Genomic DNA, 144,179 nt, shown 5'->3' on the forward strand with positions numbered 1-144,179 from the left:
AAAGCTGCAAGCTCCTCACCATGCAAGTTGACCTTAATGGGAAGCATGTGGAGCTGCAGCATGCAATATGGATGAAAAAAAGTCTAAACTCTAATGCTTTAATAAAACGGTCTTCAATTGTTAGATTGTCTATACATCTCAAATTATTCAGATGCATGGGTCAAATGGTTGACCATCTGGTAACAGAGGTAGGGGTAAAATTATGCCCATTACACGTCTTGTACAGGTCTTGTGCAGGGGCTATGTACAGTGGTGTCGAAATTATTGACACCCTTGATAAAGATGAGCAAAAATGACTATAAAAAAATATTCATTCTGAGCTACATTTTCTGCTTAATTTTTTTGTTGAAATTATATTATTTTATACTAATACAATTGCTCAGAGAAAGATATTTTGTTTAAAAAAAAGAAACATCTCAAAAGGTAGTGGGCAAAATGATTGACACCCCTGTTTTCAATACCCCACCTTGCAAGGATAATGGCACTGAGACATTTTCTAAAATGTTTCTGAGTTAGAGAACACATTGAGAGGGATCTTAGACCATTCCTCCATACATAATCCTTGCAGATCCTTGATATCCCTCATCTGCATTTATCGACTGCCACTATCAATTCAAACCACAGGTTTTCAATGGGTTTGAAATCCGGAGAAGGAGATGGCCATTGCAAAATGTTGATTTTGTGACCAATTAACCATATATTTGTGGATTTTGATGTGTGCTTGGGGTTATTGTCTTGCTGGAAGATCCACTTGATTCACTCTATTTTCCTGTTATTCGACCATAGCACCGGTTCCAATCCAAGTGCCAATGCCATTTAGCAAACACTAGGTGTTTACATTTGTTGGATGACATGAAAATAGAGCTCTTTGGCCTTGCACACCAGTGGTAGTTTTGGCCAGTACACACACGCATACAATGTAGTATTTTAATTATTTATTTTTGTCACACCTTGATCTGTTTCACCTTTCTTTGTGATTGTCTACACCCCCCTCCATGTGTCGCCAATCTTCCCCATTATCCCCTGTGCATTTATACCTGTGTTCTCTGTTTGTCTTTTGCCAGTTCGTCTTGTTTGTCAAGTCAACCAGCATTTTGTCTCAGCTCCTGCTTTTGCCAGTCTCTCTTTTTCTCACCCTCCTGTTTTTGACCATTGCCTGTCCTGCCTCTGAGCCAGCCTGCCTGACCACTGCCTGCCCCTGAGCCTGCCGTCCGGTACCGTTGTCCCACCTCTGATTTACTGACCCCTGCCTGCCTTGACCTGTCTATTGCCTGCCCCTGTTGGATTATTAAACCATTGTTACCTTCATACCTGATAGTATGAACTGGCCATGACTGACCCAGCAGATCCGGGCCAATACCATATCCTCCCAAGCAGCCTCCATTGGTAGGCACGAGGAATTGCTTCATGGCTTTATGGAGGGGGTCCAAAAGTTGGCTGAGCGCCATGACTGAGCGTTGGACATGCTGCTGGAGCAATTCTGCGGGTTGTGTGCGGGGCAGCCTGCCATGGTGGTAACCCCGCCGCCCCTCAGTAACTTGGCGGTTAGCAGCGCCGCCCCACCGGCCACTCCACCTTCCCAGGAGCCCCGTTTACCTCCCCCTGAACGCTTTAATGGAGAGCTGAGCACCTGTCGGTCGTTTTTAGCTCAGTGTGCCCTCATTTTCGAGCTTCAGCCCTCATCCTTCCCCTTGGACCACTCCAAGATAGCCTACCTCATTACGCTGATGTCTGGGAAGGCTCTCACCTGGACTACCACCGCAAACAACAGCTGGTCATGTGCGTGAGTCTGGAGGGGTTCGTGGGAGAGGTGAGGAAGGTTTTTGATGCCCTGCTCTCCCAAAGAGAAGCTGCCCGGAAGCTAATCCAGCTCCTGCAGGACGCCCGCAGGGTGGTCCGACTGTGCGGTGGATTTCCGCACGTTGGCAGTGGAGAGTGCGTGGAACCAGGAAGCACTGTTTGACATGTTCCTGCACGACGTCTCTGTGGAGCTTGCTGCTCTGGAGTTACCCACGGATCTTGACTCCCTCATCGCTTTGATCAGCCACATCGATGGGCGATTGCGGGAACAACGGACGGAGAGGAACGCTCGCACGTCCAGGGATTCAACCTCGCCTCTGAGTCATCCTGGTCCCATCCCCAAGAGCACCCGAGGTATCCCAACCTTCCTCGAGAGTCACCGAAGATGGCCGAGGCACTGTTTCCCGAGCCTATGCAACTAGGCAGAGCTGGGCTATCGCCAGCGGAACGGCAACACAGGATCAACACAGGGAGCTGTCTGTATTGCGAGACTTTTGGTCATTTTGTGTCCTCTTGTCCGGTAAAAGACCAGGCTCACCGGTAGGTGCGAGTACTCTGGTGGGCCATATGGAGAACTTTTCTGCTTCCTTTACTCGCACCCCTTTTCATGTCATTTTGCTGTGGGGAAACAAGTCCAAATCTCTCCGGGTCCTCATGGACTCTGGGGCCGATGAGAGCTTTTTGGACGCCACACTGGCTTCTGGGCTGAACATCCCCACTCAGCCCCTCTCCATTCCCATGGATGTTAGAGTGCTAGACAGGCGCTCTATAGGCTGGGTCACCCATAACACCACTCCCATCAACCTATGTGTGCCAGGGACTCACAGCGAAGCCATTCAATTCCTGCTCATCAAGTCCCCTTAGATTCCCGTGGTTTTGGGATTCTCATGGCTCCAGCAACACAATACCCTCATCAGCAGGTCTAGGGGTGCTATCATGGGCTGGAGTCGTTTCTGCCACGCCCATTATCTTAAGTCGGCGCAACCTGCCCGAGATGTCTTCCTGGGGGCTTGGAAATGGCTTTGGACCTCTCCGCCATTCACACAGAGTACTAGGACTTCCGGGAGGTGTTCCGTGCCACTTCCCTTCTGCTGCACCGCCCCTATGACTGCGGGATTGACCTTCTCCCTAGCACCACACCGCCCCGTACTCTCTGAGACCAAGCCAATGAGACCTACATTGGGGACTCCATGGCCGCAGGATTTATCCATTCCTCTTCCTCTCCCGCTGGCACAGGGTTCTTCTTTATGGACAAAAAGGACAAGACACATTACTGTGAAGAACCGTTAACCGCTACCACTCATTTCCTCGGCCTTCGAATCGCACCAGTGGACCACTGCTTTCTCCAAGCTGGATCTACGAAACACCTACCACCTGGTGCAGATACAAGAGGGGGATGAGTGGAAGACCGCCTTCAACACAGCCAGCGGCCACTACAAATATCTGGACATGCCTTTTGGTCTCACCCCTGCCGTGTTCCAGGCTCTGGTGAATGATGTTCTCCGCGACATGTTGAACCAGTTCGTCTTTGTCTACTTTGATGACATCATCGTCTTCTCCCGCTCTCCCCAAGAACAAGTTCTCCACATCCGACAGGTTTTTCAGCGCCTTTTGTTTGTTTGTTGTTTGTTAAGGCGGAAAAGTGTGAGTTCCATCGCTCCACCATTCCCTTTCTGGGCTACATCATCTCTGCTGGGAGTGTCCAGATGGATCCCAAGAAGGTGAGAGCAGTGGTGGATTGGCCTCAGCCTACGCCCAGGGTGCAGCTGCAACGCTTCCTCGGGTTCGCCAACTTTTATCGCAGATTTATCCGGGGTTACAGCACCCTGGCCTCCCCCTGTCTGCACTCACCTCTACCAACACCCTTCCTTGCTCTGCCACGGATCTCTTGCCTTTCTAGTGTTCCTTGGGATATCAACCTCCGCTCTTCCATGAGCAAGAGGAGGAAGTCAGCAATCCCTCTGCCCAGATGTTCATCCGTCACTGTCGCTCTACCCGGAAGAGAGCCTGAGCCGCTCTGTTGAAGATCACTTCCAGGAATAGGCGACAAGCGGATCGCCACTGGAGCCCTGCCCCAAGCTATCGGCTCAGGCAGAGGATAAGGCTCTCCACCCGGGACCTGCCCCTCTGAGTGGAGTCCCGTAAACTTCCCCCCCGATTCATCATTCCGTTCCCCATCTCTAGAGTCATTAGCCCCACTGCTGTTTGTCTTTTGTTACCCCGTACCCTCCATATTCACCCTGCTTTCCATGTGTCTAGGATTAAGCCTGTGTCTCACAGCCCTTTGTCTTCTGTTTCCAGGCACACCCCTCCTCCCCGTGTCATCGATGACCATCCAGCGTACTCGGTGAGACGCCTCCTGAGTGTTCGCCCTCCTGGTTTTGACCCTAGACTGTCCTGTCTCTGTGCCTTCCTGCCTGACCCTAAACCTGCCTGCCTGCCCGACCGGTACCTTTGCCCCACCTCTGGATTGTTGACCTCTGCCTACCCTGAGGCTGCCTGCCGTCCGGTACCTTTGCCCCACCTCTGGATTGTTGATCTCTGCCTACCCTGAGGCTGCCTGCCGTCCGGTACCGTTACCCCACCTCTGGTTTACTGACCCCTGCCTGCCTTGACCTGTCTATTGCCTGCCCCTGTTGGATTATTAAACCATTGTTAATTCGGCGTTGTCTGCATCTTTGTCTTACCTTCATGCCTGATAATTTTATACAGTAATTTTTGCTCATCTTTGTCAAGAGTGTCAATAATTTCGGAACCCACTGTATGTGTTTGTCCAGATCTTGGATCCCTGTGCCTTTTCATGTTTAACTGTTGTCCCGAGGACAGCCTAAATTGTAGGCAACAGTGTCTCTGTCGCTCTCGCTCTCTACTCACTCACTCTCTCACACACACACAGAGTCACAGATGGATCCTGGCGAGGGTCGCCGCAGATACGTTTTGATGTAAATGACCATGGACAGCTCCACCTGCTTTTCCTTGCCTCCACTATACTATAATCAGTCTTACGCCTCTCTCAATGTCACCCAAAACTCATTTTAGAATGCTCCCTTTTAGGTAGCACATTGATTAGGTTATGCCCGCCTCTATATTGCTCATGTTTTTGTCACCACTGATTTGCTTCTACATTAATCTCCACCACTGCAGAGAAGCTATACAATTTGTGTTAGACAGTTTGAGTTACTGAAGTTTCTGTTTGTGTCACTTCAGTTGAATTCTTCCATTTAAACAGGCTTATCAAAACAGAGCCAGAGAGAAGGTATCGGTCATCGTAGAACCCTCCAGCACATTGGTGTCAGTGGAGATGGCAGGCTATGTCAAGCCAGGCAGGGACACCTGGAGGGAGAGGCTGTAGTGTAGAATGCAGTGTGACAGTGGGCCCATGTACCTGCAGACAGTAAATAACAACTTCAACACAGACTGCAGAGAACGTGGAGCAAAAACACAGCAACTATCGCAAAATCTAACTTCCACTTCAATAAAATGTTCACTTAGTTGTGCAGTGATGTCAATTTCAGTGGAAGGATTCACCCCTTACATTTTGCGATACAAATGTTCACCTTGTCATATATTGATGTCAATTTCAGTGAAAGTAAGGATTCACCGGTAAACTAACTTCCAACTGAATGAGAAAAGATTTTTCATAAATTTTCACAGAAAGTGACATGGTTATTTACCAGGGGAAGTGGTTTGCATCTAGATAGGCTGCTATGTGTTGCTTATGGATAACAATAATGATAGCAGTATGGTGAACAGTGCATTTGGAAAGGATTCAGACCACTTGACTTCTTCCACATTTTGTTACATTACAGCCTTATTCTCATCAATCTACACACAAAACCTCAAAATGATGAAGCAAAAACAGGTTTGTAGATTTTTTTTCTCCAAATGTATTCAAAATAAAAAACAGATACCTCATTTACATAAGTATTCACGCTTTTTGCTATGAGACTCAAAATTGAGCTCAGGTGCATCGTTTCCATTGATCATCCTTGAGATGTTTCTACAACTTGATTGGAGTCCACCTGTGGTAAAATCAATTGATTGGACATGATTTGGAAAGGCACTCACCTATCGATATAAGGTCCCACAGTTGACAGTTCATGTCAGAGCAAAAACCAAGCCATGAGGTCAAACTAATTGCCCGTAGAGCTCCGAGACAAGATTGTGTTGAGGCACAGACCGGGCTCTGGCTGGGCCACTCAAGGACATTCAGAGACTTGTGGCTTGGTTTTTGCTCTGACATGAACTGTCAACTGTGGGACCTTATATAGATAGGTGAGTGCCTTTCCAAATCATGTCCAATCAATTGATTTTACCACAGGTGGACTCCAATCAAGTACTAAAACATTTCTGCAGCATTGAAGGTCCCCAAGAACACATTGGCCTCCATCATTCTTAAATGAAAGAAGTTTGGAACTTTTCCAGCATGGTGGTGGCAGCATCATGCTCTGGGGATGTTTTTTAGCGGCAGGGATTGGGAGACTTGTCAGGATCAAGGGAAAGATGAACAAAGTACAGAGAGATCCTTGATGAAAATCTGCTCTTGGGCACTGAGGACCACAGACTGGGCAGAAGGTTAACCTTCCAACAGAACAACAACCCTAAGCACACAGCCAAGACAATGCATGAGTGGCTTCGGGACAAGTCTCTGAATGTCCTTGAGTGGCCCAGCCAGAGCCCGGACTTGAACCAGATCAAACATCTCTGTAGAGACCTGAATATAGCTGCATTGACGCTTCCCATCCAACCTGACAGAGCTTGAGAGGATCTGCATAGAAGAATGGGAGAAACTCCCCAAATACAGGTGTGCCAAGCTTGTAGCGGCTGTAATCGCTGCCAAAGGTGCTTCAAAAAAGTACTGAGTAACAGGTCTGAATACTTATGTAAATGTGATATTTAGTTTTACTCTATAAAATAGAAAAACAATTCTAAAAACTTGTTTTTGCTTTGTAATTATGGGGTATTGTGTGTAGATTTAATACATTTTAGAATAAGGCTGTAACATTACAAAGTGTGGAAAAAGTAAAGCGTCTGAATACTTTCCGAATGCACTGTATATCATCTCTAGCTGCAGGTCTTGTCTTTCAGTGGCCAAAACTATTGAGGGTGGGGGATTTTGGATCAGAGAAGGTGTTTATCGTTATGTTAGAAGTGATTAGAAGTTATTCTGTGTTTTTCTTTTTTTCTTCAATTTGGCCTCACAGATCTGCTCTGGTGTTAAAACTAGCTTTGAGAACAGACTGCTTTGGTGTATCCTGGTGGTTGTTCAACTCTTTATTGGAACTTTATTTCCATTCCACTTCATTTCTGTCCAAAATTTCAACTGCCTTTGATCATGGAATTGGAGACAGCATACGTGGCACACTTTTTCAGCAAGGATCACAGGCTGTTTCTGCTTAGCTCTCAGTCGATCACAAGACCAATCTTTCTTACTCCAATTCATTACATCTTCACATACCATAAGGAGAAAAGAGAGGGGGAGAGTAGGCAGCAGCATGCTGGAAAAGCCTTGTGTTTCACAGATTAAAGTACTTAAATTCTCTGATCAGAAAGAAATGATCATTACATGAGTGTGCCAGGATGGAACCAGAATAAATCACTCTGTGGTCTATCAACTCTGTTGTCACAGCTTGTTTAACTAGACCAGGGTTCCCTAAACTCGGTCCTGGGTGGGCCCTGGACCGAGTTTGGGAGACCCTGAACTTGAAAACTAGAGTAAGTCTTGTTTTCTTCTCTTTATATGGCTGTTGTGGGATGTGTGTGACATCTGTAGCATACCACCCTGCATTCCACTGCTGGCTTGCCTCTGAAGCTAAGCAGGCTCTGTCCCTGGATAGGAGACCAGATGCTGCTGTAAGTGGTGTTGGAGGGCCAGTAGGGGGCACTCTTCTCTCTGGTCTTAAGATCAAATCCCAATGCCCCAGGGGCAGTAAAGGGGAATTTTCCCTGCGTAGGGTACCATCTTTCGGATGGGACGTTAAACAGGCGTCCTGACTCTGTGGTCATAAAAAAAATCCCATGGCACTTATCACAGAGCAGGGATGTTGACCCTGGTGTCCTGGCTAAGTGCCCAATTGGCATATATCACTTCTCACCTCTCTACCATGCTAGCTGATGTGTGGTGAATGTTCTGGCACAAATTGGTGTGCTTTGAGTACCTCAGTTGGTAGAAAGGTGGTATATAAATCCAATCCATTATCTGAGGGCTTTGCCTCAACGGTTATAGACTCATAGTATTACTGAGCTCATCCATCCTGCAGTTGAGTTTTGAGGTCACCGACATCTCTTTGACTCTATCTGCAGCTCCACTTCCTGGTCCTTGATCAGGAAGGACAACTTTTGACAACACCACTTGTCCCCCACTTCATCTGATGTCATGTCCTCCACTACTTGGGCAGTTGTTACACTCTGCAATGTTATTTTCTACCTTTACTGTATATTTGCACAAACACTAATTAGCCAAGCATGGAGGCACAACATATACCAGGGGAGCCCTGTGGGCCTTCTGGACCTACAGTGAAAACCAATCACATACTGCAGCAGACAGCCTAGTGAGCTGACAGAAGAATAGAGGATAACCTCTGTCTGAACTTGGTCTTGATTACATTATCAAGGTGTTACGATGAGGTAATGGCAGCGCGGCTTGTGCCATGCTTTACTGTGGTATGCATGCCCCGTAAATTCTGCTCAGACCTGCAGTAGTCTGCCTTCACTTGAAGAGCTTTTCTCTATGTCAACATACAGTGCCTTGTTTACTCTGATTCTGTATTGGCTTCTGAATTCAATTCAGGGAGAAGATAAAGAATATAGCACTGTCATCAACAATCTAGACACCACACACATGTTGCATCTTGGACAGGTTAATTTCCTTTACATTGGGAATCAGATGTGCCTTTCACCATGATTCTGTGCTCTATGATGTAGATATTATTTGTGAGTGAGGGGCTTTATAAATCCGACAGGAAGAAGGCTGAGCCACACATCTCATAAGGATAGCAGTGTGATCTCTTTGCTGGCCCCTGGCTTCCCTCTGGCCCTGTAAATGTCACTAAAGGACCCATCATCTCCCACCTCTCGGCAGAGCTCCACACAAGTCTTCAAATGTCAGTTCCTAGTGAGCTGTACAATTGTATTAACTTTAAAAGGGCTAATCTCACACACACAAAATAGGAGAGCAAGACGTGCCACTGAAAACAGCCTTGTGTTTAAATAAATGCTTACTGAAACCTATCAAATGTTGACGTTGCCTTTTCTGTTCATTTTATTTCGACAATGTATGAAGAAATGTTGCCTCGTGATTCCAACAGAATAACACCCCATAGTAAGTGCACGTGTGTCCATTTGCACGCATATGTATGTATCTGTGGGCGTGTGCTCTCCAGTGTTTGTGCACGTGTCTGTGTCAGTCAGTTAGTCCGCCTGCCCGCCCACGCATGTGAACCAGCCACAGCTGCTGCAGGGATGTGATATGTAGGGCCGTGACAGCCTAGCGCTGAGCTCCTCTGATGGAACAGGGATGGAGTGATGGAGGGGAGTAAATGGGAAAACACAGCCTGGCAGGGCAATCAGACTAGGCCACGCTCCAGTTGTTGGCCAGGAGTGACGCCACTGCAGCCCCTCTCCTTAGTAAAGAGCACACTGCAAGTCCCAAACTAAGGCATCCATCTCCCAGCTGGGACCAAGTACAGTGCAAGGTGGTCAATCAAGGCAGAACATTGATGGGATGGATGCTCCTGATTTTTAAATCAATCGATTCTGAGGACAGTAATTTGTTTTGTGATGTTTGCTATTCAAGTACAGAGCGTAGGCTACTCAAAATACACTACTGGGAAACACATACAGTTCAACTCGGAAGTTTACATACACTTAGGTTGGAGTCATTAAAACTTGTTTTTCAACCACTCCACAACTTTCTGGTTAACGAACTATAGTTTTGGCAAGTCGGTTAGGACATCTACTTTGTGCATGACACAAGTCATTTTTCCAACAATTGTTTACAGACAGATTATTTAATTTACAGACAGATTATTTAACTGTATCACAATTCCAGTGGGTCAGACGTTTACATACACTAAGTTGAATGCCTTTAAACAGCTAGGAAAATTCCAGAAATTTATGTCATGGCTTTAGAAGCTTCTGATAGGCTAATTGACATAATTTGAGTCTATTGGAGTTGTCCCTGTGGATGTATTTCAAGGCATTCCTTCATACTCAGTGCCTCTTTGCTTGACATCTTGGGAAAATCTAAAGAAATCCGCCAAGACCTCAGAAAAACTCCACAAATCTGGTTCATCCTTAGGAGCAATTTCCAAATACCTGAAGGTACTATTTCTATATCCACAGTAAAACTAGTCCTGCATCGACATAATCTGAAAGGCTGCTCAGCAAGGAAGAAGCCATTGCTCCAAAACCGCCATAAAAATGCCAGGCTATGGTTTGCAACTGCACATGGGGACAAGATCGTACTTTAAAAAAAAATGTCCTCTGGTCTGATGAAACAAAAATAGAACTGTTTGGCCATAATGACCATCGATATGTTTGGAGGAAAAAGGGGGAGGCTTGCAAGCCGAAGAACACCATCCCAACCGTGAAGCATGGGGGTGGCAGCATCATGTTGTGGGGGTGCTTTGCTGCAGGAGGGACTGGTGCATTTCACAAACTACATGGCCTCATGAGGAGTGAAAATTACGTGGATATATTGAAGCAACATCTCAAGACATCAGTCAGGAAGTTAAAACTTACTCACAAATGGGTCTTCCAAATGGACAATGACCCCAAGCATACTTACAAAGTTGAGCAAATTGGCTTAAGGACAACAAAGTCAAGGTATAGGAGTGGCCATTAGAAAGCCCTGACCTCAAACCCATAGAAAATGTGTGGGCAGAACTGAAAAACCGTGTGCGAGCAAGGAAGCCTAGAAACCTGAATCAGATACACCAGCTCTGTCAGGAGGAATGAGCAAAAATTCACCCAACTTATTGTGGGAAGCTTGTGGAAGGCTGCCTTAAACATTTGACCCAAGTTAAACCATTTAAAGGCAATGCTACCAAATACTAATTGAGTGTATGTAATCTTCTGACCCACTGGGAATGTGATGAAAGAAATAAAGGCTGAAATAAACAATTCTCTCTACTATTATTCTGACATTTCACATTCTTAAAATAAAGTGGTGATCCTAACTGACCGAAGACAGGGAATTTTTACTAGGATTAAAGGTCAGGAATTGTGAAAAACTGAGTTTAAATGTATTTGGCTAAGGTGTATGTAAACTTCTGACTTCAATGAAAAACACAAACATTTGCTGAAACAATTTGTTTGGGGCTTAATTAGACCTGCATCAAAAATACAACTATTTGGATCTCGTTTAGTGACATCATTGTATTTCAAACGTCATAATTCCAGGACATAATTGCCACCATTTGAATATTATTACGTAACAAAATAAATTCTGGTGCACTCTCATTTAAGATTAGCTAGAACTATTATAAAGTTTAAGTCATAATACCCATAAATCCTAGCGATCGATCAAACATGGAAATTATTAGATTTTCCACCATTCTTTTTTCTCGTAGGTGATTTTAGAAACACTTCAAATAAGGGCTGTGTTTCATCTAGGCTTACACTGGCTTTACGTCTTGATTACTGCGTAAATCTCTCTCTGACATGGTGACTTTTATCAATATATTCACCTGTATTTATCCCCCCCCCCAAAACCTCCCCCCACCCCCGCTAATTAGCTACTAATGTGGCTATCATTCATTACAAAAATTGCCTGTCTCAAGGTTCACGTCACTCACCAGGGCCATGATGATTCGGACGAGACTGAAGAATCGAGGCAAATGGAAGAATCTCTGGATTAACTATCTAATGTTAGCTAAATGTAGTAATGAATAAATTGGCAAAATAAAATGGATAATTCTGTGAAGTGTCTTGTGCAAGTAAAACATTTACATAATACCTGTTATCTAGCTAGCTAGCTCATGATAACCCAGGGAACACTCAAAGGGTGAGAGACCAGTGGCAGAGCAGGGGAGGGTGTTGTGGGTGTGGTGGTGGGGTTGACAGAGACAAGGCAGCGAAGAGTCGTCTCCGGATCTTGATTGGCTAGCTCCGACTGGCCGTTGGAGTGAGGGTGGAAACAGGAGGACAGGCTGGTCAACGGCCCAATGAGTGAGCATAACACCTTCCAGAACCGGGACGAGAACTGAGGACCCCGGTCAGAGTCCAATGTCCACCGAGAGTCCATTGATCCAGAAAATGTGCTGCACCATGTGCTGGGCCGTTTCTTTGGCACAGGGTAGGTTGGGAAGAGGAATGAAATGGGCGGCTTTGGAAAACCGGTACACTACTGTCAGGATTACAGTGTTGCCAGACGGGAAGAGGCCCGTGACGAAGTCCAGGGATATGTGAGACCAGGGACGGTGAGGGACCGGCAGTGGATGAAGGAGACCAGCCAGAGCTTGCATAAGAGTCTTGTTCAGATCGCAGATCGTGCAGGCGGCAACGAACACAGAGACTTCAGGGACCATGGTAGGTCACCAAAAATGATGTCGCACAAAGGCCAGGGTCCAACGGGACCTCAGTTGGCAGGAAAGCCTGGAGCAGTGGGCCCACTTCAGGACCGAGAGGCGGACAGCGCCACGTTCACCTTCCCGGCATCTGTACACTCCCTGCAGCAATGATGTAACCAAGGAAGTGGATGGTGGAGCGATGGAATTCGTGCTTCACCATTTTCACAAAAAGCTTGTGCTCCAGGAGGCACTGGAGGACCTGTAGGACGTGGAGCATGTGTTCTTGGGCTGAGCGGGAGAAAATTAGGATGTCATTGAGGTAGACGAAGATGAACTGGTTCAACATGTCATGGAGAACATCATTAACCAGGGCCTGGAACACAGCTGAAGCGTTGGACAAATGGCAATACCAGATATTTGTAATGACCACTGGCCATGTTGAAGGCAGTCTTCCACTCATCCCCTTCCTGTATCCACACCAGGTGGTATGCGTTCCACAGGTCCAGCTTGGAGAAAACAGTGGCCCCCTGGAGCGGCTTCGAAGGCCAAGGCGATGAGTGGTGACAGGTAGCGGATCTTCACCGTGATCATTGAGGCCCCGGTAGTCAATGTACGGGCACAGGGTTTTGTCCCTCTTCTCCACAAAGAAGAACCCAGCACCGGCGGGGGAGGCAGAAGGACAGATACACCCTGTAGCTAGGGAGTCCTCGTTGTAGGTATCTAGACCGGACAGACAATACAATCATCCCCGGGGCGGTGTGGTGCCTGAGAGAAGGTTGATCCCGAAATTATAGGGTCGGTGCAGAGGAAGCGAAGTGGTCCGGGCCTTACTGAAAACCTCTTGGAGGTCCTGGTACTCTGCGGGAATGTAGGAGAGGTCCGGGGCAACTTCCGAGCCCCTAGGAGACGCCCTGGGGCAGGCTGTGCTGACTTTAGGCAATGGGCATGGAAGAACGGGCTCCAGCCCATGATGGCACCAGCAGTCCAGTCAATGAGGGGATTGTGTCGTTGGAGCCAAGAGAATCCCAAAACTACAGGAACCTGAGGAGACTTTATTAGCATGAATTTGATGGGGGTGGTATTAGGAGTGACCCGGCCTATGGAGCGCACGCCCAGCGCTCTAACATCCATGGAAATGGAGAGGAGTTGAGTGGGGATGCCCAGCTCGGACGCCAGGGTAGCTTCCATTAAACTTTCACCGGCCCCAGAATGAGTACCCAGAGAGTACCCAGAGAGATTACGACTGGTTCCCCCACAGCAGGATGGGATGGAAAGGGGTGTGAGTAAGGGTAGAGGAAAAGTTATCCGTATTGTCTACCAGAATACTCACCACAACCGGTGAGCCTGGTCTTTTAGTGGACAGGAAGACAGTAAATGACCAGTAGTCCCAACTTTTCAACTCTTCACAACTTTTCATGTGAAGCCTGTGTAGACATTCAGCTGGAGACAGCCTAGCTCTGCCTAGTTGCATTGGCTTAGGAAGAGGTGAATCGTCAGACTTTGGGGACTCTCGGGGGAACTCGGGTAGCCTCAGGTTCTTTCGGCAATGGAGACGTGGTGGAATCCTTGGGCGGGCGAGTGGAATCAGGCCTCCTCTCCTTCTTACCTTCCCGTAGCCGCCCATCGATCCGGATGGTCAAGGCGATGAGCAAGTCGAGATCCGTCTGTAGTTCCCGGGCTGCTTGCTCATCCTTAACTTCCTCCGATACTCCGTGCAGGAACATGTCGAACAGCGATTACGGGTTCCAGGCACTCTCAGCTGCCAAAGTGTGGAAATCCACCGCATAATCTGCCACACTGTGGGAGTCTGGCCGAAGCTGGTGTAACTTCAGGGCAGCCTCTCTCCCTTACAATGGATCATTATTCGTATTGCATAACTGTAATAAATCTGATTACTTTGAAATGGATATGAACCATAGTCCTCATATTTCTACGTAATATTACTTGTATTATTATTTGGTGAATGATCTAATGGTAAATGTTATTCACACTACACATAGCATACAGTGTATGTTTGGCCTCTAACTGTGCAGCTCTGAGCTACGGTGAAATCAATCATTTAATGCTAGGAATTTGATTGCAAGATATTAGCTTCTTGTCCCTCAGCCTCTTAAAAATAATTGCACAACAGTTACCTTGGACACATGCAACTTATAGTATTCCAAGTGGTGATGCAAGGCACACTACCTTGGCTAAACCCATCGGATACGCTTATGGGCCCTTAGCGTTCACATGATAATAGGGTCCAATTGAAGATTATATTATGGTCAACTTCCTCTTACACTAATTCTCTATCATCCTCAGTCTAAGTGGATTTTCACCAATCTACAGTATTGATATATAACGCATGCTCAACTCTCAAGTTGAACTTGAACTTGTTGACTGTCAAGGCGGCGGCTGCTAACATGAAAGGGAGCAGCTGCGGACCAGAAAACTGCAGCCAAGGCAGCATTGGTCCTCACCTGTCCTGTCTGTCAGGTGAATAATGTTGGTATGTGCTTTAGGTTCCTCTCCATGTGTAGGCTATTGTACTGGCCTGTGTGGGACAGTCTTTCATATGTGTAGTAGTTTGTTGCATCGTATTGCTTAGTTTATCATTTGTGTCAGCTTTGAATTCAATCTAAGCTCCTACACTTTCTGCACTTTAAGAGAAAGCATCCCAAGTCTCCAATGGTTACAGTACTGGTTGATGTGCAGGCCTAAGTGACCACACACACTCAAATGGGCCTACAACTGGGGTAAGATACATTATTTATCATACAGTATACATAGTATGAACCACCATGTTGTCAACAAAATGCTGTCCTCAATGCTTAAGTTATACTGTGTATGGCTCAATTTGTGGAAACACTGTAATCACTGTAATCACTGTTGTGATTCACAGACACACGATGACCACGATTTGAATGCTGCAACTAGGACGGAATGACGCCGAAGGGCACACCAGCGTGTTCTCAACAGAAATCGAGAATGACTGGACATGGGCTGGATATTTGTGACAATGACCTAAAAGGGGTGCAGAAGCACACCAGCACCCCATTGTATGTTTATTCCATGGCCAACCATCCCTCTAGCTACCCCATATTCCCAGTGGTGTAAAGTAAAACTACTTTTAAGTTCTACTTAAGTAGTTTTTTTTGGGTATTTCTACTCTACTATTTACATTTTTGCCAACTTTAACTTTTATCTCACTACATTCCTAAAGAAAATAACGTCATTTTTACTCCATACATTTTCCCTGACACCCAAAAGTACTCGTTACATTTTGACAGGAAAATGGTCCAATTCACACACTTACCAAGAGAACATCCCTGGTCATCCCTACTGCCTCTGATCTGGCAGTGTCACGCCCTGACCATAGTTTACTTTGTATTTTCTATGTTTTGATTGGTCAGGGTGTGATCTGAGTGGGTATTCTATGTTTCATGTCTTGTTTGTCTATTTCTATGTTCAGCCTGATATGGTTCTCAGTCAGAGGCAGGTGTTCGTCATTGTCTCTGATTGGGAACCATATTTAGGTAGCCTGGGTTTCACTGTGTGTTTGTGGGTGATTGTTCCTGTCCTTAGTGTTAGTTTGCACCAGTTTAGGCTGTTTCGGTTTTCATTACGTTTATTATTTTGCACTGTTTGTATTTAGATTCGTGTTGCTATAGTCAATAAACATGGATCGTAATCTACACGCCGCATTTTGGTCCGACTCTCCTTCTCATCAAGAAAACCGTGACAGAATCACCCACCACAAAAGGACCAAGCAGCGTGTCAACAGGCAGGAGCAGCGCGAGGAGATGCGCAATAAGGATTTCTGGACATGGGAGGAAATCCTCGACGGGAGAGGACCCTGGGCTAAACCAGGGGAGTGTAGCCGCCCAAAGGTGCAGCGGGAGAAGAAACAACAGGAGCAGCCCAAAGAGGAGTGCAGTATGGAGTATACGACTTGGGAGGAGATCGACAGGTGGGCGGCCGACCCAGGGAGAGTGCCGGAGCCCGCCTGGGATTCGATGGAGCAGTGCGCGGAAGGATATAGGAGAATGGAGTTTGCGAAGCAAGCAAGGCGGCGCGGACGGAGGCCCCATAGTCAGCCCAAAAAATTTCTTGGGGGGGGGCTCAGGGAGAGTGTGGCAGAGTCAGGAGCCAGACCTGAGCCAACTCTCCCTGTTTATCGTGAGGAGCCAAGGAGAGCAGAACCAGAGCCGGTGTTGGAGGTGAGTGAAACAGAGACTGTGAAGGAGTTAATGGGGAAATTGGAGGAGAGAGAAATGAGGGAGTTGCTGTGTTGGTGCATTTTGCATAGAATTCGCCTGACGGAACGTGTCAGGGATTTGATGGCACCTGGGTTAGCGCTCCATACTCGTCCTGAGGTCCGTTTTAGTCGGCTGGTGAAGTTGGTTCCAGTCTCACGCATCAGGCCTCCTGTGCCCATCCCTAGCCTTGCACGTCCTGTGCCAGCACTATGCATCAGGCCTACAGTGCGCCTCGCCTGTTCGGCGCAGCCAGAGCCTCTCTCCTCTCCTGCGCTGCCGGAGTCTCCCGCCTGTTCAGCGCAGCCAGAGCCTCTCTTCTCTACTGCGCTGCCGGAGTCTCCCGCCTGTTCAGCGCAGCCAGAGCCTCTCTTCTCTACTGCGCTATCGGAGTCTCCCGACTGTTCAGCGCAGCCAGAGCCTTTCTACTCTCCTGCGCTGCCGGAGTCTCCCGCCTGTTCAGCGCAGCCAGAGCCTTTCTGCTCTCCTGCGCTGCCGGAATCTCCCGCCTGTTCAGCGCAGCCGGAGCCTCTCTCCTCTCCTGCGCTGTCGGAGTCTCCCGCCTGTTCAGCGCAGCCAGAACTGCCAGTCTGCATGAAGCAGCCCGAGCTGCCAGTCTGCAATGAGCTGCCAGTCTGCAAGGAGCTGCCAGTCTGCAAGGAGCTGTCAGTCTGCATGGAGCAGCCTGAGCTGTCAGTCTGCATGGAGCAGCCTGAGCTGTCCGTCTGCATGGAGCAGCCTGAGCTGTCAGTTTGCAAGGAGCAGCCAGAACTGTCAGTCTACATGAAGCAGCCAGAGCTGCCAGTCTGCAAGGAGCTGCCAGTCTGCAAGGAGCTGCCAGTCTGCAAGGAGCTGCCAGTCTGCAAGGAGCTGCCAGCCTGCAAGGAGCTGCCAGCCTGCAAGGAGCTGCCAGTCTGCAAGGAGCCGCCAGAGCTGCCTGTCTGCAGGATGCCGCTAAAGCTGCCAGCCTGCAAGGAGCTGCCAGCCTGCAAGGAGCTGCCAGCCTGCAAGGAGCTGCCAGTCTGCAAGGAGCTGCCAGTCTGCAAGGAGCTGCCAGCCTGCAAGGAGCTGTCAGTCTGCATGGAGCAGCCTGAGCTGTCAGTCTGCATGGAGCAGCCTGAGCTGTCCGTCTGCATGAAGCAGCCCGAGCTGTCAGTTTGCAAGGAGCAGCCAGAGCTGTCAGTCTACATGAAGCAGCCAGAGCTGCCAGTCTGCAAGGAGCTGCCAGTCTGCAAGGAGCTGCCAGTCTGCAAGGAGCTGCCAGTCTGCAAGGAGCTGCCAGTCTGCAAGGAGCTGCCAGCCTGCAAGGAGCTGCCAGCCTGCAAGGAGCTGTCAGTCTGCATGGAGCTGCCAGTCTCCAAGGAGCCGCCAGAGCTGCCTGTCTGCAGGATGCCGCAAAAGCTGCCAGTCTGCAAGGAGCCGCCAGAGCTGCCAGTCTGCAAGGAGCCGCCAGAGCTGCCAGTCTGCAAGGAGCCGCCAGAGCTGCCAGTTAGCATGGAGCAGCCAGGGCCGCCAGTCAGCATTGAGCAGCCAGTCAGCATGGAGCAGCTGGAGCTGCCAGTCGGCATGGAGCTGCCAGTCAGTATGGAGCAGCCAGAGCCGCCAGTCAGCATGGAGCAGCCAGTCAGCATGGAGCAGCCAGAGCTGCCAGTCGGCATGGAGCTGCCAGTCGGCATGGAGCTGCCAGTCAGCATGGAGCAGCCAGAGCTGCCAGTCAGTATTGAGCAGCCAGTCAGCATGGAGCAGCCAGATCTGCCGGTCGACCAGACTCTCCCAGATCTGCCGGTCGACCAGACTCTCCCAGATCTGCCGGTCGACCAGACTCTCCCAGATCTGCCGGTCGACCAGACTCTCCCAGATCTGCCGGTCGACCAGACTCTTCCAGAGCTGCCAGTCGACCAGACTCTTCCAGAGCTGCCAGTCGACCAGACTCTTCCAGATCTGCCCGTCGTCCAGACTCTTCCAGATCTGCCCGTCGTCCAGACTCTTCCAGATCTGCCAGTCGTCCAGACTCTTCCAGATCTGCCAGTCGTCCAGACTCTTCCAGATCTGCCAGTCGTCCAGACTCTTCCAGATCTGCCCGTCGACCAGACTCTTCCAGATCTGCCCGTCGTCCAGACTCTTCCAGATCTGCCCGTCGTCCAGACTCTTCCAGATCTGCCCGTCGTCCAGACTCTTCCAGATCTGCCCGTCGTCCAGACTCTTCCAGATCTGACAGTCGTCCAGACTCTTCCAGATCTGACAGTCGTCCAGACTCTTCCAGATCTGACAGTCGTCCAGACTCTTCCAGATCTGACAGTCGTCCAGACTCTTCCAGATCTGACAGTCGTCCAGACTCTTCCAGATCTGACAGTCGTCCAGACTCTTCCAGATCTGACAGTCGTCCAGACTCTTCCAGATCTGACAGTCGTCCAGACTCTTCCAGATCTGACAGTCGTCCAGACTCTTCCAGATCTGACAGTCGTCCAGACTCTTCCAGATCTGACAGTCGTCCAGACTCTTCCAGATCTGACAGTCGTCCAGACTCTTCCAGATCTGCCAGTCGACCAGACTCTTCCAGATCTGCCAGTCGACCAGACTCTTCCAGATCTGCCAGTCGACCAGACTTTTCCAGATCTGCCAGTCGACCAGACTCTTCCAGATCTGCCAGTCGACCAGACTCTTCCAGATCCGCCAGTCGTCCAGACTCTCTCAGATCCGCCAGTCGACCAGATTCTCCCAGATCCGCCAGTCGACCAGATTCTCCCAGATCCGCCAGTCGACCAGATTCTCCCAGATCCGCCAGTCGACCAGATTCTCCCAGATCCGCCAGTCGACCAGATTCTCCCAGATCCGCCAGTCGACCAGATTCTCCCAGATCCGCCAGTCGACCAGATTCTCCCAGATCCGCCAGTCGACCAGATTCTTCCAGATCTGCTAGTCGACCAGGATCTGCTGAAACCGCCAGCCAGCCAGGTTCTGGTAGTTTCTACTACCTGCCTGGGCTTCTTCTCAGTGCTGAGCTTCTTCTCAGTGCTGAGCTTCCTCTCAGTGCTGAGCTACCCATCTGTCCCGAGTTACCTCTGTCCCGAGCTGTCCCTCTGTCCCATGTTATCATTGTGGTTGGTAACCTATTTAGGGACGTTTAGGAGGGGGATTAAAACTGTCATGGAGTGGGGTCCACGTCCAGTGCCAGAGCCGCCACCGCGGACAGATGCCCACCCAGACCCTCCCCTATAGGTTCAGGTTTTGCGGCCGGAGTCCGCACCTTGGGGGGGGGGGTACTGTCACGCCCTGACCATAGTTTACTTTGTATTTTCTATGTTTTGATTGGTCAGGGTGTGATCTGAGTGGGTATTCTATGTTTCATGTCTTGTTTGTCTATTTCTATGTTCAGCCTGATATGGTTCTCAGTCAGAGGCAGGTGTTCGTCATTGTCTCTGATTGGGAACCATATTTAGGTAGCCTGGGTTTCACTGTGTGTTTGTGGGTGATTGTTCCTGTCCTTAGTGTTAGTTTGCACCAGTTTAGGCTGTTTCGGTTTTCATTACGTTTATTATTTTGCACTGTTTGTATTTAGATTCGTGTTGCTATAGTCAATAAACATGGATCGTAATCTACACGCCGCATTTTGGTCCGACTCTCCTTCTCATCAAGAAAACCGTGACAGGCAGACTCATTAAACATAAAATACTTCATTTGTAAATTATGTCTGAGTGTTGGAGAGTGCCCCTGGCTATCCGTAAATAAAAATAAAATAGTGCCATCTGGTTTGTTTAATACTTTTGATACTTAAGAATATTTATAACCAAATACTTTTAGAATTTTACTCAAGTAGTATTTTACTGGGTGACTTTCACTTTTACTTGAGTCATTTTCTATTAAGGTATATTTGACTCAAGTATGACAATTGAGTACTTTTTCCACCACTGCTTATTCCACACTATGCCTTTTATACCTCATGGTCCCTCAACTTCAGACACTTTGGAACTCTCCATCTTATCTCTATAAACCCACCCTACCATCACCCATTTTCCTTATGTTGCTTTTATGCTATACTATTTATGCTACATTTTTTTCACCTGTGTAATGCTGTAATCCTGCTTATTCTAGGCTTCAAACTGAATGCAGTGCTAAATGTGCAGCTCACAATTGACAGCAGGAACACGGACCACCTAAAATAAGGGTATGTTGCTAATAATCATCTAGCTAGCTTATTTTCAAAACACTAGCGTATTGTTCATGACACATTGTATATATCTGACTGCTACTAGGATGGTATTTTGTACAAGCTGTACAATTGGGGCAGGTGGGCATCATTTAAAAGCTTATATTGCCAACATGGTTAGCCAAGTTATAAAATACAATCTTAAAGTGTTTTCCTTTCAAAAGGCACTTCAGACAATCAGATTGTAATTTTGGTGAGCATAGAACAGCATCATCAGTGCATTCAAGTGCATGTTCCATGACAAATTTTGGTCACAATATGACAAACAGGCTCATTCTGTCCAGGACAACCCAGGGTATAACACATGTCATCCTTGTAACTGTGGATCAAACATAGTGATTGTAAATATTGATCCTGTGAATGACATGAGTTTTCAAATATGGAAACGTGAAGTGCACACTTGGACACATGGGTGTGTGATTTGCTTGTACGACATCTAAGTGGTATTTATTATAATCCTCAATGTCTCATCTATCTTTCAGAACACTTCAACTCCTCTTGATTTACAGCATTTACCTCACTCAGACAACAACAAATGTGCAAAATAGCCCAGTTAGCAGGATTGATGGGGGCATCTTCTTGTTGCTTGCAGTGTTCAAGTTTATAACTGCTGTCAGGCAAAACCCATACTGTGCTGTGAAGCGGAGAACTGGAGCTCTAACATCATGAACCGGATGTTACTGTACAGCCACTGCGTCCATTTTCAACCTGTATATGGGATGACAGGGGCTGTGAGTAGAATGGCAACAGCAAAATATTCCTACATACGGGAATATGCCATTGGGGTTCAATATCATGAAAATAATTCATATACATGACCATCTGTTTTTACAAACTCACTTTTCAGCAGTTCTACTAACATACTGTTAGAGGCAGTCAGACAACTGGCCAAAGTGTAAAATATTCTTAATAAAAAATACTAAGAATCTAGGAGACAGAACCGTTCCTTCCTGAACGGTTTGACGGCTGCGTGGTCCCATGGTGTTTATACTTGCGTACTATCGTTTGTACAGATGAATGTGGTACCTTCAGGAGTTTGGAAATTGCTCCCAAAGATGAGCCAGAAGTGTGGAGGTCTACAATTTTTGAGGTCTTGGCTGATTTATTTTGATTTTCCCATGATGTCAAGCAAAGAGGCACTGAGTTTGAAGGTAGGCCTTGAAATACATCCACAGGTACACCTCCAATTGACTCAAATGATGTCAATTAGCCTAACAGAAGCTTCTAAAGCCATGCCATCATTTTCTGTAATTTTCCTAGCTGTTTAAAGGCACAGTCAACTTAGTGTATGTAAACTTCTGACCCGCTGGAATTGTGATACAGTGAAATAATCTGTCTGTAAACAATTATTGGAAAAATTACTTGTGTCATGCACAAAGTAGATGTCCTAACCGACTTGACAAAACTATAGTTTGTTAACAAGAAATGTGTGGAGTGGTTGAAAACGAGTTTTAATGACTCCAACCTAAGTGTATGTAAACTTCCAACATCAGCTGTATTCCCTATCCGGCCCGGAGACCAAGACCATGGAGGAATATACTGAGGACTCTCTGTCTGCAGGGACCCTGCATCCGTGCATCGACTACCAGGGGCCTTAATGACATAACGGTCAAGAATCGTTACCCTCTACCACTCCTCTCCTCGGATTTCAAACCTCTCCAGGGGGCTACCATCTTCTCCAAGCTGGATCTTCGGAATGCCTACCACCTGGTTCGGACACACAAAGGGGATGAGTGGAAGACAGCCTTCAACACTGCCAGTGGACATTATGAGTACCTGGTCATGCCATTTGGAATCCCCAACACATCCGCGGTCTTCCAGGCCCTGGTAAACGATGTGCTCCGGGACATGTTAAATAATTTCATGTTTGTCTACCTCGACGACATCCTGTTTTTTCCCCGTTCTGCCCAAGAACATGTCCTCCATGTTCGACAAGTCCTTCAGTGCCTCCTGGAGAACCAGTTATTTGTGAAAGTGGAGGAATGCGAGTTCCACTGTTCTACCCTCTCCTTTCAGGGATATGTCATCGCTAAAGGAAATGTCCAGATGGACCCAGAAAAGATGAACGCAGTAGTGGATTGGCCCCAACCTACATCCAGGGTGCAGCTACATTGTTTCCTGGGGTTTGCCCATGTCTACCGGCATTTCATTTGTGGATAAAGCACCCTGGCGGCCCCCCTCTCGCCACTGACCTCTCACAAGGTACCGTTCACATGGTCCCCAGTGGTTGACAGAGCATTTGTGGACCTGAAGCATCGGTTCACTACAGTCCCATCCTCGTCCATCCGGACCCGTCCTGTAAGTTGGTGGTTGAGGTCGATGCTTCTGATGTTGGAGTGGGGGATATCCGGTCCCTGCAATCCGCCCAGGACCAAAAGCTCTATCCCTGTGCCTTTCTGTCCCATCATCTCAACTCTGCAGAAAGAAACTACAACGTGGGTAACTGAGACCTCCTGACGGTCAAGATGGCACTGGAGGAGTGGAAACACTGGCTGGAGGGAGCAGAACACATATTTGGAATATCTACGCACAGCCAAGACTCCTTAACTCCAGGCAAGCCCGGTGGGCTCTGTTATTCACCAGGTTCAACTTCACCATTTCCTATCATCCAGGGTCGAAGACTGTTAAAACTGATGCCCCCTTTCGCCTGTACAGTCCCGCTGCCACATCCTCTGACTCCGAGACCATCCTCCCTACCTCATATCGTGCGGCTGCTGTGGGCTGGGGTATTGAGACCCTGGTCCGCAAGGCACAACGTTCCCAGCCTTCCCCTGGAGGGGGCCCGGCTAACCAGTTGTTCATCCCTAATTCAGACCAGTCCTGGAATGGGCTCATTCCTCCAGGCTTACCTGTCATCTGAATTCCCGTCGAACCCTGGCCTTCCGACAACGTTTCTGGTGGCCCACAATGGTTCCTGACGCCTCTGCCTTCATCGCCGCATGCACTGTTTGTGCTCAGAATAATACTCAGCGGCAAGCCCCTTCAGGCCTCCTTCAGCCACTACCTGTCCCTCATCATCCCTGGTTCCATATGTCCCTGGACTTTGTCACTGGGCTCCCTCCATCTGATTGCAACACCATCATTTTGACAGTAGCGGATCGGTTTTCCAAGGCCGCTCATTTCATCTCTCTGCCAAAGAGACGGCCCAGCTCATAGTGCAGCACGTCTTCAGGATCCACGGACTCCCGGTGGACATGGTCTCCGACCGGGGTCCTCAGTTCTGGAAGGCGTTCTGCACCCTTATTGGGTCGTCGGCCAGCCTGACCAGCAAACCAAGACCTGGAAACGACCTTAAGATGCCTCGTCTCGTGCAACCCCACTACCTGGAGCCAACAGACCTCTCCCGAGTCCGTACGGGAGTTGCAGCGATGAGACAAGACTAACTACCAATTGGATACCATGACATTAAGGAGAAAAATGGGTAAAAAAAACACCAAAAAAATCTAAGGAGATTATCATGGACTTCAGGAAAGATCAGAGGGGCCCCCCTACCCACATCAACGGGACAGCATTGGAGAAGGTGGAAAGTTTTAAGTTCCTCGGCGTACATATCACTGACAAACTGAAATGGTCCACACACACAGAAAGACTAAAACCCTTACAAACCTTTATAGATGCACAATATAGAGCATCCTGTCGGGCTGTATCCCCACCTGGTATGGCAACTGCACCGCCCACAACCGCAGGGCTCTCTGGAGGGTGGTGGGATCTGCCCAACACATCAGCAGGGGAAACTACCTGCCCTCCAGGACCTACAGCACCCAATGTCAAAGGAAGGCCAAAAAGATAATCAAGGACTATAACCACCCGAGCAACTACTTGTTTACCCCGCTTTCAATCAGAAGGCGAGGTCAGTACAGGTGCATCAAAGCTGGAACCGAGAGACTGAAAAACAGATTTTATCTCAAGGCCATCAGACTGTTAAATAGCCTTCACTAGCACAGAGGCTACTGCCTACATACACAGACTTGAAATCACTGGCCACTTTAATAAATGGACATTTGTCACTTTAATAAGGTCACTATAATGTTTACATATCTTGAATTGCTCATCTCAAATGTATATACTGTATTCTATACTATTTACTGTATCTTAGTCTATGCCTTTCTGACATTGCTCATCCATATATTTATATATTCTTAATTCCATTACTTTACTTAGATTTGTGTGAATTAGGTATTTGTTGTGAAATTGTTAGATATTACTTGTTTGATATTGCTGTACTGTCAGAACTAGAAGCACAAGCATTTCGCTATCCCCCAAATAACATCTGCTAAACACGTGTATGTGACCAATACAACTTGATTTGATTTGACCTGAGGACAAACACCTTACTCTAGGCTCAGATTAAAGATATGACAGATAGGAGTGGCTATAGAGTCAGCTACCATCCTCGGTAGCTTTCCATCTAAGTTGCCAATGCCAGGACGTTTGTCATTATTGATCGATAGCAATAATTTCCCCACCTCTCCCACATTAACTTTACAAAATTCAAACTGGCAATGGTTTTCTTTCATTATTAGTTTTTTATGCATGAGTGCGATGGCTCACTAGTCGTTGTTGACATTTCCTGCCTAAGTTTGCCCACTTTGCCAATTAAGTAATCATGAAAAGAATTGGCAACATCAAATGGTTTTGTGATGAATAAGCCATCTGATTCGATGAAAAATGGAGTTGAATTTGTCTTTCTGTCCATAATTTCATTTAAAGTACTCCAAAGTTAGTTTTTTTCCATCATTCTTTATGTCATTGATCTTGGCTTCATAATGCAGTTTCTTCTTCTTTTTGCTGAGTTTAGTCACGTAATTTCTCAATTTAACATGCGTCAGCCAGTCAGATCTGCAGCCAGACTTATTAGCCACTCCTTTTGCTTATCTCTTTCAGCCATACAGTTTTTCAATTCCTTAACAGTTCTAACAGTCCGTTTCTTAACAGGTGCATTTTTATCAATAATTAGAAGAAGCAATTTTATAAATCCATCAAGTGCAGCATCTGGATGCTCCATATTAATCACATCAGACCATCAAATATTTTTAACATCAGCCACATAAGAGTCACAGCAACATCTTTTGTATGATCTCTTATACACTATTTTAGGCCCAGCTTTTGGAAATGTGGTTTTCCTGGATATAGCCACTATATTGTGATCACTGCATCCAATGTTGTACGGATATAGCTTTAGAACAAAGTTCTACAGTATTAGTACAAATATGATCGATACATGTGGATGATCTTGTTCCTGCAGTGTTTGTAAACACCCTGGTAGGTTGAATAATAACCTGAACCAGATTACAAGCACTGGTTGCAGTGAGAAGTGTTAAACAAATCAAAATATATTTATAATTTAGGTTCTTCAAAGTAGCCACCCTTTCCCTTGATGACAGCTTTGCACACTCTTGGCATTCTCTCAACCAGCTTTGTGAGGAATGCTTTTCCAACAGTCTTGAAGGAGTTCCCACATTTGCCTAGCGCTTGTTGGCTGCTTTACCTTCACTCTGCGGTCCAATTCATCTCAAACCATCTCAATTGGGCTGAGGTTGGGCGATTGTGGAGGCCAGGTCATCTGATGCAGCACCCCATCACTCTCCTTCTTGGTCAAATAACCCTTACACAGCCTTACACAGCCTTCTTCTTATTGGTGTCCTTTAGTAGTGGTTTCTTCGCAACAATTTGACCATGAAGTCCTGATTCACGCAGTCTCCTCTAAACAGTTGATGTTGAGATATGTCTGTTACTTGAACTCTATGATGCGTTTATTTGGGCTGCAATTTCTTCCTTTCCTGTGGCGGTCCTCATGAGAGCCAGTTTCATCATAGCGCTTGATGGTTTTGGCGACTGCACTTGAAGAAACTTTCAAAGTTCTTGACATTTTTCCAGATTGACTGACCTTCATATCTTAAAGTAATGATGGACTGTTGTTTCTCTTTGCTTTGAGCTGTTCTTGCGATATTATGGACTTGGTCTTTTACCAAATAGGGCTATCTTCTGTATACCGCCCCTACCTTGTCACAACACAACTGATTTGCTCAAACACATTAAGAAGAAAATAAATTCCACAAGTTAACTTTTATCAAGGCACACCTGTTGATAGAAATGCATTTCAGGTGGCTACCTCATGAAGCTGGTTAAGAGAATTCCAAGAGTGTGCAACGCTGTTATCAAGGCAAAGGGTGGCTACTTTGAAGAATCTAAAGTCTCAAATCTATTTTGATTTGTTTAACACTTTTTTCATTACTACATGATTTCATATGTGTCATTTCCTAGTGTTGATGTCTTCACTATTATTGTACAACGTAGGAAATAGTCAAAATAAAGAAATACCCTTGAATGAGTAGGTGTTTCCAAACTTTTGACTGGTGCTCTATGTATAATGAGAAATGAGAAGCTACATGTATCTAATCAACAGGGGCGCAACTTTGGTTTTAGAAGTGGGGGGTCAGAGGGTCCTCCCTTTTTTGGGGGCATCTAAAGCTAATTTCCCGAATGTCTACACAATCTAATATGACCTACGGCCCTTTTAGCCGTCTCTATTCAGAACAACAAAAAGTGAGCAAAAATGCCCTCGGTCATCAAGCTAGGAAAGAGACCACTATTAAATATATTTAAATGATTGATAAGACTTAACTATATTAATGATAATTCAATAAACAATATTAACCTTTCTGATCTCCCCATCCCGGATCCGGGTTCGTGAATACAGACTCAAGCTCATTACCATAACGCAACGTTAACTATTCATGAAAATCGCAAATGAAATGAAATAAATATGCTAGCTCTCAAGCTTAGCCTTTTGTTAACAACACTGTCATCTCAGATTTTCAAAATATGCTTCTCAACCATTGCAAAACAAGCATTTGTGTAACAGTATTGATGGCTAACGTAGCATTTAGCATTAGCATTCAGCTGGCAACATTTACACAAAAAAACAGAAAAGCATTCAAAAAAATCATTTACCTTTGAAGAACTTCAGATGTTTTCAATGAGGAGACTCTCAGATAGCAAATGTTCAGTTTTTCCTGAAAGATTATTTGTTTAGGACAAATCGCTCCGTTTTCTGCGTCACGTTTAGCTATGAAAAAACCCCTGTATCCAGGATTGTGTAAATCTATCAGCAAGCTCATTAGCATAACACAACGTTAACTATTTATGAAAATCGCAAATGAAATGAAATAAATATGCCATCTCTCAAGCTTAGCCTTTTGTAAACAACACTGTCATCTCAGATTTTCAAAATATGCTTCTCAACCATAGGAAAACAATAATTTGTGTAAAAGTAGCTAGCTAGAGTTAGCATTTCGCGTTAGCATTTAGCGTTAGCATTAGCGTTAGCATCCAGCACGCAACATTAACAAAAACATAAAAGCCTTCAAATAAAATCATTTACCTTTGAAGAACTTCTGATGTTTTCAATGAGGATACTCTCAGTTAGATAGCAGATGCTCAGTTTTTCCAAAAAGATTCCTTGTGTATTAGAAATAGCTCCGTTTTATACATCACATTTGGCTACCAAAAAAAATCCATAAATTCAGTCCTCAAAACGCAAACTTTTTTCCAAATTAACTCCATAATATCGACTGAAAACATGGCAAACGTTGTTTAGAATCAATCATCAAGGTGTTTTTCACATATCTCTTCATTGATACATCGTTCTTGGACACATGCTTTCTCCCCTGAATCAAATGGTAAAGTAGAAGCAGCTGGCAATTGCGCACCGAATTCGACGCAGGACACCAGGCAGACACTTGGAAAATGTAGTCTCTTATGGTCAATCTTCCAATGATATGCCTACAAATACGTCACAATGCTGCTAAGACCTTGGGCGAACGACAGAAAGTGTAGGCTCATTCGTTGCGCAATCACAGCCATATAAGGAGAGAATGGAAAACAGAGCTTCAGAAATTCTGCTAATTCCTGGGTGATGCATCATCTTGGTTTCGCCTGTAGAATGAGTTCTGGGGCACTTACAGACAAAATCTTTGCAGATTCTGAAACTTCAGAGTGTTTTCTTTCCAAAACTGTCAAGAATATGCATAGTCGAGCATCTTTTCGTGACAAAATATCGCGCTTAAAACGGGAACGTTTTTTATCCAAAAATTAAATAGCGCCCCTAGAGCTCTAACTGGTTTTAACCAATAGCCTAACAAACGAACAACACTTACAAATAAAGTACAACAATGTAACTTTTGATTGTCTTTGATTGTCTCTTCCCAACACAACTTCCTTCCAATCTTTTTTTTTATATCTCAATGGAAAGGTTTGGAAATCAAAAGGTTTATAAAAAGACACATGCACCTCCTACACATTAACACACAGAAACAGTTCATCCTCCATATACTTCATATCAAGGGCCTAATACTATTGTAGAGCTATTTTTACACACAATATAGCTGTGTCACCCCATCCTGCTCCTAGGGGTCCACAGCCCTGCAGCACCCCAACCCAACACACCCCATTCAGCTTTAAGATCTTAGTGAAATATTCATTATTGGTTTCAGGTGTGTTAGGCCAGAGTTACAACCAACAGTATGTCAGAACCCCAGGGCCAGGACTGAGCAGCCCAACAACTAGGGATTGCCAACAGTAAATAGGTATCTCTCCTGACGTGGGCATGTTTTCAATATAGGTGTAACGACGTTCGTCTGTAGGAGGAGAAGCGGACCAAAAAGCAGCGTGGTGGTTATTCATGTTCTTTAATGGAAAACTGAACGATACATGAAATAACTCAAATCTACAAAACAACAAACGGAACGTGAAAACCTATACAGCCTATCCTGTGACAACAAACACAGTGACAGGAACAATCACCCACAAACACACAGTGACACCCAGGCTACCTAAGTATGATTCTCAATCAGAGACAACTAATGACACCTGCCTCTGATTGAGAACCATACTAGGCCGAAACATAGAAATACCCAAATCATAGAAAAACAAACATACACTGCCCACCCAACTCACGCCCTGACCATACTAACTACATACAAAACAAAGGAAATAGAGGTCAGAACGTGACAATAGGCTCCTTTTGTCATACAGTATTCCTTATAAGGAATCCAGACCTTATGAAAGTTGCACAGCATACCCTTAGTCTGGTAATAAATCAAATATAGTGATACATAACTTGACATTTCTGCCACCCGTTATGACATTGTGGGAAGATAACCAACCTTCCATTAATGGCAATGCATTTCTTACCCGCTATGAATGCTAGATTACACAGTATCTTCTGATAACAGTCTCCATTATCAACATTTCCAAGCAAACAAAAACACAGAGAATCTGTAGACATGCTGAAATTAAAGAACATACTATTTGCCAGAGTTAAGCCAGCCTTCACAAAACCATAACATTTGCAAACATGTCCCCTTTCGTGTTTTACAACTCCAGGAAAATATTTACTTTTCTGAGTGCAGGATATTCAAATCAAATCCAATCAAATTGTATTTGTCACATACACATGGTTAGCAGATGTTAATGCGAGTGTAGCGAAATGCTTGTGCTTCTAGTTCTGACAATGCAGTAATAACCAACGAGTAATCTAACTAACAATTCCACAACTACTACCTTATACACACAAATGTAAAGGGATAAAGAATATGTACATAAAGATATGTGAATGAGTGATGGTACAGAACGGCATAGGCAAGATGCAGTAGATGGTATCAGTTTAACTGGTATATAGTTAGTTCTATGGATGGTTTTAAACTGCAGTAATTCATGTCTGAGATTATATGAACGTGACTGGGCATTCTAACATAAAGTTGAAGTCAGAAGTTTACATACACTTAGGTTGGAGTCATTAAGACTTGTTTCTCAACCACTTGACACATTTCTTGTTACCAAACTATAGTTTTTGCATGACACAAGTAATTTTGCAATTGTTTACAGAAAGATTATTTCACTTATAATTCACTGTATCACAATTCCAGTGGGTCAAAAGTTTACATACACTAAGTTGACTGTGCCTTTATTAAACAGCTTGGAAAATCCCAGAAAATTATGTCATGGCTTTAGAAGCTTCTGTTAGGCTAATTGACATAATTTGAGTCAATTGGAGGTGTAGCTGTGGATGTATTTCAAGGCCTACCTTCAAACTCAGTGCCTCTTTGCTTGACATCATGGGAAAATCAAAAGAAATCAGCTAAGAGCTCAGAATTTTTTTTGTAGATCTCCACACTTCTGGCTCATCCTTGGGAGCAATTTCCAAATGCCTGAAGGTACCACGTTCATCTGTACAAACGATAGTACGCAAGTATAAACACCATGGGACCACGCAGTCGTCATACCGCTCAGGAAGGAGACGTGTTCTGTCTTCTAGAGATGATTGTACTTTGGTGCGAAAAGTGCAAATCAATCCCAGAACAACAGCAAAGGACCTTGTGAAGATGCTGGAGGAAACAGGTACAAAAGTATCTATATCCACAGTAAAACGAGTCCTATATCGACATAACCTGAAAGGCCGCTCACCAAGGAAGAAGCCACTGCTCCAATACCGCCATAAAAAAAGCCAGACTACGGTTTGCAACTGCACATGGGGACAAAGATCATACTTTTTGTAGAAATGTCCTCTGGTCTGATGAAACAAAAATAGAACTGTTTGGCCATAATGACCATCGTTATGTTTGGAGGGAAAAGGGGGAGGCTTGCAAGCTGAAGAACACCATCCCAACCGTGAAGCGTGGGGGTGGCAGCATCATGTTGTGTGGATGTTTTCCTGCAAGAGGGACTAGTGCACTTCACAAAATAGATGGCATCATGAGGTAGGAAAATTATGTGGATATATTGAAGCAACATCTCAAGACATCAGTCAGGAAGTTGAAACTTACTCACAAATGGCTATTTCCATTTGGACAATGACCCCAAGCATACTTACAAAGTTGTGGCAAAATGGCTTAAGGACAACAAAGTCAAGGTATTGGAATGTCCATCACAAAGCCCTGACCTCAATACTATAGAACATTTGTGGGCAGAACTGAAAAAGCATGTGCGAGCAAGGAGGCCTACAAACCTGATTCAGTTACAACAGCTCTGTCAGGAGGAATGGGCCAACATTCACCCAACTTATTGTGGGAAGCTTGTGGAAGTCTACCGAAACGTTTGACCCAAGTTAAACAATTTAAAGGCAATGCTACCAAATACTAATTGAGTGTATGTAAACTTCTGACCCACTGGGAATGTGATAAAAGAAATCAAAGCTGAAATATATCATTCTCTCTACTATTATTCTGACATTTCACATTCTTAAAATAAAGTGGTGGTCCTAACTGACCAAAGACAGGGAATTTTTACTAGGATTAAATGTCAGGAATTGTGAAAAACTGAGTTTACATGTATTTGGCTAAGGTGTATGTAAACTTCCGACTTCAACTGTATCTGTATTAATTCATCAGCATCAATAGCTTCGCCCAGGTCTTCCTCACATTTTTGTTTTACATGTTTTGTGTCATCGGGAAAAGCCACTACATCCCTTGATACAGTTTGGAAATCAACTTTAGAGGTTTGTCACACTGCCTTAAAATCTTTGAAGCTTCTTGCTTGTCCAGTGGGGGTTTTATGACACCTTACGCCCATTGTAAATTGTAAGGCAGCAGACGATTTCTGCTCTAGCATGGGTGACTGGAATGTCTTTGTGCTCTATGAAAAGCTAACAGCCCCAAACTAGAACATCAAACAATGGACACGGGGACACTATATTTCATCCTCCGAATGCTGGTGATGACAAGAGATGGAATGTGGAAGATGAATGTCTATTTTGTGATGTCATGAAAAGTTAAATGAAGACTTTATGATGAAAACATTGTAACTTGAAGAGTTCTCATAATGTGTATATGATGTTTACATACTTTACGTTGTTTCGAAAACATCCAGATTAAAGAGAATGTTTTTGTGACGATGTCTAACAAGATCATAGTAAATTGTGATACCTTGCCTCGTAACTAGCTATGCCCCAGGGATCCCAGAGAGCGGGCCAGCAAGACGGAAACGCCCCTTTCTACCCAAAGGTATAAAGCATTTGAGTTAAGAATTAACATACCAGACTAGGATGACCATGCGCTGCAGCCGAGGTCTACAATTAGTCATGACCCCAAAACACAACACGAAGTAGTATCCAAGGCCATTTAAGCTGTTCTGGTGGCTCAAAACCCTATTAACTCAAGCACCTGCTTTCAATATACTTTGTATCCCTCATTTACTCAAGCATTTCCTTTATTTTGGCAGTTCCTGTATGTCCCTGCTTAACATGGCTACAAATACCATCAATCAACTTGTCTGTGTAATACACTGCGTAATATGCAATTAAATAATTTGCTTACTAACAGGGGTGAACGAACCACACAGTCCTATTCTATCATGCACATAACACGATGGAGATTGTTAAGGTTATGGAATACATATTTTAAAGGCTGAAGTGGCCACATCTTCACATGCAGATCTGGCATGTAATAAAAAGAGATGGGTTATGTGCTTTGGTGAGACGTCGCATATTTGAAGAGTGGTTGAGGGATCTGGGTAATGTCTTGAATACATGTTTCGACAGCTGCCGGACTCAAATGCTCAGTAAATTATAGAAGCCATAGCTAAAATACCTGCAGGAGGTGAGGGCAGCAGAAGAGGCATAAGATTCTAGTAGCTTTTTTTCTACTATAGGATGGCACATATTTTTGTGGGATTTTAGCAATTCTACAGTATGTTGATTGCTGTCACTGTGTATAATACAGGTAACGAGTGGAGGACAGAGGAGCCTCTTAAAGAAGAAGTTACAGGTCTGTAAGAGCCAGAAATCTTGCTTGTTTGTAGGTGACCAAATACTTATTTTCCACCATAATTTGCAAATAAATTCATAAAAAAATCCTACAATGTGATTTTCTGGAAAAAAATTATCATTTTGTCTGTCATAGTTGAAGTGTACCTATGATGAAAATTACAGGCCTCTCCCATCTTTTTAAGTGGGAGAACTTGCACAATTGGTGGCTGACTAAATACTTTTTTGCCCCACTGTATATGGGGGGGGGGGGGGGGTAGAGCATGGCACTTGCAAAACCAAGATCTTGTTTTGATTGGTGGTCATGTAGGCACAGCATGACTAAGTAGCTTTAGAAAAAAAGTGTCTGCTAAATGCCATTCATTATTATTATTATTATTATTATTATTATGTAAGGCTCCATAGACCATGGGAAATTCAAGGTCAGAGGGTGATGGACTGTCTTGATTCTCACACCGATATGTCTTATAACCACTTGTAAAGTTCGTTATCGATTTAAACTGGCCAAATATGTACCCTATGTCGTTATCACTGTTCCCTGTAAGTGATAATGTTACATGATATAATAGCAATTGAGAGAGTAGATGATATTCAGCTGTCACTGTGTGAACACTGTCAAAGACCAAGTTGGCTTAATTTCCAAACATTACTTTATTACGTGAGAGAGAGAGAGAGAGAGAGAGAGAGAGAGAGAGAGAGAGAGAGAGAGAGAGAGGGAGAGAGATAGGGAGAGAGAGCGAGAGAGAGAGAGAGAGAGAGAGGAAGAGAGGGGGGAGAGAGGGAGAAGCAGAGGGAGAGAGGGAGAGGGAGAGGGAGAGAGAGAGAGAGGGGGAGAGGGACTGGTAGATCGCATTATCTAGAATCTCAAAGTCCGCCTCTCTGATGTGCGGTCTTTTTCTTCATACCTGCAATGGATGTTACGCCTGGATTTGCAGTCTTTATTATTTTACAGCATTTAGTTCACGCGAATGGACTTTATATCTCCAATGGCATAGGTATGTGTGACTGATTGTTTTATACGTTTTATACAATTGTGTAAAGCTTAGGCTATAACCTAGGTAGGCTACCACCCTTGCGAAAATGATCTGATCACGATTCGATATTGGAGCATGTCAAATTCACACAGGTTATGTCGTAGCCTATACAAGTTCAATAACCTTTTACATAAACAGAAATATCGTTGAGTACCCATGGTAGTTTTTTTTGGTGTCTCAGTACGTTTCCCATTCTTTTGCATAAGACCAACTTTTTCCACATTTCTTTTTCATTCAAACACAATTTACGTGCGCTCAATTTCAGCATCTGAAGAACATTCCAATGGTACATAGATCAAGCACTATTGATTCAAATTCGTTATATATATAGTCGTATGAATTAGCAAATGTATTGTTGAAGTTTTTATAGCAGTTATAGCTTTAGTTAACCTAACAACGACCGTCTCCAAATAAGCCATTGCATTTGACTAGTAAAATAAATGGTTGGAATGAAATTCAACTTTACGCTTCAATTTGATTTGATATTTGTAATTACCTGATTTCATGAATATCGACCTCAGTTATTCTTCCTAGTTGACAGCTTTAATCATCACCCGGTCTTGACACGTGCTTGTATGCGTGCTGGGTCACAGCTTCCAACCAAAACTGTCCAACTCGCAAGTAGACAATAGATGCAGTCATGCATATAAATTGATGTGTTTGCTCTGAACTTGGACGAGTCGAGCGTGCTCATCTGCGCGCGAACGGGCGTGAACACAGGGGCACACCGACGTTTTTGTTGTTGTTGTTGATAGGCCTATTAGTCAATGCTCATTATTGCCTGTGGTTTATTGATAAGGTAGGAAATACACCAAAGTCAGTTGTGGTTGTAAAATGTGTCAGCGATAGATTCACATTTTATGATATAATGTGTTTATAAAGTTAGACCCAGCATAAGTTTTGACCTATGTTATAGCAGTGGATGCTGGTGGGAGGAGCTATAGGAGGATAGGCTCATCTTAATGGCTGGAATGGAACTTATGGAACGGTATCAAACACATCAAACATATTGAAACCACATGTTTGACACTATTCCACTTCAGCCATTACAACGAGCCTGTCCTCCTATAGCTTCTCTCACCAGCCTCCACTGTGATTACTATAGACACACACATGCATGTGCCTGTGCATGTGTGTGTATGGGGGGGGGGGGAACTCTGTGTGCATCTGTGCTCCTGTGCATGATTATGTGTGAATTGATCAATGTGTGATTCTGTCTCTCCCTGTGTATACAGAGTCTCTGCAGCATGTCCTGAGGGAGTATGGCGTTGTTAAGCCTGTGAACACTGATTCAGTGGGCCGGTTCCTCTCAGGCGCTGTCTCTGCACCTCAACTGGACAGCCAGCACCAGCAGGCCCACAGACGCTGGAAAAGAGAGGCTGTAGCCGCCTCAGACCCCAGCCATGGAGACCTGGAGGAGGGAGAGGGTACAGCCAGGCACAGGGAGACACTCTTCTACAATGTCACTGTGTTCGGCCAGGAGCTCCACCTGCGCCTGCACCTCAACTCCAGGCTGGTGGTCCCCGGAGCTAAGGTGGAGTGGCACGAGGAGGGCAGCGAGCCCACCTATGAGCCTCTACGGGACAGCGACTGCTTTTATGTAGGAGAGGTCACCAACGTCAGGGACACATCCGTCGCTATCAGCAACTGTGATGGCCTGGTAAGTGCTGCACTGTTGATAAATGTATCCCTCGTGTATATTTGGTACACTGATATTGCACCTGTAGAACGTTGTTAGGGACAGGTGATAGACAAATGGGCAATCCCATAGTATTAAAGGTGGCTAGACTTATGTCATCCAAAAAGACAGGAGAGGTTGGAGAGTTGAACCTCTGGCACATTGTTGTGGTTGTGTATCTCTGCACAGAAGGACTGACGTTTTTTTTTTATGTAGGCAGATGTTATTCATAATTGTCTGCATGAAATATAGGACTGTAAAAAACTAAAGCAGCACACGTAATCTCATTTGAAACTTCTCTTTCCCTGCTTGGCATTGCTGGTTGGCCTCCAGCAGGCAGGGTGGCAGTATTCCGTATGCAGGTCTCTGTGCTGAGGGAGGGAGCGAGGCCCGGTGGAGCTGTAAGTCCCTGGAGGCTTACGCTTCATATCCCAGACAGCTACTTCATCCACTCCTCTTTCCCTCCCACCCAGCTGGAATAAAACCACATCTCTTAATGATGACATGAAATAGCTCAGCCAATTCCCCCACCCCATCTTAAAGATACACAGAGCACTCATTGCAGAATATTACTCTCTCAAGGTGGGTTTCAGACAAGTCTGAATTTAGAATTAGCAATAAAGTAAACCATTTGTTAAAAACACACCACTGTGTTTTTCTCTCTTTTACCCCCCATGTCATCTGGACAAATCACACTTGCAGTGTTATGATCAGAACTGTCCAATAAACAAGTTCAGATTATAGTGTCAGAAAACAACTGTCAAGAGAAAGACCAGTATTCAAACATGGACAGTCTCATTGGTGAGTTTCTGTCTGTGACTGTGAGTGACTTTTATTACTCTTTCCTCGCTGTGAGGAGTGTTACATTTCTCTGCTTGGAGCACATAGCACCAGAGCATGTCCATACAGAGTACTGTCTGTGTTGTGACAGACTAGTGTAGGTCCTCTATTTAATCCCTCGGTCCACATACAGTCTCTCGAAAATTATTCAGACCCCTTGACTTTTACCGCATTTTGTTATATGTTACAGCCTTATTATAAAATTGATTAAATCGTTTTTTCCCTCATCACAGCACAATACCCCATAATGACAAAGCAAAAACAGTTTTTTAGAAACACAACACATTACACGTGGTCTGCAGTTGTGAGGCTGGTTAGATGTACTGCCAAATTCTCTAAAACGACATTGGAGGCGGCTTATGGTAGAGAAATGAACATTCAATTCTCTGGCAACAGCTCTGGTGGACATTTCTGCAGAGCATGCCAATTGGACACTCCTTCAAAACTTGAGACATCTGTAGCACTGTGTTGTGTGACAAAACTGTCCATTTTACAGTGGCATTTTACTGCCCCCAGCACAAGGTGCACCTGTGTAATGATCATGCTGTTTAATCAACTTCTTGATATGCCACACCTGTCAGGGGGATGGATTATCTCGGCGAAGAAGAAATGCTCCCTAACAGGGATGTAAACACATTTGTGCACAACATTTGAGAGAAATATGCTTTTTGTGCATGTGGAACATTTCAGGGATTTATTATTGAAACATGTGACTAACACTTTACATGTTGCATTTATATTTTTGTTCAGTGTAGGTTACTCTACTGCATAAGAATTACAATTTACAAGTGGATTCAGCTATGAACATTACAGAACTAAGATGAAATTCTAAATTGCATAGACAAGTTGAACAATATAGACCACCTACTGTGGTGCAACAGTAGCGTCGTTATCTGCTTGATCTCTTGCAGTGCAAACACTTGCCTGGAAAAGTTGATCCTCAGCAACTATAGGGTTGAATAAATTTGCCATCAAAAAGTTGGAATAGTAAACTCCACGTCCTAAATGAAAACACCAGCTAGCAACTCCAGCAAAGTTTGCAAGTGCATGAAGGTTTGTTTGGCTATAGTTTAATCACCCACTGGTAGGCTATGCAGATTTGCAAGCAATGCGTGTGTGGATCTATCTGTTTGTGAGCCAGCTAAATTAGCTTACCAGTAGACCGAGCGGGCTTTCGTGATTATTATCCATAGTGTCCAGCATGCAGCTGGCACTGGTCATGCTGAGAAGTCTGAAATATGGTCCAACTAGCAAGTGTTGCACTAGGAAAATATTCTCAATCCCTTGCTGAATGAAAATCGCCCACAATTCCAGTTTTCATTCAGAAGCTCAAGCTAGCAACATCAAAGCAATTTTGTAACGACAAACCCACCAGTGTTTTCAAATCTGTGCCCCGGCCTATCGCCAGCTGTCGCACAGGCAGGCAGACGTACAGACGGACTGACAGCCAGGAGCCAATATTATTAACTGTTAACACATTTATTTGTCAGCTAAATGACATGTTTGTTTCTGTATCACTCAACTCTAATTTATGTGTCTCGTTTGTATTGAGAGGATATAGCTAGGTATATATCGTTGATGTGTTGCTGTTTTATTTATGTTTTTTTTGTGTGTTTTTTTTCCACCTTGATTTAACCAGGTAGGCCAGTTGAGAACAAGTTCTCATTTATAACTGCGACCTGGCCAAGATGAAGCAAAGCAGTGCGACAAAAACAACAACACAGAGTTACACTTAAACAAAAGTACAGTCAGTAACACAATAGAAAGGTCTATGTACAGTGTGTGCAAATGTAGAAAAGTAGGGAGATAAGGCAATAAATAGGCCCATACAGGCGAAATAATTACACTTTTGCATTAACACTGGAGTGACAGATGTGCAGATGATGATGTACAAGTAGAGATACTGGGGTGCAAAAGAGCAAGAGGATAAATAACAATATGGGATTGAGGTAGTTGGGTGTGCTATTTACAGATTGGCTGTGTACATGTACAGCTGCTCTCACAGCTGAAGTTAGAGAGGGAGATAAAGGACTCCAACTTCAGTGATTTTTGCAATTCGTTCCATTCATTGGCAGAGAACTGGAAGGAAAGGCGGCCAAAGGAAGTGTTGGCTTTGGGAATGACCAGTGAAATTTACCTGCTGAAGCGCGTGCTGCGGGTGGGAGTTGCTATGGTGACCAGTGAGCTAAGATAAGGCGGGGCTTTACCTAGCCAAGACTTATAGATGACCTGGAGCCGGTGGGTTTGGCAACAAATATGTAGTGAGGGCCAGCCAACGAGAGTATACAGGTCGCAGTGGTGGGTAGTATATGGGGCTTTGGTGACAAAACGCATGGCACTGTGATAGACTGCATCCAATTTGCTGAGTAGAGTGTTGGAGGCTATTTTGTAAATGACATCGCCAAAGTCAAGGATCGGTAGGATAGTCAGTTTTACAAGGGTATGTTTGACAGCATGACTGAAGGATGCTTTGTTGCGAAATAGGAAGCCAATTCTAGATTTAACTTTGGATTGGAGATGGTTAATGTGAGTCTGGAAGGAGAGTTTACAGTCTAACCAGACACCTAGGTATTTGTAGTTGTCCACATATTCTAAGTCAGTACCGTCCAGAGTAGTGATGCTAGTCAGGTGGGCGACTGCAGGCAGCAATCGATTGAAGAGCATGCATTTGGTTTTACTAGCATTTAAAAGCAGTTGGAGGCCAAGAAAGGAGTGTTGTATGGCATTGAAGCTCATCTGGAGGTTTGTTAACACAGTGTCCAAAGAAGGGCCAGATGTATACAAAATGGTGTCATCTGCATAGAGGTGGATCAGAGAATCACCAGCAGCAAGAGCGACATCATTGATATATACAGAGAAAAGAGTAGGCCCAAGAATTGAACCCTGTGGCACCCCCATAGAGACTGCCAGAGGTCTGGACAACAGGCCGTCCAATTTGACACACTGAACTCTGTCTAAGAAGAAGTTGGTGAACCAGGCGAGGCAGTCATTTGAGAAACCAAGGCTGTTGAGTCTGCCGATAAGAATGCAGTGATTGACAGAGTCGATAGCCTTGGCCAGGTCAATGAAGACGGCTGCACAATACTGTCTTTTAATGATAGCGGTTATGATATCGTTTAGGACCTTGAGTGTGGTTGAGGTGAACCCATGACCAGCTCGGAAGCCAGATTGCATAGTGGAGAAGGTACAGTATGATTCAAAATGGTTCGTGATCTGTTTGTTAACTTGGCTTTCGAAGATTTTAGAAAGGCGGGGCAGGATGGATATAGGTCTATAAACAGTTTGGGTCAAGAGTGTCTCCCCCATTAAAGAGGGGGATGACCGCGGCAGCTTTCCAATATTTGGGGACCTCAGATGATACAAAAGAGAGGTTTAACAGGCTAGTAATAGAGGTTGCAACAATTTTGGCAGATCATTTTAGAAAGAGAGGGTCCAGATTGTCTAGCTCAGCTGATTTGCAGGGATCCAGATTTTCTAGCTCTTTCAGAACATCGGCTATCTGGATTTAGGTGAAGTAGAAATGGGGAGGCTTGGGCAAGTTGCTGTGAGAGGTGCTGAGCTGTTGGCCGGGGTAGGGGTAGTCAGGTGGAAAGTATGGCCAGCCGTAGAAAAATGCTTTTTGAAATGATTGATTATCATAGATTTATCGGTGGTGACAGTGTTTCCTAGCCTCAGTGCAGTGGGAAGCTGGAAGGATGTGCTCTTGTTTTCCATAGACTTTACAGTGTCCCAAAACATTTTGGAATTAGTGCTACAGGATGCAAATTTATGTTTGAGAAAGCTAGCCTTAGCTTTCCTGACTGACTGAGTATATTGGTTCCTGACTTCCCTGAAAAGTTGCATATCGCGGGGACTATTCGATGCTATTGCAGAACACCACAGGATGTTTTTGTGCTGGTCAAGGGCAGGCAAGTATGGGGTGAACCAAGGGCTATGTCTGTTCTTAGTTCTACATTTTTTTGAATGGGGCATGCTTATTTAAGATGGTGAGGAAAGCACTTTTAAAGAGCAACCAGGCATCCTCTATTGACGGGATGAGGCCAATATCCTTCCAGGATACCCGGGCCAGTGCGATTAGAAAGGCCTGCTCGCTGAAGTGTTTTAGGGAGCGTTTGACAGTTATGAGGGGTGGTCGTTTGACCCCGGACCCATTATGCATGCAGCCAATGAGGCAGTTATTGCTGAGATCCTGGTTGAAGACAGCAGAGGTGTATTTAGAGGGCAAGATGATCAGGATGATATCTAAGAGGGTCGCCATGGTTATGGATTTAGGGTTGTACCTGGTAGGTTCCTTGATAATTTGTGTGAGATTGAGGGCATCTAGGACGGCCGGGGTGTTAAGCATGTCCCAGTTTAGGTTACCTAACAATACGAACTCTGATGATAGATGGGGGGCAATCACGGATGGGGGGCAATCCTGGATGGGGGGCAATCCTGGATGGATCAGTAGTCCTGGATGGATCAGAGGGACAGATAGAAGGTGCATAAGAGAAATGATCAATAGGCCTATGCGTCATATTTTCCTGGAGAAATCTTACTTGCAGCTTGTAAACAATAATTCATAAAACCTTCATGTCTATCCCTTTGAAGTGATGGAAATGGCAAATTCATCTTTTGTCTATACAATTCAAGATATAATAACCCAGAAAAAAAGTGACATTTAATTTGGGACTTACTGAGTCTGGTTTTAAGGCCCCAGGTCTTCTCATCATCAGCTCTATGGTCTCCACACATCACTCTGCATGGCATGGCATTGCAGGCCAGGCATGAGTATCATCATTAGCAGACTGCACCATGCCAGAGCAGAGCAGGCCGCTACCCCTGCTAAGTGAGAACTGAGTAGGAGGTGCACTACAAGTGTCCGCTTCAGACATCCAGCAGAGGCACAAGCTGTTGCCATTGCGCAGTATCTATAGGAAACTGAAATTGGAGAAAGTGACATCCACCAAATGATTATTGGGGGGGGGGGGGGGGGGGGGGGGGGGGGTGCCTGAGAAAATCTGTTGTGGCCTATGCTACAGACAGTTGTCATGGAAACCATCCTCTTATGCAATTTGTCCCAAGGGGTCAGTGTAGTGTGTGTGTGTGTGTGTGTGTGTGTGTGTGTGTGTGTGTGTGTGTGTGTGTGTGTGTGTGTGTGTGTGTGTGTGTGTGTGTGTGTGTGTGTGTGTGTATGCGTGTGCGTGCGTGCGTACGTGATATCTATCTGTTTTGCAATTTTGCGTGTTGATGGTTTCTTGGTTGAAAATCCTCATTTGCATTATATAAACTGAGTATACAAAACATTTAGAACACCCGCTCCATTACATAGACTGACCAGATAAATACATGTGAAACTATGATCTCTTAATAATGTCACTTGTTAAATCCACTTCAATCTGTGTAGATGAAGGGGAGGAGACAGGTTAAAGAATCATTTTTAATACTTGAGACAAGTGAGACATGGATTGTGTATGTGTGCCATTCAAAGGGTGAATGGGTAAGTAATCATCCTTATCATCCTTACCCAAAGGCATTTAAGTGCCTTTGAACGGGGTATGGTAGTAGGTGCCAGATGCACCGGTTTGTGTCAAGAACTGCAATGCTGCTGGGTTTTTCATGTGTATATCAAGAATGGTCCACCACCCAAAGGACATCCAGCCAACTTGACACAACTGTGGGAAGCATTGGAGTCAACATGGACCAGCAACCATGTGGAACACTTTCGAATTGAGGCTGTTCTGAGGACAAAAGTAGGGGTGCAACTCAAGGTGTTCATAATGTTTGGTATACTCAGCATATGCCAGTTGTGTATAACCTCCAACATCCAGTTGTTGGGGACTTGGCAGAGGATGCAGCCATCTGTTGCCCCCCTCTCTGGGTTGGGCCAATAGGAGACACTCTCTTTTGTCGAGCTGAGTGGGCAGTGGAGAGGGGTTAAGGAGGAACACACTTGTCAGCTAGGGCCATTCCAGAATCCCCTGGATCTGGTCTCTATGGAGTATCTGTGGCCTTGGTTGATTCCATTAACATTCCACAAGCCACACTTACCATTGCTACAAGCTGGAGGAAGCAGCATTGAATGATAGAAGTGAGGAGCCCACTGCACAGGCACATTTCCTTTCCTCTCACCAGAGTTTAGATCTCGTTCTATATAAGTGTGGATGAAAACCTCAGTCTTAATTGTAGGATGAAAGAAAGCATTCTTCTTCCTCCACCACTAAGCGCTCATGTGGCCTGCCTGTCTGTCTACCACACTGTCTGTCTATCACGTTGTCTCGCACTGTCTGTCTGTCTAGTGTCCGCCTTCCCTCTCTCCATCTCTCATCCGTCTGGCTGAGTGCCCAGTCCAGCAGGCTGTGTGCTACATTACCGTTTCAAAGTGACATATTGGCGCTCTTGTCAGGATTTACAGTTGAGATAACAAGCCCAGCTTGAGCGTAAAGAGGATCTTTGAACCGGAAGACACAATGCCTCTGCTGTGGAGAACAGGTCTAGACACGTGAATACAGCTGACCTCCTTAGAGATGTCTTGCCATGTTTTGTTTTTGTTTGATTCTGTGTCAGCTTTCTTTCAGGGCCATGATACTTGGTCCAATTATGCAGATGAAAAACATGGAGCGTCTTGAAGAAATCCATGACTGACACCTTAGCATTTAGAGTTGTCTATGTATGTCATGGTGTAAAGGAGCATGACCTGGATACGTACAGTAGATGTTTCTGAGGGAAAACATTTCAAAAGGAAAGCGTGTCAGGGCACACACAGACAAAGTGTTGAGTGTGACTCTATCCAAATGCAATGTTAAAGTGACGGGCGGGAATGAAAAAGAGGAGTTGGGTCTTGATAGTTCCCTCCGGTCCCGTCTGTAGTTACAGTGTGCGTTGTGATCTCAGCCACCTGGCTTGGCCAGTCCCTGCAGGAGTTGCGGTCTCCAAATGGAAAACCGCAGTGTGGAGTGGATGTTAGTCAAGAGAGTTCAGAGTGGAGGCAATACATGTGAGATTTGACCCGATGATTCAGGACAGTTTAATGTGTGTGCATGCGTCAGTGGCGTACAGCAGTTTTGCGGTTCCCCCGGCATTTGAGCTTTTCTTATTATTCAACACATTTTTTCACGGGGCAAAGAGAAAATGTTTTAACGTTAATTTCCTGCAATTCAACACATTATAATGGTTGAGGAAAATGTCCAGTTTTATAACTATTATTCTACATGTTTTGCAATGAGGCAGAGATAGCTTGGCCCTGTTTGGGGCCCCCAGATGCCAGAAGCTTCTGGGGCCCCCAGAAGTCCCCGTCTTAGGTCAGTTAGGATCACCACTTTATTTTAAGAATGTGAAATGTCAGAATAATAGTAGAGAGAATAATATATTTCAGCATTTATTTCTTTCATCACATTCCCAGTGGGTCAGAAGTTTACATGCACTCAATTTGTATTTGATAGCATTGCCTTTAAAATGTTTACCTTGGGTCAAACGTTTCGGGTAGTTTCCCACAAGCTTCCCACAATAAGTTGGGTGAATTTTGGCCCATTGCTCCCTACAGACCTGGTGTAACTTAGTGAGGTTTGTAGGCCTCCTTGCTCGAGCACACTTTTTCAGTTCTGATCACAAATTTTCTATAGGATTGAGGTCAGGGCGTTGTGATGGCCACTCCAATACCAATACCATTTTGCCACAACTTCAAAGGTATGCTTGGGGTCATTCTCCATTTGGAGGACCCATTTGCAATCAAGCGTTCACTTCCTGACTGATGTCTTGAGATGTTGTTCAATATATCCACATCATTTTCACTCCTCATGAAGCCATCTATTTTGTGAAGTGCACCAGTCCCTCCTGCAGCAAAGAACCGTCATAACATGATGCTGCCACCTCCGTGTTTCACGGTTGAGATGGTGTTCTTCGGCTTGCAAGCCTCCTCCTTTTTCCTCCAAACATAGCAATGGTCATTATGGCCAAACAGTTATATTTTTGTTTCATCAGACCAGAGTACATTTCTCCAAAAGGTACGACCTTTGTCCCCATGTGTAGTTGCAAACCGTAGTCTGCCTTTTTTAATGGCTGTTTTGGAGCAGTGACTTCTTCCTTGCTGAGTGGCCTTTCAGGTTATGTCGATATAGGACTTGTTTTACTGTGGATATAGATACTTTTGTACCTGTTTCCTCCAGCATCTTCACAAGGTCCTTTGCTGTTGTTCTGGGATTGATTTACACTTTTCACACCCAAGTACTTTCATCTCTAGGAGACAGAACGCATCTCCTTCCTGAGCGGTATAATGGCTGTGTGGTCCCATGGTGTTTATTCTTGCATACTATTGTTTGTGCAGATGAACGTGGTACCTTCAGGCATTTGGAAATTGCTCCCAAGGATGAACCAGACTTGTGGAGGTCTACAATTAGTTTTTTAAGGTCTTGGCTGATTTCTTCTGAATTAACCATGATGTCAAGCAAAGAGGCACTGAGTTTGAAGGTAGGCCTTGAAATACATCCACAGCTACACCTCCAATTGACTCACATGATGTCAATTAGCCTATCAGAAATTTCTAAAGCCATGACATTATTTTCTGGAGTTTTCCAAGCTGTTTAAAGGCACAGTCAACTTAATGTAAGTAAACTTCTGACCCACTGGAATTGTGATACAGTGAATTCTAAATGAAATAATCTGTCTGTAAACAATTGTTGGAAAAATGACTTGTGTCATGCACAAAGTAGATGTCCTAACCGACTTGCCAAAACTATAGTTTGTTAACAAAACATTTGTGGAGTGGTTGAAAAACGAGTTTTAATGACTCCAACCTAAGTGTATGTAAACTTCCGACTTCAACTGTATATCACAGGAGGTTGGTGGCACCTTAAATACGGAGGACAGGTTTGTGGTAATGGCTGGAGCGTAATAAGTGGAATGATATCAAATACACCACAGACATGGTGTCCATGTGTTTGACTCTGTTCTCCACTGTTATATCTGATGGGATGTATAGACATTATGGATAGACATTATGGACAGTATATGGATAGAATATGTAGTATATCTGAAGAATACGTAGGATAGAATAGTATATGTATAGCAGTAGTTGAATGGGCTATGACTTGACTAGAATACAGTATATGCATATGAAGTGGGCAAAACAGTATGCAAACGTTATTAAAATGACCAGTGTTCCAGTGACCAGTGTTCCATGTCTATGTACATAGGCAGCAGCATCTAAGGTGCAGGGTTGAGTAACCAGGTGGTAGCCGGCTAGTGACAGTTCAGGGCAGGGTACTTGGCGGAGGCCAGCTAGTGATGACTATTTAACAGTCTGATGGCCTTGAGAATGAAGCTGTTTTTCTGTCTCTGATACATCATCCAAAGTGTAATTAATAACTTTACCATGCTCTAAGGGAAATTCAGTGTTAGCTTCTTTTTTTTACCCATCTTCCAATAGATGCCCTTCTTTGCGAGGCAATGGAAAACCTCCCAGGTCTTTGTGGTTGAATCTGTGTTTGAAATTCACTTCTCGACTGAGGGACCTTACAGATAATTACGTTACAGCCTTATTCTAAAATTATTATTTTTTAAATCCCCCTATCAATCTACACACAATACCCCATAATAAGTGAAAACAGGTGTTTTATTATTTTTGCAAATGTATTCAAAATTAAAACAGAAATACCTTATTTATATACGTATTCAGACCCTTTGCTATGAGACTCAAAATTGAGCTCGGGTGCATCCTGTTTCCATTGGTCATCCTTGAGATGTTTCTACAACTTGATTGGAGTCCAGCTGTGGTAAATTCAATTGATTGGACATGATTTGGAAAGGCACACACCTGTCTATATAAGATCCCACAGTTGACAGTGCATGTCAGAGCAAAAACCAAGCCATGAGGTCGAAGGAATTGACCGCAGAGCTCTGAGACAGGATTGTGTCGAGGCACAGATCTGGGGAAGTGTACCAAAACATTACTGCAGCATTTAAGGTCCCCAAGAACGTAGAGGCGTCCACCATTTTAAATGGGAGATGTTTTGAACCACCAAGACTTTTCCTAGAGCTGGCCGCCCTGCCAAACTGAGAAATTGTGGGGGAGAGGGGCCTTGGTCAGGGAGGTGACCAAAAACCTGATGGTCACTCTGACAGAGCTCCAGAGTTCCTCTGTGAAGATGGCAGAACCAATCAGGCTGATGGAAGCCACTCCTCAGTAAAAGGCACATGACTTCCCGCTTGGAGTTTGCCTAAAGCCACCTAAAGGACACTCAGACAATGAGAAACAAGATTATTTGGTCTGATGAAACCAAGATTGAACTCTTTAGCCTGAATGCCAAGCGTCACATCTTGAGGAAACCAGGCACTATTCCAACGGTGAAGAGTGGTGGTGGCAGAATGCTGTGGGGCTGTTTTTCAGTGGCAGAGACTGGGAGACTAGTCAGGTTCAAGGGAAATATGAACGGAGCAAAGTACAGAGAGATCCTTAATGAAAACCTGCTCCGGAGCATTCAGGACCTCAGACTGTGGTGAAGGTTTACCTTCCAACAGGAATCATACCTAAGAAGACTTGAGGCTGTAATCGCTGCCACCGGTGCTTCAACAAAGTACTGAGTAAAACTACTGAATACTTTTTTAAATGTAATATTTCAGTTTTTAATTTGTTTTATACATTTGCAAACATTTCTAAAAAACTGTTTTTGGTTTGTCATTATAGGGTATTGTATGTAGATTGATGAGGAAAAAATAACAATTTAATACATTTTGGAATAAGGCTGTAACGTAACAAAATGTGGAAAAAGTCAAGGGGTTTGAATACTTTTCGAAAGCACTTTATATGACCTCTGGAGTCATATACAGTATGTTACTATACAGCCACTGCATTCCAATTGAGGCACTTATCAGTGACCAAATCTGCCATTTTCAAGACATATACGGGATGACAGGGATGTGAGTGCAAATGGCTACAGGGCTGTAGTTATTACAAGGGCTCGTCCATTCATATCAACTGGATAATAGTACTATTGTCAACCCTATAAAACCTTCCATTACCTCTTAGAGATGTGCTTAGCTGCAGTATACAGTATCTGTAATTGCACACAAAGCTGTCCATTTTGAGAGCTAAGGTAGTGCTCAGGTGCTTCCACCCCTGTTCAGACAGACAGACAGACAGACAGACAGACAGACAGACAGACAGACAGACAGACAGACAGACAGACAGACAGACAGACAGACAGCTGTCTGGTTCTGAATGGCAAGGCAGCAGGCAAAGTCAGCCTGAGTGAGAGCTCTGCTCTGCCTGCCTCTTATTTGGAACATGTCAGGCAGGCTATGTTCTCCTCTCCCTTCTCCCTACAGACATGACTACCTCGGTATTAATTCATTTTCCTGCCCCCGCTCTCCCTACCTCTTCTCTCCTGACTTCTCAGCTTTTGTCTCTGGTTTGAAAATAGTTCAAACCTGCCCTTCTCAGTTAAATGGAATTATCTCTCATCTTCACTTGGAATTGTTTATTTATTTTTGACTGAATCAAAAAGTGAAGTCCCCTGTACCCAAGATAAGTTTGTTGTCTTATTGGAAATGTTTTGTTGTTTTAGGCCTGTTCTATGGCCTGGTATATTGCTGTCCCTGAAAATACGCATGCAGGCACTCAGAGTCAAACACACACACACATACACACTGAACAGTGATCCGTGAACACTGCAGTTATGGTATGTGCAGAGGGACTGCCTCAGAGACAGGAGTTAACCTCTGACTGCTGCTGTTGCCGTGGCTTCCTTATTAGAGCCTTTTGAACCACGGGTCTCCCGGGCGACCAATCTCGATTCGATATAGGCCGATAGTTTTTATATTCTCTGGGTCAAGGTTTGGCTTTCTCAAGAGAGGCTTTATTGCTGCCACTTTTAGTAAGTTTGGTACACATCCGGTGGATAGGGAGCCATTTATTATGTTCAACATAGGAGGGCCAAGCACAGGAAGCAGCTCTTTCAGTAGTTTAGTTGGAATAGGGTCCAGTATGCAGCTTGAAGGTTTAGAGGCCATTACTCTTTTCATGAATGTGTCAAGAGATATAGGGTTAAAAAACTTGAATGTCTCCCTTGATACTAGGTCCTGGCAGTGTTGTGCAGACTCAGGACAGCTGAGCTTTGGAAAAATATGCAGATTTAAAAGGGGAGTCTGTAATTTGCTTTCTAATGATCATGATCTTTTCGTCAAAGAAGTTCATGAATTTATCACTACCGAAGTGAAAGCCATCCTCTCTTGGGGAATGCTTTTTAGTTAGCTTTGCGACAATATCAAAAATACATTTTGGATTGTTCTGGAAAAATAGGAGGATTGAGCTGCAGTAAGTGCTCATCGATGTTGTACGGTACTGTCTTTGCAAGCTAGTTGGAAGACTTACAGTTTGGTGGAGCGCCATTTCCGTTCCAATTTTCTGGAAGATTGCTTCAGGTCTCAGGTATTTTCTGTATACCAGGAAGCTAATTTCTTATGACAAATGTTTTTTTGTTTTTAGGGGTCAGACTGCATCTAGGGTATTACGCAAGGTTAAATCTAGTTCCTCAGTTAGGTGGTTAACCAAATGTTGTACTCCGACGTCCTTGGGTAGGTGGAGGGAGTCTGGAAGGGCATCTAGGAATCTTTGAGTTGTCCGGGAATTTATAGCACAGATTTTTATGATCCTTGGTTGGGGTCTAAGCAGATTATTTGTTGTGATTGCAAACGTAATAAATTGGTGGTCCGATAGTCCAGGATTATGTGAAAAAACATTAAGATCCATAATATTTATTCCACAGGACAAAACTAGGTCCAGAGTATGACTGTGACAGTCAGTAGGTCCGGAGACATGTTGGACAAATCCCACTGAGTCGATGATGATTCCGAAAGTCTTTTGGAGTGGGTCTGTGGACCCTTCCATGTAACAGTAGCTATAAAAAGTGATTGAGTAGGCTGCAGAGATTTCATTACTATCTAGGCTCAAAATATGAAAATGCAGTCATCTTTTGGGGGGAAATTGAAATTTGCTATCGTAAATGTTTGCAACACTTCCGCCTTTGCGGAAGTTTCAGTCAGGCCAATCACATCAAGATTATGATCAGTGATTAGTTAATTGACTGTAACTGCCTTGGAAGTGAGGGATCTAACATTAAGTAGCCCTATTTTGAGATGTGAGATATCACAATCTCTTTCAATAATGACAGGAATGGAGGAGGTCTTTATTCCAGTGAGATTGCTAAGGTGAACACTGCCATGTTTAGTTTTGCCCAACCTAGATCGATGCACAGACATGGTCTCAATGGGGATAGCTGAGCTGACTACACTGACTGCGTTAGTGGCAGACCACTAAGCTGGTTGGCTAACAGCATGCTGCCTGGCCTGCACCCTATCTCATTGTGGAGCTAGGGGAGTTAGAGCCCTGCCTATGTTTGTAGATAAGATGAAAGCACCCCTCCAGCTAGGATGGAGTCTGTCACTCCACAGCAGGCCAGGTTTGGTCCTGTTTGTGGGTGAGTCCCAGAAAGAGGGCCAATTATCTACAAATTCTATCTTTTGGGAGGGGCAGAAAACAGTTTTCAACCAGCGATTGAGTTGTGAGTGCTGTAGAGCTCATCACTCCCCCTAACTGGGAGGGGGCCAGAGACAATTACTCGATGCTGACACATCTTTCTAGCTGATTTACACACTGAAGCTATGTTGCTCTTGGTGACCTCTGACTGTTTCATCCTGAAATGTGTAATTTAGCAAAGGGTCCACCAAATTTTCCCTATTTGTCTGCGTCTTCAGTCCAGAGTGCATTGCATGGTGCTGTTGCATGGCCGTTGCGAATGTCAGACTCCACTCTGCGAGGCACATCGATCTACAGGTTCAACATGGTGAGATTGTAGACTTCTTAAATTGATAGTGTAGTTTGTTTAGTCGATTTTACAGCTAACTAGCTACTTCACATGCTGATATTGACTTTGGTATTAATATTTCCAGATTGCAAAAATTCTGATAGGTCGTCTAATTTCAGTTTATGTGACAAAACAAGCAAATATAGTGTAGAGAATCATTGTACCATCTAAACCTCTGTGAAATATATTTTCCATAACCAAAAATATTTTATTTTCAGTTGTTTTTGAAGCTGTTGTACAAAACCAAAAGTAAAAGATGCAAAAATTCAACTTTAAAATGGGATGCATTGAAATAGTGCACACAGAACAAATCTACCACTTCTTAGACTTGATTTCAATGAGAATGACAGATTTATAACTCATATTTATTTGTGAATTTTATCAGGTCGCCCAAAAAGTTATAATGTATATTGCAGCTATAACACGGTCAGTTATAGGAATTAGTGGTTTTGGGTGGATTTTTACTTTAACGAGGCAGCAGGCCTGAGCAGGAAACCCAGACGTGACAGGGCTTCTCAGGCTCTCTCAGGCTCTGCTCTCCCATTTCAGTCTTGGCAGGCCAGGCATGCTCTGGAGTCTCTCAGGCTCAGAAAAGCCAGAGTCTCACAATTACATTGGAGCTGGATCCCATCACATCTTCAATAAGCTGCTGCACTTCAGCATAGTTTATGCTGACTTATCAATCATTGCTCCTGTCGAGGTTTACAATTTGTATGCCAATTTACAGCTACATGTCTATTGTGCCCTGGACTCAGGTGGTGAAAATAACAGAGTTGTGGACCACTGATCCAAATGTCTTGACACCATATAACTTTTTTCAGACTGTAAAGCTGGTGACAGAGTGATATCATTGTGATTGTTAGGTGAAGTTGATCCTTCAAATGTTAGTTTGAGATTTTCTAGCCCAAATGGCCATGTGCTTTGTTGTTGAAGACAGAGTTTGATTTCAGATTTGGGAGTTTGGATGTCTTTCACAGTGAAGCCAGAAATATTTAGTCTGCAAAAACCCAGTCTTGCATCATTGTTTAATAAAAAATAACTAGACTTAGTTTATTCGTTTTACAAGTGGCTGCAATAACAGATAGCCATCCCTGAGACACGTGGAAGAATGGGAATTATTGCTTTTAAGACTTCTGTCTTCTGAACATTGAGGTGTGTGCTTCTTTCCTCCGGCCCAGGGTAGAATCTTTGCTATTACCTTTAATCCCTAGCATGACTTTAATTAGCTGTTAGAGTTCTAGATTTCCTGAGATAAGGTGAGCAACTGCCTTTCTGAGGTGAGGATGTTGTGTGTTTAGCCCTGCAGCATCCTAAGGCAGATTACGTTTGACTTCACAGTGGCTCAGAGAGTTGGCAATCGAGGTGTATCCGCTGGTGTCGATTTATGCTGCGTCCAGACCTTTCTTTGGTAATTAAACCTCGGGAGGATGTGACAGCTCCTTATGTAAAATTTCCCAGGAGGCTGTGGCTAAACGGCCGCATCAGCGGCCACGCTCTAACTCTGCGGTCAGGGGGGAGAGAGAGGAGCAGTTCACGTTCACACCCCTTGTCTTCACGTTCACGAAGACTTGGCTTGGGGGGGGGCACTTGGCTTGGGTTGTCACGCCACATTTAGGCTGTCTGCATTTCTGGAAACATTAGTACTATTTTTGTGTTTTTTTGTTGCTGTTAATGGCCCCATATTGATCAACTAATTTTCCTTTCAGTCTCATGTCAGTTCTACTTTAAAGTGGTCAATGCTGTCCTCTCTTCTGGCTGATCTTCAAAGTGGTTGAGATATTGATTATTGTGTATTTCCCATTCTCAAAGTTATTCTCAAAGTGTTATTTAAAGCTGCAATAGGTAACTTTTTGGGCGACCCAACCAAATTCTCATAGAAATGTGAGTTATATATCTGTCATTCTCATTGAAAGCACGTCTATAAAGTGGTAGATATGTTCTATGTGTGCTATTTCTATGCTTCCCATTCTTAAGCTTAGTTTTTTTGCGTATTTTACTTTTGGATTGGTACACCAGCTTCAAACAGCTGATAATACAATATTTTAGATTATGGAAAATATATTTCACAGCGGTTTAGATGGTACAATGATTCTCTACACTATGTTTACTTGTTTTATCACATCAACTGAAATTAAGCGAACTATTAGAATTTTTGCAACCAGGAAATGGTGATTTTTCTCCATAGGTCACCTTTAAAAGTTAGTTTTTCATGTTAGAAGATTGTGATTGTAGAATTCAAACCCCCCCTTCTCATCTCTCTCTCCCTCAGGCAGGAATGATCCGTACGGGGAAGGAGGAGTTCTTCATCGAGCCCCTGGTGCGTGGAGGGGGCCTGATGGTAGAGGAGGAGGAGAGAGGAGACGGACGACATCACATTGTTTATCGCTCCTCTGCCATTAAGAGGCCCCCTGTCAATCAAACAGCAGACTCTCACCCCCGAGGTAAAAGGAACTTCAGATACACCTTTACAGACTATGATTTTCCTGACTGTCAGGAGACATGATAAAAATTCCTTCATGAGGTCATCGTCATTTGTGACTTTAGAGTGCTGAATGCAGATAAGCTACTCTGTCAGATTATTGTCCTTCATTTTGAAATGTGAAACAGTTATGAAAGACTTGTCTCCTAGACATTCCATTTGTATCCCTTTTAGGAGATGTTGAAATGGCAGTAAACTTTGCTTTTATTGTGCAGAGAGAAAACAAATGTATCCCTCTCCATGTCCTCCAAGTTCTCCTGGTCCAGCCTGATGAACATTATGGATGCTATCCAGAGAAATCATCTTATTCCACATTTGTTTATTCCGATTTTTTGTTGGTGTTTCCCGATTTCTATAAATCTATTATTTAGTTCACTGTGTACATAACCTGTCATGACTCCACATGTAAATATGCAAACGTGTGCAGTCTCTGGGATGCCTCTACTAAGCAAATCTTACTGGAGGATAGTTCAACGCCCTTGTTTGTCAAAGCAAATGCGACTAAACTCGATTGAACCAACTGTGCAACTTTTTTTTATTTTCTCCCTATCGTGTACAGCCATTCGACTTACCAAAATTGTGACAAAGCATTCTCACTGGATGGGAAATGTACAGTAATAAAGTTCTAAAAGGGATTCACATGTCACTTCAGTTCCAACAACGGAGCTCAGCCTGGAGATATTGGGAGGCTAGACTTGCTTCTCAGTCACTTCAAATTTGTAGTTTCTTTGTCTGAGTAGTTCTACACAAATTCTCATAACACAAATGCACACATCCTCTCACAATGTATAGAAACGTAAAGAACACCAATACACACACGTACAGTACAAACAAAATTGTATGAACTTCTAAAGGGGGAACTGGTGGAGATACAGGAGAACACCCTCACGATGGACTTTGGTGACGTCAGCTGGAATGTGTGGATCGGATTTAAAGCTCAGATGTAGTCTCACAAATCCATCAGAGGCGTTTCGGTCGCAGCCAACTCCTATGTGGCAGGGCTGAGTGCTGATGGGATATTAGCCTACAGTAAACTTAAGTCCTCCAGTGGAGGAGAGCATGGTTGACCTAGAGCAGACTCTAGATGGACCTTGTAGCTCAAGAGAATGATAAGGACATTGAGTAAAAATAAACATTAAGGGCACTATTCAATCAGATCAGCTTTAGCCGACATCTGCATATCGGTTATTTTGGCAGTGTCAGAAGTGGAACTGCGTTTGAACTGTCAAATGATTATACCTAAAGCGGACATTGCCATTGGCTGCACGGGGTCACAATAACAGAAATCCCATGCAGCCTTGTTTACAAGTTGGAACAGTGGAATATGAGATTGAATCTGCGCCTCCATTAGGATGATAGAAACCCTCATTATTTAGTTGAATGATTTTTCAATTTGAGCATAATTATTTCTATATAGCCTGCACTTCCTCATTCAGAACTTCCAACACAAGAGGGGTGGGCTTCGTGACAATGATCGCAAGAACAGATGCTCACCAATTTGACAGCTTCAAAGCAGTTCCACCTCCGACACCACCAAGCATCTGCTATAAGGGTGTCTGCTATCGCAGGTTAATGCTTATTGAATTTAGGCCTAAAAGTTTGTTCCTAATAAAAAATAAATGAAAGGAAACAGGCAAATTTTATTTGAAGTGTTACATTTTGCGACATAACTATCTTGAGGAGCCATTGTCCAAGGATTTTTACAATTAGATTGTGTTTCTCATTTTGTGGGAAGCCTTCCCTTTTAAATGGATTTCACTAACTAATCAATTATTCTTTTCCATCACCTCAAATGAATGTAATCTATTTTCAGGCAGACTGAAACATTTGTAAACATAATTTCATAATCACTCACAAAAACAATGACAACATTTCTCAGTATTCAATCAGATCTGAGGAAGAGGTCCTGTTTACGGCAGAGGGATTCACCTTTGACTTTCCATATAGCAGTGGTCCTTCCATAGACTATCTCTGAATTGGTTATCATTTCATATCTCTGCATACCATTGCTCTGTAGACTGCTGAGGTGATCCAAGCCATCTAACTTGAGTGCATTGTCTGACATCAGGTGGCGTCACTCCTACAGTTGAAGTCGGAAGTTTACATACACTTAGGTTGGAGTCATTAAAACTCATTTTTCAACCACTCCACAAATTTCTTGTTAACAAACTATAGTTTTGGCAAGTTGGTTAGGACATCTACTTTGCGCATGACACAAGTAATTTTTAACAATTGTTTATAGACAGATTATTTAACTTATAATTCACTCTATCACAATTCCAGTGGGTCAGAAGTTTACATACACTAAGTTGACTGTGCCTTTAAACAGCTTGGAAAATTCCATGTTTTTAGAAGCTTCTGATAGGCTAATTGACATCATTTGAGTCAATTGGAGGTGCATTTCAAGGCCTACCTTCAAACTCAGTGCCTCTTTGCTTGACATCATGGGAAATTCTAAAGAAATCAGCCAAGACCTCCACAAGTCTGCTTCATCCTTGGGAGCAATTTCCAAATGCCTGAAGGTACCACATTTATCTGTACAGGTGCACGGTGTTTCCTCCGACACATTGGTGCGGCTGGCTTCCGGGTTGGATGTACGCTGTGTTAAGAAGCAGTGCGGCTTGGTTGGGTTGTGTATCGGAGGACGCATGACTTTCAACCTTCGTCTCTCCCGAGCCCGTATGGGAGTTGTAGCGATGAGACAAGAAAGTAGCTACTAAACAATTGGATACCACGAAATTGGGGAGAAAAAGGGGTAAAATAAATAAATAAAAAATCACCATGGTACCACACAGCCGTCATACCGCTCAGGAAGGAGACGAGTTCTGTTTCCTAGAGATGAACGTACTTTGGTGCGAAAAGTGCAAATCAATCCCAGAACAACAGCAAAGGACCTTGTGAAAATGCTGGAGGAAACAGGTACAAAGTATCTATAGCCAGAGTAACATAGCCTGAAAGGCCGCTCAGCAAGGAAGAAGCCACTGCTCCACACCCGCCATAAAAAAGCCAGACATAATGTTATGTTTGGAGGAAAAAGGGGGAGGCTTGCAAGCCAAAGAATACCATCCCAACTGTGAAGCACGGGGGTGGCAGCATCATGTTGTGGGGGTGCTTTGCTGCAAGAAGGACTGGTGCACTTCACAAAATAGATGGCTTCATGAGGAGGGAAAATTATGTGGATATATTGAAGCAACATCTCAAGACATTCGTCAGGAAGTTAAAGCTTGGTCACAAATGGGTCTTCCAAATGGACAATGACCCCAAGCATGCTTACAAAGTCAAAGAATAGGAGTGGCCATCACAAAGCCCTGACCTCAATCCCATATAAAATGTGTTGCCAGAACTGAAAAAGCATGTGCGAGCAAGGAGGCCTACAAACCTGACTCAGTTACACCAGCTCTGTAAGGAGGAATAAGCCAAAATTCACCCGACTTATTGTGGGAAGCTTGTGGAAGGCTACCTGAAACGTGTGACCCAAGTTATCCAAATTCAAGGCAATGCTACCGAATACTAATTGAGTGTATGTAAACTTCTGACCCACTGGGAATGTGATGAAAGTAAACAAAGTAAATAAATCATTCTCTCTACTATTATTCTGACATTTCACATTCTTTAAAATAATGTGATGATCCTAACTGACCTAAAACAGGGAATTTTTACTCGGATTAAATGTCAAGAATTGTGAAAAACTGAGTTTGAACGTATTTGGCTAAAGTATATGTAAACTTCCGACTTCAACTGTATCTGATACAAGACAATGACTTGAGTTAGCTCATTCATGGCAAGAGTAGGTGAACTATTTCTGAGGATTTGGTCATGTTATCCTGTAATAGCCATGCAGCAGTGAGTGATTTTGAATGGGTCAAAGAAGTGCTGCTGTATATCCTGGTCACCCTTAATACCCTGTTACCCTATAAACACATAGTCATGCCTAATACCAGAGGTGGCTGAAACCTTGCATTACTTCTGTGTGTAGCTATGAGTGCACATGAGTACTTGTGTTTGCACGTGTGTCAATGTGTATGTGCATGCTTGCCTGGTTTGGCCTGCACGTGTACGCATGTGTGTGTCTGTGTGTGTGTGTGTGTGTGTCTGTGTGTGTGTGTGTGTGTGTCTGTGTGTGTGTGTGTGTTTCACCACCGCACATGTTTTTCATTGAAAGTCATCACCTAAAATAAAAACATTCCGTTTGTTTTTTGACAAATGTTGGACGGTGAACATGTTTGTTTTTTTTACAGGCGATTTCGTAGACGCTACAGACGTCCCTGGTTCTCTATGTCTGTACAAAGTGCTGTGCTGTCTTAAATGTTCTGACTACATCTTCTTTATTCGTTTGGGTTTTGTATACTGCGTCACATAACAGATTTCCTTTATTTCACTACAGCATACATTTTTTTTATTTGGCTGTAATGTCAGTGTTCCAATCTCATCTGAGTGGAGGCGCTATCCCCTGAATGTGGCGCTAGGCTGGGTGTGATGCGGCGGATCAGTTGAGTGACAGAGCGGGGACCTTGGGTAACCCAGGGAAGGTTTAGGATTCTAAACACATCTGGATGGGATTTGGCTGCAGGCAGCAATGGAAAGGGGAAGGAAAGTGTGACCTCAGACGGATGCTGTGTTTTAAGATCCGCTCAGGTAGAACAACATCAAGAATCACTTCATCTTGCGAAGACATGTGATCTCGATACGCTTTTCCCTTGCACCCGAATCCTTTCTCTTCACATTCAGATTGAAAGCAGCTGAGCCAGCATACCTCATGAGACCACCCTCATCCAGGGTGACTTTTGTGGTGGGTGTACTATTTAGATTTTGCATTGTCACTGAAATGTTCCCAGAGGCCCCTAAGGCTAAGTACCTGCCTCAAGTGCACAACCTCACAGTCCCACCTGGGGTTACAGCTAACAGCATTAGAACTGCACCAGCCACCATGCTATTTATACTTGAAGTATAGACTCTTGTCCCGTATGACTCAGTTGGTAGAGCATGGCACTTGCAATGCTAGGGTTGTGGGTACAATTCCCACAAGGGACCAGTATGAACAAATCTACAAATGTATGCACTGCACTTACTAATCGCGAGGGTTAAGAGCATCTGCTAAATGACTTAAATGAAGTAGCCTAAACTCTCCAATAAAAAACACCTGTGGTTGATTCCTTTCTATTCAACCATTTTATAATTCGAAAGCGCTATCATGTCTCAATTCACACTTTCTCATCAGTGTGTAATATGAGGGGTCCTTGAGGATTGCTACTGGGAAGCCCAGTATTAAAGCTCACCAGCATCGACACACAGTATCTATCAACACTAATGAGGAATCAATGTCCACAGTCAGTATAGAAACCCAAAGCACGTGACCCACCCGCCCCTGTATCAATCTATTTATAGTCATTGGCAGAGAACATTGTTGTTCTTCGAAAGGCTTTACCCTTGAAATATGATGACTTTGTTTTTTAGCTCAGGGTGCCTGTGTTGGAACGTGCTGAGTTATGTTTTGATGGGCTGGAATGGAAACGGGGCCCGGGTGTGAGCTGAAGGTAACCTGAGCAACGGGTGGTTTCGTCCCCTGTTCCCATGCTTCACTTCCCAAGTTGCTTGGATTGCCAGGTTTGCTCCATCTATTCCAATGCTTCGATCAAGAGTTCACCTGCAAAAGAGTCCATGAAGACAGAACTCATGCCATTGTTTTATGGTAGGAAAGCCCTGGAAGTGCGTACACAAAGACACAATGCTTTAAGGTGCACTATTGTAATATCGAGGAGCAATGATATCATTTTAAAGAGAAATACGAAATGAATTTTTAGCGTGGAATGTCTTACCTTTTTCTTCACCCTTAATATTATCTTTCATATTTTATAAATCTAGATACATTTTCTACATATGTTTGGCCAGAGATTTAAAAATGATTTAAAAATGATTACAGTGATCTAATGTGTCTCCTCCAGTTTTCCTATAAGAAGTTCTCCCATTTATTCACGAGATTCACTGCCTATAGCATATGAGGTCTTGTTGGTGGCCAGGCAGCAGTACGGCTGTTCCAGCTCTCTGTCCTCTAACCACCCTGTCTTTCTATGAATCAGCCATAAATCTGCTCCTGTAATGAACCTGAGGAGATTGTTTATTGAGAAGAACACATCATTAATGATCAAATAAATATGTTTAAAACTTGAAAGGGGAGCTTTCTAAAAAAATATGACTGGCCTTCTGTGAACCCTTTTAGCTTGTTATTAGTCTGAGCTTTATATGTCTTTTCTGAGCTAATTTGTCATAATTCAAGAGCACCCCTGTCATCATCCAGGCTCTATTTAAATCTTCTGGATTTAGACATGCTTTTTGCGCAATTGAAATTGTATTGGCAACTGCAGTACAGTAGAGCATCATTGTTTCCCCTATTGTTGCCACCACTGTAAAAACGATGATGTCTTTTTTTATATATATATATATATATATATATGTGACTCACCGTCTCGATTTGGTCTTATGTAGTAAAATTAGAAATCGTGTTTTTCTTACATTGGATAAAAGTAGAGACTCAGAGCTAGAAAATGGTATATCATACACTACAGTTGAGGAACAATATGAAAGTAATTCTGCTTTGAAAGTTGATACACTTGTAACTCCACTTTTTAGAAAATGGCCCTTACTGGAAAGGGAATGGGAAAGGGGGATGCCTAGTCCGTTGTACAACTGAATGCCTTCAACTGAAATGTGTCTTCCGCATTTAACCCAACCCCTCTGAATCAGAGAGGTGCGGGGGGCTGCCTTAATCAACATCCACTTCAGACTGGAGAGCTCTTATTTGGCTACACCCATTTAGCATCGTTCACACCCTATTAACCCAGGATTCAAATGTGAGGCCACGTGCTAAACAGTGAGTATGTTAGTGAATGTACTAAACAAACAATGATGTACTAAACAACCAAAAATTTCAAGACTAAAGGCTGGTTTATACTACGTCTATTGACACGACTGTTTACAGTTGTCGCAGTGACATCAGGAACATTCTATAGTCGTTCACCATCAAACTTCTCGTAATGAAAAGGTAGCTATAAACACAAAAACGACAGGCTCCATGACATCAGCAGCCCGGTGGTCCACAATAGCATAACTGGTGTATTTAAAAAAAGAATAAACTAATCTGTTAAAAAATATATTTAGTATATGTCAATCTAGCGAACCAGGCAACTAAAAGCAACTTTCTAAATAATGTTTTGGTTTGTTTCTAGCTTGTTAGCTAACTAGTTCAAGTTAAGTTAGCTGGCTAGCCAGTTCAAATAATGACCAAATCATATAGCTGACAATGTCTTAACTTAAGCTAATTTGTATTCATTATTACAGGAAAATAAACTCACAACAAGATCGAGTTAATGGCGAGCTAATTACAGAAAATATCTTACGGTTGTGAGTGTGACAAAATAAAAGCAGGGCATTCTACCAGAGAATTTTAGAACAGGGGAAACTGTCTCGTTGGCCTAATGGTACATCCTAATTTGACTTTGGTGCAGGTCATGTTGTTCTTCACATTACCATCTCTAGTAAACACACGCTATATCAAATAAAATCCAAGTTTGTCACATGAACAGGATACAGAAGGTGTAAACAGTAGAGTGAAATGGTTACTTGCATAGTGTAGTCTTTTGTTTAGACATGAAGCTAGCTAGCTACACAATGAACTATAAATCCAAACTCCTAATGGCACTACCCTGCATAAATCTACAGGTAGCTAAAGCTAACCACCAACTAGGTTTAATGTTAGCTAACTAGCTAACATTAGGCTATAACTATCAATGAAAACAATAGTATTAATACAAAGATCATATTCGTAACATTAGCTAGCGAACTAGCCTTTAACTTTTAATGAAAACAACTTTCTGACAGAATTAGAAACGTATAATAAGTGAAAATGTAGCTAGCTAGACTCTCTTGCTCGTATACATGGATGAACGCTTCTCCCTCTCTGCCATGGTTGCCCTTAGTTTGAAGACGTATTCCGAAGACGGGTGTTTTATACAACAGCCTTCTGTGTTCTCTTTTCGACTCCCTCCACATTTGCAATCAAACGCCTCAATTTTCTTCATCTCCTTAGCTATCATTCTCTGCTTCCACCGGGCATTCCACTGATTTCAAAACTCGGTCGTCTTCGTGATATCTTTAAAAAAAAAACTGCGATACAAAGAATTACCGAAACATACTTTATGTTATAGACAGAAGCGTAATACATGACAGACCAATCCGAACTCATCTCTCGGCATGTCCATTATCGGCATGTCCCATCCATTATCTCAGCCAATCATGGCTAGTGGTAGCGGGAAGGTTCCTGGCTTTTTCTGTGGCTAAACCAACTAGGTTCATCATTTAACAACTCTATTAAATTTTACAGATGGCATACAAGTTTGTTATTAAGGCACATGAAAATTCATATGTTCCAGAATGTTTACGTTCAAATGCCTCTCCTGTGAGGTTTCCCATGCACTACTGTTCAAAAGTTTGGGGTCACTTAGAAATGTCCTTGTTTTTAAAGAAAATCAACTTTTTGGCCCATTAAAATAACATGCAATTGATAAGAAATACAGTGTAGACATTGTTAATGTTGTAAATGACTATTGTAGCTGGAAATAGCAGATTTTTTATTGAATATCTACATAGACGTACAGAGGCCCGTTATCAGCAACCATCACCTCCTGTGTTCCAATTGACACGTTGTGTTAGCTAATCCAAGTTTATCATTTAAAAGGCTAATTGATCATTAGAAAACCAATTTGCAATTATGTTAGCACAGCTGAAAACTGTTGTGGTGATTAAATAAACAATATAACTGGCCTTCTTTAGACTAGTTGAGTATCTGGAGCATCAGCATTTGTGGGAACGATTACAGTCTCCAAATGGCCAGTAACAAATTACTTTTTTTTGAAACTCGTCAGCCTATTCTTGTTCTGAGAAATGAAGGCTATTCCATGCTAGCAATTGCCAAGAAACTGAAGATCTCGTACAACGCTGGGATGTGCTTTTAAATGGATAGCAGTTGATGAAAGTCTATGAGAACAGCTAGCATGTCATTGTGCTAACACTATTATGAAGATATACAGTGCATTCGGAAAGTATTCAGACTCTTTTACCTTTTCCACATTTTGTTACGTTACAGCCTTATTATAAAATTGATTAAATAAAAATGTTAACTCATCATTCTACACACAATAGCCCATAATGACAATGTGAAAACTCCTCAGTAAAAGGCACATGACAGCCCGCTTGGAGTTTGCCAAAAGGCATCTAAAGGCTCTCAGACCATGAGAAACAAATGTCTCAGGTCTGATTTTACCAAGATTGAATTCCTCTCTGCAGATCCTCTCAAGCTCTTGGATGGTTGGATGCTGCACAGCTATTTTCAAGTCTCTAGAGAGATGTTGTATCGGGTTCAAGTCCGGGCTCTGGCTTGGCCACTCAAGGACATTCAGAGACTTGTCCCGAAGCCACTCCTGTGTTGTATTGGCTGTGTGCTTAGGGTCTTTGCCCTGTTGGAAGGTGAACCTTTGCTTTTCATTTTTTCCAATGGATAGAGAGAAGTTATTCTCAGGAGCATACCCAAGATTTTGCAATTGTCTTAACGAATCTCTCTCTTTCAAACCTGTTCTCTGGCAGGACGGAGATGTGTGTGTAAACAGTCGAGAGGATTATACTTTTTATCAAGCTGTCAGATCAACCTATCTTACCACAAGACTTTGAAATGGCATAGAAAAGGTTATGCACTGTGAATCAGCTCATGAGTTTAAATTCAAATTGAATTGGCCACACCCCACAGGATGTAGAATTTGAGTTTGACTGACAGGAAGTAGAATTCTATTCAGTACAAATCAAAGAAATTCCACTCAGTCTTAAGCTGCATGCATTCACATGCTATTGTAATTATCTGACATTCCTAGTTACGACTGGGATGTTTCACTTGAACGAGTTGCAAAGTTGTGACGTTTCACCCTTGACCTTGTACCTTTTCAAACAAAAGATGACAACAAATCCGTTTTGGACAACTACAACCTTATCAAAATGGAGAATGTAGCTAGTTTGACAATATAGGCAAATTAGCTAACTTTATTGAGCTAGCTAAAATCTTATTGGATGAAGAATAGTTTCTGACTTCAAAAGCACTTGAACACAATCATGTTGGATTTATGACTTCCCACTTTCCAGTTTTCCATTTCCCACGAGCATATGAAGCCAGCAATAGAACATGAGAGTTTCATTGGATCTGACAGGTCACACTTTCAGATATGAAAGAATACATCACTTTTCTCAGGAAACAATGTTCATATACTGTACTCTTTTAACCATAGTGCTTAGAATAGCCTATTATATTTGCACCAAGCGTTGCATTTGTTTGGCTTCTTTTTGAAGGCCTCAGGGTCAAAGTGAGGGTTAAACTAATGCATTCTGGGAAATGTAGCATTTTCCCACACTGAAGAACATTTTTGTGATTAATGAAATATAATAACTTAGCATTTTTGCATATAGGTTTTGTTTTCCATGATCATTCATTTTCAAATCAATTGTTTCAACAATATTTCCTATACAGGTATATGTAAATTTGGTTAAAAAAAGAAACGTCCTCTCACTGTCGACTGCATTTATTTTCAGCACTCTTAATGTGTGAATATTTGTATTCACTACTAGAAATTGAATAATGTGTTCCTGAACAAAAAGGGGGTCCAAATCAAAGTAACAGTCAGTATCTGGTGTGGTCACCAGCTGCATTAAGTACTGCAGTGCATCTCCTCCTCATGGACTGCACCAGATTTGCCAGTTCTTGCTGTGAGATGTTACCCCACTCTTCCACCAAGGCACCTGCAAGATCCCGAACATTTCTGGGGGGAATGGCCCTAGCCCTCACCCTCCGATCCAACAGGTCCCAGACGTGCTCAATGGGATTGAGATCCGAGCTCTTCGCTGACCATGGCAGAACACTGACATTCCTGTATTGCAGGAAATCACGCACAGAACGAGCAGTATGGCTGGTGGCATTGTCATGCTGGAGGGTCATGTCAGGATGAGCCTGCAGCAAGGGCACCACATGAGGGAGGAGGATGTCTTCCCTGTAACGCACAGCATTGAGATTTCCTACAATGACAACAAGCTCAGTCCGTTGATGCTGTGACACACTGCCCCAGACCATGACGGACCCTCCACCTCCAAATCGATCCCGCTCCTGAGTACAGGCCTCGGTATAATGCACATTCCTTCGACGATAAACACGAATCCAACCATCACCCTGGTGAGAAAAAAACGTGACTCGTCAGTGAAGAGCACTTTTTGCCAGTCCTGCCTGGTCCACCGACGGTGGGTTTGTGCCCATAGGCGACGATGTTGCCGATGATGTCTGGTGAGGACCTGCCTTACAACAGTCCTACAAGCCCTCAACCCAGCCTCTCTCAGCCTATTGCGGACAGTCTGAGCACTGATGGAGGGATTGTGCTTTCCTGGTGTAACTCTGGCAGTTGTTGTTTCCATCCTGTACCTGTCCCGCAGGTGTGATGTTTGTATCTACCAATCCTGTGCAGGTGCTGTTACACGTGGTCTGCCACTGCGTGCATGATCAGCTGTCCATCCTGCCTCCCTGTAGCGCTGTCTTAGGCGTCTCACAGTACGGACATTGCAATTTATTGCCCTGGCCACATCTGCAGTCCTCATGCCTCCTTGCAGCATGCTTAAGGCACGTTCACGCAGATGAGCAGGGACCCTGGGCATCTTTCTTTTGCTGTTTTTCAGAGTCAGTAGAAAGGCCTCTGTAGTGTCCTAAGTTTTCATAACTGTGACCCTAATTGACTACGATCTGTAATCTGTTAGTGTCTTAACGACCGTTCCACAGGTGCATGTTCATGAATCGTTTATGGTTCAGTGAACAAGCATGGGAAACAGTGTTTACACCCTTTACAATGAAGCTCTGTGAAGTTATTTGGATTTTTAGGAATTATCTTTGAAAGGCAGGGTCCTGGAAAATGGGACGTTTTTTGTCGTTGTTGCTGAGTTTATACAACGACATGTTTGATGTTTTTACGTACAACATGTGCATTTGTGTAAAACACACCTTCATGTAATATAGAAGAGGCATTTCAGTTTCATTGAATTCTCAATTCAATTCTGAATTTAGTCCAACCCTGCTGTGAACTAGACACATTTGATTTGTCTGTACGTTCCAAAAATGGCTATTGACTAATATAGAACATTAAATGGTAAAAACACATTTTTACCACCATGACCATACTGGATTACTTCCAAGGATACAGCACCATGTAACGAGTGCACTGAGAGTCGGGAAGCAAGTTCAGGGAGTGAGTGTTTTAATAAATACAATGACCACGAAACACAAACAACGCACCGACATGAAAACAGAGTCAATAACACCTGAGGTGAGAACCAAGGGGAGTGACAGATATAGGGAAGATAATGAAGGAGGTGATGGAGTCCAGGCGAGGGTCATGAGGCTCTGGTGCGCGAGACGATGGTGGCAGGTGTGCGGGATAATCAGCAGCCTGATGACCTAGATGCCAGAGAGGGAGTATACGTGACACACAAAAACATTTTTGGAGAAGAATACTACTTGAGTCAACACTTTGTTTAATGTTTTTTTGTTGTTGGCTAATATCATCCAGCTTAAATAATATTTATGTACAATGCCGTTAGCTACTGTGACTCCTCTCTAAGGCCTTCATCCACACATACTGTATCCGTCTGTCTGTGTGGTTCAGGGTCAGTTATAGGCGATCTGATGGACCTGCAGGCCCTGTCCAGAGGAGTGCAGCATCAGCATCACAACCGGATCTGGAACAGGACCAGGCAGGCTCGAGCCCGTCGCCAGGCCAACGAGGAACACGAGCTGTTCAACATCGAGGTCCTACTCGGGGTGGACTCCTCGGTGGTCCACTTCCATGGCAGAGAGCACATCCAGAAGTACCTCCTCACCCTCATGAACATAGTTAGTGCCATATACTACGCTACGCTACGCTACACTGTTTTTTTCTTCTTTTTAGATTTTTTTCTTACGCAGCACCACACGACACTAGACTAAACCTTTTTCACATATGCAACCATTTCCACCTCTGAGGTGATTTTCTATCACAAAACTCTGTAACCTGTTCTATGTGTTCTATGTGTTCTATGTGTTCTATGTGTTCTATGTGCTTTCAATGTGTTTTCCCCTTTTTCATTTCTGCCTCTTCCGCCCACCCATCTCCCCTGTTTGAGACCTTGCAGAATTATTCATTTGATTCTAATGATTTTCTGGCACTCTGGCTACAATTAGTCAGCTACCTGGCCAGTGAAATAGAATCCAGCTCATGCCCTCCGGTGGGTCAGGACAGGGGCCAGTGCTAATGAGGGTCCTGCTGCCAGGGTTATTAACACAGGGTTAGGGATGGGGGGGGGGGGGGGGGGTGGGGCGCAGGGGCATGGGGTAGGACCAGGAAGAGATATATATATATATATAGAGAGAGGGGAGGAATTGAACAGGGGACAGTAGATACATATAAGGATGAGGGCAAAAGAGTGTGTGTGTGTGAGGAATGGCGAGAGAAGGGTGCGTTGCGTTGGGAGTCGCTATTTCACTTGTTAGCATGATCCAGTAGAGTACTGTTCACTGTACCAGCGGGCCTTCCTTCACTATTTCATTTGTTAGAATGATCCAGTAGAGTACTGTTCACTTTGCATGAATTTGAAAGCTTCATGACGGCTCATTTTCTAGAAATATAAGAAAAACAAGATCAAATGCACTACCCAGAAACACACTGTGGCACAGTCCTGTTATTCCTCAGTAAGGGGAGTCATTTAGCCATTTTACATTTGATCCACTGAAGCAGAGCAAGAGGATGAATCCAAGTAAATCAATTCTCACAGGCAGACAGACAGACAGACAGGTCAACAGAAAGATGAGACTGGCAGGTAGTCAGGCAGGCAAGCAGATAGACAGAGGCCAGGCAGGCAGACAGACCGGCCGAATGCCAGACAGACAGAGGCCAGGTGGGTAGACAGAAAGACAGACAGGTTAACAGAAAGATGAGACAGGTGGCCAGACAGGCAGACAGGCAGAAAGACACACATCTAGACAAACATAGGCCAGGCGGACAGACAGACAGGTCTACAGAAAGATGATGAGACAGGCAGGCAGACAGGCAGAAAGACAGACATCTAGACAAACATAGGCCAGGCGGACAGACAGACAGGTCTACAGAAAGATGATGAAACAGGCGGGCAGAAAGTCAGGCAGGAAGGAAGGAAGGAAGGAAGGCAGACAGACAGACAGACAGACAGACAGACAGACAGACAGACAGACAGACATGGCCAGGCGTTCTCAGGGCTCAGGTGCAGCTGGCCCAGCCTATCAAGAGGGAGGGGCCCAGACAGACACAGGCCCCAGGGGGTTTCTACCAAGGACATCTTCTGAAGGTTGCTTAGCAACTCTTATGCAGAAGAAGAGGAGCGAGAGAGAGAGAGAGAAAGAGAGAGAGAGAGAGAGAGCACGAGGGAGACAGGCAGTGTTCTCCTGACTGGGGACTAGGTACTGGGGACTTGTCCTTAAAGGGCCTGTTAAGCTCTAATAGGCTCGTTTGGATTCTTGTGCATTGGTGCCAATTAAACTGCATTCAATTGCATAATACATAAAGGATTTGGTGTATCAGGTATCTAGACTCCAACGCACATTCAATAATTTTTTACTTTTAGCGTTTTTCAAGAATCCCTGTAATGGTCCATTGTAGTGAAATGGCTACCATGCATATTAGATGAAATCTGATATGATAATACAGATTTTCAATCAGAGTTACCTTTTACATTATCCCATGTCAGTCAGTCTGTCAGTGTGCGTGTCTGTTCTGCTCTCTTGTCAGGTCTCTATTCTCCTCCCCTGGCCTCATTAGCTCAGTTTATCTTACAGGGGACTGTCCTCCTTCTATTCCTCTGTGTTCACACACACACACACACACACACACACACACACACACACACACACACACACACACACACACACACACACACACACACACACACACACACACACACACACACACACACACACACACACACAGGGAGAGAGAGAGAAATCACACTCTCACTCACTGCACTGTCGTGGGCCTCCTCCCCTATGCCAGGAAAGGTGAGGTGTGTAAATGAGTAAAGTGTGACAGACAGACGAGGCCAGAGGAGACCATCCCTCTCTGGGAGATGCACACTCAGGCTGAGGACACCCCTGCCTCTCCTACTAATCTTTGACAGTTGGGACTGGAATAGTGACAGAGGACATAAAATACGTGTGGATACTTTTTAATTAGAGCTCCCCTTAGAGAGAGAAGAGTGTTCCTAGCAAGAGGTGCATTTCTGGGGAAGAGGTGCACATGATGCATTAATACAATTCCAATATATCAATGTCAGATGGAAACACACCAGGTCCTGTTAACTGCTCTCTCCCTCCTGCACAATATCCAACCTCTCTCAGATACTTCAGCCAAGTGATATGCATTATGATCCTGTACTGTAGTCGCAAGCCACGTGCTTCTGTCAGTTTGTCTGTCTGTCTGTCTCTGCAGGTGAATGAGATTTACCAGGATCGTACCCTGGGTGCTCACATCAACGTGGTTCTGGTCCGTATCATCATGCTGTGTCCTGCCAAGGTAAGACACAATAGGCCTCAGTCATTCACCCACATGGTCAGCAGATGTAACCTGTAGGAGATAGACTGATCCCCATGTCAGAATACTCCTTTACTCTGGTACTGCTTAGGGGCTCTGTTGGAGCATGCGGGGTTGATGCGATAAGGGATCTGTTTGTTTTGCCCTCTACCCGTTAGTCTGTATAATCTTTAAAATACCAAATAAAAAAACCTTGATCAAAAAAGAATAGTCCTTTACTGCATTTACTTTGGGTAAGTAAATGTAATAGTAAAACCCTATTATCTCTAGTCTGCAAAAGCATTTTGTTGTGTGCGGAGTTACATCAATTGAATTATGGATTGAATGTGACTGTCAGTTTGTATGAGAGAATTCCTAATTTGCTGTCATGGCACCGGTATGCATTTGTCACTTCAAGAGTACCACCTACTGGCTAGAAGGATATGCCAGAAATACTTTGGAAAAAAGCCTTTTCAATGCATTGCAGACAAACAGGGAAATATACAAAATAAGTTGTCGACATCCTCTTGATGAGTCACCCTCATCAATAACCGATCAAGTTTTTTAGCATAACTATGTTGTAAGAATGGACTGAGGTAATGTAGTCATAGTTTGTCCTTTCCTGTATTGTCTCCAGTCTATGAGTCTGATAGAGCTGGGCAACCCGTCTCAGAGTCTAGAGAACATATGTCGCTGGGCCTTCCTGCAGCAGAAGGAAGACAGGAGTGATCCAGAGTACCATGACCATGCCATCTTCCTCACCCGACAGGAGTTTGGTCCCTCCGGCATGCAAGGTACTGGAGATACTTTATGTGCTCTCATACAATATACACATCATGTGTGTTCACACAGTATACATATTCCTTCTTTTCTCTCTCTTTTGTTCTCTTTCTCGTTGCTTAGGTTACGCTCCTGTAACGGGTATGTGCCACCCAGTGCGGAGCTGCACTCTCAACCACGAGGATGGCTTCTCCTCTGCCTTCGTCGTGGCACATGAGACTGGACATGTGTGAGACACACTTATACACACCGTTCAACACACAGTATGCACAAATATTGTACTATTGTATGTATTACAACAGTAATATTGTATGCATGACAACAGTTACTACTATGCATTTACATTTCGTAGGATAACAAGAAACTCTATAAAAAGAATGAATACACAGGACACATGCATGCATACTCACAGATATATTAGTGCCTGCTGTATATTTGACGCCATCCTGTCTTCCCCTGGCAGGCTGGGTATGGAGCATGATGGCCCCCCTGGTAATGAATGTGGCGACGAGGTGCCCATGGGCAGCATCATGGCCCCTCTGGTGCAGGCTGCCTTCCATCGCTTCCACTGGTCCCGATGCAGCCAGGCGGAGCTCAGCAAGTACCTGAAGTGAGTCCAGGTCAACGCTGACCTCTGACTTCTCTCTGTTCCCACAGTCAGGACCGACACATCTCAATCCCCCATAGAACACGGCTTTCAGTGCATTCAGACAGCATGACTTTCTGATCATCCTTGAGATGTTTCTACAACTTCATTGGCGTCTACCTGTGGTAAATTCATTTGATTGGACATGACTTGGAAAGGCATACACCTGTCTATAAGGTCCCACAGTTGACAGTGCATGTCAGAGCAAAAACCATGCCGTGAGGTTGAAGGAATTGTCCGTGGAGCTCAGAGACAAGATTCTGTCAAGGCACATATCTTGGGAAGGGTACCAAAAAATGTCTGCAGCATTGAAGGTTCCTAAGAACACAGTGGCCTCCATCATTCTTAAATAGAGCTGGCCACCCAGCCAAACTGAGCAATCGGGGGAGAAGGGCCTTGGTCAGGGAGGTAACCAAGAACCCGATGGTCACTAGCTTGTGTTCCTCTGTGGAGATGGGAGAACCTTCCAGAAGGACATCCATCTCTGCAGCACTCCACCAATCAGGCCTTTATGGTAAAGTGACCAGACGGAAGCCACTACTCAGTAAAAGGCATATGACAGCCCACTTGGAGTTTGCCAGAAGGCACCTAAATACTCTCGGTCTTGTTCTGGTCTGATAAAAACAAGATTGAACTCTCTGGCCTGAATGCCAAGCATCACGTCTGGAGGAAACCTGGCACCATCCCTACGTTGAAGCAATGTGGTGGTAGCATCATGCAGTAGAGATGTTTTTGAATGGCGGGACTGGGAGTCTCGTCAGGATCGAGGGAAAGATAAACAGAGCAAAGTACAGAGAGATCTTTGATGATAACCTGCTCCAGTGCGCTCAGGACCTCAGACTGGGGCGAAGGTTCACCTTCCAACAGGATAACAACCCTAAGCCAACAGCCAAGACAATGCAGGAGTGACTTCGGAACAAGTCTCTGAATGTCCTTGAGTGGCCCAGCCAGAGCCCGGACTTGAATTCTCTGAACATTCTCTTGAACATCTCTGGAGAAACCTGAAAATAGCTGTGCAGCGACGCTCCCCAACCACCCTGACAGAGCTTGAGAGGATCTGTAGAGAAGAATGGGAGAAACTCCCCAAATACAGGTGTGCCAAGCTTGTAGTGTCAAAGTACTGAGTAAAGGGTCTGAATACTTATGTAAATGTGATATTTTATTATTATGATTTGTTTATACATTTGTTAAAATTTCTAAAAACCTGTTTTTGCTTTGTCATTATGGGGTATTGTGTGCAGATTGAATCCATTTTAGAATAAGGCTGTATCGTAACAAAATGTGGAAAAAGTCAAAGGGTCTGAATACTTTCCGAATGCACTGTATGTTGTCTAATGGTCTTATACACATTAGATCAGGTCAGTTATGGAGGTTTCTCTGTCTTGCTCTCTTCTGTCTTGCAGTCATGTGGCTCATTCCTTATGTGATTACAGGGAAGGGTTAGGGTGAGATTTTGAAATAGTTATTCAACTGTTAGATCGAGACCAACGTCTTCAATTCCAATGAACGTTTTTCTCCCACAGCTCCTATGACTGTCTCCGTGACGACCCCTTTGACCATGACTGGCCGGCGTTGCCACAGTTACCAGGGATCCACTACTCCATGGACGAGCAGTGTCGATTTGACTTTGGCGCCGGCTACATCATGTGCACGGCGGTGAGTCCTTCATCAACTCTTCACCCGTACGCACCCGTATGCCCAACAAGCTGACTAGTCGCCACACCAGCAGCATCTAGTGGCGTTACCAATTGAATTGAATTTCCATCCCTTAGAAAGGCTGCCATCTGGGGCTGGTAACATCCAATAGAGCTTGAGCTTCACTCCAGGGTCTCTCTAATGACCATCGTCCTTGACTTCCTCCTTGACCTCCTTGTCTGGGTCTAGGTCAGGGTGTGACCATAAAACCGGAGCCATCTTAGCTTTTAAAGCATCCAGGGGAACAAATCAGATTTTTATGAACTCATGAGTTCAAAGCAGGCCGACTTGATCTGTCGCTGCAGTATGACCTCATTAGTCTTTGGATGAAAAGAACTACAAAACAATAACGGGTACATTTAATTGCCCCTCTAAAGAGGAAGTCGACACTTCAGAGTCAGTTATATTGAAATGTTTTTCATTGTTTCGTTTCAAGAAGGCTGAACTATTTGGAGAGATGGTTTTTGTTTGATGTGGAAAGAAGAGAATAAAGACAGCTGGGACAGCAGGTTTTTGGATCACATTCTGGAGTAAATTGGGGGGAGTGCCAATTGGACACTTTGCTTCGCTTTCTTGTCAAACTATTTCCTTAGCTGCGAAGGGTGGCCCGTTCAGCAAAGCAGGTAAGAGATAAGCCTAGGTCCCGAGAAGTAGGGTGTCCATAACTTCTTTGTTTAATGTTGTCCACAAACCGTGTAGCTGTTACGGTGCCTGTTAGGGTGGTCAACCATGTCACTGTCTACCCTTCGTGACATTCATGTACATTTGTGTCAATCGGGTTGGTATTTTATGAGCTTGGTGGACTGTGGTTTTACAGACCTCGTGTGTACACAAACACACACACACACACACACACACACACACACACACACACACACACACACACACACACACACACACACACACACACACACACGCACACCTGACTCCATGATTTGTTCCATGTAGTTCAGGCCAGGTTACATGTACTGTACGTTCGCATGCAGCCTGTTCGTTTGTTTGATGGTGATGGAGTAAGCAAAGATGGGGTGATTTTTAACCTACAGTCTAAACTACTTGAGTTAAGGCGTTATGCATGAAACATCCTCTTGCAAATGTATCTGAGGGTGCTGTGCTGTGAGGGACCGCAATAGATATATAGTATGTGTGGTTCTATGTACTGTGTGTAATTCAAACATTGTTTTTGTCTTGGTGAATCAGATTTGACCAAGTTCAATGTCTTGTTTAAGGGCCTTGGTAACATACGTACTTCACAAAATGTAAGTATTAACATAGACATCCTTAATGACAGTGTTAGGCTGTGGGAAGCTTTCTTCAGCTGCATGTGTGAGAGAGAGCATGAATCTGTTTCTTTTAGTACAGCACCTATGACCCCTGCAAGCAGCTCTGGTGCAGTCACCCAGACAACCCCTTCTTCTGCAAAACCAAGAAGGGTCCGCCCATCGACGGCACTAAGTGTTCACCGGGGATGGTGAGAACGATTCCTCTTTACACGTGAACGCTTTGCTACAGTGTTTGTGTAAACATAAGCAGTGGCAACTCTCTTCCTCTCACCCTGCTTCTCTCTCTCTCTCTCTCTCTCTATCACTCTCCCGTCCCATCCCTCTCCCTCTCTTTCAGCACTGCTTCAAAGGTTACTGCATCAAGTTGACTCCAGACATTCTAAGGCAGGATGGTGGTTGGGGCACGTGGAGTAACTTTGGCTCCTGCTCTCGCACCTGTGGGGGTGGTGTGCGCTTCCGGACCCGTCAGTGTGACAACCCAACGTGAGTACAACACAAGACGACACGCAGATAGATGTGCATTCACTCCCTCTTCATAATAGGAAGATGTCTAAAATGTAAGGGACTCCCGCTGCCTTTCTCCCTTGCCATAACTCAGCCCTGCCAATGGAGGACGCACCTGCTATGGCAACAGCTATGAATTCCAGCTGTGCAACCTAGAGGAGTGCTCCGAGCCTTTCGCTGACTTCAGGGAGGAGCAGTGCAAGATGTGGGACCCCTACTTTGAGTATGACAACACCAAGCACCACTGGCTGCCCTATGAGCATCCTGACCGTAAGTCCATAGTGCTGCCTGAGAGTCAAAAGTCCTGGCTTTGAAAAAGACAGAGGGGCCAGAGAAGGGCTGACGTTAATATACTTTAGCAATATTCTTAAACAGGTGGACTGTGTTATAGCATAACTACCACTTTTTGGACACTAAGAATAAGACGCAACTATTTGCCATCTTGTTACACCTAGAATAGAAGCAGAGTATAATAAGAGTTGGACTTTCTCCATTTTGCGCATCAGTGGAGGCTGCTGAGGGGAGGATGGCTCATAATAATGGCTGGAACGGAGCCGTGTGTTTGATGCCATACCACTTATTCCGCTCCAGCCATTACCACAAGCCTGTCCTCCCCAATTAAGGTGCCACCAACCTCCTGTGTTGTGCACGCCTTCTCCAACCATGGACTGTCCAGAGGCCAGATGGCTTTTAATTATTTATTTTTTTTATCAGAAGTTGACCTGGAGGCTTTGTTGAGAGAGAAAGGAAAAATGTCTACATCACTGCTCTCATTCTTCCGTTGTGAGGCCAGGGACAATTTCCATGGCAAACCATCATACAAATCTGAAGTTACATAAGGTGGCCCATAGCTAAAACAGACAGCTGAGTTCTAGGTGGAGAGCAGAGGGAGGAGGAAGAGCAGGAGAAGTAGGAGTAGGAGAAGAAGGAGCATCAGCTCAGTTAATGACCCAGCAGCTCAAGTCTCTTGGCGACTATAATGATTGTTCTGAGTGGGGTCAATGGGGAATGATTGGTTTACCCGGGGAATCCGAGAAGCCCTCAGACAGACAGGCCATGCCTCTCCACATGTCAGGGGAATGTCGGTCAGGCCAGTGTTTAAATAAGGACACATGGAAATGTCATTACTCAGGAATCTCCCTCCTGCTTTCCACCCGGGTGGAAAGATTGTTATTGTGTTATTTGATAGCTTTATAAATGAAGAGTCTCATTACACACCCTTACAGTGTCCTTTTGCATTATCCTGTTGTTATTGCCATACATGTGTATCCTCATGACTAAAACAAAATAATGCAGATATAGAATTCAAAATATTGTTTGTTCAGATTGTTTCATTTGTGCCAGTGGAATATGGACAGGAAAATGGGCACAGTCAAAGAAAGCTGAATACTGTATGACTATAATTTCTTTATTAAACCCTATATCATGTTCTCCCCTCCTCTCATCTGTACTGTAGCTGATGAGAGATGCCAACTCTACTGCAAGTCTAAGGAGACAGGAGACGTGGTGGCCATGAACAGGATGGTGCACGATGGCACACGCTGCTCCTACAAAGACCCTTACAGTATATGTGTGCGGGGGGACTGTGAGGTAGGCATCGCCCAGGTCTTCTGGCCTACAGAAGTCATGCATGAAGGGACATTATTAAATATGGCCATAAACATTACGACGCCTTACACAATCCCATAAATCTCCTCCTGCTACTGGGTATTTTTCGCTGGTCTGGTGCAACTGAAGTTATGACCGTTTTCCATATGGGCTTTCCAGACTGATATAAACAGTCCTCTCTCTCTCTCTCTCTCTCTCTCTCTCTCTCTCTCTCTCTCTCTCTCTCTCTCTCTCTCTCTCTCTCTCTCTCTCTCTCTCTCTCTCTCTCTCTCTCTCTCTCTCTCTCTCTCTCTCTCTCTCTCTCTCTCTCTCTCTCTCTCTCTCTCTCTCTCTCTCTCTCTCTCTCGCTCGCAATCCTTTACCCCTTATTTTCCCTTTCCGTATATAATGTATTATACTGTCTGTCCACCTTATTACTGTAGTATGAGTCATGACGGCACTGTACAACTCTCAAATGTTGACTGTGCAATGGGAGGAGGTTTGTCAGAAATAATTTTGTCGGAAAGAATGTCTTTGTCCTGATTGACCCATCCAGGCCCACTCCTCAGCCGGATCCCATACTCCCAAACACTGACTCACCTAATCTCTCTACAGCACGTTGGCTGTGATAACCAGATAGCCTCCGACACGCAGGAGGACAAATGTGGGATATGCGGTGGAGACAACTCCAGCTGTAAGATCATCAAGGGAAACTTCACTAGAAGCGTTAAAAAACAAGGTGAGCCCCTCCTCAACTTCCTCTACCCTCACTTCACAATTTCTTATTTTTTAATGGGAGTCTAGGGATGCTCTTCTCGGTATCTTAAGCTGATTTTATGCCAAGACGAGACTCTTCGTCATCACACATCTATTTTGTTTGCGGTTTGTTTCAGGTTTCCTCAAGATACTTGAAATCCCCCGAGGGGCCAGGCATCTGTTGATCCAGGAGTTCAAGGGGACCCCTCACATCTTAGGTAGGTTTATTTATGGACGGTTCTGTGAATAACAGAGTGGGTCGTTAATATCCCTGGACATTGGCCTCAATAAATCAGTAATCTGTGACTAGCTTGGGTAAGGAAGGTTGTTATTAATTGCTGCTTCAGTCAGGTCTTGGCTGCGTTGGGTTTGAGAGTACAGACAACTCTAGTCGGCTGCCAATAATGGATCGGGACTACTGGGAAGAGATCACCTGAGGATACTGATTTATACTGCTCTAATGCTCATCATCACAATCCTGCCAAATGTCTCTGGATTGTTCCTCATATGAATAGCCAAGTTTAGGAAAATTCAAGTTTAACCAAAAGTGTCATTCTGAGACGGAAAAGAAACCGACCATTAGGATTTCCTTTTCTCATTGTTCTCCCGGTGTCAGCGGTGAAGAACCAGGCCACGGGTCATCTGTTTCTGAATAACGAGGATGAGTTCCCGGAGTCCCGTATGGTGATAGAGAAGGGGGTGGAGTGGGAGTACCACAACGATGACGACACGGAGACCGTCCAGACCACAGGACCTCTGGGATATGCTGTTCTGGTCATGGTGAGTCAATATACTCAGGTCCCTGACAAAAATCAAAATGACTGCGATGACCTGGGTTAATGTGTAGCCTACATGCCACAGAGCAATGTTTTTAATATCATTGTTTAGTCCGTACCCACTTTTAGTTAAAACCACCTCACCAACGGATATAGTAGTAGTAGCTTCAGGAAATAATTGAACCTGAAATGTTCTCTGTGCAGTGAGTATCCACTATCCAGCCATATCATTGGCAAACGCCTCTGCATCTGTTTGCCTCATGTGGAGTTAGTTAAAGGTCCAATGCAGCTGTTTTTATCTCAATATCAAATCATTTTTGGGTAACAATTATATACTGTGATTGTTTTCAATTAAAATGGTCAAAAATAAATCAAAGCAGCTTCTTAGTAAAGGGCAATTTCTCAGGCAATAATTTTGCTAGGACTGTCTGGGAGTGGTCTGAGTGGGGAGGGGAAAACAAAAAACATTCTGGTTTTGGCAAAGATGTTTCTTACTGGTTAATGAACTAATTTACTGCATGGTGATGTCTCTGGAAGGCCAAAACTACACCCCACCAAAACAGTCTGAAATGGATCATGTACACAATATTGTTCCAACCTAACAGTGTGGGCCTTTAAAACAAATGCACAGTAGTTAAAGAAAATGTACCGTATCATTGTCGCTGTCATGTTTGCCACGTCTCAAGCTGCTCCATAACTTACTATTTGTCATTTATGGCATGTACTGTATCTTTTCCTCCCACAGGTCCGTTCCCACGGTGACTCCAAAGTGACCCTCTCCTACAAATACATTCTGCACGAGAAGCTGCAGTCATCCATAGAGAGCAACCTGGTGCAGGAGGACACAGCCTACTTTGAATGGGCTCTGAAAAAGTGGTCTCAGTGCTCTAAACCCTGTGGAGGAGGTAGGTAAAACAAGCGTGTCTTTGGAAGGGTCAATAAATATGCTATTCAAACCTTTTACTGCGGTGGGCTGAATCGGGGTCACACATTCTGGGTAGTCTTAAACAAATCTACTTTGAAACAAAAGTGTAGACCTCACACACATGGTTATGGGCTTATTAAAAAAAGAAGACACCTGCACCATGTACATTTTGAGTTTGCATCCCAATATTACACTTTATGTACTGTACATCACAGAAGACTGAAATATACCCCCAAAAAACTGACATAGAAACACCGTATTTTCGTATTTCGAATCATTATTAAAAAATAAAGTATAAAAAATATGAATGACATACCCATGAAACCAAAGAGGGCGTTTTTGGTCATTGACTGCAGGAAAGGGCTTACCTGTCAAATAACCTTGGATGTTGACCCACATTGTTGATGTGAGTGGTATTGTGTACACTGTACCCTCGATAGGTAAGCAGTACACACGGTTTGGCTGCAGGAGAAAGTCCGATGGGAAGATGGTCCACCGCACCTACTGTGTGAACATCGACAATCTCAGAGCTATCAGCAGGGATTGTAACCAGAAAGAGTGCTCCCAGCCAGTGTATGTGAATGCATTTATGAATGTGTTTGTTTGATACGTGTGCTGTGAATGTTCTATGCAACAATTGTATTACTATGTCTGTACATAATCTTATTCCTGTTGTCTCAGTAAGTCATTTCCATTCTCACTCTACCTGTATGGTGGTGGTGGTGGTGGTGGTGGTGTTGTGTGTGTGTGTGTGTGTGTGTTCTATTCTCCAGTTGGATCACTGGGGACTGGGAGGAGTGCAGTTCATCCTGTGGGAAGACTGGCTACCAGAGCCGCTCTGTACGCTGTCAGCAGCCCCTCTCTGGAGGTGGCCAACGTTCCATCCACAGCAAGTACTGTAATGATGACAGGCCAGAGGGACGACGACCCTGCAACCGCCAGCTCTGCCCTGCCCAGTGGAGAGTAGGACCCTGGTCCCAGGTACGTAGGCGTTGAAAGGCAAATGTGAATAATTCTCCACCATTACCGACAGGAAATATAAGATAGACAGGAAAACACTTGCTTCCATGAAATCTTTAACTCAGAGGAGTGTGTGCGTGTGTTTTAGTGTTCGGTGACGTGTGGCAACGGGAGCCAGGAGCGCCAGGTTCTGTGTAGCACTCCTGATAACTCAGTTGGACTCTGCATGGAGACCAAACCCATTACACTCAGGACCTGCCAGCTAGTCCCCTGCACAGGTGCCTGTCCACGCATAAAAAGTACATAAAAATGTATTACTGATACAATATTGTTTGATTTTCACACCGTGCACAATCCTTTTCTGTTTGTTTTGTTCTCAGGTGACGGAAAAAACATTTTGATCCAGTGGCTGTCACGGTCCAACCCAGAATTTCCTGTACCCAAGATCTCCTCAAGTAAACGTCCCCTCTATAGCGCGGAGTGTGGGGTCCGCTGCATGCCTCTGCTCACCTGGGCTCTACCCTTCTCTCTCTGCCTCTCTCTGCAAGGCAGACTGCATTGATAGTGGCTCTCTGTTCTTCTCCTCTTCTCCTGTTCTCCTCTACACTGGAAGTTGGCTCCGAAAAGCTCCTGCCCGACTTTGGCTTCTCGGTCTGGCTGAGGGGGGTTGAGGCTTCCTGTACTGTGGTCTCTTTGGCTCTTTCTCTCACACACTCTATCCTTCAGGGGTCTTACTGTACTGTAGGCTGCAGAGCTGGCCTTGGAACACTCACTGACGAGAGAAATGGAAGTTCCTATCCCATCCTGATAAGGCTCTATCAACGCCTGGATGCAGGACTATGGTCGTGGCCTCTGTATATGGAGTTGCTCACTGGTTGCGTGTCGTTGGGTTTCAACCTTGGACACTCCATGGAAGTGAATATGGAAGTGAATTTGCAGTGGATTTGATTTGATAACAAGATGAGACATTTTATTCAACACAAAAGGTGCAGCAGACTCATGCTCATTATAGTTATACAGTATGCATACACAATTATCAACAGAAATAGTACCACAGAAATAAGGTGTGGATTACTTTGCCTCTCCATCACTGACTGTTACCATACCGTATATGTATTTTTGTATAAATCCTAGCCAAATATTTAAGTGAAACCTTTAAATGAGCATTAAACAGTATGGGAATTTAGTTAGGAGGCCAGAATGTTTATGGGGAGGTGAGAGTTTCATTCTCACTTTCAGAAAGTACTGTGAATTTGACTCAAAACACATTTTGTGCGTCAGACCAAGGACACTAAAAATGTGTCCTTATATCGCTAAATGCTTGTTTGTTAGTGTATAATTGTTAGGAATTAGTCAACAAAAAAAAGATACTCAGAGACCTCGTGCAATGATTTTGTCATAAACATCTCCGAGAATACCTTTGCCTTATTAGGCTGTTGAGAGAAATGAAAACATGGCTTTTTCTTGTGTGACACAGCAGAAGCTTCCTGAGGGTGAAAAAATGACTTGAACTTGATGTTTACAACCAAATGGATTCTATTCACAGCACCGTCATGGACAACACAGATATCGTCATTTACTATCATTGTATCATTATTGTGGAAAGCTATATTCTGGCCGCCGTGGTGAAAACCCTGTGTCAACAAGACTTGAACTGTGTCTTGGGAGTATCTACAGTATATCAAATTGTGTTGCCTGTATTAAGGACCAAGTTTCTGAACTTGGTGACAACAATGAATTGTGTGCTTTCACCAGCCAACTTGTGAGGCCTGAAAGCATGTGTTCCCTACTATATATTGGTCCAAAATGATTTTTTATCAGAGATACTGGACTAAGAGTTTTTATGCTTATCACGAGACATTAAATGGGTTCCCTTTACACAAAGGAGGACACATTTCTTGTTTCCCTTGACACCCAGTGTTTATATCAGTTATTGTTCATCTGTTTTGGCTTGCTGGTGTTATGCAGTTCTTAACCCGTGTTCACCAAATTATTAACCGTGTACAGTACCTTCTGATTTAATGTACAGTACTCAATCAAGACAAACAGCTCTATACTGAACTGCATATAGACAGCTTCATATATTTGACAGGGAGAGTGTATTATATGACTTTGGTTTCTAGTTTGTTTTAGCAGTACAGCCCAAACCCAACAAATAAACTCTTAAAATGATTCAACTTTTTGTCTCACAGATTATACACCGCGAGTGATGAATAATATGATGAAGAGCAATTGTATCTTACCGTTTACATCCATTCAGTCTGACAAACAAAGCATCCCCTTTCTTTCTGCTTGCTTAATCACAGTAGCCTTTTCTGTTACTTTCTCACTTTTCCTTTCTTTGGGGTAGTTTTATGGTTTATTATGTTTACCATAACATCTGGGCCTATAGAGGTTGTGTTTTGTTTCTGAGATGTGTGTTGCTTTGTGTTTCAGGGCAGTGTAAGGGGGATAGGTCTGCGTTCTGTCGTATGGAGGTGCTGAGCAGGTACTGCACCAACACGGGGTACAGACAGATGTGCTGCAAGTCCTGCACCGAGGGGAACTTCACCACTATGGGCCAGAACCTCACCACTGGGCCCTGGAGGTACACCACACTACCCACCCCCACCAATGGCACCCATTCAACGACCCCGACAACAACCCTCAGACCCAAACCCACTGCTGGGATATATAGCACTGACTTTGCTTATGTCGAGCGTGATGATTATGGGGAGTATACAACCAAAACCGACGAACTCAGCACAACTAAAACATATAGGCCTACCACCACCCCTGGATTAACCACTAGACAGCCCAGAAGAATAACCACCTCCCTGGTTACTGCCAGAAGTACTAAACCTCCAACCACCACCACTGAGGAGACTACGGTTCCCAGAACCTCCGTCATCACCGTCACTACCGCTGAACCCACCACAATCCCCTCCAGTCAGGACCCATCAACTCTCAGAACTACAAATGTCCCCAAGTCCACCACAGCTTGGGTTGATGTTATTGAGAGGGAGTCCTGGACAACCCTGGCTCCATCTACTTCCAGACCTAAAGGAGACAAGAGACGGAAAACCATTCCAACACAGCATAGGGTCATTGTGACACTCATGCCCTCCACCATAGCCCCCCACCAGACAGAGGACAAGCGAGAAAACAACTCGGTGGACGTGCCGTATAGGATCGTTGGTGTAGACAATGAGGTCTTTCAAAACCACTTTGTTCCTAGAATACGGCCTCCATTCCGAGAAACGACACGAAACAAGAGGATACAAGAACTCCTAGCCGAGAAACAGATGCAAGACTTGCTTCTCAGACGAGCAAAAAGAAAACCAGGACCTTGATAGTGAGTCTTTCAAGACATCTTTGTTAGTGCTCCATATGGAAATATTTCTATTGAACACCTGCATAACCATTTTGCATTATTGAAACCAGAGTGAAACCAGTTCAGAGACTGTCAGTCATGTAGAAATTAAAACTTGCGGCTTGAAGATCGGAATTTGGCCTGCTTTGCTTTTTTTTTATCCAATGAGGAAAGGGAACAGCAATGGACAAAACAGACAAAATACTGAGAAATGAACTCTACAATTACTATTCTGTAAATACATTCTCTTGAGCGATAATTGCACATTTGTACTTGCTGCTTGGCAATGAAGAGATTTAATTGTCTTTTATGCTTTGATGTTATTACATATCGTACTTTTGTTAATATTGTGAACAGTTTACAATTTGGACCTTTGTAGCTCAGTTAGTAGAGCATGGTACTTGCAACATCAGGGTAGTGGGTTTGATTCCCAGAACCACCCGTACATAAAGAATGTATACATACATATACATACATACAGTATATACAGTATATAAAGGGGAGAGTGGAGTATGTTGAGGCATTTTTTACATGCAGTATCAAGGGAAATATACTGTAGTATTCTTTCTAACAAAGATATCTACATATATTTATTTGTTGTTGTTTATCCCTGGACATAATCAGAATTAATGTAAACATAATAGTTTTGAAAACATAACATTAGTGGTACTGTATCTTGGCACAACTTACGCCAGGAATGGGATAAGTTGAGCATAGAGACAGGGTAAATTGAGCATAGGGACAGGGTAAGTTGAGCATAGGGACAGGGTAAGTTGAGCATAGGGACAGGGTAAGGAGAGCATAGGGACAGGGTAAGTTGAGCATAGGGACAGGGTAAGTTGAGCATAGGGACAGGGTAAGTTGAGCATAGGGACAGGGTAAGGAGAGCATAGGGACAGGGTAAGGAGAGCATAGGGACAGGGTAAGGAGAGCATAGGGACAGGGTAAAGAGAGCATAGGGACAGGATAAGGAGAGCATAGGGACAGGGTAAAAAGAGCATAGGGACAGGGTAAGTTGAGCCACCTTGGGGTAAGTGGGTGATGGTGTCCTGTGACAGTGGGGGCTGGTGCATGTTCTCAGAGCGTGAGACATTAATGTTCTAGACACATTTCATGGGAATGTTGCAAGAACATTCATGTGTCCAGGTTCCTAAGGGTTAGGAGAATGTTCCGCCCGTCCAAACATACTGTATACAGGAGATGGTTGATATGTTCTCAGAACATAAGATATTAATGTTCTAGTAACGTTTCATGGGAACATTGCAAAAACAGTGTGTCAAAAAAAAAGCCATTACACATCCTGTTGCTGAGCCAATCAAGGCCCTGATCAGTGAACCACTGATAGCTCTTTGTCTGTTGGCAGAGTTGGGTATACTCTCACACACAGTGAATAATTGAACTTGCAAAGTGTAATCATGTGTGTCAAATATGTAAGTTATAAGCACTAACTCTTATTCAACATGTCCTCACCTGGGATTTGAACCCACAACCTCTTGGTCTACGGTACTCCAATCTTCCTGCTCTCAATAGCCAGATTAATGGATATCAGGCAGGGACATGGTGGCCATGTCCGTGTCAGATAGCCATTATTCTGAAGATTGTGTCATCATTTATTTGATTGACTTATTTCACAGCAATTTAAGGGCTTTGTGTATAGGTGTCTAATGTTGGTGGGGCATATAAACCTGTTTTACTGATACTCCTGAATCACTATTATCAATAAAATACTTTTAACAGAGCTGGAATTTAGTTTGAAAGTGCATTCACCCTACTACTTACACCTATCAAGTTGTTTCAGATCTACACAAGTGCGTAGGGAAGAGAGGTTAGGGTTTCTTCTGGACAGGACCTAACTATACTAGACTATAGACTAGACTATAGACTAACTATACATGCCCTAGAGATAACCCTTATTGGGACAGTGGTTAGGGTGTTTGTCATTGATGCTGCTGGCCTGGGCTTGAGACCTGCTAAGGGAGTCATCACGTTCTCAGCACTATATGTTAATGACAGTTACAACACACTTATCTGTTCTAATTCAAATGAGTTTGAAAGATGGGAATCTGTAGGATTACCTTTAACCTCTAGCGTCGAGCAATCCCGTATCCGGGAGCGTAATCATAGCCTCAAGCTCATTACCATAATGCAACGTTTCCTATTCATGAAAATCGCAAATGAAATGAAATAAATATATTCAAACACAAGCTTAGCCTTTTGTTAACAACACTGTCATCTCAGACGTTCAAAATATGCTTTTCAACCAAAGCTACACAAGCATTTGTGTAAGAGTACTGATAGCCTAGCATAGCATTAAGCCTAGCATTCAGCAGGCAACATTTTCACAAAAACAAGAAAAGCATTCAAATAATATAATTTACCTTTGAAGAACTTCGGATGTTTTCAATGCCGAGACTCTTAGTTAGATAGCAAATGTTCATTTTTTCCCCAAAATATTATTTATGTAGATGAAATAGCTCCGTTTTGTTCATCACGTTTGGCTAAGAAAAAGACCGGAAAATGCAGTCACTTACAACGCCAAACTTTTTTCCAAATTAGCTCCATAATATCGACAGAAACATGGCAAACGTTGTTTAGAATCAATCCTCAAGGTGTTTTTCAGTGGTGGCAGTTGGCTTCTCATCAGAAGCAAACGGAAAATACTGCAGCTGGAGATTACGCAATAATTGCAACGGAGGACACCAAGCGACCACCTGGTAGATGTAGTCTCTTATGGTCAATCTTCCAATGATATGCCTACAAATACGTCACAATGCTGTAGACACCTTGGGGAAAACGTGGAAAACGTAAGCTGACTCCTAGCTCCTTCACAGCCATATAAGGAGTCATTGTTCATGAGGCGGTTTCAAAAAATGCGGCACTTCCTGATTGGATTTTTATCTGGGTTTCGCCTGTAACATCAGTTCTGTGGCACTCACAGACAATATCTTTGCAGTTTTGGAAACGTCAGAGTGTTTTCTTTCCAAAGCTGTCAATTATATGCATAGTCGAGCATCTTTTCACTACCATCTTGGCCATGTGTTGCAACACATTAGGAATGTTCCAGATAGAGAGCTGATGTGATTCCTAATCAGAGACATGTTTGTTCCACAAGGTATACAGTATGTGGTGCAGATTTCAAAAAGATAATAGAGTTCTCTTTAAGGATGCACAGCTATTTAGGATTATACCGAACAAACACATTAACATATATTACCAAACATGTGAGTGTAGGGTAACTGCCCTAGAAGGTCTTGAACTCAAAGACACCAGCATCAATGACAAACAGCCTAACCACCGGCCCAATAAGGGATATCTCTGGAGCATGTGTTTATTAGGCTAGAATAGTTGGGCCCTGTCCAGAAGAAACCCTAACACCTCCTCCCTAGGCACTCAGCTCTGTTTAAAGTACACTCAAGAAAAGCTTTTGTTGATGATAGTGATTCAGGAGTATCAGTAAAACAGGTTAATATGCCCCACCAACATTAGACTATACAGAAAGCCCTAAAATGATTGAAATAAGTAAAGTAAATCAATGATGAGAGAATAGTCAAAGTAACTGATACTGACATAATGGCATAGCAGGAAGCTCTGAATTCTGTGAACCAAGATGTTATGAGTTCAAATCCCAGGTGGGGACATTGAATAATAATTACTGTATAAATGAATATGTAATCATGCATGTCAAATATGTATGTTGGAAACACTATATTAAAAGCATTATGTGTGGGTATCGCTAACCTTGCCAACAGACAAAAAGCACTGCAAATGGATTAGAAGTTTGCTAATCAGGATCTTGATGAGTAACAGTAACAGGGTGTAATAAAAACACTTTTCTTTGGAACCATCAGGTGACAACTGGTACACAGAAATGTTCTTGAAACGTGTCTGGAACATGAATTACTTATATTCTGAGATCAAGGTAACTATGTTCTGTGTATGTTTGCTGGGATGGTTGATAGAATATTCTCCTAAACCTCAGAGAAAAGGACACAGGAATGTTCTTGCAGCGTTCCCATGAAACGTGTCTAGAACATTAAACTTGCACATTATAACCCCGTTCTAAATAAGTTCTGTTTGACATTAAGGGAATGTAACTTCAACACCAAAACATGCTAAAAAAAGGCTATTAGAAGGTTTTTACTAACATAGATAGAATGTTCCCCTGACTATGGGAAAACTGGACACTCAAACATTAAGGGAACATTCCGGATAACATTACAAAAATGTTTTCTCTCCCTAGAATGGTTAGCTGGGTTGTGAGCCTCTGCTACTCCATCATAGCCTCTCTTTCGCAGTTACATGTTAGTTTTCTTTTTTCTTGTCAATGCACTTCTTCAGTGTTATCTTTGTCTATTGTTAAATTCCTTGCTGCACCTCAAATAGACTTCTTCCCTTTTCTCACTTCCTTACCTGCTCTTTCAAAAACCTCAAGGGGGCTAGACCCCTGCTTGCTTTACTTTTGTATGCAGAGGGAATGATAATGTCTGCTCTGTAACATTAAAAATGCAGTTGAGTTCATATGCATGACACACTGCAAAAACACTATGGATATTATACATAAAACGGACAACATTTATCATAATTTGTATGGGGTATGGTGGCCCATGGCTATTGGCTCAACTTACCCTTAGGTGAACCTTTGCCCCAGTCTGAGGTCCTGAGCACTCTGGAGCAGGTTTTCATCAAGGATCTCTCTGTACAGACCAGATAATATTGTTTGTCATGGTCTAGGAGTCCTTTAGGTGCCTTTTGGCAACCTCCAAGCAGGCTGTCATGTGCCTTTTACTGAGGAGAGGCTTCTGTCTGGCCACTCTACCGTAAAGGCCTGATTGGTGGAGTGCTGCAGAAATGAATGTCTTTCTGGAAGTTTGTCCCATCTCCACAGAGTAACTCTGGAGCTCTGTCAGAGTGGCCTCCCTGATGAAGGCCCTTCTCCTCCGATTACTCAGTTTGACCGGGCGGCCAGCTCTAGGAAGAGTCTTGGTGGTTCCAAACTTCTTCCATTTAAGAATGATGGAGGCCACTGTGTTATTGGGGAACTTCAAAGCTGTTTTGGTACCCTTGCCCAGATTTTTGCCTCTACACAGTCCTGTCTTGGAGCTCTAGGACAATTCCTTCGACCTTAAGGCTTGGTTTTCATGTCATCTGACCAAAGCACCAGTTCCATTCAAAGTGCCAAAGACATTGAGCAAACTCCAGGCTTTCTTGGATTAAAATGAAAATTAAGCTCTTTGGCCATGCACACCAGTGGTGCGTTTGGCTTCGAAATGAAAATGCATAAACAGAAAATAACCCCATACTCACTGTAAAATATGGTGGTGGAGCTTTGATGTTGTGCCAAATAATGCCCCCCCTAAGACACAATGGGATTCTATGAGTTCACATTTTTGTTGCTAGGGCTGTTGCTCGAATTTGCAACATTCTGACCGGATTTTCAAGGCCACGAACCAACGTGTCCGTTGCTATGCTGGTAGCTTGGTTACCTCGAAGCGGTCGGGAAGGAAGGAGGACACAGGCAGTTCTAGTTCTATTTCACCTCAGAGGCGCTCGCTCACAAGTAAGCCGGGTGCCGTTTAGACCGCACAGAGTGACTCCCTTCTGGGCTTTCTGACATCATATGGCAGCACCTTGTGTGTCAAGAATTCAGCATAGCAAGTTTGTATAAAGGTCTAGTTATTAAATGGGTAAATATTTACACAGTAAAATGCTCTAAAACGCTCTGGTGACTAACACATTTTTTTGCTGCCCTGTTTCCAATCGTCCACATGGCTGGGAGAACCTATTCAAGTAACTGTTGAATCTAGGGGTCATTTTTTTTATTTTTGGAAAAAAACGTTCCCAAAGTAAACAGGCTATTTTCAGGACCAGAAAATAGAATATGCATATAATTGACAGCTTAGGATAGAAAACACTCTAAAGTTTCCAAAACTGTAAAGATATTGTCTGCGAGTATAACAGAACTGATTTTGCTGGCAAAAGAATGAGAAAAATCCAATCATGAACGCAGCGGTTTCTAAATAAGAGTCCCTTCCTATGCTTCCCTATTGAGCAGTGAATGGGATATCAACGATATTCCTTTTTCTATGGCTTCCTTAATGTGTCTAGTATCACAAGACATAGTTTCAGGCTTTTATTTTGAAAAAATTAGCCTGAGCGACAACATTGAGTCAGTGTCCACCTGATGGCTCTTTGTGTATTTCTTGCGCAAAAGACAAGAGGTAGCCATTTTTCAACCCGGTCTTACTGAAAAAAAGCTATGTCCCGGTTGATATATTATCAAATAGATATTTGAAAAACACCTTGAGGATTGATTATAAACAACGTTTGCCATGTTTCTGTTGATATTATGGAGCTAATTTGGAATATTTTTCAGAGTTGTCGTGACCGCAATTTCCGGTAGTTTTCTCAGCCAAAAGTGAAGAACTAACGGAGCTATTTTTGGCTACAAAAATAATTTTTCTGGAAAAAAAGGAACATTTGCTATCTAACTGGGAGTCTTGTGAGTGAAAACATCCAAAGCTCATCAAAGGTAAACGATTTAATTTGATTGCTTTTCTGATTTTCGTGACCAGAATGCCTGCTGCTAGCAATAATGCTATGCTAGGCTATTGATAAATTTACACAAATGCTTGTCTTGCTTTGGCTGTAAAGCATATTTTCAAAATCTGAGATGACAGAGTGATTAACAAAAGGCTAAGCTGTGTTTGAATATATTTCACTTGTGATTTCATGAATATTAATATTTTCTAGTAAGATTTTTTTCCGTTGCGTTATGCTACTTAGTGTCAGTTGATGACAATTCTCCCGGATCCGGGATGGGTAGCTACAAGAGGTTTTTTAAGTAAATACATTTCTAAAATGTAAAAAACAACAACTTTGTTTTATTAGCTAACGTCACAGTGCAGACTAACTCAAATGAGCTGCTAACAGTAGTTAGCTATCTAGCCAACTTTGCATACTGTATAGATAAATAGCTAGCTAAGTGAATTAAATATCACCAGCAACCCAACTTCATATTAGCTATCGTTAGCTATCTTGATGTTTTTATCACCGCTAGCTACCTGCATTTGTAGGTAGCTAGCTAACAGCCATGGAGGAGTGTGAAAGGATAGCAGCCCCAACTGTCAAAGTGAGAGTGTTAGAATTGCATAAATTCAAATCTGGTATCAGGATAAATATAACAATGAGTCACCGATTGTATACTATCTATTTTTTATTAGCTAAGTAATAAATGGCAAATGCAACTTTCGTATATACAGCTCACTGTAATACCAGGCAGGGCAGAACAGATAACTGACAAGATGTATGTAAACAGTGTTCTTATACTGTGATAGACATTGTCCCAACCCTTCTGTTGGCCTATCACAGTAGAGGCTGGGCGTGGTTTAAACTTGCCCAGCCTATCGCAGGCGCTCAGGCGGGTCCCCGCCTCTTGGCGCTTCTTGGAGTCCTCCCTCCGTCGATGTATAGATCCTTACTGTTCTGGTATCACAGCCTAGTTATAACAGTTGCTCAGTTCCTGCTATTGTGTTGTTCAGTATTTTTCCATTTCAGTTAAACCTCGTGATGACCACCCCTCCCTATCACAACTTTGTAAGATACAGCAAGTCACACCATGTGCTCAATATTGCTACATAAAAAAACACGGACAAAGCATCTGCTGGGCTGTTATCTACAGTTTTGCAACATGCAGGTCACACCATGTTACTCAGTTCTTGTCACACACAAACAGGCAAGTAGCAATCAGTTGTTTAATCTCATAATGATGCTCCAGTGCACAAATAATACAGACACCTCCCACAACCAACATCAGATCATATTTAATCATATATATGCTAATGGCTATAATGTAAAATACAGAATCCAACAAGAGTAACGTTAGGCTATTCTGGATAGGGCAGGTACTTTTGTGTACTTCCAGTCCCTAGCAGTGAGGACAGAGATAATAATAACATAATATTCAGTGTGGTCTAATTTGTGTATAAGGAAGTCTGTTTCTTATGAGGTTTTCTGTCCTCATATACAGAGAGCCTGTCTGCAGAGGAAGAGGTCACAATAAAGAGCAGTGGTTCTCAGTCCTGGTCCTGGGGACTCAAAGGGGGCACATTTTTGTTTTTACATTAGCACTGCACAGCTGATTCAAATGTTCAACTCATCAAGCTTCAAGTGGTATTTATGTATTCATATGTGATGCTATCCTTGATATTATCCTGCATGTGCACATGCATCTATCAATCCAATGTTATCATGATTTGATATAAGGGATAGAATACTTTAGTAATCCACAATGACCTGGTGATATAAAAGTCCATTATCTATACATTATCTTCTAACTGGAGATTCCTGCCTACAGTTACCGTGTAGGGCACTACAAGGTTGGGTGACCAGGGCCATCTGTGTCCTGCATAACTTCATGAGGATGGACATGAGGACCAGGAGGGGATCTGTAGATCGCCGCTGTGTGCCAGAGGAGAAGTCTGCTGCTCTGCAGGATGTTTCAAGGATGGGGTCCAACAATGCAGCAAGAGAGGCAATCCGTCTGTGGGAGATTACTTTCTACTTCTTCAAAGGCGGTGTTGTTCCCTGAGGTCATCTTTAGTGACCGAGGTCGTGAACTCTGGAACAAGGTAATAACATAACATTACAGGCTATATTCCGTCACCAACGATATAAAAGTTTATTTACTGATGTTCGATTTTCTTGCTATTGTCTTACTCTCTGCAGAGATGAGGAACCCTCTTGGCACAATACCATCAGAAATCCATGAGAAAACATATTTCTCTTGTTTTCAGGCACCATTTCCCAGTCCGATTCCAGTCCCCGTCCTGGGTCCAGGCCTGCCAAGCTCGACACAACAGAGGTCATCGTCCACTGCCTCTGTAGGAAATATGTGAGAAAAGGTAAGGAGGTGGCCTGGTGCAGGAGATGTGGCAAGCATTTTCATGTGTCTTGTTTGTCTCATGTTGCCAATGTGCGTGAATTTGTCTGTCCGTCATCTGTTTTGTCTGATGTTTTCCCCATCCTTATTTTCACTGCTTGGCCAGCTTCCCACCTCAAGACGGTAGGTATTTTACTACGTTGCGTCTTGTTGTATATTGTATGTTATTGTAAATAACTTGTATAAATGTGTTTTTTTTGCAGACATTGGCTGTGAAGTTGGTAAGTTGTTTGGTAAGTATATAGCATAGTTATATGTCTTGTATTCCAACTAACATTTACAAGCATGTAAATGTTTGTATATTTTCCATTTGTTTGCTGGTAAATATTTGAAACTTGCTTGAATTGGCTGTAAATGTATACATTTGCACATTAAATGTATTCATTGCAGGTAAAATTTTCAATTGACTGTTCAGTTGACCAGTTAGACTTACTGGTCCTTAACCCCTTATCCGTAGCCATGAATCCTTTGTGTCCAATTCCAAATCAAATTTTAGGCCAGGGTTGGTATGGAATTAGACATTGGTTTCTAGTTAGTGTTTGTATATCTAGAGGTTCTAGATTTGTGTATGTAATATGGCAGAAGTGTCCCGGAGTCCATTACACAGCAGGGTTGAGTCATATTGCCATATTGCTACACCTATCCAAGTCCCATCAGGTCAAGCACTACAAAGATAGAGTAGGGGGTTAAAGGCCTTAATTAAAAACAAAATCCTCCTCTCGACCTGTACCTTGACGTGGTGAGAGGGCTTTCAATGAAACCAGGCCCATGTTATTGAACCCCTGACTGAGACTGGCTGCCTGTCGAGGACAACTTTCTTTCCTCTCCCTCCAGACGAAATTCTGCATCTAGTGACGTCTGATTGCCCAGCAATCCGCCCACTAATCCCATCCCCTCCTCCATCTCATTACATGCTACATCTCATTACAAGCTACTGTTATTGTCATGTTGTCATTATCTACTAATACAGTTTGCTAGCTGTATCATACTGGGCATATAATTACTACGCAGCCTATATAATGCCAAATGTTTAGTGCTTTTCACACGCAGGTGCATGAGCCATGTGCTCATAGGACTAGCAGCAGCACAATCACCTTGTAGTATTCTAACACATTTGTCAATGGAAACAACAACATAAACTGTATGTTTTCATACCTGATAATCTGATAATGTAATAAAACTGCAATTGAAATATACTACTGTTGTCCTCCTTTGACTTTTGAACTGTGTCAGGAATGGTAAAGAATGCTAGTATCCACATAATGAAGATTGCGTACCAAATAAAACACATTTTCAGGAATATGTAGGCCTGCAATGCCAAACCATCTCTTGCTCCCCCAGTAGTAATGAGGTAATAATAATGTGCAGTGGAGAACTAAGCTCTCTACGACGCTGAACACCTTGCGGTGTCCACAGGGTGGCACTAATGACTGTCTTGTCTTCTAGCCAGATATTTCAACATTTACTGTAGATGCAATTCATGGTGGGTACAATAATATAGGCTATACCATGGAAAGTTTCACTTTTGTTTGTAGCCTTACTTTCAAAAGATGAATGTGTACCACTGCCGTTACAAATATTTTTTTATTCCTTTTCTGAAGAGAATTTGAAGAATACATTTTTATATAGGCTATTATGTCTCTTTAGGTAGATTGTTTTTCTATGGCTTGTTCCAGCCATCTGTTTGATGTTGTTTTTTGTCTTTAACCTCCACCTGATTGCTTTTTCGTGTCTCATGTATCTATATGGGTTTCTGGGATCAGTCAAAAACAGCAATTCCACACATCCAGAAAGTCAATTTGATATGAATTCTAATTTAATTTCACATTGTTTCATTGAATAGGCTACATGCATTCATGCAGAGTAAAAGGATTGGACGTGTTCAACTTTCATCAGAAACCCAAACAGTGGATGTGATTGAATATAGGGTCCTCACGTTCCTGTGTAATATCATTTTCAATCCATCTGATACTGTACACCATCTGATATAAGTGATTATGTGATATGACCATGTGGTAAGCGACACATTGATTGATGAGTAAAGGTTGTCTTGAGTAAAGATTAGTCTTGAATACCAGACCCTAGGTAACAGAGAGTGCCTAGGGTCTGGTTTCAATGACGGAGGGGAAAAACAATTCCGGGGTGGGGTCCTCTTCAGACAAACATCCCTTCTAACACATCACAAGTGTGGGAAGGCAGGGCTTAAAATGTGGGCAGGAACTGTGCTCATGAAAAATCATCCCCCATAGAGATAGAGGATCCGTCTTGATATCTGTGCCATTTCATTTGTCACATGCGCCGAATACAACAGGTAGACCTTAACATGAAATGCTTACTTACAACCCTTAAACAACAATGCAGTTGGTAGAGTTAAGAAAATATTGACTAAATAAATTGAAGTACAAAAAAATTAAATACAAAAGTAACACAATAAAATAACTATAATGAGGCTATATTCAGGGGGTACTGGTACCGAGTCAATGTGCGGGGGTACGGGTTAATCGAGGTAATTTGTACATGTAGGTTGGGTTAAAGTGACTATGGGGGTGTCAATAAAAATAGTCCGGGTGGCCATTTGATTAATTGTTCAGCAGTCTTATGACTTGGGGGTAGAAGCAGTTAAGGAGCCTTTTGGACCTATATTTGGCACTCCGGTACCACTTGCAGTGTGGTAGCAGAGAGAACAGTCTATTTGACATTTTTTGGGGCCTTCCTCTGATACCGCCTAGTATATAGGTCCTGGATGGCAGGAAGCTTGGCCCCAGTTATGTACTGGGCTGTACGCACTATCCTCTGTAGCACCTTACGGTGACGCAACCTGTCAGGATGCTCTCGATGGTGCAGCTGTAGAACATTTTGAGGATCTGGGGACCCAGGCCAAATCTCCTGAGGGGGGATAGGTGTTGTCGTTCCCTCTTCACAACTTTCTAGCTGTGTTTGTTGATGTGGACACCAAGGAATTTGAAACTATCGACCCGTTCCACTACAGCCCCGTCGATGTGAATGGGGGCGTGTTCGGCCATCCTTTTCCTGCAGTCCACGATCATCTCCTTTGTCTTGCTCACATTGAGGGAGAGGTTGTTGTCCTGGCACCACACTGCCAGGTCTCTGACCTCCTGCCTATAGGCTGTTTCAACGTTGTCGGTGATCATGCCTACCACCGTTGTGTCGTCAGCAAACTTAATGATGGTGTTGGAGTCGTGCTTGGCCACACAGTCGTGGGTGAACAGGGAGTACAGGAGGGGACTAAACATGCACCCCTGAGGGGGCCCCATGTTGAGGATCAGCGTGGCAGATGTGTTGTTGCCTACCCTTACTACCTGGGGGCGGCCTGTCAGGAAGTCCAGGATCCAGTTGCATAGGGAAATGTTTAAGGTTAGCTTAGTGATGAGCTTTGTGGTCACTATGGTGTTGAACACTGAGCTGTAGTCAATGAACAGCATTTTCACATAGGTGTTCCTTGTGTCCAGGTGTGAAAGGGCAGTGTGGAGTGTGATTGAGATTGCGTCACATCAATATACAATAGAGTTGCTTACAAATACGACATTGAATGTTTGTGGCCTAGATACAGCTTTGACTTAAATTGGCTTGAAAATCTATGGCAAGACCAAATGTCTGTGTATCAATGATCAACAACCTTACAGAGCTTGAATATTTTTTTTTATAAAGACTAATATGCAAATATTGTAAAATCTGGGTGTGCAAAGCTCTTGGAGACTTACCCAAAAAAACTCACAGCTGTAATCAATGCCAAAGGTGATTCTAGCAGGAGGTTGAATACTTACGTAATCAAATCAAGATACTGTACCTTGTGGTAAAGGTGTGCTGTAGCTAGCACAGTGCGTGGGGGCCAGGTTAGCCTTCTTGCAGGTAAATACCCTTGACCGAGAAGCCTGGGGGCTGAACCCAGTTGGTCTGCCTAACCCAACAAGTGCACATGGATTTACTAGACAGCTTTGCAAGAGTGTGCAAAGCTGTCAAGGCAAAGGGTGGCTACTCAAATAGATCTCAAATATAAAATAGATTTTGATTTGTTTAACACTTTTTTGTTTACCACATGATTCCAAATGTGTTATTTCATTGTTTTCTGTCGATAAGAGCTGAGGTCCTACGTACGGCAGGGAAGACCTCAACATTCGCCTCTGAACTGTTATGTAGGAATTGAGGAATTTAAGTCATGCTGAGGAAAGCTTCAGTAGCCGTCGTGATCATTTCCGCAAGGAGGAGATGCGAGAATGACCATAGGGCGGGCGAGTGGCGCCTCAGAAGGAGGGATGGGCTCACCTTATTCGCCACCTGTTTGTCTCCGACAGACATTGTGTGATCGGTTACTTCAGCATTTGTGATCGCCTGAGAAATCCAATTGTGAGATATCGAAACAAGCATTTAGACATTAACTCACAAACGACCACTGGCCCAGCTGCACTAGATAGATATCAATCAATCAATCAAATTTTATTTGTCACATACACATGGTTAGCAGATGTTAATGCGAGTGTAGCGAAATGCTTGTGCTTCTAGTTCCGACAATGCAGTAATAACAAGTAATCTAACTAACAATTCCAAAACTACTGTCTTGTACACAGTGTAAGGGGATAAAGAATATGTACATAAGGATATATGAATGAGTGATGGTACAGAGCAGCATAGGCAAGATACAGTAGATGGTATCGAGTACAGTATGTACAAATGAGATGAGTATGTAAACAAAGTGGCATAGTTTAAAGTGGCTAGTGATACATGTATTACATAAGGATACAGTCGATGATATAGAGTACAGTATATACGTATGCATATGAGATGAATAATGTAGGGTAAGTAACATTATATAAGGTAGCATTGTTTAAAGTGGCTAGTGATATATTTACATCATTTCCCATCAATTCCCATTATTAAAGTGGCTGGAGTTGAGTCAGTGTCAGTGTGTTGGCAGCAGCCACTCAGTGTTAGTGGTGGCTGTTTAACAGTCTGATGGCCTTGAGATAGAAGCTGTTTTTCAGTCTCTCGGTCCCAGCTTTGATGCACCTGTACTGACCTCGCCTTCTGGATGATAGCGGGGTGAACAGGCAGTGGCTCGGGTGGTTGATGTCCTTGATGATCTTTATGGCCTTCCTGTGACATCGGGTGGTGTAGGTGTCCTGGAGGGCAGGTAGTTTGCCCCCGGTGATGCGTTGTGCAGACCTCACTACCCTCTGGAGAGCCTTACGGTTGAGGGCGGAGCAGTTGCCGTACCAGGCGGTGATACAGCCCGCCAGGATGCTCTCGATTGTGCATCTGTAGAAGTTTGTGAGTGCTTTTGGTGACAAGCCGAATTTCTTCAGCCTCCTGAGGTTGAAGAGGCGCTGCTGCGCCTTCTTCACGATGCTGTCTGTGTGAGTGGACCAATTCAGTTTGTCTGTGATGTGTATGCCGAGGAACTTAAAACTTGCTACCCTCTCCACTACTGTTCCATCGATGTGGATAGGGGGGTGTTCCCTCTGCTGTTTCCTGAAGTCCACAATCATCTCCTTAGTTTTGTTGACGTTGAGTGTGAGGTTATTTTCCTGACACCACACTCCGAGAGCCCTCACCTCCTCCCTGTAGGCCGTCTCGTCGTTGTTGGTAATCAAGCCTACCACTGTTGTGTCGTCCGCAAACTTGATGATTGAGTTGGAGGCGTGCGTGGCCACGCAGTCGTGGGTGAACAGGGAGTACAGGAGAGGGCTCAGAACGCACCCTTGTGGGGCCCCAGTGTTGAGGATCAGCGGGGAGGAGATGTTGTTGCCTACCCTCACCACCTGGGGGCGGCCCGTCAGGAAGTCCAGTACCCAGTTGCACAGGGCAGGGTCGAGACCCAGGGTCTCGAGCTTGATGACGAGCTTGGAGGGTACTATGGTGTTGAATGCCGAGCTGTAGTCGATGAACAGCATTCTCACGTAGGTATTCCTCTTGTCCAGATGGGTTAGGGCAGTGTGCAGTGTGGTTGAGATTGCATCGTCTGTGGACCTATTTGGGCGGTAAGCAAATTGGAGTGGGTCTAGGGTGTCAGGTAGGGTGGAGGTGATATGGTCCTTGACTAGTCTCTCAAAGCACTTCATGATGACGGATGTGAGTGCTACGGGGCGGTAGTCGTTTAGCTCAGTTACCTTAGCTTTCTTGGGAACAGGAACAATGGTGGCCCTCTTGAAGCATGTGGGAACAGCAGACTGGTATAGGGATTGATTGAATATGTCCGTAAACACACCGGCCAGCTGGTCTGCGCATGCTCTGAGGGCGCGGCTGGGGATGCCGTCTGGGCCTGCAGCCTTGCGAGGGTTAACACGTTTAAATACAGTAAGTACATATACCGATACAATTTACTTTGCATTTAGTAGTCCAACAGCACAGGGAACTAATTCATGTTTGAACACGTTCTTCTTGGCCATGGGCATTCTGAAGCGCCGGCCAGAGGGAAGCGTCTCGAACTGAGGGTGTAGAGGGTGGGAGGGGTCGCTAATGACAGCCAGTGTCTTCTTTTTGGTTGCTTTGTGGAACAGAATGTGGTCGACCAATTACTTTGCTGGGTGTGTTTACTATTCTGGTCAGTTTGCTTTTGCTCCTCACGCTCAGATGACCATACCAGACTGTCATGTTGAAGGTGAGGATGCAGTACACACTCTCCAGAACATCCTGGCTGACCCCAAACCCCCTTTAATTTCCTGATTAAGAAAAAAAAATACAGTCTGCATTCTCTGTAAAACTCAGCTTGTTACCAATTTGTGTCCCTAGATATTTAAAACACTTAACCACCCCCTCTGGTTGGTCGTTCAGAGAGAGTGGTTGGGACATTGGTAAGTTGTTGCCGTTGATGATCAGCTCCTTTGCCTTTTCCACATTGATGTGGAGGGCACTTGACCGACGCCATTCTTGAAGGTTGTTTGTCTGTTTAAAATAGCTGTCCGCATCTGACGTAGCATCTTTTTTTAAAAAGAGTCCTACCAGAGCCATGTCATCTGCATACTTAAAAAGGCTCACATTGTTTCCTCGGATCTTCATCTCGTTAGTATAGATAGAGAACAACAACAGTGAAAGGGCACACCCCTGGGGGTACTCCTGTGTTCTTGCGTCACGACCCTGTGTTGAATCATGGGGACCATTATCCTCTCCTCCTCATCCTGTTCTCCTCTCATCTTCCTCTCCACGACCTCATCCTCCTCTAACTGCCGCCTCTTTCCTCCCCCTGCCTAACCTCCTACTCTCTTCTCTCTTTCTCTTTCTTGCCGCTCCACTCACTCCGCGTACCTTCCACACTCTTACTCTGTACATCAATAAAATCCATTTGGCACATGATTATGCTCAGCCACAAAATGGGATGGAGGTGCTATTTTTAGCCGGCTACGGGAGGAGAGGGAGGCCATGGGAGCGAGAGAGAGAGAAAGGGGGTGGGATAAAGCGTTCTTTTCGTTCTGTAGCTGTATGTCGGTCGGAGACACAGAGCTCTGTGGCAGCTTGGCTAGAGACAGCAAGCGGGGTGAGATCTAACGAAGACGAGCAAACGACACCACCTGAAACACAAATAAGACACAGGTAGGAAGCTCTGCTGCATTCTACATAAAACAGGCAAAGCCAGACACCTGGACTGATAGCAATACTAATAGATGGTAGGTGTCCTGAGGAAATTGAATGGTTATATCATAGCTGCGTACATGGCTAGGCAATAAGTACACAAAAAACAATGTATGTGATGATGATGCTCAACGGCAAAAAAGTTGATATGCTTAAAATGTCATTAATAAATAAGTATTTTGGTACCCTATGGGATGTGCAGAACAAATATACGTCATAACCTCTATTTGAGATTCTGCAAACAATTAAGATATTTTTAGGACACTAGATGAGATTATGTAATAGGGATTTGTTTTGCTATGTGAATGAAGTCACCATGCCTAACGTAAATTAGTAACACTGGTCTGACTGTCGGTTTGTCAGTCTGTCTTCTAAGCTCACTGTTCCTGAGACAACATGAGAATAGGGAGGGGCATAATGAGTTGTTTACATGGTGTCCTAAAATGGAGAGCTGTGCTGTGTTACCTTCAATGAAAAGGAAAGCTAGTAGTTTAAGCCCACTCAATGTTAATCTATGCTTTTATATATTTATTAGTGTGTGTGAACATATTTTTGTGTGGTGTATGTGTGGGTTATCAGGTGGGTGGATTGTGTGGTGTATGTGTGGGTTATTAGGTGGGTGGATTGTGTGGTGTATGTGTGGGTTATTAGGTGGGTGGATTGTGTGGTGTATGTGTGGAATATTAGGTGGGTGGATAGTGTGGTGTATGTGTGGGTCATTAGGTGGGTGGATTGTGTGAGTGTGTGTGTGGGTTATTAGGTGGGTGGAATGTGTGGTGTATGTGTGGGTTATTAGGTGGGTGGATTGTGTGGGTCATTAGGTGGGTGGATTATGTGGTGTATGTGTGGGTCATTAGGTGGGTGGATTGTGTGGTGTATGTGTGGGTTATTAGGTGGGTGGATTGTGTGGTGTATGTGTGGGTCATTAGGTGAGTGGATTATGTGAGTGTGTGTGCGGGTTATTAGGTGGGTAGATTGTGTGGTGTATGTGTGGGTTATTAGGTGGGTGGATTGTGTGGTGTATGTGTGGGTCATTAGGTGGGTGGATTATGTGAGTGTGTGTGGGGGTTATTAGGTGGGTAGATTGTGGGGTGTATGTGTGGGTTGTTAGGTTTATGTGAGTGTGTGTGTCTAATATGAGCACACACTGAGATGTGATGAGGGAAAGCGAGGTTACCATGGAGACGGGCTCAGCACATCTTTCCTGTAAATGATTGCACATACGAATCAAATACATACATGCATTTCATATGCAATTATCCATTTAAAAAACATACAAAGAGCATGGTCAATTACACTTCGCCTGATTTTTACTTTTGCCTGTATTTAATTAGATACAAATTGATAATTCATTAAAAAATATGTAATTCTCATGGCATTGTTTACATTTTCCACAATCCAAGCTTTGCAAAAACCAAAAGTGATTCTCAGAGACTGACCTGACCAGCCTCTCTCTGTTTCCCAGGCATGCGACCCCGCTCCAGACTCCTGGCTAAGAGGTGGCTGCCCACCATCAGGGAGGGCTATGAGGAGCTGGTCCAGGACATGAACCAGGCCAACAGCCGCCACCTCCCTCCCCATGGTCAGGCCCACTCACTGTCTACCCATGACTACTTCCTGTCCATCTGCCAGCTCGCCCGACCAACCTTCCCCCAGGGCGAACCTGACTGTGACATCCTCACGGTGGGCGGTCTGACCTCCCTGAGGCCTTGTCTGAGGCTGCACAAACTGAGGGACCCTGTGCCACCCTGTCTGCCTCTGATCTCTAAGGTCAGCCGCCACACACAGTTAGAGCAGGAGGAGAGTCAGAATGAGTGTAGTGGCCCAGAGAGAGCGGTGGATGTCAGTTCACGTCAGACCTCCAGTAGGGTTGTCCCCAGTGTCTCTGACCCCCTGGAGTTCCTCTACGGTCACAGGGAAGGACTCCTCTCAGCCGCCTGTCGCGCCCATGACTCACAGGGCCGCATGGGCGAAGGGAGTCAGAGTGTGACGCAGAGTCGACCACAACCCCCGGTACATGCCGACAGTTTCCCCCGCATGTGTTCCTCGCCCCTGACCCAGCGCAAAAACAGCTGTCGTGAGCTATGGCTGGTGGACCCCACTGACCAAAAGAAGCCAAACCCTGACCCTGCTCCACCAGAGACATCCTCATCAGACCAGCAGAAACCTGATGCCTCCAGCTCATTCTCATGGAGGTTCCAGAACAACCCAGACAGGGCGCCTGCAGGTGAGAGGGGGAAGTGCACTCGCTACATGGACCATCACACAATGGTGTCACACTGGATCGCTGACTGTCGCTCGGCCTGGAGAGAAGCCAGAATCAGGGCGTGCATGCTTCCGGCCATCGCAGAGATGTAAACTTGTGTAGCGTTATTAATCCCCACTCTTAAGTATTGTACATTATGGATCCTTGATGTACTATGTACTGCTTAATTGGTACATTTGGACAATGCAGGTCCATACGGTAACATGTACAAATCGCGTTTTCATGCCTGACCTTTTTGTACAGTATATAGTGTAAGACATATTGTAGGCTAGCGTATGCCTCACACATATCACAGTGAGTGGAATGTTGACAGTGCTTAGAAGACATCAGTATTAGGGTAGCCTCGTAAAGTGGAACAAGACAGGATTTTGGAAGGATGATCACGCGAGACAAGTGTTCGTGTGAATAAAGATGTGTGGAAAAGATGCAGAATTTGCTATAAGGATTATGCACAAAGACATATATATGACTAAGAAAAATGACAGATCATAATCTTTACTATGGAGTGAGTGATATCTCACTCCATTATTGACGAATGATAACTCTGGTCAAAGAAAACATTCTACTCGTCATAACAATGGGAAGGGTACAGCTTTAGAATCAGAACGGAGTGATCCTATAGCTAGTTCAGGCTCCCTGTAGGAGAGCATTCAAACTCAGATTATTCTCAGTGGTTCTGAAAATGTCTCTTGCGATTTCCTCTCTCATGTATGATATGAGTTATGCAATGACAATGGAGATCGGTGGAAAACTGATGAGTCTATTGAAAACTTCTACTAAGTAAAGCCACGATGAAACAGTACATCATATTCACACTGAGTGAAACAGCATGTGACATTGTAGTATATTATTTTTTGATTATGTTTAATGGCCCTCCATGACAGTACAATGAACTCTGTGTCAAAATATACAAATGGAAAGACAACAGTATAATTGACTTGTAAAAGGTTGACAATACAATCGTTTGATCGTGTATGGTATGGCTTTTGTACCTCTGTCCATTGTTGGCTCGTAATCTAATAAAATGATGTGTTTTACCCTGCCTCGGAGTGTCCAAAACCTAGACCTGTTGCACTAGGAAATATATCTGTATAGTGCAAGATAAACAAGTTATCCTAAACCCTTCTGTGATGGGGAGATAACAAAATCCTGCTCAGTATCTATTTTTTTTACCCCTTTTTCTCCCCAATTGGTAGTTACAGTCTTGTCCCATTGCTGCAACTTCCGTACGGACTCGGGAGAGGCGAAGGTCGAGAGCCATGCGTCCTCCAAAACACGACCCCGCCAAGCAGCACAGGTTCTTGACACACTGCTCGCTTAACCTGGAAGCCAGCTGCACCAATGTGTCAGAGGAAACGCCATACAGCTGGCGACCAAAGCCAGCATGCAGGCGCCCAGCCACCACAAGTAGTCGCTAGAGCCAGATGGGACAAGGACATCCCAGCCAGCCTAACACTCTGGGATCAAACCCGGATCTGTAGTGATCCCTCTAGCACTGCAGTGCCTAAGACAGCTGCGCCACTCGGGAGGCCCCCTGCCCTATATCTTGAAGCATTATGACGGACTCTAAATTCCTAGAATTAACCAGGGATGTTATTTGTACAAAAAAATAACAGGAATTAGATTACAATAATGAATATACAACTGAGTTTCAAGACCTTGTCATGGACATGGCAACTTGAATAATAACTTTTGTCAGTCCAATGGTAAATGTATGCAAACAAGTAACACAGTGTCCTCCGGTGATAGCAGTCAGGACACAAGAGTAAATTGGCCTTTTGTTGAGGTAGGGTAAATCCATTTTAATTCAATCACTTTTTGACGGCACCCCTTTTGATTTAAACAAAACTTCCCATACATGTCTGCCCATGGTAGAAGTGCTCAGAAAGTGATTTTTTTTTTTTTTTTGCCAAAACCATTAAAAAGATTAAGGTGCTCAAAGTTGACCTATTTTGCATAACGTACCATACCATTAGACATCCATGTCTTCAACATGACAAGACAGCCTATAGGGATGAGGTAAGAGCCCTGGCAGATTGGTGCCAGGAAAATAACCTATCCCTCAACGTCAACAAAATGAAGGCGCTGATCTCAAACTACGGGAGACAGCACATTGACAGCCTGAAATGGCCTTCACACAAACCCTGTGGTGAATAAGGCGCAACAGAAATTCAATTTAGCCCCTGAGACCCTGTGAGGGAAATGTTATGTTTGTGTATCAAATCAATGCTACTGTTCCAATAACCAATTAGATGTGTTCATGCAGGTGAATGACTGATCGTGTATGGAGGAATCCTCACTCTCACTGATAAGCAACTTGACAGTACACCCAGAATGTTGCTATGGGAAAAACCAAGGTATCTCAGTTTCAAGGAGTCAACTTGGAGAGAAAGCCTTGTGAGGTATTGGTCAGTCACATGTGCGAGCCACCAGTAATGATGAATGAATCATGCTATATCATGTAAATATACATGTCTGTGTATAGCCATATATAAGACAACTGCAACTGATTTTAGACCATGTTAAGAGTTAATGGAAAACTGTTTAAAAAATATTGTTACGGTGCGTGAATGAGGACCCAAAAGCGAATTAACTTAAACAGAGCTTCTTTAATTACCAAACATAGGTAGGCTCAGACGGACCGGCAGATTCCGACAGGACAAGACAAGGTTACAGCAAACATGACGACAGTCTGGTTCAGGCATGAAACACAACAAACAAGAATCCGACAAGGACAGGAACAAAAACAGAGAGAGATATAGGGGACTAATCAGAGGGAAAAGGGGAACAGGTGGGAGAAGGGGTGACGAGGTAGTCAAGAGGAGACAAGGAACAGCTGGGGGAAAGCGGGGGAGAAAAGGTAACCTAACAACGACCAGCAGAGGGAGACAGGGTGAAGGGAAAGGACAGAGACAAGACACAACATGACAGTACATGACAGTACCCCCCCACTCACCGAGCGCCTCCTGGCGCACTCGAGGAGGAAACCTGGCGGCAACGGAGGAAATCCTCGATCAGCGCACGGTCCAGCACGTCCCGAGAGGGAACCCAACTCCTCTCCTCAGGACCGTACCCCTCCCAATCTACGAGGTACTGGTGACCACGGCCCCGAGGACGCATGTCCAAAATTCTACGGACCCTGTAGATGGGTGCGCCCTCGACAAGGATGGGGGGGGGGGGGGGGGGAGACGAGCGGGGGCGCGAAGGACGGGCTTGATGCAGGAGACATGGAAGACCGGGTGGACGCGACGAAGGTATCGCGGAAGAAGAAGTCGAACTGCGACAGGATTAATGACCCGAGAAATACGGAACGGACCAATGAACCGCGGGGTCAACTTGCGAGAAGCCGTCTTAAGGGGAAGGTTCTGAGTGGAGAGCCAAACTCTCTGACCGCGACAATATCTAGGACTCTTAGTTCTACGCTTATTAGCAGCCCTCACAGTCTGCGTCCTATAACGGCAAAGTGCAGACCTGACCCTCTTCCAGGTGCGCTCGCAACGTTGGACAAAAGCCTGAGCGGAGGGGACGCTGGACTCGGCGAACTGAGATGAGAACAGCGGAGGCTGGTACCCGAGGCTACTCTGAAAAGGAGATAGCCCGGTCGCAGACGAAGGAAGCGAGTTGTGGGCGTATTCTGCCCAGGGGAGCTGTTCTGACCAAGACGCAGGGTTGTGAAAAGAAAGACTGCGTAAGATGCGACCAATAGTCTGATTGGCCCGTTCTGCTTGACCGTTAGACTGGGGGTGAAAGCCGGAAGAGAGACTGACGGAAGCCCCAATCAAACGGCAAAACTCCCTCCAAAATTGAGACGTGAATTGCGGACCTCTGTCCGAAACGACGTCTGACGGAAGGCCATGAATTCTGAAAACATTCTCGATGATGATTTGTGCCGTCTCTTTAGCAGAAGGAAGCTTAGCAAGGGGAATGAAATGAGCCGCCTTAGAGAACCTATCGACAACCGTAAGAATAACAGTCTTCCCCGCTGACGAAGGCAGTCCGGTGACAAAATCTAAGGCGATGTGAGACCACGGTCGAGAGGGAATAGGAAGCGGCCTGAGACGGCCGGCAGGAGGAGAGTTACCGGACTTAGTCTGCGCGCAGACCGAACAAGCAGCCACGAAACGACGCGTGTCATGCTCCCGGGTGGGCCACCAAAAACGCTGGCGAATGGAAGCAAGCGTACCCCGAACGCCAGGGTGGCCGGCTAACTTGGCAGAGTGAGCCCACTGAAGAACGGCCAGACGAGTAGGAACGGGAACGAAAAGAAGGTTCCTAGGACAAGCGCGCGGCGACGGAGTGTGAGTGAGCGCTTGTTTTACCTGCCTCTCAATTCCCCAGACAGTCAACCCGACAACACGCCCCTCAGGGAGAATCCCCTCGGGGTCAGTGGAGGCTACTGAAGAACTGAAGAGACGAGACAAAGCATCAGGCTTGGTGTTCTTAGAGCCCGGACGATAAGAAATCACGAACTCGAAACGAGCGAAAAACAGCGCCCAACGCGCCTGACGCGCATTAAGTCGTTTGGCAGAACGGATGTACTCAAGGTTCCTATGGTCAGTCCAAACGACAAAAGGAACGGTCGCCCCCTCCAACCACTGTCGCCATTCGCCTAGGGCTAACCGGATGGCGAGCAGTTCGCGGTTACCCACATCATAGTTACGTTCCGACGGCGACAGGCGATGAGAAAAATACGCGCATGGGTGGACCTTGTCGTCAGAGAGGGAGCGCTGAGAAAGAATGGCTCCCACGCCCACCTCTGACGCGTCAACCTCGACAACGAACTGTCTAGAGACGTCAGGTGTAACAAGGATAGGAGCGGATGTAAAACGATTCTTGAGGAGATCAAAAGCTCCCTGGGCGGAAACGGACCACTTAAAGCACGTCTTGACAGAAGTAAGGGCTGTGAGAGGAGCTGCCACCTGACCGAAATTACGGATGAAACGACGATAGAAGTTCGCGAAGCCGAGAAAGCGCTGCAGCTCGACGCGTGACTTAGGGACGGGCCAATCAATGACAGCTTGGACCTTAGCGGGATCCATCTTAATGCCTTCAGCGGAAATAACAGAACCGAGAAATGTGACGGAGGAGGCATGAAAAGTGCACTTCTCAGCCTTCACAAAAAGACAATTCTCTAAAAGGCGCTGGAGGACACGTCGAACGTGCTGAACATGAATCTGGAGTGACGGTGAAAAAATCAGGATATCGTCAAGGTAAACGAAAACAAAGATGTTCAGCATGTCTCTCAGGACATCATTGACTAATGCCTGAAAGACAGCTGGAGCGTTAGCGAGGCCGAAAGGAAGGACCCGGTATTCAAAGTGCCCTAACGGAGTGTTAAACGCCGTCTTCCACTCGTCCCCCTCCCTGATGCGCACGAGATGGTAAGCGTTACGAAGGTCCAACTTAGTGAAAAACCTGGCTCCCTGCAGGATCTCGAAGGCTGAAGACATAAGAGGAAGCGGATAACGATTCTTCACTGTTATGTCATTCAGCCCTCGATAATCTATGCAGGGGCGCAGAGACCCGTCCTTCTTCTTGACAAAAAAAAACCCCGCTCCGGCGGGAGAGGAGGAGGGGACTATGGTACCGGCGTCAAGAGCTACAGACAAATAATCTTCGAGAGCCTTACGTTCGGGGGCCGACAGAGAGTATAGTCTACCCCGGGGGGGGGGTGGTTCCCGGAAGGAGATCAATACTACAATCATACGACCGGTGTGGAGGAAGAGAGGTGGCCCTGGACCGACTGAACACCGTGCGCAGATCGTGATATTCCTCCGGCACCCCTGTCAAATCACCAGGCTCCTCCTGTGAAGAAGAGACAGAGGAAACAGGAGGGATAGCAGACATTAAACATTTCACATGACAAGAGACGTTCCAGGAGAGGATAGAATTACTAGACCAATTAATGGAAGGATTATGACAAACTAGCCAGGGATGGCCCAAAACAACAGGTGTAAAAGGTGAACGAAAAATTAAAAAAGAAATGGTTTCACTATGATTACCAGAAACAGTGAGGGTTAAAGGTAGCGTCTCACGCTGAATCCTGGGGAGAGGACTACCATCCAGGGCGAACAAGGCCGTGGGCTCCTTTAACTGTCTGAGAGGAATGTCATGTTCCCGAGCCCAGGTCTCGTCCATAAAACAGCCCTCCGCCCCAGAGTCTATTAAGGCACTGCAGGAAGCTGACGAACCGGTCCAGCGTAGATGGACCGACAAGGTAGTGCAGGATCTTGAAGGAGAGACAGGAGTAGTAGCGCTCACCAGTAGCCCTCCGCTTACTGACGAGCTCTGGCCTTTTACTGGACATGAAGTGACAAAATGACCAGCGGAACCGCAATAGAGACAGAGGCGGTTGGTGATTCTCCGTTCCCTCTCCTTAGTCGAGATGCGGATACCCCCCAGCTGCATGGGCTCAGCACCCGAGCCGGCAGAGGAAGATGGTAGTGATGCGGAGAGGGGAGCGACGGAGAGCGCGAGCTCCTTTCCACGAGCTCGGTGACGAAGATCAACCCGTCGCTCAATGCGAATAGCGAGTTCAATCAAGGAATCCACGCTGGAAGGAACCTCCCGGGAGAGAATCTCATCCTTTACCTCTGCGCGGAGACCCTCCAGAAGACGAGCGAGCAAGGCCGGCTCATTCCAGCCACTGGAGACAGCAAGAGTGCGAAACTCAATAGAGTAGTCTGTTATGGATCGATTGCCTTGACATAGGGAAGACAGGGCCCTGGAAGCCTCCTCCCCAAAAACAGATCGATCAAAAACCCGTATCATCTCCTCCTTAAAGTCCTGATACTGGTTAGTACACTCAGCCCTTGCCTCCCAGATTGCCGTGCCCCACTCACGAGCCCGTCCAATAAGGAGAGATATGACGTAGGCGACACGAGCAGTGCTCCTGGAGTAAGTGTTGGGCTGGAGAGAAAACACAATATCACACTGGGTGAGGAACGAGCGGCATTCAGTGGGCTCCCCAGAGTAACACGGCGGGTTATTGATTCTGGGCTCCGGAGATTCGAAAGCCCTGGAAGTGGCCGGTGGATCGAGGCGGAGATGGTGAACCTGTTCTGTGAGGTTGGAGACTTGGGTGGCCAGGGTCTCAACGGCATGTCGAGCAGCAGACACTTCCTGCTCGTGTCTGCCTAGCATCGCTCCCTGGATCCCGACGGCTGAGTGGAGAGGATCCGAAGTCGCTGGGTCCATTCTTGGTCGGATTCTTCTGTTACGGTGCGTGAATGAGGACCCAAAAGCGAATTAACTTAAACAGAGCTTCTTTAATTACCAAACATAGGTAGGCTCAGACGGACCGGCAGATTCCGACAGGACAAGACAAGGTTACAGCAAACATGACGACAGTCTGGTTCAGGCATGAAACACAACAAACAAGAATCCGACAAGGACAGGAACAAAAACAGAGAGAGATATAGGGGACTAATCAGAGGGAAAAGGGGAACAGGTGGGAGAAGGGGTGACGAGGTAGTCAAGAGGAGACAAGGAACAGCTGGGGGAAAGCGGGGGAGAAAAGGTAACCTAACAACGACCAGCAGAGGGAGACAGGGTGAAGGGAAAGGACAGAGACAAGACACAACATGACAGTACATGACAAATATATTTCACAGTTGAAACACTAAAGTGTCTCAGTGTATCCTTTGATGTCTCCTACTAGTGCTGATATTGTGCTTTGTTTTCATGCTATCTGAATGACTCAAACAAGAAAAAAATTCAGATTCTCCCTGACTGTCGTTAGGAACTCGCCTTTCATCTCATATTAAACTTGTCCATCTATGACAAACAGAATTCATTTTTTGTTTAAAATCTATTAATTATTTTAGATTAATGGCAATAAATTGATCGCGGAATGTGCTATAGTGATGAATTCTCTATCACCTGCTGCACTATAATGTAAAGATATCAGGCATGTGCTTTGTCAGTGGCTGTAATGTAGGGTTCAGCCAGGAGTTGATGGACAGTTCTTGTGGAAGTTCTAAAGAATCACAAGAGACTTGGATAATTCTTAAAGCAATCATACTTGAATATCGATTAATTATTGCATTAATAGAGCACCGGCAATACAGGAAATGCTGAGGTGTCATATAGTGGACCTAAAAATGCTTAGTCATGGCTGGTTCCACCCCTTCCCGGGCGGGTTCACGCATCATAAGCTACCTTGTTTTCTTCTTGTGGCTATGTGTATCAGGTCATAGTGCACAAACAAGTGATAACGTTAGTGCCGTTTATCCTCTCTGTTCAAGCCAGCCTCTGTTCTCTTCATATCTCCACACAGCTGTACCCTTGGAAGATAGGATGGAATGAAAAACTGGTCACTCAGAGGCTCTTTGTCTTGACCGTGTGTCACTGGTGTAGAGATGAGTAGGCAGGAGGCAGTCGCAGGTTTAGAACTACTGAATTTATGTAAGCACCATAGATCAAAGTGGGACGAAACCCAAATACTGTTGTGCTCAAACTACATCTTCATAAACAAAAACGCACAGGGCGAACCCAAAGTGCAAAATATAAACTACTCAGGAAAACAAGCAACATTTACAATGACCAAGAATTACAAATGGCAGAGGGAGTATATATTCAGCGATAGAGTGGGGATTGGAACCAGGTGTATGTAATGATGATGAGACAAGTCTGGGGTTGATGAGTGAAGGGCGTTTGCCAGCAGTAGGTTCGGCAGCAGCTAGAAGGCCAGTGACACCAAACGCCTGAGCTGGACAGGAGGGAACCAAAGCGAAGGCTGGTGTGACACCATGTGACTAAGATGAACAGAGTGGAAAAATACAAGACCTTCAAACAGCCAGTGGAAATGTACAGGTTTAATGCTCCTACAGCACGTGCATAACAAAGTTTAGCGTTAAGAACTATTAAAGTAATTCTTCATTGCATTGTCTCTGCTATACAAACTTAAAAGAGGTTATACAGGATTTTTCCCTCACACTCCCTGGTTTTGAGACTCGTCAAAAATCATAGTAAAGAAATGTTAACACAAATAGTTAAAAACATAGGTGGATCAAACAGGAGTACATGCTTCATCAGTACACAACAGACCCGACCCGGGCCCAGCAGGGCTCTCCTTCCACAATGACCACTTCCACGAATACATTTACACGTAAATTATTTTATCTAACCCATAACACATTAATTTCTCCCTACTTATACAGTAATAAACATACAAAGAAAAAATTGCTCTAGTCAATTACAAAAACATATTAATTTTCCAAATCTGAATTAAAACCTAATTAATTATTCAACCCAAATTTAGAATGACATTGCTCAGTGATTCACGTTGGTTCCATCACTCAAAGTTGAAACCCTCAACCTAGCACACATCGGCACTAGCAGAATGTACATTTACATTAAAATACAGTGTAATTATCCATAATTCTAGCATGAACTTTCTCATCACGGTTATAATTACAGATCAGTATCTCAATGCATTCTTAGTGTAATTTACTATACATTTCACAGTGTGTAGACCTCCACGATCAACCTGATACCCCAAGTAACAATTTTGGACAAGCCTAATCAATTACAGTCACAGTTGACCACCCCCCTCCCTGGCACTCAATCTTTCTTTATTTTCAGCTTTAAAGTTCGACTTCCCAATGGCACACATGTTCAAAGTGGATGGCCCATGATAATCTCCCAATGTCTGAGGAATAATCAGATTTTCCCCAAACAGACTGATGTCTCACCTGGGCCGGATCCACCTTTACCACCCCTTATGTCTTGTCCATTTGCCAAGCAGTATTGGAATTGAGAAGTTTGGAATGGATCTCTCTCCATGCTCACTCCACGTGGACTCCTGTCGCTCTCCTGAGAGAAAAGGCACAAGAGAAAAGGCAGTTGATAGCGTCAACTGGATGCTGTGTACAGGTGCTGGCTCGGACTCAGGTCTCATTGTAAAAGTAGTGAAGGACCATCCTGAATGCAATTTTAACCATTACTTCAGCCAGTCAGAGGGGGTATGAGGTCCACACTGTCTGGTCAAATTGTCCATGCATCTAGATACCATCTGTGGTCACCTTCGGCATAACCCCTAAACAAGACAGATCAGAACAGTTTAGGGCATTTCTGTTTCAGGAAATCCAGACAAACTATTTACTATATGACAAATTATTACTTCTACCAATAGTATTAATACGACTTCTAAGACACATGTCATAGAGAATAACACATAGTTGAAATAATTTTATCTAATTGGCTTATACTCTCCCATCATATCGATGACCTCACCGCAGAGTTACAGGGTCAGGGAGGCAGATGGCTAATTCTTAGGGAGAAATATCAACCATCCAGCAGACCCAATCTGGTGAGATTTATATTAAAGCAAGACAGAAACAGAACAAACAAAACAAACAGCCATCTACTTCTGCATATATCCTTTGATACACTAAATCCTTTTGCAGGCATGTGAACAAAACAATCTTCATATTTAACCAAAAAGCGTCAGGGGACTGGTAATCTCCCCCCCCCCAAACCCCCCCCCCCCCCCCCCCCCCCCCCCGTTTTGACACATGATTCACATCGCCTCCAAAACATATTCCGGGCATTCTACCAATTGGTCTGAGAAGGAGGAGGTCATAACACCAAGTTACCTGCATGAACCAAGGATGATACAGTTCCTACAATTCAATGCTGTCTCTTCATAGACAAGCAAATATTGAATGCATAAAGCAGTGCATTTAAGCAATAGTTCATAATGTAAGACAATGTCATAATCTAGGCAGAAATTCAACCAAGCAAAATATGAAACATCGCAAGAAAATGCTTTCTTACACAAGTACATTATCTTTGTAAATGGCTTCTGTTGTGCCACTGAATTTAAAACGTTTAACATTCTACACATACCATATACAGTTCTAACCTGCCACTGTCAAAGAAAGCCAAGTGGATCCTTTCTTAGGAAAGCGCTTGCTCCTAGTTTAGTAAAGAACACCTGGCAATCACAGAGTCTGGGCGTTCAGCCAATATTCCACTCCCACTGAGCCGACCTTGTGAGAGCAAACCTCTGTCAACAACAGGTGCATTTCTAAGTATGTGACAGGTCAATAAATCACTGTCTTCAGCAGTAAAGGGTAGCTGTCGTTGTCATGGTCCAAATCACACATAGGACTATTACTAAGTTATTAACTTTTTCCTAATCATTAGTGTTTACCCAAACTATACAATGAAGTAATAATAATTGGAACTGGTCAAGAAAAACTCTAACCCAGCGGGTAGCATACGTTTTCACCCACAGCTTATCTATTAGTCGGTCTCAAAGTGCAATCCTTAACCTTGTATTGAAATCTCAGCTTCTTCAAATGACTAAAATATGAAATTAATTAGAGTGATATCCAAAAACCACAAATAACAATTTGCATACTGTCAACACTCATTCAACGTACATCAACCCTCCTTATCAATATCTTTGTCACCATCACTTATCGTAATGTTTAGAAAACAAAACAAACATGATTATTCTCCCCTTATTAGGCAATGTTCTCATTGTAGTCTACCCTAATAATGTTACTCTATATTTTATTACCAACCTGTTGGATATTCACTTTCTGCTTCACACTTATGACATGTCTATTATTTTAAGATTAACATATAATGCGTCAAATTTATAAAAATACATCAGCTAATTTCAGAAGGGAAAATATAAACTTGAGGGAGCTTACTTTCTAAGGTTTCTTTTAGTTTATAATGTTTACTATAACTGACCTGCTCTGTCCATCAGTCCCCTGTAGATGGCACTCTGTTCATAATAAGTCTGGCGCCTGAGACGGCGAAGACAGGAAATCAGACACTTTCCCATTTTGCCTATTCACGAATTGGTTTAGAACGTCAATGTTTGGAATATTAACAAAAAAGCCATCGGGAGTACAATAAATTATAGTCTTAAGTTAAAAAACAAATCTCTACATGTTCAACATGTCAATGGTTCCATTTAAAACAGGGCATAGGTTGTGTTTCAAAATGTATTACCAGGACGAAGGAAATCCCGTAAGCATTTATAGTTTTATTGGTTAGGGGTAAGTCAATTCCTCGTACTGTTACCAAAAGTCGCCATACACCAGTCTTTTTCTGAGACCATTTCTCAGACCCTGTAGACAGTCATATAATGCATTAACCTTATCTCTATCAAATGGTCCATGAAGGGACCAACTCAGAATACTTTTCTTACCCCTTACGTACATCTACGTTTGGGTGTGCAACTTTGTATATTATTATTATTATTATTTCCATTATTACATCATCAAATCTCCAGTAATCAATTATAAAACACAAACAATTTCTCATTCATGTTTTCATATCTTCACAGAATCAATATATTGGAACCCCAAGAGAACATTCCATATGGAAATGTATCCAAATCTCACTTCTCTATTTTCACTACTCATAGCTCTCAGGCTGCATAGACACTTATCCTATGCCTACAAACAACACTGCCAATGCCAAATCCCCACTCTGGGATTTAGGATCCTTGTCACTTTTATTTTCACTACAAATTCATTTTTAAATTGACTTACTGAAATTCAGTGAGTTGTCCTATTCAGATTCGTGAATGTGATGTGTTCCCCCAGGCAATCATCAGTGGAAGTCTGGTCAGGGAGGGTCCACGTTGTGTTTGGCTGGACAGGAATTTCCTTACCTCTCCCACGGAGAGTGCCACCGGTGTCTCCTACGCAGACCTTCACTGATGCTCCCCCCAGACAGAATTGCACATCCTTTTTTGTGATGCCATTAAACTCGGTTCACCCGCAACGCACTATGTAGTAGAGCATCCAACTTCTGACACCAATCCTATCCTAGTTCCTCTCTCACACACACAAAATAGAGTGACCAGTTCCTACAACCTAAATCATGTCATTGCATGGCTGCTAAAATTTGTTGTTGAAACACTGGAGAACTAATCCAAATTTGTATCTTACCGACATAAAAAGTAAACAGTTTTGCTATGATACTTAGTTTCAACTGTATGAGAAACAGTTATTGTGGGCTGTGGGCTTCAATTCTACAGAAGTATTTTCTTATGTCTAAAATGAGGTTATGTTTATAGCTATCACAGGTGCACCTTACTATTTTATACCATATCATTTCAATGCATGTCTTACTGATCAGTTCCACAGGCTCACCTAGTTGAGAACGTTCCTCAGAACTTCACACACTAGTCTCGTTGCCCCGGTCACCAGGCTCAGCTAATTGAGGGTGCTCCTCACAGCCTCCCACACTAGTCTTGTTGCCTAGAACCAACAGGCTCACCTAATTGAGAGTGCTCCTCAGAATCTCCCACACTAGTCTTGTTGCCTAAGGTCCACCAGTTGCTACTGGCTTTTTACAGAAATAATTGCTTTCAAGAAAAAAAAACATTCTCACCTCTATAGTCTATGTTCAGGATGCTGTATACACCTGCTGATGCGTCCTACTTGGATCTTAAGCGGGTGCCATCTGCTCACTCTTGGAGTGTGGTTTGCCCTGAGTACCCAATGGGGGTTACTCCTGTGCACAGTTTACCCAGGTCCTCAGGAGCAGTCAGCAGATGAAGGTCAGCATCCCATCCTTGTTGCCAAGAATGACATGGAAGTGCTAAAGAATCAGGAGAGACTTAGATAATTCTTCAAGCAATCAAACTTTAATATCAATTCATTATCACAATAATGGAGCAGGTCAACAACCACCTGTAGGTGAGCCCGAAAGTACAGGAAATGCTGGAGTCTTATATAGTAGACCTAAGAATACTTAGTCATGGCTGGTTCCACCCCTCGCCAGGGCATCATAAGCTACCTTGTTTTCTTCTTGTGGCTATGTGTGTCAGGTCATAGCGTACAAACAAGTGATAACATTAGTTCCATAACTCCTCTCTGTTCAAGCCAGCCGCTGTTCTCTTCATATCTCCACACACAGTGGTGTAAAGTACTAGAGTAAAAATACTTTCAAGTACTACTTAAGTAGTATCTGTACTTCATTTATATTTTTGACTACTTTTACTTTACTATATTCCTAAAGAAAATTTACTTTTTTACTCTGACACCCAAAAGTGCTAGTTCCAATTTTAATGCTTAGCTATCTGTACAGGAAAAAGGTCAAATTCACACACTTATCAAGAGAACGTCCCAAGTCATTCCTACTGCCTCTGGTGGACTCACTAAACATAAATGCTTCCTTTGTAAATTGTCTGAGTGTTGGAGTGTGCCCTTGGCTGTCAAAGAAAATGATTAAAAAAGGACATTGTCCCATCTGGTTTGCTAAATATAAGGAATTTGATGTATAGCATTTACTTTTACTCAAGTATGACAATTTAGTACTTTTTCAAACCACTGTACTTAAAACCTGTTACGGATGATGCGAATTCTCGCAGCTTTTCGCAACTTTTTGTTAAAAATCGCGCAACATTTCAACGTCCTGCTACTCATGCCAGGAACATAGTATATGCATATGATAAGTATGTGTGTATAGAAAACACTCTGAGTTTCTAAAACTGGTTAAATCATGTCTGTGGCTATAACAGAACGTGTTCAGGAGTAAAAATCCCAGGGAAAACTGTTCACCAAAAACACAAAAAAAAATATTCATCCGCCAGTCTTTGAATGGTCTAAGGCGATAGAAAATAGATGACAACGCGCCGTTTACAACGCCTACAGCTTCCACACGATGTCGCCAATACTGGCATTTCATTGCAAGTCCTTGGTGGGATGACGTATAGGCACTTCCTGTCTTGGGGTGCACCCAGGAAATTATGAAAGTGAAAAATATGGACGATGATTTCAAGACTTGCTGCTATCGAATACAGATCGCCCCGTGATCAATTTGATCGATTATTAACGTTTATTAATACCTAAAGTTGGTTTACAAAAGTAGTTTGAAGTGATTTGTAAAAGTTTATAGGCAACTTTTTTTATTTTAAAAAGTGACGTTGCATCTTGTAAAGGTGAATTTTCCTTGGATCAGACAGCCTTCATAAATGGACATTTTGGGCATACTTTGACGGATTTAATTGGGAAAAAGACCCAAATGTGATGTTTATGGGACATAGGAGTGCCAACAAAGAAGCTCGTCAAAGGTAATGAATGTTTTATATTTTATTTCTGCGTTTTGTGTAGCGCCGGCTACCGCAAAATCTTTTGTTTAGGTCTCGTTCAGGTATTTTGGGGGGTGCATGCTATCAGATAATAGCTTCTCATGCTTTCGCCGAAAAGCATTTTACAAATCTGACATGTTGGCTAGATTCACAACGAGTGTAGCTTTAATTGAGTACCTTGCATGTGTGTTTTAATGAAAGTTTGAGTTTTATCGAGTACTACGAGTGGCGCTCTGAAATTTTCGCTGATTTTGGTTCCTGTACAGGAACCACAATACGTAAGAGGTTTTAAGTACATTTAAAATCTGATACTTTTACTTAAGTTTTTATTTCACCTTTATTTAACCAGGTAGGCCAGTTAAGAACAAGTTCTTATTTACAACTGCGACCTGGCCAAGATAAAGCAAAGCAGTGCGACAAAAACACAATTACACACATGGGCTAAACAAATGTACAGTCAATAACAATAGAACATCTGTATACAGTGTGCAAATGAAGTGAGGTAAGGCAATAAATAGGCCATGGTGGCAAAGTAATTACAATTTAGCAATTAACACTGGAGTGATAGATGTGCAGATGAGGATATGCAAGTATAAATACTAGTGTGCAAAAGAGCAGAAAAAAAACAAATATGGGGATGAGGTAGGTAGTTGGATGGGCTATTTACAGATTGGCTGTGCACAGCGATAGGCCAACACCAAACGAGGTGTTGGCTTTGGTGATGACCAGTGAAATATACCTGCTGGAGCACGTGCAAGGGTGGGTTTTGCTATGGTGACTAGTGAGGTCAGATAAGGTGGCACTTTACCTAGCAAAGACTTACATATGACCTGGAGCCAGTGGGTTTGGCGACGAATATGTAGCGAGTACCAGCCAACGAGAACATACATGTCACAGTGGTGGGATGTATATGGGGCTTTTTACTGGGTTACTTCCACTGGAGTCATTTTATATTAAGGGATCTTTACTTTAACATCATACTTGAGTAACGCACACCTCTTGGGGGGGGGGGGGGGGGGGGGGAGATACAACACCATGTTACACGCAACTCCCCGTGGAGTGAATGAGGTATGTGATTGTAGATGCGAGTAAGGATGACAGAGGCAGAGATTATTACCGTTTACAGGGAATTTATTATTTCTTCACACGGTAATTTGGGGGAAAAGGGGTTGGACGGAACCAAAGCAAAGAAGGTTAAAGAGTCCCTCCCCTCTCTGGCGCGCTAACCACAATACAGGGGGTGGTCCGCCGAGGCCTTACCTAGTGTGCATAGACAGAGTACATACTATGGGTATATGTATGCCCACAGGTCTCTTGCCTAAGCACTCCCAAGGAGCCTTCCTCTTCCCACTGGGAACAAAAACAGAATAATTAATAACATAAAGTGAACAATTTCAATCATCAAAAACACCGTCCTTTTGAAATAAACATACCTCAGCAGGACCGGCTACAAAAACTGTCTTTGAGAAACAACCAACACAGAACATCAAAGAAGCTCTCCCTTCCTCAAAGGAACACTGGCTTTTCAAGCTACAGAAGGAGATTGTAATTGCAGACAGCTGTATCCCCTGATGAGAGGGCGGGGTCAGAGCTCCAATCTGCAATGGGGCTGACCAATCAGCTGCTTCGGACTTCAGGAAGCCATTTCCTGAAATACACATTCAAACACATACAAACCCAAAACAACACAGAAACTGGGGAACGTAACAGTATGACAATTGAGTACTTTTTCCACCTCTGTCCACACACCTGTGCCCTTGGAAGATAGTAGAAGACAGAATGGACTGAAAAACTGTGGTCACTCTCAGAGACTCTTGACTGTGTGACTAAGTTGAACAGAAGCAGAGTGTAAAAATAGCAGCTTCTTCTTACAAGACCTTCAAACAGACAGTGGAAATGTACAGGTTTAAGGCTCCTACAGCGCATGTGCATAACAAAGTTTAGCATTAAGAACTATTAAAGTAATTCTTCATTACATTGTCTTTGCTATACAAGCTTAAAGAGGTTATACAGGATTTCGCCCTCACACTGTTGGAGGAGCGATTGGAAAGGTAGGAGGGACATCCCAGCTTCAAGTGGTTTCAGATTTCACATCCACACCGGTGCAAAAAACGTATACTACTCTGTCCGTGGTGAACAAAATAAACAAAATCATCTAGGCTCTTGAAATGCATCTGTGGATCGGTAGATGTGCAGTGCATTGTACTAAACGGTTATTACACTGCTATAGACTGTCACTACACTATTATTGACTGTTCTAAACACGTATTACTTTTACATGTTTTAATTGAGCCTTTATTTAACTAAGCCAGTCAGTTAAAACTTCTTATGGCTGGGGGCAGTATTGAGTAGCTTGGCTGAATAAGGTGCCCACAGGTGCCCAGAGTAAAATGCCTGCTACTCAGTCCCAGTTGCTAATATATGCATATTATTGGTATTTTCGGATAGAAAACACTCTGAAGTTTCTAAAACTGTTTGAATGATGTCTGTGAGTATAACATAACTCATATGGCAGTAAAAACATGAGAAAAAATCCAACCAGGAAGTGGTAAATCTGAGGTTGGTAGTTTTTCAACTCATTCCCTATTGAAGATACAGTGGGATATTGGTCATGTTGCACTTCCTAATGCTTCTACTATATGTCAACAGTCTTTAGAACCTAGTTTGATGCTTCTACTGTAAAGTGGGGGCGAATGAGAGGGGAATGAGTCAGAGGTATGGCAGAATGCTTTGAGCTCGTGACGCTCGTTCATGTAAGAGGTAGCTTGCGTTCCATCGATAAAGGAATTCTCCGGTTGGAACATTATTGAAGATTTATGTTAAAAACATCCTAAAGATTGATTCTATACATTGTTTGACATATTTCTACGGACTGTAACAGAACTTTTTGACATTTTGTCTGCTCCTAGTGAACGCGCTTCTGGACTTTGGATTTGTTTACAAAACGTGCTAACAAAAGTAGCTATTTGGACATAAATGATGGACATTATCGAAAAAAACAAACATTTATTGTGGAACTGGGATTCCTGGGAGTGCATTCTGATGAAGATCATCAAAGGTAAGTGAATATTTATAATGCTATTTCTGACTAATGTTGACTGCACAATATGGCGGATATGTTTTTGGCTTGTTTGGTCTCTGAGCGCCGTACTCAGATTATAGTATGGTGTGCTTTTTCCGTAAAGCTTTTTTGAAATCTGACACAGTGGTTGCATTAAGGAGAAGTGTATCTAAAGTTCCATGCATAACACTTGTATTTTCATCAACATTTATAATGAGTATTTCTGTAAATTGATGTGGCTCTCTGCAAAATCACCGGATGTTTTTGGAACTACTGAACATAACGCGCCAATGTATACTGAGATTTTTTGATAGAAATATGAACTTTATTGAACAAAACATATATGTATTGTGTAATATGAAGTCCTATGGGTGTCATCTGATGAATATCATCAAAGGTTAGTGATTAATTTTCTCTCTATTTCTGATTTTTGTGACTCCTCTCTTTGGCTGGAAAAATGGCTGTGTTTTTCTGTGACTTGGCTCTGACCTAACATAATCGTTTGTGGTGCTTTTGCCGTATTGCCTATTTGAAATCGGGCACTGTGGTGGGATTAACAAGAAGTGCATCTTTAAAATGGTGTGAAATACTTCTATGTGTGAGGAATTTTAATTATGGGATTTCTGTTGTTTTGAATTTGGCGCCCTGCACTTTCACTGGCTGTTGTCATATCGATCCCATTAGCGGGATCTCAGCCCTAAGAAGTTTTAAAGAACAAATTCTTATTTACAATGATGGCCTACCCTGGCCAAACCCTAACCATGCTCGGCCAATTGTGCGCCGCCCTATGGGGCTCCCAATCACGGCCGGTTGTGATACAGCCTGAAATCGAACCAGGGTCTGTAGTGACACCTCTAGCACTGAGATGCAGTGCCTTAGACCACTGCTCCAGTCGAGAGCAAATTCTTACATTGCTACAGTACAATGTTAAAACAATAGACCTACATTGTGAAGAGTGGGTGAAATCATAAATGGTTTGCATTAGCACAGGAGCTTAAGGGGACCAGTTGTCCATATAAAATAAGTAAATTACTGGAGACAAAACAAGTCACAGACACAGACAAAAAAAATACATTTAATGAGGCTAACATTCTAAAATCTTACCAAGACAACATCATCAAAAGAGAGTTAATCTTGCCAAAAACTATAAACCTTGAGATAATGTTGATATTTTTTCATGAGCAAGTCTTCACTACCAAATTCTAAATCTAGCTACAGTGTTGTGTGTTTTTAGAATCCGTTTTTATGAAATTCGAAATATGCCCGAAAATTTGCTGCAATTGCTGGCTGAACCAGTTTCACATCAATCCAGAATTACGCAAAATGCCAGTTCACACATTCAATGATTAATACTCCCTCTAGCTAGCTAGTGTAGTGAAATTGTAGATAATAGAACAAATTGGTTTTCATGATAAGGCAGTTATTTTCTTTTCTGCTGTGATTGAGTTCTGCGTCACACAGCTATCCAGATACCTGCGCTAGCTGCGACACTATGGTGTTGGCCAAATGTTACAAAATAGTGAGGCGCAATGCCAGCTGTCAAAATCAGATACATGCTGATTTCAGTGAACAGTCCCATAACTTTGGTGCTGCAGTACAACTTCATCAACAAACTGGCAAATTAGCTACCGTAATGGCCATTCAAACAAGCTCACACTAGGCTGCTAGCAGGTGCGAGTTTGCTCAGTTGATCAGCATGGTTTGCCATAGTAACCACTAGCCAGTGAGGATTGCTGCGGAAAGTGGAGTAATTTTCAGAATAAATCCCCACAGCGGAGGTGTCAAGATACCCATAAAGCCTAGCCGTCCACCATTCACTTTTCCCATAGGGGATTTTTAGAAACACTTCAAATAAGGGCCGTGTTTTGTGCAGGTTTACCCTGGCGTGACGTTTGGATAACCATGTACATCTCTCTCAGACAAGGTGACTTTTATCAATATAGTCTGCTTTATTTACTCACAGATTCGAAAATGCTAGTTCGATGACTGCGCATTCTGACTGAGTGAAAGCAAATGTGGCTGCCCTCTGCCACACACACACACCACTCGGCGCGCTGCTCTTAATCTGCAGGGTTTTTTTGCATTGAGAATGTGCAGACAGGTGTTTTTTCCCCAACATCTATTTAGGCATATTAAAACACTTCCCCTTTTTGATCAGGAGTATCATTCGATCCGACTACCAACAGTCAATTTATGGATATGATTACGCATACGATTATGGCCATGTAGGCCCACCCCTGGTCCTGCAGCACGCCCTGAAAAATCTGAAAAGAATACAAACAAATCATAGCCAGACATTCAGAGGTCGACACAGCAAATTCAGGAGAGAAAGAGTGAGAACGAGGCGCTCGAACACTGGTTGCGACACTGTGTCCCAGTTAACAGGTAGCCCTGGATTGGGCCAATCAATATGAAAATGTTATCCTCAAAACATTTTTAAATCATGTTATTTTAAGAGTTGACAGTAGCTTAAAAAATACGTTAATACGTCCAGCAACAGTGTTGGTATTGTATTGTTATATTTGTTGTTGTTGTTGTTTTACTGGGGACTATAATGAAAAACACTGTATACATATATATACAGTAAATCGATATTTGTTAAATTATTTAAATTATGTATTGTTTGTATTTTCAATAAATGTAAGTCTAAGCTGCTTTAAACGATATACTTTTTACAATGTTAAATCAGAAAAACGTTCAGTAACAGTCATGTAACATTTTGTCAGGGGGACTTTTATTTGCAGTATGATCACGTGGCCGAGGTTCACAACGCTCGGACTTTCCTCATCACATTGGGAGCTGGGTATTATCATGGGCGAGATGTTTCTCAGTTGTTCTGAAACCTTTCCCGTTGACATTGTAACGTTACGACCGTCTTCATCGTCTACGTGTCTGTTTTAAGCGACGTGGGAGGCGTTAAATCTGGTAAATGGAAACGAAATGATACATGTTAGATTGCGTTTTTCATTCAATTACCATTGTTGTCGTTACAGCACCATAATCGCTCGCTGTAGCTTGATATGGCTGCCAATCTGCTTCATAATGCATTTGAAATAGTATGTCAGGCATTATAATTTATTTGTCCAACAAAACTGCTTTTGGTGATGGAAGAACAGGAAGAGCAGCCGCGCGCTATTCTATTTTACTCGCTGTGTCCATCATCACCGGTCTACACCGGTTGATCCAGCGCAACATTCACAGCCATTGCATTGCATAACGGATTGCGCATAGAGTGAGATAATCCTAGGCAGCAACACTCACATGCATTGCATTTTATTTGTTCCATTTAAATTACGTAAATCGATGACAGTTGTTGTTAACTTGCATTGATAATTAGAAATGGTTACAGATGATCCCAATGAACGTGTGCCATATGCAGGGACATTAGTGTTTATATAGGTAGCCATTGTATTAAGTACGAGTTCCCACACACAGTTTGCGGTATACTGTGCTGTATGCCTTTGGATGATGACGATGATAATGGGTAGTGTCAGCTATTATCTGCTCTAGAGCTCTTGTTTTTCTGAGCATAGCCAGAGAGTGCCCCAGCCAAAGACCGCCTGTCTGTCATGTCTTCTGCTGATTGCTGTATTTTGGTTCCTTTTCAGCTTCACAGGGCTGTGCTCCTTTGCATCTCCCACAATGCTTTGTCAGCAGGCCTTACCGTCCGAGAGTGAGCCAGATAATAAACCCAGCCTATTGTAGGGGTCATTACCTCTATTCAGCACTACACACACGGTAAGCATGGGCAAGTCTTTGCCTCTGTTATCTAACCTAACCTACATTTCAGGTTGTATTTGTCAGTAAAGACTTTGGCCTCCCTGACACAGATGACTCCAGATTGCTTTCTCAAATAGCACCCGGGAGAATAGAACACCAGAACAGAGCACAACACCATATCAGCTGCCAAGCAGTGAAACATTGACTCACCTGAGCAGCGCAATGTTGTCAATAAACAAGCTGTTACCCTTGTTTTAATTACGGTTGCTTACCGTCTTTGGCCACCTGCTCAAGCATGCAACTGGGTGTTTCGTCCTTTTCCCCCATGGTTATCTGGATCACTCACTTCTAAGTAGTGCATGTTCATATTACATACATCATTTTGATTATGACATTATTTCTCTGAGGTGAGCATGTACACTGTACATTTCATTATGAATAGCCTAAAATGATCACAAAATAGTGTTGGTGAAATTAGATACTGGTATTCAAAATAGTCTGCTTGTCCCTTAAAGGTCCAGTCCAATCTTTTGTCAGGTTGGATTAATCTGAACAATAACCCATTGTGAGCCATAACAGAGACAGCCTTCTGCAACAATGTCCAGGTCAGGAGATATACCAGGTAAGGATGGGGGGCAGTAAGAGTGGGCATTGCAGTGTTGTGTACTTGTTTAAAATGGTGATGGTATACTGTATGGAAACATATGCTTCCAACGCCTATAGAGTGGCAAGATACACTGATCATCATATTATGTATTTTGAGCACATTTGAAGTTATTTTAGACAGTGTTTTAATGCTTGAACATTCCCTCCTCAGCCCTGGAGTCTGGGACCCCAGAGGGGCTCCTGGGAGGCATGTCCCTGCCCGTTGGCATGACCCGCCGTGCCATGAGCTATGATGACAACATGGAGGCGCCCATGTCGCCCCCTCCCTCTGACATCAACATCAACAACCTATGGGGGAGGAGGCCCGTGGTACCAGACAGGAGGTTCAGTCTTCTGGCTGAGGTAGATATGACACACAATGCTCCACTGATCTATAGCCTCACGTAGTTAAGATAGTGATCCGTGTTCGTCCATATTCATAAAGCGTCTCAGAGTAGAAGTGTTGATCTAGATTCACGTCCCCCCCTGTCCATGTGATGTTATTCATAATGATCTAAAAGACTAAACTGATTCTAGATCAGCCCTCATACTCCAACACACTTTATGGATATGATCCCAGGTGTTTCTATTCATACAAATGTTCATCTAGCTGCCTGTGTGATCCATGTTTTGTTTTTTTAATCTCTTGTTTTAAAGGAGGATGAATCTGGAAATGCCCTGACCCATGCTGCCACGTTTGACGCTGGTCTCAGGCCACATATGCCAGTAGTGGTGAAAGCCAAAGCCTCCTCCATCATTATGAACTCTCTGATGACCAGTAAGACTCTTCACTGTGATAATGAATGAGGATTACTGTATTATCAACGTGAGCTCATCCAATCCTGTTGCTCATTAATGGAACACTGATTAGGGTGGGGTGGGGGTGATCTATAGAGTACTAGTCAAAAGTTTGGAGACACTTACCCGTTCCAGGGTTCGCTTATTTTTACTATTTCCTACATTATTAATATATTATGTCCTCTGTGTTTTTCCAGAGCAAACCCAGGACAGCATGTACAGGTTTGAGCAGCAGGCTGGGCTGAGAGACACTGTCTACACGCCCCACAAGGGCCTCACTTCCGAGGAGACCCGCCACCACCATCGCATGCCAGAGTCATTCCATGTGAGTCTTTATTTTATCGCTTACTGTGGCCCTACTTTATTATCTGGAGTCTGATAATTATTAACAGGAAAATAATACTAATATTTTATGAATAATATTTTATAAATTGTATTATTTTCGCTGATTGGTTTGGTAAAGCATCAACAGTGTAATCAATGAATGCTCCAAATCTCAATTAGCAATCTACAGTATGTCAAAGAGGAGTGATTATTGAGATTTAACTGTTAATAATATTGATCATACTATATATTTTTTTCCCTTTTGTTGTATTGCCTGTAGAAAATGAATATTCAAAGTATGGACATGGGAGCAGGACATAAGGGAGGACACGAGGACAAGCAAACATCATCTGCTCAGTCCACCCCAAATAGCACTCCTCAGAGCTCACCCAAACAGAAACGCAGGTAAGTGCAACCATGTCCTCATTACCAGCTGTTTATGGAAACATGCTGTACTTTGACCCTGAACACCAAATACACGTGCCCTTGCCCACCTTATCTACCTATGTATATGAGCATGAGTATAATGCCTGTTCAGTGGCAACTGTAAAGTGGTTGACCGTCTGGCATTTCTCTGTGTTCCTGGCAGGGGCTGGTTCACCAGCCAGAGCACAACGGTCACTAGCTCAGACCTCAGTACCAGCTCTAATATGAGTGTGGACATGGGTGCTGATGAGGGGGGAGGAGCAGTCGAACGCTGGGGTGTCTTTGGACCACGTCCTGTGGTCCAGAAATCCACTACCGACACCGGTGCGGACCACACAAACACAGGTAAATGGGATTTGGGAAGGGTGATGATACTTAACATGTTTTCGTTTGGTAATGGTGTTCATCTAAACCAGGGGTCCTTCAACTTTTCCTGTGACCCAAATCGTCCTCTAACAACTCAAAATTAAGAAGAAATAGTGTGTGATTATAGATGTATTCTCCGAATTTGCGATCCATCTCTCACATGCCCAGGGCCCACTTTGGATCCCGACTCGTCGTTTTAGAAACCCTGTTTAGCTGTAATCCAGTTTATAGGTTGGCTCAATGTTCTTTGATGTGAATTACACATGAATACGATTGTTTTTACTTGGTTGTGTACTACATCAGTACACTTTATTTTCTTTGTGTACCAGATATCTTTTATCTGTGTTGCCTTGACGCTTTTAACAAATGATCCATTTATCAGGTGTTTATAGAGTCAACGAAAAGTTTTGATCATATACAGTCACTTCCAAAGTTATTGGCATCCTTGATCAAGAGGAGAAAAAAACGACTAAAAAATAAATAATACAAATACTGAGCTATATTGCATGCTCCAAAAACATGGACAACTGTATTATTTTATACTAATGATATTGTTTAGATAGATTTTGATTAAATAGTAAAAAAATTATAATAATCTCAAAATGATAGGTTTCAAAATTATTGGCACCCCTGTTTTGCAACCTCCCCTGGCAAGGACAATGACACTGGGCCTTTTTCTAAAATGTTTTATGAGATTAGAGCTCACATCCTTGATATCCTTCGTCTGCGCTTATGGACTGCCCTCTTCAATTCAAACCACAGGTTTTCAATGGGGTTTAAGTCCGGAAACTAAGATTTCCATTGCAAGTTGTTGATGTTGTGGTCAATTAACCATTTCTATGTGGATTTTGATGTGTGCTTGGAATCATTGAATTGCTGGAAGATATACTTGCTGCCAAGTTTCAGCCTCCTGGGAGAGGCAACCAGGTTTTTGTCTAGTCCTGTTTACTGGTTCATGATGCTGTTGACCTTAGCAAGTACCCCAGGAACAGTGGATGCAAAACAGGCCTGTAACATAAATGATCCACCTACATATTTTACCTGCGGTCCTTTTCTGCACATGCATTGTTCTTTCAATGCCGAAACCACCGCTGGTGTGTTTGGCCATAGATCTCTATTTTCGTCTCATCTGACCGTAGCTCCTGGTTCCAATAAAATCAAATTGAATTTGTCACATGCGCTGAATACAACATCTTACAAGCCCATCATTTTAACCAACAATGCCATTTTAAGAAAAATAAGTGTTTAGAAAGTATTTACTAAAATAAACTAAAGTAACAAATAAATAATACAAAAAAAAGATTTTTTAAAAAGAATAATAAAATAACAGTAGCGAGGCTATATACAGGGGGTACAGGTACCGAGTCAATGTGCGGGGGCACAGGTTAGTCAAGGTAATTGAGGAAATATGTACAGTACCAGTCAAAAGTTTGGGCACAGCTACTCATTCAAGGGTTTTGCTTTATTTTTACTATTTTCTACATTGTAGAATAAATAGTGAACACATAAAAACTATGAAATAACACATATGGAATCATGTTGTAACCCAAAAAGTGTTAAACAAATACAATTTATTTTATATTCTTCAAAGTAGCCACTGTTTGCCTTGATGACAGCTTTGCACACACTTGACATTCTCTCAACCAGCTTCAACTGGAATGCTTTTCCAACAGTCTTGAAGGAGTTCCCACAAATGCTGAGCACCTGTTGGCTGCTTTTCCATCACTCTGCGGTCCAGCTCATCCCAAACCATCTCAATTTGGTTGAGATCGGGTGATTGTGGAGGCCAGGTCATCAGATGTAGCACTCCATCACGCTCCTTCTTGGTCAAATATCCCTTACACAGACTGGAGGTGTTTTGGGTCATTGTCCTGTTGAAAAACAAATGATAGTCCCACTAAGTGCAAACCAGATGGGATGGCGTATTGCTGCAGAATGCTGTGGTAGCCATGCTGGTTAAGTGTGCCTCGAATTCAAAATAAATCACAGTGTCACCATTATTATTATTTTATTTTTTTTTACCCATTGCCTGATTTTATGAAGGTCAACAACCATTTGTCTCTTTTTGTTTGTGAGTTCTTTGCCTTTTCCAATGGCAATGGATGACAAATGGATTTTACATGCGTTTTACCTTATTTTTATTCCCCAGTGAAACAGGAAGCCATAGAATGTCACAATACATTTTCTCTGAGATTAATTTTAAAAAGTTTAACGTTAATGCAGATTTCATTTTGTTTGATTTAATCGACACAATTCTTTAGGGGTGGCAATAATTTTGAGATCTGTTGATTTTTAGATAAAGTATTACTTTTTAAACAAAATCTCTTTCTCTTAGCAATTGTATTAGTATGAAATAATATAATTTCCCAAATCTTTCTGAGCTTACAACAGCTCAGTATTTTATTATTTATTTTAAGAAGTCTTTCGCTTACCTTTATCAAGGGTGTCAATCATTTTTGGAGGCGACCTGCACTTATTGCTCCTACCTAAGATAAGTCCTGTGTTTTTCTCTCCAGGGGGTTTTGCTCTCCAGTCTTACCGCGGGGCCCAGAAGCCCACCCCCATGGAGGTGATGAAGGCACAGGCCACTCGGTTGGCTGATGACCCTGCTGTCGACAAACAGGCCCCACCCAAGATGGAGATCCCCACCATGGAGGGCAGTAGACGGTCAGCCCGGCCGCACAAACTCAAACCTCGAGACATGAACATCCTCACTCCCTCAGGCTTCTGAGAGGTACCATGTCGTCACTACTCCCTAATGTTCTACTCGGTCAAGTTGTTGTAGCTGGTCTACCCTCTTTCCTTTCCTGACTTTCCTGATCTGAAATGAGGTCCCTTTAATGTATGTGACTGAATCTGAGAATCTTCACCATTTCCAAAAAGAAAAGCATCCTGTTGTGTTTGATACTATAGTATTTGGTTTTGAAGTTTTCCTCTCTTGCACTAAAAGTCGTTTATTTTTGTTTCTATTTGTGTGACAAGGTTATTGTGCCATGTTGATTTTGTTTTGCATCATCCTTTGTCTTGTAAAGGAACTGTGTATTTTGACTTTGTATTTATGGTCCAACTGTGAAAACGTTCTGATACATGACAGTGTGCAAATAGTTACTCTCACACTGTTTGATAAAATAAAAAACGGCCACACTGTGTAGTGGTTTGCTCATTCTGTTTGCTTGTGAATCTCATTCAACCTGAAGTACCACTAGCTTTTCATTGTCTGCAGATTTATATGCCGATAAGATGTAATGATTCTCATTGTCATGTCTCCCAAGAACTTTGTGGTGATTATTGTTCACCCTCGATGAAGTGTGGTTATTGTGCATCCGCATTCTTCCTGTCAAGACGACCCTTTTGAAGTTAAAACGCTGTTAGTAAAACACTGCAGTAGAATATTAATATGACATGTTACATATTTACCAGTGAAGTATGTAATGATTTGACTAACCCTGTTCAGGTGTTTTTCTATTTATTTTACATGGCTGTCCATATGTATGTATGTCTTCTGTGGACTTTGTTGTAAATATCTGAATAAAAAATAATTCTAACATTCAACAAAATCTGGTTCCATCAACCATCCAGAAACAGTGGACAGTGGAAACAGTGGAAATATGGTCAGCGCTGCACAGGTTAAAGAACCCGGTGGTGAAGGATGGGTTTTCCATTGTGATTTAGAAATTGAAGTAGTTGTACATTTCATAAGGCAAGATCAGCTACCACTGATTGATAGCCATAGAAAACTGCTATTTCACACTGTGAAGTGATCGTCAATTCTTCAGCAGGAATACTAATGATTACCAGTAGATGGCATCAGCTCCTTTGTAACACAGTCTCTGAATTGGCTGGATAACTCTCATGGAATGCAACGCTGGGATTTCATTTAATCTGTCTCACCGATATGTGATATTTCAGTTTTTTATTTGTAATAAATGTGCCAAAAATGTTTGACCTGTTTTTACTTTGTCATTGTGGGTAGATTGATGAGCGATTAAAAAAAAAAAAAAAAAATTTTAGAGTAACTGAATGTGGAAAAAGTTGTGTGGTCTGAATCCACTGTGTAGGCTTAGGCGTCCACCATAATATATTAAAATGTATTCATTAGAAAAGGTATGAGGCACAACATCTCTGTGGGCCACAACAAGAGATATGGGGGAGAAGCCAAGTGTAGTAAAGACAAAAATACATTAGGGACTCTCCCTCACCCACATTTCCATTCATTCCCAGTCTTAACATAGCCTATTCTGCAAACTGAAGGCCAGCACTTCATTTTGGGCGTCATACCTTTTCTAATTAATACATTAATTAATTATGGTGGACGCCTAAGCCTAGAGTCGATTCAGGTGATACCCACAATGACAAAGCAAAAACAGGTAAAACATTTTTGGCAGATTTATTACAAATAAAAAACTTAAATATCACATTTACATAAGTATTCAGACCCTTTACTTAGTACTTTGTTGAAGCGCCTTTGGCAGCGATTACAGCCTTGAGTCTTCTTGGGTATGACGCTACAAGCTTGGCACACCTGTATTTGGGGAGTTTCTCCCATTCTTCTCTGCTGATCCTCTCAAGCTCAGTCAGGTTGGATGGGGAGCGTCGCTGCACAGATATTTTCAGGTCTTTCCACAGATGTTCGATCAGGTTCAAGTCCAGGCTCTGGCTGGGCCACTCAAGGACATTCAGAGACTTTTCCCGATGCTACTCCTGCGTTGTCTTGGATGTGTGCTTAGGGTTGTTGTCCTGCTGGAAGGTGAAGCTTCACCCCAGTCTGAGGTCCTGAGTGCTCTTGAGCAGGTTTTCATCAAGGATCTCTGTACTTTGCTCCGTTCAACTTTCCCTCGATGGTCTCCCAGCCCCTGCCGCTGAAAAACATCCCCAGAGCATGATGCTGCCACCACCATTCTTCACCATAGGAATGATGCCAGGTTTCCTCCAGACGTGACGCTTGGCATTCAGGCCAAAGAGTTCAATCTTGGTTTCATCAGACCAGAGAATCTTGTTTCTCATGGTCTGAGACTACTTTAGGTGCCTTTTGGCAAACTCTAAGTGGGCTGTCATGTGCCTTTTACTGAGGAGTGGCTTCCGTCTGGTCACTCTACCATGAAGGCCTGATTGGTGGAGTGCTGCAGAGATGGTGGTCCTTCTGGAAGTTTCTCCCATCTCCACAGAGGAACTCTGGAGCTCTGTCAGAGTCACCATCGGGTTGTTGGTCACCTCCCTGACCAAGGCCCTTCTCCCTGACTGCTCAGTTTTGCCGGGCGGCCAGCTCTAGGAAGAGATTTGGTGGTTCCAAACTCTTTCCATTTTTGAATGATGGAGGCCACTGTGTTCTTGGGAACCTTCAATGCTGCAGACATTTTTTGGTACCCTCGCGAGATCTGTGCCTTGAAAAAATCTCAGAGCTCTATGGACAATTCCTTCGACCTCATACCTTGTTTTTTGCTCTGACACGCACTGTCAACTGTGGGACCTTATATAGACAGATGTGTGCCTGTCCAAATCATGTCCAATCAATTGAATTTACAACAGGTGGACGCCAATCAAGTTGTAGAAATATCTCAAGGATGATAAATGGAAACAGGATGCACCTGAGCTCAATTTAAAATCTCATAGCAAAGGGTCTGAATACTTACGTAAATAATTTCTGTTTTTTAGTTCTAATACATTAGCAAAAATGTCTAAAAACCTGTTTTTGCTCTGTCATTACGGGGTATTGTGTTTTTTTATTCAGTCCGTTTAGTAATAATGGTGTAACGTAACAAAATGTGGAAAAAGTCAAGGGGTCTGAATAATTTCTGAAGGCACTGTATATTACCAGCATGAACTTTTCTCATCACGGCCACCGTTTGTCCCTGACTTACACTGTCGCGAGTGGCATGTTAATGACAGATAGGTATCTTAATGTATTTTTTGTCTAAATTACTATGCATTTGCCAGTGTGCAGACCCCCACAATCAACCTGATACCTCAAATAAACAGTTTAGGGCAACCCTAAATCAATTACGGACACGGTTGACCACCCCCCCTCCTTCCCGGCACTCATTCTTCTGGTGTTTCTTAATTTTCTTCTTCAGATAGCTTTACAGTTCATCCTCACAATGGCACACATGTAACTCAAGCCTGTCAAAGTGGATGGCCCTTCATAATGTCCCGATTTCAATATTGAATTAATCGCTCACTTGAGCCACCACCACCATTCTGTCTTGTCCATTTTCTGACCCATGCACTAGCGGCATGAGAGAAGTTTGGATGTGATCTCTCCATGCTCACTCCACATGGACGGTCTCAGGACTCATGCTGCACTCCTGAGAGAAAATGCAGTTGATAGCTTCGACTGGATGCTGTACACAGGTTGCTGGCTTGGACTCAGGTCTCAGGTATAAGTGTTGAAGGACAGGGCCACAGTGAGCGCCATTGTTGCTATTATTTCAGCCGGTTAGTAGTTGTATGGCTTTCGATTCTGCCCCTGTTACCCCGCTAAGTGTAATACTTTTTCCTGTCGCAAATTTTGCCAATTTCTCATCATAAGGAATCAATGATATTTCAGCGCCGGTATCAACAAAGAAGTTGTGTGAGACGTGGCCTCCTACGTCTCCTTCCACATAGAAACCGTCCTCAATCGACCGCACAGAGGCCAGCTACATTTTTCCCATATTCAAGCCGAATTGGTAGAATGCTTGTGAACCTCTTTCAGCGCCTCTATGGCTTTGTTAAACTTTTCTTCCTCTAGTCCCCCTATAAAGGGAGAATCGGGGCCGCCGATCGTCATTTCAATAGTTATTATTTCGACACCTCTCCCGACGATGTCCAGAGTGTTTAGATTTCCTCACCCACGGCAATTGACCTTTTTTAAAAAAAATATCACTTCCCGGAAAGTAATTACGGTATAGGTACCTAATAATTTGGTCATGGGACCTGATACCTTGTATTAGAACCATGGATCCATGAGATTTAACAATAACATGTTTTAACAGAATGGAATCTTTCTGCACTCTCCCTTGTCTCACTCAGTTACTTTCCATACGCCTAGTTCTTATCCACCCTCCATTGACCCCAACATATACATTACTGATATACTGTATCTAAAGTAATCAATAAGTTCTAGTATGGTAACATGAATAAGTATATTTCAAGCTAGAACCCAACAATTTTTAGCAAATGCATATTTAGCACGTTCTAATTGGCCAGTGAGGGGACACGCCTCGACACACCCACCACTTGTTTGTAACATTTACATGACATTTTAGTCATTTAGCAGATGCTCTTATCCAGCCCTTTCGCAACACCGCAAGCTACTGCGCCCATAATTCCGGTTGTGAAAATCGCAAAAATATTTCTGACACAACCCCTGAGCCTATAACTCTACCACGAGTGCTAAGATGTACCATTGCATTAGTTTTGTTAAAATAGAGTCCCCAGTCTTAGTGCTAAGCTAGTTAGCATTGGTTTGTGAAACTACCTCTAACTTCCTTTATACTGGATGCATATACGTACATAAAAATGGTATCCACAATTTAATCTTACTCTCAGGAAGTAGATAAAGGGCATCATTGCCAAAATCCCGAACTATACCTTTAATGAACAGATGATGCAAACATTTCTGCCTGATGAAATGACGAATAGCTCAGATACACATGAAAACATGCACAAACACGATATAACATCAAAATGGGTGAATTTTTCCTTTAAGATGTTTGCGATCTCAAATGAGCGTTTCACTATAGGGCTGGGTGTGTGTCACTATGTTTTGATTATGTCATACTGTATATCACTACATGGGCTCTCTTTCTCTCTCTCTCCCTCTCTCTCTGTACTGTAGATGGAGTGGTGAATGACAGTAAGTAAGGCAGCTCGAAAATGCAGGTGTTTCAGCCTAGCTCAGTGCTTTCTGTGGTGGGGCAAGCCAGCAGAAAATTAAGGGGCTCTTTCCAAGTTTAAAATGATAAACATTCAACATTGGCCATGCTGTCAATGAAGCATTTGTGCCGCACTAAAAACAACTGTTAACTCGGAACTGTGTAAAACTTGACTTCAGTGAGTTCAAGACAACGGGAAAATACATTTTGAATGGTCATTCAACTCAGAAGTGTAAATCCAGCCTCTTTCTAGCGCTACGACCTGAAGATCAATGACGTCATCAGAATTTGACCTTGTCTTTTTCCTCCAGAGTTCCCAGTTGTTCCGAAGCACTGTAAATCCAGAGAATGGCAGACTTTGATCACAAAATATTCCCACGAAAGACAGCCACGCCACCTTCCTGTTCAAGTGAGCACAGCACAACAAGGTGAGTCCAAAAACGTATTGTATGCTGCTGCATAAATTATGTAATATTCCAGGGAGATATGTATACTGTAGCTAAGAAAGTAATACTAGTGTATGTTGTGTAGCAAGCTCTTAGTAGCCCATGTGCCTCACCCTAATAATTTGGTCTATTTACCCCTCTGACTTGGTGGTGTACAGTTAGCACATAACCTAGAGAAATGTAATCATTGAATATTGTAAGAGTTTTCATTGTATGCCTATATGCCCCTTTATTTATCCTACAGTTCTGACTTGGTATACAGAGAGAACTCTGTAAGAACGGCCGTGCTCGGAATTCTGTTGCTGTACTGTATATTTCAGAACTGTATATCTTCTTATCCGCTTGTCTTCCCCTTATGCCATTGTTTGTACATCTCAATTGTCATTAGAAACCACATTTGTTTAAGCAAGTCAGCCATATCAGCTATGTTTTTTACAAGGCATTAGATGAGGCTGAATGAACTGTTTCGCTGCCAGACAAGGCTCCGCTAATAGCCAGGTGTAGCAGTGGTAAGATGTTGGGACTGCTGTTGGGACAGCTTTATATAGGCCGTTTGTCACCGTTATAGTGCAATTAATGTATTGTTTAGTGTTGTATAGTGGCTTTGCTGGCATGTATCCCACTTATTTTTTTTTATTACTTGCTAAAATGGTCACTGAATAGAGAGTATATTTCCTGCTCTAGTATGCATGCCTAGTCACCAGTTGTTACTGATTCCAAAATTCTGTTGAGAAATGGTTGGTCTGAACTGTCGTTTGCACCCCTTAGTAACTGTAGATAAGACTCAAGGCTGGACTGCGCATGCGTGCCAGTTCCCCGCTCTTGTGGCGAGAAGCTCACAAGTTGGTTGACTCTCGCTCACCAGTAAGAGCCGGAGCACACTCTGGTGGCAATAAAGTTGCCCCTTTCACTGTATTGAAAGGGGGCAGAGTTGGAACACTGGGGTTTTAGACAGTGCTTGATGGCGGGCGGGTGGGAGAGAGAGCAGCGAGAGAGAGAGCAAGAGAGAGAGCAGTGGCACGGAGGGTAGATTGGGCTCCCTCCGTCTTCTTTGAAAGAAAGTGCCTGAAAAATGGGTCGCTGCACAAAGGGAAAGGGTTCTAGGAGTACAGATGTTAGTAAGCACAAAGCATGGCAAACTAAATACTGAGAACCAAATTGACAATAGCTAGACGATAGTTAGCTAGCATTTGCTGTGACGGCTGGCAGCATAGCTTAAGCTAGCATGAGCCGGTACCTGGTAAAAACCTCACCGGGCTCGTTAGAGAGCTGTCTGAGTATGTTTATTTCCCAAGGGGTACAGGGGCCCACTATAACTCTGGGAGAAATGTGTTGCTAACTGGGTTATGTGGGTGCTAGTCAACACTTAGCAATGAGGCTATTGTGCTAGCTAGCTAGTGTTCACCCAATGGAATAATAACCAAGCGGTAGCTACCATAGCGTTAGCCTGAGTAATGCTGCAAGAGTAGCTTTGAGAGTCTCTTTCGACCGTAGCATGGTGAGGTGTGAGTGGTCAGTTTAGCCAGCAAAACAAGAGAACGTTAAGCGTGCTAAACAAGAGAGCAGGCTGGCAATTCTACTATGGGTGGGAGAGCCAGTAGTAGTAGTGTTCACCTAATGGGTTAGTAGACTAGCTAGAAAGCACAGAGGAAGCCTGAGGAAACTAGCGCTCTGTTAGTCTTGTGATGGACAAAGCGTGTCTCTCAACCGAAAGAACAGCTAAAAATTCTACCCTTGCAGGTAGGTAGTAATAGCTAGTAGGTAGCAGTGAAGAAGGAAGCCTTGCGGTTGATGAATAGCAATAGTAAGCACAGTAGAAAACGCTATAGCCACAAGGCCACAGGTGTGCTGTAGCTAGCTCAGTGCTAGCTGAAGGGGTTGTGCTAGGGTAGCGATAGGCTTCAGGTAAGCTTGCTCCCACGACTGAAAGAGCTGTGTGGCTGGGTCATTCAAGCGAGTTAGCACAAGTGAGTAAACGCAGGCTATACTAGACGAGGGGGAAAGCTAACAATGCTACCGTGTTGCAGGTAGGATTGCATGAATACTTTGCCATGCAGCAAGCTAGTGGAGTTAGCTTGAGCCTTGCGACGTGGGCTAACCGTGTTGCAGGTAGAAAAGCGTGGCTAGCTTGCGGCGTGGGCTACCCAAGTCCCAACAGCTGGCGTAGAAGCTAGCTGAGAAGTAGAAAAGTGCATCTCTACTCGAACAAGGTCAGTGCTCAAACCTCACAACAGGGTCCGAAATCCTATGTTCGGCAGCTCTTATCCTTGCAGTAAGCTTGTGAACAGTAAAGTAGGAAAACAGAAAAGCCAGTCGCTAAGAGGAGAGCAAGGGTATGGTTTTATAGAGGGTCCAACTGACGTGTGGGATTGGTTACTTTGGAGTTAGGGGTGTTTCGAACGAAATCCCATAGTGGAACACTGAGAGAATAATTGGAAGAAATCCACTTTTCTTTTGTAAACTAAAAATTATTCACATTTAAATGTAGCTTGCTCTCTCTCCCTTAATTACTATTTTGCCCATTAAGGTATCTCTTTTAAATAGTCAATTCATACTGTATTGTGGATCAAATAAGTAGTGACAAGCTACAATATCAGTATAAAGTACATATGCATTGAACTAGGGCTAGGCTATAATGTCTTACGACTGTTTTGTCATCAGGAATATTTAATGATTAACGAAAGACATTGCTGCATGTTACTAAAATATTATACTTGATTAAACAAGCTGTGATGCAAGATCTTCATGTATTTCAATCCAGAGCACATTAGCCTCTTCTGTGTGAAGAAGCAGTACTTCAGGCTCTGGTCTGGGTAGTTCCTAAGGAGAGTATAGAGTGATATACACTGCTCAAAAAATAAAGGGAACACTTAAACAACACAATGTAACTCCAAGTCAATCACACTTCTGTGAAATCAAACTGTCCACTTAGGAAGCAACACTGATTGACAATAAATGTCACATGCTGTTGTGCAAATGGAATAGAAAACAGGTGGAAATTATAGGCAATTAGCAAGACACCCCCACCCCCCATAAAGGAGTGGTTCTGCAGGTGGTGACCACAGACCACTTCTCAGTTCCTATGCTTCCTGGCTGATGTTTTGGTCACTTTTGAATGCTGGCGGTGCTTTCACTCTAGTGGTAGCATGAGACGGAGTCTACAACCCACACAAGTGGCTCAGGTAGTGCAGCTCATCCAGGATGGCACATCAATGCGAGCTGTGGCAAGAAGGTTTGCTGTGTTTGTCAGCGTAGTGTCCAGAGCATGGAGGCGCTACCAGGAGACAGGCCAGCACATCAGGAGACGTGGAGGAGGCCGTAGGAGGGCAACAACCCAGCAGCAGGACCGCTACCTCCGCCTTTGTGCAAGGAGGAGCAGGAGGAGCACTGCCAGAGCCCTGCAAAATGACCTCCAGCAGGCCACAAATGTGCATGTGTCTGCTCAAACGGTCAGAAAAAGACTCCATGAGGGTGGTATGAGGGCCCGACATCCACAGGTGGGGTTGTGTTTACAGCCCAACACCGTGCAGGACGTTTGGCATTTGCCAGAGAACACCAAGATTGGCAAATTTGCCACTAGCGCCCTGTGCTCTTCACAGATGAAAGCAGGTTCACACTGAGCACGTGACAGACGTGACAGAGTGGAGACGCCGTGGAGAACGTTCTGCTGCCTGCAGCATCCTCCAGCATGACCGGTTTGGCGATGGGTCAGTCATGGTGTGGGGTGGCATTTCTTTGGGGGGCCGCACAGCCCTCCATGTGCTCGCCAGAGGTAGCCTGACTGCCATTAGGTACCGAGATGAGATCCTCAGACCCCTTGTGAGACCATATGCTGGTGCGGTTGGCCCTGGGTTCCTCCTAATGCAAGACAATGCTAGACCTCATGTGGCTGGAGTGTGTCATCAGTTCCTGCAAGAGGAAGGCATTGATGCTATGGACTGGCCCGCCCGTTCCCCAGACCTGAATCCAATTGAGCACATCTGGGATATCATGTCTCGCTCCATCCACCACAGACTGTCCAGTAGTTGGCGGATGCTTTAGTCCAGGTCTGGGAAGAGATCCCTCAGGAGACCATCCGCCAGCATGCCCAGCATGCCCAACGCCAGCATGTCCAGGCGTTGTAGGGAGGTCATACAGGCACGTGGAGGCCACACACACTACTGAGCCTCATTTTGAATTGTTTTAAGGACATTACATCAACGTTGGATCAGCCTGTAGTGTTGTTTTCCACTTTAATTTTGAGGGTGACTCCAAATCCAGACCTCCATGGCTTGATAAATTTGATTTCCATTGATAATTTTTGTGTGATTTTGTTGTCAGCTCATTCAACTATGTAAATAAAAAAGTATTTAATAAGAATATTTCATTCATTCAGATCTAGGATGTGTTATTTTAGTGTTCCCTTTATTTTTTTGAGCAGTGTATTTTAGGCATGTTATGTGTGTTTATGTACATAAGTATCCGTACTCTATATTGTGGGTTTTTTATGTATTGATTGTTGTGCTGCTGAGACTTGGTTTCACAGCCTCTCCAAATACGACATACAAACTACACAAAATACATATGCATTTCAACAAATTATTGTTGAAATGAAATTGGGGAAAATAGTTGATGTTGAAAGAAAGATAAATGAATTATTATAAACTGGAGGATACATTGCCCTTTAGACAACTTCAGTTTGAAGTCCTTCCATAACAGTGATAAAATCAGAGATACAATCATGCATTCAGTTCTTTTTCAAATTGTTTCTGGTAACGATATGACTATCCCAACTACCCCAAAACACAGGCAAGATGCAAGTGTGTAATCTTCTCATCAGTCTTGAGTCAGCATTTTATTCCTTTCTGTGCATATCTGTCTGCTTTACTCAAGATAGCCTCTCTCCCTTTTCCTCTCAATCCTTCAATGTGCCCTGTTAAATCTACTCTCTCATGCTCAACTGTCTGTTGATTGACTTTAAAGCAATATATCGGTTTGGAACCTCTGTACAACGTCAGTGTTGTGACAGGGAAATGTTATAGGGGAAACCAAAGTAGGTCTCACATAGGTGGCTTTCTTTCATTTAGTTATGTTCCACTCCAATACTGGTGTCCAGAGCTGTCTTAAAAACGTCTTAGGGATAGCCCCCTTTTTTAAAATTTTTGCCTAAATGACATTCCCAAATCTAACTTCCTGTAGCTCAGGTCCTGAAGCAAGAAAATGCATATTTTTGGTACCATTTGAAAGGAAACACTTTGAGGTTTGTGGAAATGTGAATTCAATATAGGACAATATAACACAATAGATCTGGTAGAAGAAAATACAAAGAAAAAAAACGACCTATCTTTTTCTACCACCATCTTTGAAATGCAAGAGAAAGGTCATATTATAGCCATCACTCTGGTTGTAATTCCGATAGTGTCCACAAGATGGCAGCACTGTATGTGCAACGTTTGAGATGGATAACTTGAAGAATGATTGACCTACAAGAGTTTTAGTGTGAAGTCCCCAGGTACATTTGGGCAAATTGTGAAGGAGACATTCACATTCATATTCCATTTTTCTGCAAAAATATTGTCAAATCTGTATATTTGGACTTTGATTTAGCTTTCCAAGTATTAGTAGCCATATTATGTTTTATTAAGTTTTCATAACTTCATAACTCTGAATATCCTTATAATTTTTGTCCAAAATGATTAGTACCTACATTTTATGACATTTACATGGTTTCCATATACTCCCGTAAATCCCAGCTCATTGGCTATCTAGTTAGCTTTGTTTGAACCCAATTGGTGCTTATTTGACAAAGATAGGATAGACTACACCCCTAATGAAATAGTGAGGTCTTGTTACCTTCTAGGATCTCTGAGGAATAGATACGAACGTGATTTGCATCGTTCAATTAACGTTTTGGGTGAGATTTTCACAGATTCCTTTCTTTGCAAATTGAATGAGTGGAAACACAAAATCGATCGGGCGTGCTATATGGACCTTTTTAGGATATGAAAAATTATTTTATCTAACAAAATGACACTTCATGTTATCTCTGGGGCCCTTTGGATGACAGATCAGAACAAGATTTCAGAATGTAAGTACACATTTCACCTTCAGAGGTGAATTTATCAAACCTATCGCATCAAAAAGTGTTTTGTGTTAGGAGCTCTCTTCAAACAATAGTATGTAATTTTTCGCAGTAATAGCTACTGTAAATTGTACAGTGCAATTATGTTAACAAGAATTTAAGCTTTCAGCCGGTATAGGACACTTATATGTACCGACATTTGTTGTTTCTCTAAAATCTGCGATCCTGACATAACGCGCTGCATGATTTAGAACTGTCCCATTTTGTTATTTTCCACTCCAATACTGGTGTCCAGAGCTATCTTAATGCTGGGCCATAAACTGCCATTTTGTGTGCAAATCAAAGTGGATACAATATGTCATGTATTTTTGAGAGTACATTGAACATTTTCTTGGGACACTGAAAATCAACACTGGCAAGACCAAATGGAAATGGGAACCCTTAAAAAGAGGCTTCCCGACTGGACACACTGTCACGTCTGCTCCCACTCCCCCTCTCTGGCGCTTGAGTTCGCCAGGCTGCTCATCATTACGTATACCTGTCACCATTGTTTCGCTCACCAACACTTCATTGAAATCACCAGGACTCCATCATGTCATTGATTGCCTTCCCTATATCTGTCATTTCCTCAGTTTCATTCCCGTGTCTGCATTGATGTTGTTTTGTTTCTCTTGTCCAAACGCTGTTCTTGTTCAGTTTCCTATATATTTCTTATTAAATGCTCACCCTGTACTGGCTTCCCGTCTCCCAGCGTCTGTAGTTACGGAAGCATTACAGAATTAAGACACCTCAATTGGAAGCATCTGAGAGTTTTTTTGTTTTTTGTTGGTGACGTCGGGTTTGGGTACCGCTGCCGAAGCAACCGGGGATGCCTCAGCTGGCTCGTCAGGCTCCCATGCCTCAGCTAGTTCGAGAGGCTTTACTAGCCTCGGTTGGCTCAGCAGGCTCCCATGCCATGCCTCGGTCAGCTCATCAGTCTCCCATGCCTTGGCGGGCCCGTCAGGCTCGCCCAGGTAGGACGCCCCTGGAGGGGGGGTACTGTCACGTCTGCTCCCGCTCCCCCTCTCTGTCGCTTGAGGTTGCCAGGTTACTCATCATTACTCATCATTACCCAGCGCTTCATCGGACTCACCTGGGCTCCATCACGTCATTGATTGCCTCCCCTATATCTGTCACTTCCCCAGTTTCATTCCCGTGTCTGCATTGATGCTGGGTTTGTTTCTCTTGTCCAGACGCTGTTCTTGTTAAGTTTCATGTCTATTTATTATTAAAACCACACCCTGTACTTGCTTCCCCTCTCCCAGCGTCTGTGGTTACGGAACCGTTACACACACACTGTATATTTACTCATCTTGCCTTAAGCAATCCACACTGTGTCATCATGAATGTTATCTTCTCAATCAATGTGCAGCGAGCTGTGTTTTACCTTGAGCAAAATAGACCTCATATTTGTCGTTTATATGTCTACCTGTCCTGTTGTATTGTGTGTGCCATATCAGAAAAATCTCAGATTCAGCTTTTTCATCCAATAGTAAAGTCAGGAAAATAACCATCAGAAGTTGGTGGTGCTCCTCTATGAATACTAAGCACACTTTGTCTACTGTGTCGGATTTATTCCTCTCTTATCTTACCCTGTTGGATTTTCTTATTTGATCAGAGTGTAATTATACAGACATTGTCAGTGTTACTTTTTACAAATCCAATCTGTTTTCCAAGTTGAGTCAGCATCATCACATTGACTTTCTTGGTTTAAATGACGTGGAAACAATATTGATTCAACCAGTTTTTGCCCAGTGGGTATGGATGCAATAAAGGGGATGGATCACCACCCCTCTGCCGTTATCCTGCACAATGTTGGCCGCCCAACCTCGTAAGGGCTTTTTGTCTGGGTTATTGTTTTTTCAGTGAGTGAATCTAATGTGTGCGGTGGACGCTGCTGAGGGGAGGACGGCTCATAAGAATATCTGGAGTAGAGTATAATGGCTGGAATGGAATGAACTCCATTCCAGACATTATTATGAGCCATCCTCCCCTCAGCAGCCTCCACTGAATGTGTGAGGGACATAGAGTGGGGTTATGTGTCTCTGTGTTTTGTGTATTTTACTGTATAATGAAAATCTGAATATGAGTCGGAAAATCTGCTCCTGTAAGCTATAACTAAGAGATGGGGCAGGTCGACTCTCAAATCATCATCATTTATAAGGTCCGAATCATACTGAACAAACCCTGCCTCCCTCTCTCTCTCTCTCGCTCTCTCTCTCTCTGTTATCAAACAATCAATACAGACACTTTGCCTGGTTGCTGTTTAACACAATCAAACTTGTTTAATACATTTCTTTAAGACGTAGATACATAGTCTAAAATCTATACACCCTAGGTAGAAACCAGTGGAGGCTGCTGAGGGCAGGACTGCTCATAACAATAGCTAGAATGGAGCAGGTGGAATGGCATCAAACACATGGAAACCATATGTTGTATTTGATACCATTCCACTTTTAATGCTCCAGCCATTACCACAAACCCGTCCTCCCCAACTAATGTGCTACCAACCACTGCACCAACTCAATTTGGATACATATTAATTCTAAGTATCTGCTTTCAAAATGAAATATTCCCTTTAGTTTCGATATGATTGTCTTGTTATTTGCTAACAATACAATTAACTGTTCAAAATATGATAACTTCCTGAACCAAAATGATGTAGTGCCTAGTTAATGTGTATAGTTTGGTAACTGCTGAACCCTACATTTTTTTAGTTTTACCTGATAAATGTATCAATTTGACATAAATGTATGTTGGAAGGTCAAACAAAATCATATATGGATGTGGCTGTAAATACTACATCACCATTCTCCATTAGTCAGTGTGCTTCAATAGGACACTCTATGTGCTGCCATTTGGAATTATATTGTAGTGTTTAATGCACTGCTGAAGTAACTGGGTTTTATATTTAAGTGATAATACCTGAGAAGCCGGTATTCTGAGGAAATATTGGCATGGGTTTTGTTTGTGTGGGCCGGCAAACCGTGCAAATATATTCTCCAAACACCGGCTTCGAGGGTAATATCACTTTTATACAACATAATCAATTATTTATTTATTTACATATTTACATATTTTCATTAAAAACGTTATTTTGATGAATTTATTCCATCCTTCCACAAGATATAGTCCCGACACAAATCTAGGGTTGCTACCCAAGCCGGCTGGTCATTCATTCTATCGGTTTGGTTGCCAGAGACGCAACCCAGTCATTCAGTCTTTTTGTTCTGTATCTATGGTTGCAACCCAGTCGTTCAGTCTTTTTGTTCTGTATTAGAGGTCGACCGATTATGATTTTTCAACGCCGATACCGATTATCGGAGGACCAAAAAGACGATACCGATTAATCGGCCGATTTTTAAAAATGTATTTATAATAATGACAATTACAACAATACTGAATGAACACTTATTTAAACTTAATATAATACATCAATAAAAAATCAATTTAGCCTCAAATAAATCATGAAACATGTTCAATCTGGTTTAAATAATGCAAAAACAAAGTGTTGGAGAAGTAAAAGTGCAATATGTGCCATGTAAAAAAGCTAACGTTTGAGTTCCTTGCTCAGAACATATTGCACTTTTACTTCTCCAACACTTTGTTTTTGCATTATTTAAACCAGATTGAACATATGAAAGTTGGTGGTTCCTTTTAACATGAGACTTCAATATTCCAATGTAAGAGGTTTTAGGTTGTAGTTAATATAGTATTTATAGGACTATTTTTCTCTAAACCATTTGTATTTCATATTGATTATTTGACTATTGGATGTTCTTATAGGCACTATAGTATTGCCAGTGTAACAGTATAGCTTCCATCCCTCTCCTCGCCCCTACCTGGGCTCGAACCAGGAACACATCGACACGAGCCACACTCGAAGCAGCGTTACCCATTGCTCCACAAAAGCCGCGGCTTTCCCTCTGCAAGGGGAATAACTACTCCAAGTCTCAGAGCTAGTGACGTTTGAAACGCTATTAGCACGCACCCCGCTAACTAGCTAGCCATTTCACATCGGTTATACCAGCCATTAGGCTGATAGGCTTGAAGTCATAAACAGCACTGTGCTTGCGAAGAGCTGCTGGCAAAACGCACTAAAGTGCTGTTTGAATGAATGCTTACAAGCCTGCTGCTGCCTACCATCCCTCAGTCAGACTGCTCTATCAAATCATAGCCTTAATTATAACATAATAACACACAGAAATACAAGCCTTTGGTCATTAATATGGTCGAATCCGGAAACTATCATTTAGAAAACAAAACGTTTATTATTTCAGTGAAATACA

General features: G+C 43.5%; 3 protein-coding genes and 2 long non-coding RNA genes across 9 annotated transcripts; 3 read left to right on the top strand and 2 right to left on the bottom strand.

Annotated features, from left to right (window-relative positions):
- Nucleotides 1–21,169: 21,169 nt before the first annotated feature.
- Nucleotides 21,170–35,271, bottom strand: LOC110534929 (uncharacterized). Its single transcript, XR_002475188.3, has 3 exons — nucleotides 35,050–35,271; nucleotides 24,363–24,508; nucleotides 21,170–21,464 (listed from the first exon to the last, which is right to left on the bottom strand). It is a non-coding gene; the product is annotated as an uncharacterized LOC110534929 (long non-coding RNA).
- Nucleotides 34,260–82,887, top strand: LOC110533139 (A disintegrin and metalloproteinase with thrombospondin motifs 2). Its single transcript, XM_021617226.3, has 22 exons — nucleotides 34,260–34,514; nucleotides 35,789–36,213; nucleotides 53,179–53,350; nucleotides 66,123–66,349; nucleotides 68,952–69,035; nucleotides 69,670–69,826; nucleotides 69,936–70,041; nucleotides 70,276–70,422; nucleotides 71,982–72,114; nucleotides 73,511–73,624; nucleotides 73,774–73,919; nucleotides 74,035–74,210; nucleotides 75,397–75,530; nucleotides 76,143–76,266; nucleotides 76,421–76,501; nucleotides 76,900–77,063; nucleotides 77,805–77,964; nucleotides 78,425–78,557; nucleotides 78,758–78,965; nucleotides 79,093–79,222; nucleotides 79,325–79,399; nucleotides 81,381–82,887. Exons 1-22 carry the CDS (start codon nucleotides 34,430–34,432, stop codon nucleotides 82,274–82,276), a joined length of 4,077 nt encoding a protein of 1,358 aa, XP_021472901.3. The 5' UTR covers nucleotides 34,260–34,429; the 3' UTR covers nucleotides 82,277–82,887.
- A 15,430-nt stretch (nucleotides 82,888–98,317) lies between these two features.
- On the top strand, nucleotides 98,318–102,121 carry LOC110534194 (uncharacterized). The gene is made up of 2 exons (XM_021618912.3): nucleotides 98,318–98,779; nucleotides 100,284–102,121. Exon 2 carries the CDS (start codon nucleotides 100,286–100,288, stop codon nucleotides 101,174–101,176), a length of 891 nt encoding a protein of 296 aa, XP_021474587.2. The 5' UTR covers nucleotides 98,318–98,779; nucleotides 100,284–100,285; the 3' UTR covers nucleotides 101,177–102,121.
- A 7,764-nt stretch (nucleotides 102,122–109,885) lies between these two features.
- LOC110534195 (uncharacterized) lies at nucleotides 109,886–113,850 on the bottom strand. Of its 2 annotated transcripts, none has more exons than XR_016483776.1 (2): nucleotides 113,603–113,850; nucleotides 109,886–110,900 (listed from the first exon to the last, which is right to left on the bottom strand). It is a non-coding gene; the product is annotated as an uncharacterized LOC110534195 (long non-coding RNA). The 2 variants fall into 2 exon arrangements; XR_005034167.2 differs by lacking the exon at nucleotides 113,603–113,850 and adding an exon at nucleotides 111,032–111,128.
- A 7,390-nt stretch (nucleotides 113,851–121,240) lies between these two features.
- On the top strand, nucleotides 121,241–129,048 carry LOC110534196 (putative monooxygenase p33MONOX). Of its 4 annotated transcripts, none has more exons than XM_021618914.3 (9): nucleotides 121,241–121,597; nucleotides 122,821–122,950; nucleotides 123,448–123,554; nucleotides 123,750–123,940; nucleotides 124,235–124,355; nucleotides 124,573–124,700; nucleotides 124,980–125,104; nucleotides 125,289–125,470; nucleotides 128,008–129,048. In XM_021618914.3, exons 3-9 carry the CDS (start codon nucleotides 123,530–123,532, stop codon nucleotides 128,220–128,222), a joined length of 987 nt encoding a protein of 328 aa, XP_021474589.1. In that variant the 5' UTR covers nucleotides 121,241–121,597; nucleotides 122,821–122,950; nucleotides 123,448–123,529; the 3' UTR covers nucleotides 128,223–129,048. The 4 variants fall into 4 exon arrangements, with proteins under 4 accessions (XP_021474589.1, XP_090043134.1, XP_021474588.1 ...); XM_090187008.1 differs by having other exon boundaries at nucleotides 121,508–121,597; nucleotides 123,470–123,554; XM_021618913.3 differs by lacking the exon at nucleotides 121,241–121,597 and adding an exon at nucleotides 121,936–122,137.
- Nucleotides 129,049–144,179: the final 15,131 nt, after the last annotated feature.

Source organism: Oncorhynchus mykiss, chromosome 10 (genome assembly GCF_057628025.1).
Source record: "Oncorhynchus mykiss isolate SJ-2025 chromosome 10, ASM5762802v1, whole genome shotgun sequence".
NCBI classification, from domain to species: domain Eukaryota; kingdom Metazoa; phylum Chordata; class Actinopteri; order Salmoniformes; family Salmonidae; genus Oncorhynchus; species Oncorhynchus mykiss.

What these genes read in the sequence shown, in the direction of transcription:
- LOC110533139 (XM_021617226.3), top strand. Translation starts at nt 34,430, where the DNA reads ATGGATGTTACGCCTGGATTTGCAGTCTTTATTATTTTACAGCATTTA. An exon ending in TTATATCTCCAATGGCATAG is followed by an intron (nt 34,515 to 35,788) that starts GTATGTGTGACT and finishes CTGTGTATACAG; the next exon opens with AGTCTCTGCAGCATGTCCTG. An exon ending in TGTACCCAAGATCTCCTCAA is followed by an intron (nt 79,400 to 81,380) that starts GTAAACGTCCCC and finishes TTTGTGTTTCAG; the next exon opens with GGCAGTGTAAGGGGGATAGG.
- LOC110534196 (XM_021618914.3), top strand. Translation starts at nt 123,530, where the DNA reads ATGTCCAGGTCAGGAGATATACCAG. An exon ending in TATGAACTCTCTGATGACCA is followed by an intron (nt 124,356 to 124,572) that starts GTAAGACTCTTC and finishes GTGTTTTTCCAG; the next exon opens with AGCAAACCCAGGACAGCATG. An exon ending in TGCGGACCACACAAACACAG is followed by an intron (nt 125,471 to 128,007) that starts GTAAATGGGATT and finishes TTTTCTCTCCAG; the next exon opens with GGGGTTTTGCTCTCCAGTCT.
- LOC110534194 (XM_021618912.3), top strand. Translation starts at nt 100,286, where the DNA reads ATGCGACCCCGCTCCAGACTCCTGGCTAAGAGGTGGCTGCCCACCATC.